Here is a 139299-nt window from a genome sequence, read left to right as displayed (position 1 = left end):
TACGTCGTCTTCGGTCTACCAGAGGACTTCCAAGACAGGGTCGCGGAACTCAACTACATGGAAGCCAACCCCTTCAAATACAGCAGCTTCGAGAGCTCCTTGAGCGCCTCCTTTGTGGCACTCAGACGTGCGCATATCCCACCCGGCCAAATCCGCCCTTCAGCTCCCCCGTTGTCCACGGCGTCCCGCGAAGAGATAGTCTGGAAGGTGCACTCCTACCTCGACTCGCAAGGCCGTTGCCATTTATGCAAGAAGACTTGCGGGAATGCTGCTGGCGCCTGCCCGGGGCCGATGGATCGCTCCTTCATCGATGTCCCACCCTCCTTCCATGTACCTCCCAAGCCGGCCAACTACCGCCCTCCACGAGCTTGGCCACCTCCCCAAAAAATGGCCGGGAGACCTGTTCACCCCCCAGCCGGACTCCCTCCACAACGAGCCGCCTTGGTGGCAGCGATCTCGCAAGAACTTGCGAATGACATGATAGCGGCAGGTTTTGACGAGACGGCGGTGGCCGCTATGGTAATTGACAATGAGAAACGATTGGCGCCCCCGGACGATGAAGCCACCGCCTTCGTCCAATCCCTTGGAAGTCCCGCGTACCCCGATCAAGAAGGCCCCTCAGCAATGGAGGTGGCATGGGCGTCCGCCATCGACGCGCAGGTAGAGTTAAATGAGAGGGAGGAGGAAGAGTGTGTAACCCTTGCCCCCCCCTCCACTTCCCACGCCAGCGAACTCACTCCGCCACTCCCCCACAGCATGTTGCCGGGCAAGACCGTCCTCGCCTATGATGACAACGACCTCCAGGATGCAATCGCAGGAGTCCAACCGGAATTTTAAAGCGCACAACAAACATCGCCGACGGACCGCAAAACCCCGAGTCTCCAGCCAATCCACCCGACCCCCGATAACTCAGACACCCCCTGCATTCCCCCCTGGTCTCCCTGTCCCACCTCATCTTCTCCCCTCCCTTCCCCCATTCCGGGCCTGTGTTCCTTTCCTTCCTGTTTTCCCCTTCCCTGCGCCCTATGCCCCATGTTTTCTCAATTTTTTTTATCCCTTCTTTTCTTTTATAGGAGGGGAGACTGTAAACCCCCCTCCTCCTTTGGGGTTCACAAGGTGTCACCAATGGAAACCTGGCCTTTCACATACTTGTACATAGCTCGGCCTCTCTTCTTCTCTGGCTCAGTAGAGAACTGATCCTCATTCTCTCTGAGCCAGGTAAGACCTTTTCCCTTTCCTGATCCTTCCTCCTTCTCTTTCATCAGTAGAGAACTGATCCTCATTCTCTCTGAGCCAGCGCAATACAAGCTCCTCACCCTTGGTTGGTCCTAGAAGTCGTCTCCGCGCCTCCTCCGAGCCCAGTTTCCAGTGAAGGGGACTTCATCCCTTACAGCATTGCCCCCAGATCCAACGATTTCGAGCTTTGGTGGTAATTTGACAGGAGGAGACGATCTTGAGTGTTATAAGTAAGCCTCAGTTGAAGTGACCAAGCAGCAGGAGTCGTTCAAAGTTATATCAGCCTCGTGATCGTGAATTACAAGCCTGAATCACAAAGTTGGGATGTCCGGTATTGGTCAGGCCAAGTTGAAACATGGACACAAAAGATAACCTTTAAGGGATCAAAGGTTCAAGACGGCAAAAAAATAATTGAGTGCATCTGATTGTGGCGGTAAGTAAAGAGACAGGAAAAGATAGTGACAACTATGGGAGTCAAACCCATGTCACAGTCATGGTACAGACCTGCTCTACCGCTGAGCTAAGTCATCTGATGCATGGCGTGTAGAGTCACAACACCCCCGCCTACGCCAAGCATCAGAGCCCCCGGGCTAGGAGGACCCCCTATCAGTCCATCATCTAAGTATGCAGCTGCTCCCCCCGTGGTTAGCGTGGGGACTAAAGCTCGTGCTAGGAGCTAGCGCTGGGCTCATAACCTAAAGAGACAGGAAAAGATAGTGACAACTATGGGAGTCAAACCCATTTCACAGTCATGGTACAGACCTGCTCTACCGCTGACACCGCCAGCAAACAGCTGACGTAACCCGGATTTTGTCGCGCTGACGAAATCCAAACTCAAATTCAAACTCGCGCCCCGGGTGTGTCGTCACCTGTTGTGGATTTTGTCACCTGCCATTCTCAGTGGCAGGTGCAAGAGAGCACGACTCCCTCGATGGCCGGTGCTAACTGGTCATCGAGGGGACACACACACCTAGCTCCCTTGATGGCCCGTCTGTACCGGCCATCAAGAGGAACACCCTACACCCTCTCGATGGCCGGTCAGTACCGGCCAGCGAGAGTAAAGCACTATTTATGCTCTCGATGGCCGCTACTGACCGGCCATCAAGAGGTGATACACATACCCCTCGATGGCCTGTCAGTACACCGGCCATCGAGACAAAAACACTAAACTCTTGAAGGCCTGTACTGGCCGGTCATCAAGAGCAAAACTCTCTTGGTGATGTGTATACACATCACCCTCGATGGCCCGTCAGTACCAGCCATCAAGAGGAACATAATACACTCTCGATGGCCTGGACTGATCGGCCATCAAGAGGAAATACACACCCCACTCGATGGCCCGTCAGTACCGGCCATCAAGAGGAATATACTACACTCTTGATGGCCTGCGCTGACTGGCCATCAAGAGTGAAGCGCTTTGCTCTCAATGACCAGTTGGGTCACTGTGCGAGATGCGCATGTCCTCTTGATGGCTAATCAGTCCAGGCCATCAAGAGTGTATTATGTTCCTCTCGATGGCCGGTACTGACGGGCCATCAAGGGTGATGTGTATACACATTGAGAAAAGAGTTTTGCTCTTGATGGCCGGCCAGTATGGGCCATTGAGAGTTTAGTGTTTTCGTCTCGATGGCCGGTGTACTGACAGGCCACCGAGGGGTATATGTGTCACCTTTCGATGGCCGGTCAGTAGCGGCCATCGAGAGTGCAAACATTGCCTTACTCTCGCTGGCCGGTACTGAACGGCCAACAAGATAATGTTGTGTGTTCCTCTTGATGGCCGGTCCAGACGGGCCATTAAGGGAGGTATGTGTGTCCCCTCAATGACTGGTTAGCACCGGCAATCGAGGGAGTCGTGCTTTCCTCTTGCACCTGCCACTGAGAATGGCAGGTGACGAAATCCACAACCGGTGACGACACACCCGGGGCGCAAGTTTTCAATTGAGTTTGGATTTTGTCAGCGCGACGAAATCCGGATTACGTCAGCCGTTTGCTGGCGGTGTGAGCTAAGTCATCTGATGCATGGCGTATAGAGTCACAACAGTAAGTACCCAGTATAATGCTTTAGCTCCCTCAGCTCGGCCTCAGTCCAGGACTAGGGAGTTGCTGCAAAGACGCGATGTGATGGAGTGGCTAGAAATCAAGATCTTGCCAATTGGATTAGATTGTGTAAAGCAATGGGTCCGGGTATTCTTGTTTAACAGTCCGGAATTCAAACAGTCGGCATCATCCTCCACATCACAAAGAGACCACGGCAACACAATACAAGCGGTAACCTGAACCCAAATGTGTAGCATACGAAGAGGTGTACCTTCCGACCGTCGCCGTCTGCATAACCCCGTGACTCAGGCGCCAAAGGGCAGATCATGAACATCGCCGAAAAAAACCAGGTCGCAGACAGCCAAATGAAGTCCGTCCTTGGTCCAAGAAGCACAAGCGGACCAGGTGATGCTCCGATTTTCGCCAAAATGTGGCGCGGAGGGCGATTGAAGCAGCAAAAATGAACAGGCGAGGCTGCCCAGATGTCGACAAAAAATTGATGTCCCAAGGCACGAAAAGACATCACAACAGCACAACCCAGACCAGAACCTCAAAGGCAGTCGTTATTCTAAGATGTCAATATGGTATACGCCCAAGAAAACAATGCAAGATGTCGTCCACTGTTGTCGGTCTTGCCTGTGCTGTTTGACATATCGTGGTGGTTGGACCCAACAGGACACATAAATCCCTTGCCAAGAATGTTGCCTATTGCGAAGGGGTGTACTTCGATCACCGGCGTTGTCCAGAAAATCTTGTGATGGAGCCATATACAAAGCCATACAAGTATGCCGGAGCCGTCCGCGTGTTCTAGCAGGTTTGGGACCGCAGGCGGGGTCGTCCAGATGTCGCCAAGACCTATGTCCCGAAATAAGCACCAAAACAGCCAGAACACTCCAGCGGCGTTCGGCAAGAGCAGAGGAAGCAGCCGATAGAGCAAAGACGTCCGTGCTAATCAAGTTGAGTCTATGCCGATAGCTTCCATTCAAAAGGCCAAGAGTGTTTTTTGAAAAGGTTTGAGTTGGATGAAAAATGAGTGAAAGCCGGACGGAGGCCGGCACCGGACATAGCTAAGATGTGAGACCAGAGTGGGACAAGAAACGGTCCCTTTGGGAGAGAAACTGTCAGCCTGCTAGTATATTCAACATACCTTTCACAAGTTAGCTTTGAATTTACTACAGACTGCAATAGTTATCTTTAATTAAAACTATTTTTCACAAACATTTCACATTCATTTTCATTATTAACATATGACATGCTTGTAGTAGAGTTACTCAATCACCTTCTAGTTATAAGCTGTACTTCTTAATTTCTACGCTCCTCAGAAATTCAAGATGAGACGATATTTCACCAAAAATTACATACCTCTTCATCTTAAGATAAATCACCACATCACTTTCTAAGATTGCCGTTCTCATCAAATCACCATATCACTGTTCAGAACATTGGCCTTGAACTTGTCACATTCATCATCTGTTGGGTGTAAGTTCCGTTGGATCAAACCCATCTACGACTAGGAGCATTGGGACGACCGGTATAAATTCTATTGAGTGGACTCAATCCAACCCGGAGCAGCCCACAGCTGACAGAAACACCATCCCGGTCGCTGCAGGTTATTGAACCATTTTGAGAAAGTTGTTTCCAGTGTCCATCCGCTGGGCACAAGGAGTCAGCGCACGAATCCATTTGGCAGAGAGGAGAAAGCTGGTCACCGGGGTTCAGGGTAGCAAGATGTGAGGCGCTGATTGCAGGGAACGGAGTGGAGTTACGGTTCTGCAGTTTTGGTCAGGAAAAGGTGATGGGTTGAGACCGGAAAGGAGTGTGAGCAGAGGAGGCCGGTACCGGATGTCGCCAAGCAATAAGACAGGAGGGAAACACGGAGACCAAAACTTGCAAGAAAATACACCCTACACACGGGTCTTCACTATGACGGAGAGAAAATGCCCGACACACGGGACTTCCGTAGAGAGAAAATTGCCCAACACACGGGACTTCCGTAGAGTAGAGAAAATTGCCTGACACACAGGACTTCACGATAACAGAGAAACCGCCCTACACACGGGACTTCACAACACAACACAACTTGATACTTGTGAGAAAAAAACTAGGTCTAGCAAACTAATAGTCCAAAAAAAATGGAGATAAAATAAAAAGACTTGTACCAAGAAACTGAAGAAAAGAACAAGAAAGGCTCATAACCTGTAGAGGCACAAGTACTTAGTACAAGGATGACAAACCATAATCGGTAGATTGCATAGAGAGAAAAGCATAATGTGGCTGGAAATACAAGGTATTTAGAGCATCCGCATTCGGCACTAAGTTAGCCCGGATTAGGGCACTTAGTCCACCCCCGCATCCGCATTGGCTCGGATCAACTCGGGATCAACTTGACCCGGAGCTCCGTTTGGAGCTAGTGGGGTCTACATCTAGACCCCACTAATCCTCGGACTAAACACAACATGCATATGCATCATGCTCGAAAGCATGAACTCTATGTGTTTAGGTGCCAAACACATAACATACAGGCACCTAAACACATAACCTCCGACAGCCTCGGACCCGCTAATCCCCACCCATGCGGTCGGCCAATTGGATTAGCTTATTCCGAGGATAATCCGAGCTAGTTAGTCCATACTAACTTAGCCACCAATGCTGATGCTCTTATAGGTCACATTATTTAAGAGAAAAGAAAGGAAAACATGGGAAATGAGAGATGTGAGAATGTCGGACGTCTTGTCGAGACCATCGTATACGTCGGTCATGACGTCTACTGTAGCGAGACGTAATCTGTACCCAAGATTAAGTAACCGAGCTACAACAGCTTGACACAACTCAATTCAGAGCTGATTTGAAACAAGCCGTCAATTCCATTCCCCTCCCACATTCCTCCAACCCCGTCTCATCCATTGATGAAGCGGTCTCCTGTTTGACATCGGCCATCCAAGACTGCCACTTGAAACAGGGTACAACCCCTTGGAGAGGGACAACCAGGGCAAACTTGTGGTGGGTGCCCCACATCCTAGGGCCGCTGGTTGCCAACCAAAACAAAGCCCGCAGATGGATGATTTTGTCCAACTCTACCAAAGCGTGACAATGCTACAATTACGCCTGGCAACATGCCTTCAAACAGAAGGTGGATGAGTTGAAGCTACTCCATTGGCGCACACTACCACCTTTACCTCATATCCCATACAGGGTATCTGGTAAAAACACCGGGATATTTGGTAAAAAAAACAGGATATTTGGTATTATTAATTTTTCCTTTGTCCGCAGCAACAACATGTCACAGGCAATTTACAACATGTCACAACAATTTCACAACATGTCACAGACATTCCACAGCATGTCACAGACATTTCACAGCTTGTCACAGACATTTTGCCGCATGTCACAGACATTTCACAGTATGTCACAGACATTTCACAGTATCTCACAGACATTTCACAAGAGGCTCCTTTGTGTAGCATCTTGTGACATGCGGCAAAATGTCTGTGACAAGCTGTGAAATGTCTGTGACATGCTGTGGAATGTCTGTGACATGTTGTGAAATTGTTGTGACATGTTGTGAATTGCCTGTGACATGCTGTGAAATATCAGTGACATGTTGTGACTCGTCTGCGACATGTTGTGAATTGCCTGTGACAAGTTGTTGCTGTGGACAAAGGAAAAAATAATAATACCAAATATCCTGTTTTTTTACCAAATATCCCTGTGTTTTTACCAGATACCCCGTATGGGATATGAGGTAAAGGAGGTAGTGGCAGATTCTTAGCCAGGACAGGTGCCGCCTCGGCGTTTCAAGCATACAAATTCACTAAGGCTAAACAATCTGTCACGGTCGAACCTCTCTACCAACCCAATAAAACTTTAAGCACCTATGTCGCTGAACAAGCTGAATTATTGTTCAGAGGTACATCGGTCATTAATTCAGTCTGCAACCTTGCAGACATTCCTCCCAGAGAAGTAGTAACTCCCCTAAGAAGTTTCCCACCCATTACACAGGCAGAGATTAATCGCTCCATAGATTCTCTCCCCACAAAGAAAGCGGTAGGGCCAGACACCATCCCCAATGAACTGCTTCAGTTGGGCAAAGCCCAATTATCCCCATTTCTCATGCCACTATTCAATGCTTGTTTACAGCAAGGCCATTTCCCAAAGGGATGGAAGTCCGCCGTGACAGCTATCATTCGGAAAGCGGGGAAGTCGGACTACAGCGAACCCAACGCATACCGCCCCATTGTGCTCTCATGCACACTGGGTAAACTTTTTGAAAAGATCCTCAATGAACGCTTGATCCACTGGATTGAGTCCAAATCAATCCTTCCTCAGGGTCATATGGGAGGTCAACGAGGCCGGAACCTCATTGATGCTCTAGTGGTCTTCACCTCTTGGGTGAAACACCAATGGAGAAGAGGCAAAGTAGTTGCCGGCTTGTTCCTGGATGTAAAATCAGCATACCCATTGGTTTATGCAACCCGCCTAATAGACCAACTACACCAACTCTCTTGCCCTGATTACCTGATACAAGTCATCTCCTCTTTCCTGATTGAAAGATCCACCTCCATTCGGATGGGCGACTATATGTCATCCCCTTTCCCAGTGAAGGAGGGCCTTCCAAAAGGCTCCCCCCTATCTGTAACGCTTTACATATTGTACAACAGCGGGCTACTCTTCCACAACAAATGCTCCCTGGAGGAATCCAGAATCTCCATTGGATATGTTGACGACATCGTCCACTTAGCAGCCGCTGACTCAGCGGAGCAAGCGGTAACCATGCTACAGGAAGATGCCTCCCGCTGCCTGGAATGGGGCCGGAGGTTTGGGGCTATCTTCGACCCCAAAAAAGCCACACTGATGCTCTTCTCTTGCAAACCCTTGTCGCCCCCAACCTTTGACTTTGACGGCCACACTCATACCTTCCAGAAAACAACCAGATGGTTAGGCATCATCCTTGACCAGCGACTCACCTTCTTGGAACATTTGAAGAAAGTTAAAGCAACTGGCGACCTCACCATTCTACAGCTTGACAGAATCATCAAATCAACATACGGATTAAACACAGGATTGGCGAGGAAACCGATCATTTCAGTTTTGTACTCGAGGATAATATTTGCAAGTATCATCTGTAAAATAAGAAGAACACCAAATTGGTGGCACACCCCGGTCACAAGGGCATAACAGCTAACAAACAGGCAGACGCCCTCGCCAAAGCGGTAGCAGTGGGGGAACACCCACCAGGTGCGGCTTTTCTTTCAATAACAGTGCCAATGAGTTGGAGGTATGTCCCAGCCTGTCCCAGCTTCTTATTCTAACTCCCATTCCACCAATTTCCTTTTAATTTTTAGTGACTTGCTGTCGGGAGTGATTGCAGGTCTATCCCAAGGTTGTGGACGCACCCGCACTGAAGAAAAAAAAAACGACTTTGTCCAAGCTGGCTATCAGGAACTTGAGGTGTATGTACTCATTCGCCCAATTTACGCCCCCCATTTTCTCTCTTTCTTTGCAAAGATCTCTAAACCCTAAACCCAATCGCGAACCATGAACAACAGCGGACAAAACCTTTTCTCACGTATGGCTCACCCTCCCAACACTCAATTCCTCGTCATATCCCCAGCCACGGGAGAGGGTCTTTGGACTACCGTCACACTTTACGTGATAAATTGAGATTCAGGGGGACGATCATAGCAGTTCCATTCTTGTAAGCTCTCTCTCCAAACTCGCGTTAACCTTCTCAAATTTAAACTTGTAATTGTTTTGGTTTATTCTTGGCAGGTTCAAATGACCTACAAGAATGGTGCAATTATTGATGGTAAGGTCGATGATCATTGCTTGGAAAACAACACATCTATCTATCAGAAAATTTCTAGCTGATTCTCTTGAAGCAATCGGGACAACTTTGAACTTTTATTTTCATCCAATACGATTGTTTGGGTTGAAAATTTCAAAGTTTTCCTGCTAATTTTCTGCAGGTAAACTGATTACTTTTCTTATTACCATAGGATTACTTAGTTTGGTTTCCCACTTATGAATCTTTTCAGGTGCTGAGATAAAGTTGTTTAAGGGCCATAAGCGATCTAAGGAGCAGTGCATACGTATCCGTGCCTTGGTTTCTAGGTTTGACTTGAAAAGAACGATCAGATTCGAAGATATGAAATGGTACATACATTGCAAGGGACAGACAGAGATCAGCTGAATGCGATCAGCAATGATTTTGCTGCTTGTCATGTCTATATAAGGAAGCCCAGGGGAAGACAAAACTCGCGTAACTCATTCCGGAGTCCAGGAGACGCTTCCAGGCCTGATACTCTCACTTGATATTTGGCGGAATCCAATCTTCAATATCGGTGCACATAGCGCCCTTTCTCCTGTCCGGAAGACAAACGCGCAACTTAAAACTTTCTTGCTAATTTGTGGATCAAGGTTGGTTACAATTTCAATTGACTGGGGAGAAATAGAATCTACTCAAGGAATTTAGCAGATAAACTTCTTTACTCTCCCCAGGACGAAGGCAGCAATACAGCTCACACAAAACCGGCAACAAAAAAGACGCACAAATTGACAGAGTGCATATGATTGAGCGGAATGGTGGTAGTAAATATTCCACTATCATGCAGGGTGAATGACTAGTGGAGGCTACTCCTGACAACAGGCAGGCAATGAAAAGAAAATAGTGGAGGGAATGGGAATCTTGCAGGAGTCCGAGGTCGTCACATTTGTCCTTAAGCGTTGCTGAAGGTTGACGAAGGTGAAAAGTACCGGAAATGAGCAATTATCAAGACTGAAAGGAGAGAATCCGGGGAGGGCGCTTACATTGCCATTGACATACCGGGTGCGCCCTTTGCTGAAGTGAGACGTAAACAACAGGGGATTAATACCTTGAAGGTTCAGATTTTACACGATTTTGGGGCCGCAAGGTCCTTCAGGTTTCTTCAGGATCAAGCAAAAAAAACATGTTCAGGTTTTCTCAGTTTTGATATAATTCAAGTTTGTGTTTTGCGTTTTCATTTCTCTTGGTTTCCATTTAAAATTCTTTGATCCTTTAAGTTCTATTTCTCAGTTCGAAGTGAATTTCTATCGGGTGGCACCAAATGAGGATGAGATTATCCTCATGCGGCCCCCAGAGGACAAAATTGCGTGGAATGAGGCAAGCTATTTGTATCTTGAAGTCTCCTCTAACCGAGGTCCATTTTCTCATCTACATTTCCCTCCCAGGCCTGCACATCTTGATCTGTCATCGACAGAATCCCAGAATATCCCATGTTACTCAGATTTGAATTTGCGGATCCCAGAAGGCAAAATTCTACATGATCCAAAGTTGATCTTCTATTTGTTCAAATCTGTGACCTGTTACCATCATCGCTAATACAGATGTAGATCTATACTCTAATTTCTATTCCACTCTTGCGAAAGCAGGAGTTGGATCAGAAGCACTAACAGCTCCGTCAGGATCACCAAGATGATCCCGCAATAGCATAAATAGTGTCTGATCCTTCTCCTTGGTCCCTCACACCAACTCCGACATCTGCTCCAACGTATCACGACATCAGTGCATCACTAAAGTTAAACTGCCAATTGCAAAACCAAAAATGTCAGCTCCAAGAAGGATCAGTCACCCCATGTACTCGATGGGTCCCTTTGACATCATTGCTCCTGTCAGTCAGATGATTTCCTCCTGCATGCCAAGCTTCTCATTGAGTTTGAGATATCTGACCAACCTCTTTCCTGATTGGCTGAATTTACATAGAAAGCCAACACTTTAAACAATAACTCGAACTTTGGACAATTCAATTATTGTTCATTGGTTGTTGTTGTTGACCCGGATAGTGCAAGAGAAGTCAACCTTGAGATTGATCTGTCTGGCAACGGATCCAAGGATAATTCTTTAGCAAAGGATAATGTCTACATCCTTGCGGGCCGGTTTGTTCAGAATCCCGTGTCTTCCGAGACTGACCCGGAGACCGGAGAAAAATTTGAAGTCCAGGGGTACACGTTCTTCTTTGAGCAGGCAATGACCCTTTTGATTGGAACCACGGGTCAATATTGGAGAAGACTGGGTTCGTCATTGCTAAATAAGGTTGGAGTCTTTGGATATGGAATCATAGTCAACCGCGAACAAGTCTCAGTCAGGGGGACTAAGGACTCCGTACAAAACAATCTTCATGTAACGATGAAGCATACTGACTACCATAGCTTAGTGAGTAGATTTATTGATCCAGTTCCTTAAACATGATAATAAATATTTACGTTTACTATTGCTTTTTAGAGCAAAGGAATGATGGAATTTAATACAGTCTATATTATCCCTGGCCTCAAACACTTAGTCAGCACCTTTCACCTGTTTCAAGCTGGACGCGAAGCACTCATCGTCGGCTACTTGAATGGGTTTGACGAAGAAAACGACACTTGGCAAGTCATGGTAAGTTTTTCTGATTGACAGCAAACAGTCACCGCGCAATTCATTAATCTTTCACTCATGATATTTGTTCTTTAGGCATTATTGGTTTCAATGTCCTCGGGGGGACAAACACGGACCATCAATTTGATGTCAACCCCTGCTTCTGCAGGCTCGGAAGAGCCCCTTCAACCCAACCTGTGAGTTCCAATTTGTAATATGTCTTCCTGGGTTTCCAGTGCTAACTACTGCTACAGTAAATGTATCGGGGCCCGTAAAAACCCAACAAAAAACCCCTCCGCAAGAGTTAGCAGGTGGTATGACTGAAATGGCAAAGAAGCGATCACACAGTCCTCCAACCATGCCTCCGATTGCTTTGTCTTCTTCAGTGAGACTTTCTCCCAAGCTTATGGAAGAAGGCGAGGAAGTTGAGGAAGGCGAAGACGGCGAGTTATCTAATGCGGAAGACTATAATCACTTCACTAATACTTATCCCCCCTCCGAGAAAAGTAACCACAAAAGACCAGCCCCCCCAACCCACAACTCTACATCTGCGTCTGGCTCAAATATCCTTGCTGAGGCTCAGAAAAAGCTCAAGGGCCGCGCTTGAATTGGTCCTGTGGATCACTGATAGGTAGCAAATCATGCATGTAGATCATCTCTATCCAAATTATCAGCTCAGCCGTCTTCTATTCACAACTTCTGTCATGGTCTTTTGTATGATTGATAGTAACATGTGTAGTATGGATTTTTAACGCATCAAATTTTATGCATGTCTGATGAATCCTCCTCAACCATCCCGTGAAATGCTATCCTTGGCTTGCTACGACATGATCTGTGGTGATCAAGTGAACAATCTGATCATGTACATCTTATTTGTGCCCCGCTGTAATGGCTTCCTCCGACATGATCTGCAATTCTTGATTGAGTGGACAATCAGAGAATAATCTCTGCCCGACTGCCATTGATAAATAAGCAGTAGAGGGCTTGAACTGGATCCGCAATCCTTGCTCTCAGAAAAATTTTCCGACACGACACCACGACACCAGGAACCATGGCTCTACCACCTAGGCGCCGATTTGGTGATGTACGTCGGCAGTTACCCCCCGCGCGAGCAACCAGTACAAGCACTCGAAATCTAAGGACAAACTCTGCTCAAATCAATCCAACTCGACGTGTCCAACGCTCTGCAAACCCAATGCACAACTTGGGGCTGGGCGCTGTATATCGCTCATCATTGAATACTGAGGCGGCTTTGAGGGAACGGTTCCCCGGTCAATTTCCAGCGCACGTTGGCCAATTGAACGACCCATGTGCATCCTGCGGAGCTCTTCACTGGAAGAAGGAAAGAACAAAGAACAATCTATCAAAACAAACGGCCAGTTACTCAAGCTGCTGCGGGAAAGGGACTGTTAGCATGCCTGTCAGATACGATGAGATTGATTATCCATGGTTCATGCGCAAGCTGCTTACCAAACTTGACCAAGGTAAACTCATTTTTCTCTATTTTGAGACGGCAATAATAAGCAACATCAATTGATAGAGGTCAAATTGCATTTCCAGTTTCTCTACAGTTCCAAAGTCAAGTCAGAGCGTACAACAACGCTCTATCGTTTTCGTTGTGTGGGGCCAAGATAGACCGTTCAGTCCAAGGACAGAGAGGGATCTACACATTCAGGGTTACAGGAGCCCTCTTCCACGACATTGGTACTGTATTCCCTCAAACAGATGCTAGACCTGCTTTCTCTCAAATATATGTTGTTGGCGGTAATGATTTAAATGAAGCTGAATATTGAGCAGGGCAAGCAAGATCACCCGTGGATGTCAACTTGCTTCTACGGATTCAACAGTATTTATCCAGGAATAACTCCTACGCTCGGTTCTTCAGAATGGTTGGACGGGATTCAGAACCAGAAGACAATGTCCAGTATATTCTTAGGAATTATAATTGACCAGGACAAGATCAACGAGTTTATAACGCGCCACGGACCTTGGAAGTTGGCATGGTCATTGATAACGACGACCCCGATGCAATTGCTCCGCGAGATATCGTACTCAGGAAAATCGACGGGGGGCTCTTCCACATCACTGACGAGTTCAGCGGCTATCTTCCCATTCGTTATCCCATCTTTTTCCCTTTTGGGGAGCAAGGGTGGATCCATGGCATAGCCAGCGGAGCGGATCGAGGTAAGCATTCCAGTCTCCTGTTGTTTAGAATCACAAATAGACTGACAGTGCTCCAGATGCATCCATTTTGCAACAAGAATGGTATGCCTCGATGATATTTGATAGACAAGACAAATTTTCCGCAATCCTTAACGGCAAGAATCTGTTCCAGGAAATATTAGTGGACATGTACATCTGTGTCGAATGCTCAAGACTTGATTTTTACATATTCAACCAAGCTCTGATCAAGGCCAAACTCTACCGCAGCATTCAAGAGTCTTTTAGGGACAACATCAATGTCCAAGGAAGACGGATCATACTGCCCTCATCATTTTCTGGATCACCTCGAAATATGCTTCAACTGTACCAAGATTCAATGGCGATTGTCAGGCATTTTGGCAAACCATCTCTATTTATAACAATGACTTCAAATGCTCAATGGCCCGAAGTTTTAGAAGCATTGGAGCCTCACCAAGAGCCATCGGATTGACCAGACTTCGTTACTCGGGTGTTTCACATGAAACTGAATTCTCTACTTGACGATATTGTTAAGACCAAGAAGCTCGGCACCGTTGTAGCTTGGGTCTATACTATTGAATTCCAAAAGCGTGGCTTACCCCATGCTCATATCATGATCATCTTGGCCCCTGGAAGTATCCCGACAACTCCTGAATTGATAGACTGCTTGGTAACCGCTGAAATCCCCAATCCAGAACAAGAACCAACACTCTACTTGATTGTGACTTCTTGCATGCTCCATGGACCCTGTAACCCGAGCAGCATGTGTTGGAAGGAAGGTGCTTGCAGCAAGAAATTCCCTAAACCTTTTGTATCTGAAACAACCTTGGTCGACAGTTCTTATCCAAGTTATTGGCGCCGAGACGATGGACGGCGGGTTTTCAAAAATAATCAAGAGCTTCATAACGGTCACGTGGTTCCCTACAACAAGTATCTCTTACTACGCTACAACTGTCATATCAACACCGAGATCCCTTACGGCATTGAAGGAATGAAATATCTATTCAAGTACATATGCAAGGGTGTTGACCAATCATCAATGAAGATGACTGATGGAGACGAAACCCGGAAATTCATCAACGGGCGTTATATTGGTCCTTCAGAAGGTTAGTTTTGTTGAATGTCATCTTTTGCTGGATAAAAGAACAACTCATGACCTGTCCTGCGGTTTATCTTCAGCTGTTTGGAGGCTTTTACGATTCCCAACGAATGGTTGATACCCGCCTATCCAAAGATTACCAGTTCACTTGAATGGTGAACATACTGTGTACTATCGGGATGAAAATGGTCTCCAGAAACAGATGGAAACCGGATCGGCTGCTCGAACTGCTATGACTGAATTTTTCCGACTCAACCGATTAAATGCCATTGGATACGGTGTTCCGGCCCGGTCTCTGCTGTATCACGAATTCCCAAAATATTTTGCTTGGAACAAGAAAAAGAAACGTTTTGTCGGAAGGAAGCAAAAATCGCACATGATTGGCCGACTATACTTTGCTTCAATCAACAAAGGCAAACGCTACTTTGTCCGACTGCTGTTACTACACCGCAGAGCCGTGATTGACTGGGAAGACCTCCGGACCGTTGATGGTGTGACATTTGCATCGTTCCGTGAAGCTGCCAATGAGCTGGGATTGTTAGTCAGCAATCGTCACTATGTCGAATCCATAAACAATGCAGCCCATTGGATGACAGGTAGTGGGTTAAGATTCATGTTTTGCATGCTCTTGATTCACAGTCCGCCATCAAATTCACAAAAACTCTTGGATGATTTCATTGACCACCTGTCAGACGACCTAACGCACAGCCTTTCGCAGACCTACCACATTCAAGAACCAACGGTCGAAGATTGGAACTCGCTTTGCTATTTCTTGATTCACAAAATTTTGACTGAACATGGGAAAAGTTTATCGGACGTTGGACTTCAAGCCGTGAGCACAGTCAATCACCTGTGGGATCTGTTTGCAAGCAATTCGAGCGAGGAACAAGAAACAATCCAGAGTCACATAGATAACTTCATATCAATGTCCAAACGGCTGAACGGACGACAAACTGTTATAATGGAAGCCGTAATTCAGCTCATTGAACATTCTCAAAGCGGACTCATTTACATCGACGGGCCTGGAGGGTGTGGAAAAACTTACTTACTGAATACAATCATCCATTACTTGAATGCAAATGGCCTCAAGGTGACGACAGTTGCGTCTTCCGGAGTTGCAGGCCTCATGTTATATCACAGAATGACAGCGCACTCTCGATTTAAACTGCCTCTTGACCTAACAGCAAGCTCTCAATGTAATTGGAAAACAAAAGCTCCTGCCACTCAGTTCCTCCGAGAATCAAGTGTTGTAATTTGGGATGAGATATCGATGCAGCACAAACACGCTGTTGAGGCAGTCGATCGTGCCTTTCAAGACTTAATGCAAGATGATCGACCTTTTGGGGGTAAAACCGTGATATTTGGCGGTGATTTTCGGCAAACGTTACCCGTCGTACCTGGCGGAACCATTTTTGATCAAGCCAGAAGCAGTATGATCAATTCTCGAATCTGGAATCATGTATACAGTTTTCAATTGTCCGAAAATCAGAGATTACTGAGCTCAAACGACCCAAACTTGGCGCAAACAAACCGTGATTTCCATCAATGGCTCCTATCGATCGGAAATGGATCTACTCAACAGGACTTTTCTGCTGAAGTTGATCTGAAGTATGGTGCTGTTTTCAAGCACTCAGCAGCTTCGTTTGTCACAAACAAAGCTATTGAGCTGGCTTACGGCAATCTGACTCAAGTCTTCCGGCAAAAGGACGCTGTAGCACTCCGCAATTATTTTGGCAAGCGTCTCATATTGGCTCCGCTTAACGCCGATGTGACTCAAATAAACTCTATATGTACCAACCAATTTCCTGGCCCACTGTTCTTCTCCAAATCCGTTGACCAGATGATGAACGAGGAGGACGGGCAAGAGAGTGACGAAGCTATACCGGAAGAAGTACTGAACACAATTTCGATTCCTGGGTTCCCAGAGCCAAAATTGAACTTCAAAGTAGGCACTCCGGTCATCCTGCTCCGAAATCTTGATCTGAAGAGAGGTCTGTCAAACGGAACACGACTGCTCATTCTGGGCATTAGACGTGGTGCTCTGTGGTGCAGTATTCTTAGTGGCCGTTGCATCGGACAAGAGGTTGTGATCCCCAAACTTAAACTGATCCACGAAGCCGATTGAGTGTATGGGGTGTCTTTTTCAAGATATCAATTCCCAGTGGCTGTGGCTTTTGCGTTGATTATCAACAAGGCTCAAGGACAGTCTCTGTCTGTGGTCTCGGTCTACCTGCCACAGCCAGTCTTTGGTCATGGACAGCTATATGTTGCGCTCTCCCGAGTTACGAATCTTGCCGGGTTATCAATTTGCATGGTTGGAGATCCTGCCTCCGAATCAAAAACTACAAATGTTGTTAATCTTGACGTGATTAGGAGATGTCATGGGAGGACTTGGTAAGTTTTTGTTCCTGTGGGCATGAGGGTTAGAGGGTTAGGGTTAGGGTTAGGGTTAGGGTTAGGGTTAGGGTTAGGGGCGTTTTTTTTAAAAAAAACTCGGTCCCTTGCAAAGCCCCCGCCCTTCTCTATTTACCACTCGCTCACAGGTCACGAAATCAGGCAACAGGTACAGTATAATCAGTTACAATTTACAGTGTTCAAAACTCTGTTTCAGTACCTGCAGCAGTTATCAGTTTCAAGGGAACCCAGCGGCGTTATACGCCGCGGGTTCCCTAGTGGTTGGCCAAAGGGTCTGCTCATGAAAATTATGGCGCGCTAAGAGTTTAAATGTGGCAATCTTACTGAATGTTAACATCCGATATTGGGACCCCGACATACGCATCCTGTAGGAGTGTTCACACATCCAAAAGTCACAGCATAGGTTAAAGTAAGCTGAAGAAGGAAGAGTACGACGATGGTTGCAGCGCTGGTAAAGAGTTTCATTTCGTAGTTGAATGGGGCGGAGGATGGAGACAATTTGTGGATGCAGCTGGTGAAAACTACAATTGAGGCTTTTGGGGAGTTGGGTGAAGTTGGATGGGTACGTGGGGCTTTATAAATGTGCAGAATTTGTCATGGGCCAGGGCAGGCCATGAGAGCTGTCAGATCTCAGCAGAGGAAACTCAACAAACACAGAAAAAACACGCCATGCATATCCCAGCCTCCATGCAGCGGATCACAGAAGCCGAGAGACAAGACCGATCCTGACCAATCGCGCCCAAAGAAGCCATACGTATTGGAGCCTGACTCCCTGAGTTATTGCAAGTGAATGAACAGGATGGAATGAATGAGAGTGAGAGTATACAAACGAGGCAGTTCCCCGGTCCAACCGGAGCAACCACGGAAGTGCGCCGGAGCACAGCCTGTTGGTTGTTTCCTCACCTGAGTGTACACCCGGGGAGTACCTCCACGCGGGACTGACTCGGAAATGAGCAAAAATTTTCCTCAAGCGGTGTTGACTCAAGCTTAACAAAGCCTCTCCAAGGAGGCGCGAAGCGTCTCCGAAGGAGAGGCTTACCTCTAAAGTAACACCACTGGCCCTACAGACTCAAGAATTTCTGGCAAAAAAACACATATTTTCTTTTCAAAATGTTTCTAAAAATGTAGTTTTTAGTTTAAAAAAATCTGAGTAGACAGACTTGTAGCCTGCAATCTCAGCTTCAATTTCAGAGTTTTTTACCTAGCTGACACACATAATTACTAGCCCACTCCACCTACTGTGAAGTGGTTCTGGAGAGGTGATCCAGCGGTTTTTGAGCTCAAAATTTGAAATTCCCTGAGCCCGCGCGGGCTTGAAGGGGGGGATTGGGCACAGAAATCCACCATGTAACAACATTTACAGGACGTTTCTTACAAGGGGGGATGCATATGGGGGAGTTTGAAGTGGGGGAAAATAAGCCAAGAAGCTGGTGATTGTAATGGTGCCAAAGGCAAGGAGAGATTTGGAAGTCTAGAGGGTGATATTGGGGAAAATGGGGGAGCGTAGGGTCCTCCCTGCCATTTGTCTCAATCCTGTAGGGCCAGACATGCGACTTTAGAGGCAAGTCCCTCCTTTGGAGGTTGCTACGCTCCCCCGAGGAGGGTACGCTTGTGTTAAGTTCGGTGTTGACTGCGGTGAAAATTCCGGCGATTGGACCTACGAAGTTCTGGCGTCGGATCTTAGGTATTCTAAGTTCGGCTTGGCCTGAGACTTTGTGCGGGGGTTGCCCCATTGTGGGTCTGCCCCGCAGCCGCAGTGTTGTCGCGCTGTCTGGCTCCGCGCGACGTGGGTTCATTGGGCGCCGCTCCATGGACCAGCCCCACATCCGCTACGCTCCTGTAAGCAGACAGGAATCCACAGCTGACCCTCGCGGGGGGCGGACCAGCGGCTGTCAGTCCACACGCCCACGTGCTCACCACCAAGAATCGTGAGGGTGGCCTCGCCGGGATCATCTCGTGGATCCCACACAAGCCACGGGCATTCCGTGGAGGCGGCGAGCTCCCCTCGTCTTACAAACAACACTATAGGGGCCGTGGATGCCCCGTCTTCTGACAGGAGCATTGGGTCACTCCCCGACAATCTCGAGTCAACTGGCACTATGTAGCTGAACTGAAAGCTGCTACCCACAGGTTAGCAGATGCTGCATTATCATGGATAAAAAAAAACAAATGAGAATAGCAAAAAACGCAATTTTACAACAGGAAAAAAAGAGAAAAAGAAAACGAGGAGAGGGGGGGGGGATGAGATGAAGGATTGCAATGTGAGACGGATAGAGGTGTGATCAAGGGAAGCTCTGGATGGGTGCCACTGCCAGGGGACAAATACAAGGGCAAGGGTGGCGAGTAGATAGAGGAGTCTCCCCATCCGCCGCATCCTTCGCCCAACCATTCATCTGCTGTTGCTGCTTCTCGCATGGCTGGTTATCTTGAGAGAGGGCAGTCTGACAATGCTGCCGAGGGTCTTGGGAGTCGAGCTGCTCAAAAGGATGCCCAGGAGATGCTCATGGCGCCGGGTCTTGATGTCTTGTTGGGCGACGAACTGGTTGAGGATCAACTGGTCATCAACATACACACACTTCCTTGGGTTGGTAAGCTCGGATAATGTGTCCAAAGAGAGATATGTACCTTGTTTTGTTGAGATTGTTGGAGAGTAAAGCATGCACATGATCAATTGCTGCCTGGTTTTTCTCAAGCTCTATGGAGAGAGCCGGGGCTCGGAGCGCAACTTACCGGGTCCGTAGTCAGGAGGTGGTTGAGAAAGGTCGACAAGGGCTCACAGCGTGTTGAGAGGAGCGTGTTGGTATTGGGTGGCGGGCTCGGCGGGGTTTTTTTTTTCTGATCAGGCATGGAGTCAAGCAGAGACTGGACAGGAGGAGTTCGGAGGGAGTTTGGAGGAGTTCAGAGGAGTTTGGAGGAGTTCGGAGGAGTTTGGAGGAGGGGAGGGCAGGCTTCGAGGAGCTCGCATTATGATGACGGGAGGCGGATCGAGGACCTTGGCCTTTTGGATGGATATGAAGTCAAAGAAAACCTAACTGGGCGGAGCATGATGAGACCAGCAATCAACAGTCATGACTGCATACAAGCATGTTCAAAAGCATGATCCTGCCCGATCAGAGCAGCCGTGGAAAGCACATAGCAAATAAGTGAAAGTGTGGTTTCCACAATCACAGATCTGTGCGCTCATGGACTCCACCGGGAGTCCATGACCTGGCGTGGAATCCATGCATTTTTCCCGTCGGATGGATGAGGAATCCACACCTCTGTCCTTTTCCGATGGGGTGCCCACAATTCCTGAATTCCACGTGGGTTTCCCAAATTTGATGCAACCCGTCGTATCCACACGGCCGCGCGGCAAGAAGTACCCCCGGCGTGTAGTTGGCATATTCCCTCCTTGAAGGATCGTTCCCGCACGCGCGGGGGACATCCTTCAAGGGTGTGTTACACCCAACCAGCGGCATGCCAAACTTGCCAAACATGGCAGTTTGGCTGCCATACCTCGCGCGACTTGAAGTTAGGATTTCGACAAAGTCGGAATCCGACAACATCCCACCTCTCAACCACCCCAACCAGCCCTTAGGTTAGGTCCTGGGTTAGGTCCTGGGGGGGATATGAAAAAATGTTGACAAGAGGAACGAAGTCGATCGACTTTTGTGAAGTCGATCGACTGTAAATGGCAGCCAAACTGCCATGTTTGGCAAGTTTGGCATGCCGCTGGTTATGTGTAACACACCCTTGAAGGATGTCCCCCGCGCGCGCGGGAACGATCCTTCAAGGAGGGAATATGCGGACCGGTCGGGTGTGTTTTCTGCGGCAACCCAACCCTGCAAGACCTTAACCCAGGCCACCGTCGGGCTGTCGGGGTTTGAGTTTTGTCCGCAAAACTCTTTGGTTCCAAACCAAAGAAAAACCAGGCATTCTCGTTGGCTTGGAACCAAAGGGGCACCAGAGCTGGCTCAGCCGGGTGAGCTGGGTGATCTGGCTGCGTGAGCTGTGTGAGCCGCATGCGTGAGCTGGCGTGTGAGCTGGGTGAGCTGGGTGAGCTGGTGCGTGAGCTGGGTGAGCTGTGCGTGAGCTGCGTGAGGTGGTGCGGGAGCTGTGTGTGAGCTGCGTGAGCTGGTGCGGGAGCTGGGTGAGCTGTGCGTGAGCTGCGTGAGGTGGTGCGGGAGCTGTGTGTGAGCTGCGTGAGCTGGTGCGGGAGCTGGGTGAGCTGTGCGTGAGCTGCGTGAGCTGGCTGGGTGTATTGTACCTGTATATATATATGTATCTGTATCTGTATCTGTATCTGTATCTGTATCTGTATCTGTATCTGTACATGTACATGTACTATCTGTACTTGTACTATCTGTACATGTACATGTACATATACTATCTGTACATGTATCTGCTGTATAGATATATGTATCTGTATCTGTATCTGTATCTGTATCTGTACATGTATCTGTACTGTACATGTACATGTACTATCTGTACATGTACATGTACTATCTGTACATGTATCTGTATACGACTTGCCAAGGTTTTTTTTTAAAAAAACTGCCCTAACCCCTAACTGCTAACCCCTAACCCCTAACCTCTAAAACCTGACCCCCCACCTGCCCCCTACCCCCAATTATAGGGTGGGACCGGTGGGAATTGAAACCGCAACCTGCCGGGTCAACGGTCCGCTGCAAACCTACTAGGCTATTGACAATTTTCACCCGGCGGCGGGTTTTGAGACTAGGTCCTGCCTGCAAATTGACCCAGCTCATCCTCAGCTCATCCAGCTCTGCCTGGCCTACGGTTCCAAGCCGAAGAGATGGCCACCATTTTCTTTGGTTTGGAACCAAAGAAATTTAGGTGCCACAGGTGCTTGGTTCAGGGCTGAGATTTCTGGGGACGGATTGAGATTCTCGGAGTGCTAGGAGGCGTCAAATGCTTTCTTCTTCTTCTATGTCCCACATGTAATGAAAAAGGCGTTGGTCGGGATCCATTCTTGAGGAAGGTGCTATGTTACCGACAAGACCGGATGGCACGAGGGTGGTGGTGGGCTTGGTATGTAAATTTGTGTTGGCTATCAAGCCAATACCGAGTGGCAAGGGTGAGTTTTGCGTTTAGGTAAGCAACCAAGGCTCGCCAGACTTGCTGGCTACCTAAAGAGTTACCGCAACGAGGGTGGATGCTCTCAAGATGGAATCATGGAAGAAAAGGAGGAGAAAATTGAGGAAGCCTGGAAGTAAGGGAAATTGAAACTGAGAAGGAGGAAAACAAAAACAAAAAAAAAGCAGGAAGAGTAGAAAGGGGAGGGGATATAGAAGCTTTGGATTTTGGAAAGCCTAGCCCATGATCCCATTCCACCAGAAAGCTTTGTGTTAAGTGTGCGTCAAGGACCCCACAACCTGTTGCATGCTGCTGAAGAGACGGGGATCCCCGGATTATCCCCCAATAATCCAAGGTCCGTCAGTCTTCAGGGAGTCTGTGCTAGGTTCCCTAGTCCATTGCTAGTACATACAAGCATTACTGAGTGTGAAATAAGACAAGGGAGCAGAATGGACAGGTTAGGTGGTTTTTGTTGCTGAGATGTATTTCCGGATTTTAGGGAATTGGTTTGTTGCTAGGATGAAATTGGCCACTTCGTCCATTGCGTTTGGGTTGTCCATGTTTGACCTGAAAGAGTCCGGATTCACTCCACATTTTAGGCGCCGCAGGTTCCGCTTGAGAGCCTCCCGAGCTGTTTTATACCTGGTGCAAAACATAAGGAAGTGTGTCGCGTTCTCTTGGACAAAACAGTTAGTACATCTTGGGTCCAAAATGTTTTTTGATTCAAAAAGAAAATTGTTCAGGGGCGCATGATCTGCTCTAAGCTGTAAGATCGTTGCTGCCAATCCTTTTTCCTGTTGATCTAAGGTTAGCAACAATTTTTTGCAGTCTTTGGAGAAGGGAAAGCGTCGGTAGTCGTCTTTAGACCAGTCTTCAGCAACCTGTGTTTGGGCCCAACTAGACTGTTTGATCTTTGCCAGACCGGTAGATGGCTCAAGGGAGGCTAGCAATCCTGCGAAAATGCGCGGGAGAGGTGTTGGATGAAGCAGTGATGGTAGAGGTTGCTGGTGACCGAGTCGACCAGACTGGTTGGAGTCGATGATATTCTGGAATAGAGGAAAGCGAAAGCGGTCAGCAACCGTATACCAATGGTCTGCAAGAGGCTCGAAACTCGGGCTTACCATGCTGGGAGTTATAAGACACTCAGGGATGAGTGAATGCAAATCTGACGACAAGAAGTGCGTCGCAGGTCAGCTCAGGCACGGCCGGTATCGGGTCCAATCTCGGTATTGATTACTCACCTGACGACAAGAAGTGCGTTGCAGGTCAGCTCAGGCACGGCCGGTATCGGGTCCAATCTTGGTGAGGAAAGATTGGAACCGGTACCAGCGTGCTGAACTAAACTAGATACAAGGCGCAGCCGCAACTATGCATGTAGATAGAAGATTTGGTTACATGCATAGTTAAGATGAATAAGCTCTTGATTAAGTTTACCACCTTGGTCATCCCCCCCCAAGTTGGTAAACTTCACCCCGCTAGTCCCAATTTTTCCAGCGCCGCCGCCATCTTGTTTGGCCCCAGTTTCTTGGTGAAGATATCCGCTTGTTGGTGTTGAGTGCTTGTCCATTGTATTTGTATCTTGTTTTCCCGTACAAAATCATTGATAAAGTAGAATGCTCTTATCAAGTACCTTGTTTTCTTCTTGGAAGCGTTGTCACCTGCAATCAGAATTGCCGCCTCGTTGTCGCAAAATATTTTCATTGTCAGTGGGTGATGAATGTCCTCGAGTAGTATTGAAAGGCTGGCAAGGTGTTGTGATCCGTCCGAGAGCGCTACGTATTCTGCCGCACACATCGATAGAGCCACCACCGTCTGCCTTTTTGCTCCCCATGCAATGGCATCGCCTAGATGTTTAATCACAAAACCGGAAGTCGACCTCTTGTGCTCGCCACCCCAATTCGCATCCGACCAAAGATCCAAAGAATCACCTTTCCCTTCCAATTTTAGCTTCATCGACTTTGAGCGCTTCAAATAACCAATCAGGAAGTCCAGCGCCTTCCAGTGCGCGTGAGATGGGTTCTGGCTGTATCGTGCCAAAAGATTCACGCCATACAATATGTCGGGTCTGGTTCCTGCCGCTAGATACATCAATGAACCAAGAACTGATCTGTATTCTGTTTGATCAATTGGTTCTCCCTTGTGTATTTCAAGTGCGGTATCAGGCAGTGTACTTTGTTGAGGGTAAGTTTGTCTTGAGTAGTCGTTGATTATCTGTTCAGCCAGTTTTTCTTGATCTAATTCAACCGCATCCGCCTTCAGCTTGATGTTTATGCCGACGATCTTCGCAACTTTATCTGACCATTTGATTTTCATGTCTTTCTCCATTGCAACTCTCAATTCCGACATGAGTCCGTCGTTCGACGCCACCGCAAATCCGTCGTCCACGTGCAGCCAGATGATAATGAAATCGTTGTCTCGTCGATAGATGTATAGTGATTGCTCCAGTTCTGATGCAATGAATCCTAGACTTTCCATTTTTCCTTTGAAAAACTTCCACCAACAACGCGCTGCTTGTTTGGTTCCGTACATCGCCTTTTTCAACTTCATTATCTTTCCTTTCAGCTCGGGTCGTATTTCTATTGGGGGTTGTAGGTATACTTCTTCCTCTATTGGGCTGTAAAGGTAGGCTGAGCTTACGTCGAATGTTGCTATCGGGTAGTGGTACTTTATCGCCAAAGAAATCAATAGCCGAAGTGTTACTAGCGACGCCGTCGGTGCATACGTCTCGTTATAATCTCACCCCATCACCTGGTTGAATCCCTTTGCCACGTACCTTGCCCGGAAAATTTCTTCATCACCCTCTCCCGGTCCCTCTTTTATCGCAAATACCCATCAACATCCTAATGCTTTTACACCTGCGAACGGCTCTACTACCTCGCACACATCGAGCTCAAAGAATTTGTTGATTTCGTAGTTGGCAGCATCAATCCATTTTGCAGAATTCACGGCGCGTAGTGCAGCGCGGATGTTCAGCGGAAGCCTTCTGTCTTCGTTTACTGGCAGGTTGGCTATAGCTTGCCCTTCAGTTTTAGCGTTCTCTTCCGTCGCTTCTTTGCCTAGCTTCAGCACTAGTTGATTGAGGATAAAATCTAGGTCGCCCTTGCTCTTCTCCTTTATCTTTACGGGAAGGTGTTGGAATTCCGGGAAAATTACTGACGTCGAATGGAGGATCCTTCCATCATATGATGAGTGCACGAGCCATCCACCTCCGGCGGCCGGATAACCAATTAGCTTGCCGACGTGGGCTCGCTGAGATAACTTGTCCCTTTTTTCTGATGGAATGTGCACGATTGCCTCCGCACCAAACGGATATAAAACGTTCGGGTCAATTTCAATTCCATAGAGTGCTGTGAGTGGACACGTCTTGATTTTCTTGTTGGGTATCCAATTGTGAATGTGTGCCGCCATCCTGTACGCGTAGCTCCAATATGGCCTTGGCATTTTCGACTCGTGTAACATTGTTCTCGCCATGTCTCCTAGCGTTTGATTGACCCTCTCGGCTTCGCCGTTGTGTTCTGGACTATACGGTGGCACTGGTGCTAACGAAACTCCTATCGGTACTAGTTGTTTCTTCAGTGAGGCTGTGTATTCCGGCGCGTTGTCGCACCGTAGGTTCTTGGGATACCTGCCGAATGTGTTCTTCAGGTGATGAAGCCACGCCATTATTTTTCCAGGTACCTCGCTCCTCTCGGCCATTACGTCGCACCAGATGTAGGTCGATGCGTGATTGCGCATGGTCAGCACGTATTGTTTTCCTGACATATCGGGCGGGAAAGGTCCTGCCACATCCGAGACCAAGAAGTCCAGCGGTTCATCTCGGGGTATTAGCGAGTTTCCTCCCGGAGACTTCTTGTCGATACTCTTCGAAGTTGCGCATTGTTGACAGAAAAAGAAAGCCCAGACTTTTCCTTCGATTTCTTCTGGATAGTGTTGGTTTAGGTACTTTCTCACAACCTCTTCCAAGACATGGCCGAGGCGACGGTGCCAAAGGAATGGATCAAATGACGGCCTCTGGGTGACTTTATTTAGTAGTAGTGAATCGTTTAAATTACTTAGAAACCAGCAATAGTTTTTGTACAATGTTTTAAAAACTACGTTGGTTGGGCTAGTAAGTAGAGCGTCCTGATTTTGAAATGATAACTTCCACCCAGCGTTGGTTAAACGTGCTATCAACAAGATGATCCCGTCGACCCCCGGACAGTAGTACACGTCTTCAACTGTCACCGTCCCTTGTTTCGTTGGTATTGAAATCGTGCCCTTGAAGCTAACATCGACCGAGCAGTCAGCTACCGCCAGGAGGATCTTTCTAGGAGTTGGCAATCGCTGTCTAGACGTGTATAGATCCAGGGAACCACTCACATGAGTCGAGGCACCTGAATCCAACAGTATCTTGCCGTCGCTGATTTCCGGAACATCGAGTTGCCGGAGGCGATTGTTCTTCCCAAATGGTCGATCTGGTGGTAGATAATTCGAGCCTGGGGAGTCATGTTCTTCAGGTGGCGGACCAATCACGCCAGATGTTACGTCGTCCCAAAAGGCCTTGCAGTTGTTGTACCAGTGACCATGTTGCTTACAGTAATAGCACTGGGGTCCGTGTATGCCGACGAGAGTACTGTTGAGAGGCACACCGCAATAAGCTGTTGCTTTTTCAATGGAGAGGTGGGGCTTTGGTGCTGAGGTTGGTAACGCGTTTTGCTGAATCACTGCTGGTTTATGTGCTTGGGAATACTGCTGAGTTCGGCGATGGGGTGGTGCATATCTTCCTTGGTTTGCTCGGATTGCGTTTATTGCATCAAGGTTGGTACGGATCATCAATAGTTGCTGTCGCCTTTTGTTGAGATTTTCCTGTAGCTGACTGGATTACTGTCATGACATCGCTCATGCTGACGGCGGTCGAGGATTCGAGCTTTTGGCTAACAACGAATTCGAAAGTCTTCGCGTCGATTCCAACTGGTGCCGAGAAACTGTTTTGCAAACATAGCCCTCCCATTTCTTCAAACGAGATTTTCAACTGTGTCATCTCTGCCCATATTTTACTACATTTTGCAAGATCGACGTCGGTGCCGGGGACCGATCTGTTTGCCATCAGATCAGCAAACTGGTTGACAAGGTCGAGTTTGTGCTGTAGATCGGATCGATCGCATTGACTTTTCAGGCTGGTGTAGATGGTCCATGGGTCGTCAGAATTGGATCCGTTGACGATGTCGAGTAGAGATGTCTTGATCGTGGAGCGCAGGAGATAGGCTATGGCTGCTTGGTCTTTGGCCAGTCTTCTCTTGAAGTTGGCTTCTAGAGAGGTGAAAGTGTCGGCGTTCTCGAAGACATACTTGAGGGTGTGATTGATTTCTTGATCCCACACTTTGAAGTTGGCCTTTCCTTTTGCGAGACGTGTTTTCTTCGGGTTATGCATGTAATGGAGGTCGAGTGGCTTCTTATGGAAGCTGTTCAGGACACTGTTACCTCCATTGGCTTGAGCTGGGACCGCCGGGTTGGTGACCATTTCTTTGAGTCGGTCGAACTCAGCTTTGAGATGAAAAAAATTGTCCGCTGTAGGTCCATTCGCCATTTCAATGTTGTTGGATGAAGATGCTATCGGCGTGTTGGATGAGGAGGCTATTGGTGGGTTGGGCTGGGCGTATGAGTTCTTTCTTTCTTCTTCGATCTTTCTGATTGTCTCGAGTCTTTCTTCTTCTTCTAATTCTCGTCGTTCTCTCTGTTTTTCTTCTGTTTCTCTGATTGCTTTCTCTTTTATTTCTTTCAATTTTCCTCCTCTTCCGACCATTCAGTGGTATTGGTCTCCCGAGAGCTGTCCGCAAATCCCAAAAACGTTTCCTAGAGCTCGGCTTTTAACCTATAAGACACTCAGGGATGAGTGAATGCAAATCTGACGACAAGAAGTGCGTCGCAGGTCAGCTCAGGCACGGCCGGTATTGGGTCCAATCTCGGCATTGATTACTCACCTGACGACAAGAAGTGCGTCGCAGGTCAGCTCAGGCACGGCCGGTATCGGGTCCAATCTTGGTGAGGAAAGATTGGAACCAGTACCGGCGTGCTGAACTAAACTAGATACAAGGCGCAGCCGCAACTATGCATGTAGATAGAAGATTTGGTTACATGCATAGTTAAGATGAATAAGCTCTTGATTAAGTTTACCACCTTGGTCATCCCGGCCTCCAACAGGAGTCAGTCCCAGGGCCGCTTTGAATTGGCCGAGATTCGCGCTGATCACGATTGTTCTGTGATGTATGCCCATTTGGCCGCGATCAGGAATGCGGAGCCTGGAAGCTGACGGGGATAATCAGGGTCAAGACGTTTGTGACAGAGATGCGAAAAGAGTCTGATATGGACGGCATTTGCAGCATCTTGTAGTCTACCACCATTCAACTCGGTCCCAGACTCGAGGGATTAAATCAATTGTCCTGGTTGGAACAGACCTGCGGGTGACGCATTCTTACATTCCATGGCATCCCAAGCCAACCACCTGCCCTCATGTGTCTGTGACTTTCGCACATGTTCAGTTTTGGGTTGATTTTTGCGCGGAAATCATGAATTTGGTTAACAAAATATTTTGCCGGATATATGGTGGGATTGGAGATATTTTCCCAAATATTTCGGATTTTTCATCAAGAATATCTTCAAAAAGATTGTAAAAACCACTCTGAGTGGTTTCTGAGATATTTTCAAAATATTTGGGGGGAAATATCCCGGAGAATATTTCCTAAATTTATGCAAAATATTTCAGAAACCACTCAAAGTGGTTTCTGAGATATTCTCAAAATATCCCAAACGCGGATGCTGTGACTCGTTCCTGGCGACGTCCGTTCTGAATGAACTGGAAAATATTTCCAAGCCGGATTCAATCCGGCTTTGGAATATCTTTTTGCACCCGTGGTGTAGCCTGCCTGTCGTGGAGTCCAGAGGAGGGCCTCTCTGTCTCACTCTCACAGGAGGCTGCGCCTGCCCGCGCCTGAGAAGAGGGACTGGCGATTCGGGAAAAGGTGTGGGAGGAGTTGAGGAGCAGTCCACACCCGACATCTGGGGCCACGGGCAGCACCTGACAGCGTGTAACATCTGCAGGCAAGAGGTTTTTTCAGAAGGCTATTAAGAAAGAGAAGCGAATTCCAGAGTTTCAATTCCCTTCCCCCCACCCGCACCATCGCCCAACCCCCCACCAATCTAAATCAAAGCTTTCGCCAGGCCTCTACAGACTTCCTCCATCCCCAGTCTCACACTATTCCAAAATGAAGCTGTTTGCGAGCGCTGCCCCCATCGCCATGCTGCTCATTCTCCTCGCCTCCGCTGGAGGTGCCAATCCGGTATGCCGCGACAAAAATGGGCGTGTAGTACAATGCCCACTAGGGGAAAACGCGGCGCAAACGCCGCGCGATCAGTGATAGGAAAAGTGGAGTGCATGGATGAGGGCAACTGAGATTGTTTCAGCTTCAGGTTGATCCTGAATTGCGGCGCAAACGCCGCGCGATCAGTGATAGGAAAAGGGGTGAGGGTATGGATGAGAGCAACTGGGGTCAATTTGGCTCCAGGCCTTGGGCCCCCGAAGAAATAAATAGTATAACATAGGATTGAAGGCCCATATTGTATATACATGTGCAAAGAATCCTGATCTCTGGTTCACTCAAGCTTGTGCTGGTGAGTTGTGCGCCTCCTGATCACATCAAGGTTAAAAACATTGATTTTGGAATTGGGCTTTGTTGTCTGTGTGACAATCCCTATTGAGAGAGCCATGATGGATGTTACCTGGGAGGGGGCAACGTACAGTTGGCCATGGCTGAAAACAAAGTACGGGAGGTACACCGTGACCTTTGCGCAAGTGATTGGCCCTGGGACCTGTTGATTGTGAGCGCAAATGCTATTGCAACCGGGAATTGGAACCAACCGAACAATACAACATTAGAGGCATTAGCTTTGTGGATAAGTTTGATCTTGGGGATGGTGCATGTAGAGCTGACATGCAATCTGGTAAGTATGGTGCACTTGAGCCCACCAGGGGAAATCTCATCTATAAATAGTCTGGTCCTGCTCCCAGGTCAAGGTTGCGGAGCAGGATTATGGGCATGGCAAACTTGATTTGGAGGGTTGATTCTGGCAGGCCGGGGATCAAGAACATACACCAGGAAAAAACAATGATCACTTGTCTGCAGGTGAGACAGCAAAGTAAAAAGGGGCCTTTTTACTATTTCATGTCACTTGTAGGCAAGTGATCATTTTTTTTTCCTGGTGATGTGGGGGACTTCTTCTGTCACTGCTTCCCCTTCGTTGATCCCATTCATATTGGTGGCCATGGCGTCAATTGAGAGGAACTCAAAAAATCTCCCGGGCAGGTGCCGGGAACAAACATCATTGATGAGCAAAACCAAAATCACATGTGAGCCGTAATATTTGATGTTGGTGGCTCAATCTCGGGAGTGCAGAGGTGAACTGGGGTACACGGTGGTTATAACATGATTGGGAACAGCTGTCTCAGTCAGGCTTGCATATACGTCTCCAAAGTCCAGTGTCTGGGGGGTATGATATTTGTGCTGCCCGGTACTGTTTCCAATGGTCAGTGGCCACAGGAGAATGAAGCATTCAGCTCTGTAAGGTTGGCCGTCTTGCATAAGATCTTGAAGAAAGCGGTCTGCAACCGCGTCAACAGCATGTCAGTGTTGCATTGAAACATTTTCTCATGTGATCACACCTGCCTCTTTCAATACCTCAGCGCATTGAGATCAAAGGGCAAACATGAAGGTGCTGGTTGAGTAGATTACCATTGGAAATTTGAGCCGGGAGTGGGCAGTGGAGCCATTGACTGACATTAGGGAAGCAGCATCTGAGGATGAAACCACTACTGCGGGGATCAAGGGTGAAAGCGCTGCGCTTCTAAAAGCGCAGCGCAGCGGTTTTGGTGGCCGCTGCGCTGCGCTGAAAGTAGCGGCCCCGCCCGCTGCGCTACCGCTTTTTGGGTCTGGCAAGAAGCAGGGACCTGCTACTTTCAGCGGTAGCGCAGCGGAACCATCGCTGCGCTACCGCTTTTTGAGCTGGCCGCGTAGCGCTCCCCCGCTGCCAGCCAAAAAAGCGCAGCGCAGCTGTTTTGGTGGCCGCTGCGCGGCGCTGAAAGGAGTGGCCCCGCCCGCTGCGCTACCGCTTTTTGGGTTGGGAAAAAAGCGGGACCCCGCTATTTTCAGCGGTAGCGCAGCAGGACTGGCGCTGCGCTACCGCTTTTTGGGCTGACCGCGCGGCGGTTCCCCGCTGCGCTGCGCTAAAAGACCGCTTTTTTGTAGCGCAGCGCAGCGTTGCAGCCTTGCGGGGATGCACATGGCTTTCAGGGAATGGATAATAGTATTCATTGTGTAGGTTTTGCCACACCCACCGGGCTCATCCACATATAGCATGCTGTCAGAATTTGCTTCCGCCAAATGCACAGATAAGTCAACAATGATCTGTTTTTTATGGTTCAGGGTTTGGCAAATTTTTTGGAATAGGTCCGCACACTCCGCTTACCGGATATCTTCTTCATGCATAGTCTTTTCAATAAGTCCCCCTCCCCAGCGGCGGGGGTATGGATTCCAACACCGGCAAGAGCTTTTCCACTCTTCTGAGGCTTCCTTGCCAGTATGTAGTAGCAGAGCAAGATGTGAAGTTGATCTGAGGGGTTTTCAACCCGGTAGACCGTTTGGAGTTGGTGCAGAAGGTCATCCAAGAGCTCAACAGCAATTTGGTTGAACAATTCTTGAGGGTTTGAGAGTGGGCTGTGGATAAGTAGGATGCAGAAAAAATGATGTAGGGCTTTGCCCGTCTGCCAGCCTGCGGTTTTGTGCCAGCATTGGCAGCAATGCAAGTCTGAGGACCTCTGCTGTTTTCCAGTAAGTGTCATAGGTCCCTCCGTTGATTGTGTCCATGTCTGTGAAGCTAGTGATACCTTTTCAGTGTAAAAGTAGCAGACAAAGGTAATATTTCTGGCCTTTATTGACAGTGGGAAAATATACCGGGCCCATCATTTTTGTGTGTCTTTTCCTTGCTTCAAACCTGTTGATACCTTTGACGTGAAATGTTGCAGGACCTTGTGATGGATTCCCCTGCTTGCCTGGAAGGCTTCCTCTTGGGCATAAAAATTACACCTGCTTGCCATGGTCTGGAAATCATCTTGGGCAAGCGGGTAAATGTACATATTACTTGGGGATTGTTCCGCTGGCGCACGATTCCAAGGAAGATTCCTCCAAGCAGTTAAAAATGGTAACTGCTTTCCCGGGGGGCTTTCCAAACAGGTACACCTTTGTACTTGGCGGGATGGATTTTCTTCCATTCCCCCAATGACTTGTACCTGCTTGTTGAGGAAGATTGCTCAGCAAGCAGGTGCACGGTCCTCGGACAGGAGGAATCCTCCTGGGCAAATGGGGATCCGCTTGCCAGGGATGATTCCAACGAAGATTCCTCCCCAGTAAGCAGTGAAAAGACCTGCTTGCCGGAGCAGCCTCCTCCTCGGCAATGTTCTCACCGTTGAGGACACCTTTCCAGAGAGCAGCTACCCAGCACCTGCTTGCCAAGCAGGATTTTATCTGCTAAGCTGTTGTATGCACCGGCACGCCGCTGAAGAATCATGCTCGGTCGCTTGGCTCTGAGGGCCGGTGTCCATAATGTATGGGCTCATCCCGGCTCTCTGGCTAGGGACAGTTGAAACTACGTGGTGTCAGACGCTTCGTGAGTGATATTCCGCATAAGGTGGTGCATGTGTTTCCTTTGGGGAAAAGCGCCGGGCTGAGATCGGCAGCTCGTCTAAGTGCGAGCAAATGAGCGGACTCGCGGTCACTACCCAGATTGGGAGTCCTAGGGCTGATCGTGGCATGACTTCATTGGAGATGAACCTATGTTACCATTCTGTGGGAGGACCGGGATACAGTAGCTGCGTGTATTTTCTGATTTGCTTAAATAGGGCTCTTCTTTTCACCACAAAACGCCCCTGGTCTGCTAAGGCTGCAGCGCATCAGCGTAAGCCTTCCTACCCATCAAAATTTGTGTGTGCGCATTGGCGTCTGAACCCAGAGCATCAGCTCAGCCCCAAACTTCTTCGAGCACCAGCCCTCGAGGGGCCAAGCATCAGCTCTACCCCGCCCCGCGGCTTCGCCGCAAAATTGCTGCTTCAACGGAGTGGGCAGCTTCGCCGCAGAATTGCTGCTCCTACTGAGTGGGCGGCTCCGCCGCCAAACGCGGCTTCGCCGCCACCCAACTTGCGGCCCCAAGGGGCCAGGTTCTTGAAGAAACAGCAAGAGTAAATGCAGCACTGCAGGGCCGTCCAACCCTTCTATTGGCGGCGGTGGCGGTTGGGTGTGTTAACGTTCGGTAAGATACTTTCAGACTTGGTGTTCTAAAATCATCCGAGGCAGGTCAGTTAGCTAACCATTTCATCTTGGTCATGTCTTACCTCAGTAACGGGCACACGCGTCATTATCAATACTTGCTTTGGTGCCGTAAGTGCCCTGCCCTGGATCCTCTCCCTTCTGCCTCAAGTGCAATCCTCATCTCTGGCCCCTTTTCTCACACCTTCATTCCCCACCAACCTGTAGCAATCGCCGATAACCCAGGACAAATGCGCCGATCCCGGACTCCGGCAAATTTTACATTCTCTCCACATTCCTCTTCCATTACTCCGTCGTCAAGATTAGTGATCCCGCAACCGAGTTGACCAATAATTCAAGCAGCTCATGTGCATTCTTCCTCTCTTGGACTCTTACTCCACTTACTTTGCTATTGACCCTACGTGATAGTAAAATATTTGCTACCCACCTATTCCCTTAATCATCCATGTGCACTATCCAACATTGTGTGCCCTTTTTTGTTTTGTGCGAGATGTAATCAGCCCCTCCACCGGAGGCGCGGCTTTCTCCTCCCGCATCGCGGTTGAGTCGAGCGTGTTTTTCTCTTCAGGAACTCACCACTTGTTTATTTCTATTCAGGGCGTCTCCACTTTAGAGACGCGCCCTGACATTTGGGGGCCTCATCGGGAAATTTTTTCCCAGACCCTACGAGTATCCAAAAGACTGACACTTGTCCCTTTTATATTGTTAGTTTCTTTGATAGAAACCCAGTTCAAAACCAACCTTTTTGCGTCGTTGAACAGTCAAAAACTGCCCATTGTCATTAGTAAGCCGCAGTCTCCGCTACAAACACTCACCAAGGTGACGTTGCAACTGACAATCATCACTGTAGTGTCGACTCGTCAGACTTCCCTTCTTAACTTTTTCCAGTCCGAACGTAATCCAGCGGTTTCTAACCGCTCGACGAGAAGCTCAGCACCTCCCGGGGTAATTAACAACCCAGGCCCAGCTGATCCTGCAGGTAGTCAGGCGAATAACGGTGTGGGCAATCTTTTCGATTGGCTTTTCCACCCCACAGGTGCCACAGCTCGCAACAGCACTCGCGCAGCTACCGCTCCAGCTCTAGGAGCTCTGATTCAGTTGCGCAACTCTGCGGCTTCGTCTACTGGTTCTAACGGGAACTTGGTTCTCCGGGCTAGCTCCGTCGTCCAGCGTCTCATAGACGACGTCCGTTCCAGGCCATCTCCAGGAGCCTCATCCGCAGCTATGGAACGACAGTTGGTCGGCGATAATCCCCACATGGGGCCCGATAATTTGAATCAAGAACGACCGCGATCTGAGTCCGTTGCTAGCATAGATATTATCACAATTGGTGAAGGTTTGTCCAGTCCCATTGTAAGGGTCCGGTGGACCCTCACTGAAAATGATAGGAAAAGGCACGTGGAGCGGGCAAAAGCCGGAAGTTCTAGGTCCAATCTGTATTGCAAGCTAGCCGGGAGGGAATGAGTCCCTCCGATTGGTAAGTACAACTATCTAGGAGAGGAAGAAAGAGGACAAGGAAAAAAGGAAGAGGAATCGGAAAAGACTGCTTACCTAGCCGAGAGGGAATGAGTCCCTGCCGGACTAGGGAAGTGGGAACTCGAGTATAAGTGTTCATCCGCGCGAGGGGTCACGTGATACCGTGACCCTTTGTGTGAAACCCTGTCGAGGGCGGGGGCTTCACAGTCTCCCCCCCTATAAAAGAGAGGGAACAATAACCAGAATGGGAGGAGTGAGCGCAGGAAGGAAGAAAACAATACGGAAGGGAAATTAGGCCGGGTGATTTGAGACTGGAAAAGTAAAACGGAGGGGTGTGTTGCACGGCAAAGGACGGGGGGCTTGCTGGCGGTTCTTCTGTTTGGGTGTTGTGGGGAGGCGCGTTACCAAGGGCGGTAATCGGTCCGGTTGAAACAAGGGTGGCAGAGGGTGGGGGAACAAGAGGAAATAAGAAAAAATATGGGGTGGGGGAGTGAGCTGGTACGAGCATGAATTCATTGCAGGAAGTTGGCGGGATTGGTGGGGACGGGGGGCGGCGGAGGGTCCTGATATGCTTAGGCCCTGTAAGAGGAGGGCCACGTAAGCATCTTCCCGCATGAAGTCGATGAAGGTGTCGAAGGGTAGGGGGGGAGCAATTGGGGACATACTCGGTGGTAGTATGCGGGTCTTCCGGAACCTCTAAGAAGTCCAGCAAGGACGTTGGATAGTCTGAGGTGGCGGCATCGACGACTTGGACGTCAGCCAGGGAGAGGGTTTCAGCTTTATTGGTGGTGGGCTCGGTGTCGGAGGGTACAGAGTCATCTTTGTCGTCTTCGATGTACGTCAGAGGATTGTCACCGTATTTTAACGCTTCGGCTTCTAGGTGACCCTCCATCAAGGCAATCGACAACACTCCTGCCTGATCAAATGCCGGAGCTTTGTTGCTGACTCCCGCGACTCCGGCTGGGCGGCCTGTTGGGCGGCCGGCGGTGGGAGAGGTTGGTTTTCCACTTGATGGGCCTTGGGCATTGGGCCAGGCTCGAGGAGCAACATAGTTTGTCGGCTGGGGGGGGATGGAAAAGGAGGGCGGAATATGAAATCTGTTTCGGTCTGGTGGTCCGGGGCATGCGCCTGCGGCATTACCGCAGTAAGTCTTGCGGTAATGGCACTTTCCAACTGAGTCTAGGTACGAGAATAGGCGCCAGAGGTAAGGTGAAAGGGGCCCATTGTCCTGTGTCGGAGGGCCTGAGGAGGAGTGGGATGGCGTCGTGCGGGGACGCGGCATATCAATGTAGAATCCGTTGATCCGACGTTTGAATTCTCCAAACTTGAACGGCTTTGTCTTGAGAAGCTGGAATTCTTGCACTTTAACCTGTAATGCGTGGGGTAGACCAAGTACGATGAACTCAGCAAGGTCAAAGTCCCCAAAGGAGGCGGTTTCAAAATTGACCAGGCTTTGGAGGGTACGGGCGCGGTTGCTGAACTCCAGGAACAATTCGGAGGGCAGCATCTTAAGTTGAACGATTGATCGGCGGATGTCGGCTCGCCAGTCTTCGGGAAGACAGAATTCAAAGAGACGATCTTTGAACTCGTGCCAAGACTTTCCTTCAAACTTGGGCGACTCAATCGTGTAAAAGGCGAGGAGATTTGTATCGGTGATGAGCGCCCCAAGAATCAGGCGTTTGTCGTCGGCGTGTTTAACAGCTTTTGTCGAAAAAAAGATAGCCACTCCCTGCATCCAAGTGAGAAAAGGCTCGACTTGTTGGATAGGGCCTTTGAAGTGGGGGCCATCGGAGGTCTTAAACCGTGCGAGGTCGATCCGGCCTTCTTCCAAGGCAGGAGTTGCAGATGGGGATTCCTGCTTCACTGAGGCGGCCTTTTCGAGTGCTCGAATACGCTCTCAGTCGTTGTGCCGCTGCTCAGCAAATTTTTCCGCATCTAGACGGCGTTGTTCGGCATCCAGTCGACGTTGTTCTTCAGCTTGTAAACGGTCCTGTTCGGCTTTCTGCTGGGCGTCTCGCAGTTGCACGGCGTTTGTGTGTTGGATCTCGATGACTGCCCTGAGGCAGTCCGCAATGCTCATATTGTCGGTTCCGCCGTGGGAGGCGGTAGGGTCGGTGGGAGTCTTCATGTTCTGCATGCGGGTGGATGATGCTAAGGAGGAGGAACTGTAGTCTTGTTGATTATTTGAGGTAGGAAGAGGGGTCGCAGCTGCTTCGGCCAGTCGATTTGCTGCAGCAAGCGCGTCTAGCCTGGCTCGTCGTCGAGCTGTCCGGAGGATCTCTTCTGGATTGGTGAATGGAAAAAGAGGGCCGGATTGATTGTTTCTTGTTGTCATGAAACACGAAGGGGGTCAGGGGTTTGAATCGGGAAGACCAGGCGCTGGCCTGGGAGTTGAAGAATAGGAACGTTAGACTGCCGATAGATGCAGGATGACCGGACGAGGACTCTGGAGCGGAGAGAGGTTCAGGGGCGACCAGCCGGAGATGCTGGGAGAGACGGAGTCGGATCGGATGAGACCAGGCGAGATCCTGGGGATGAGAGACGGAGTCGGATCGGATGAGACCAGGCGAGATCCTGGGGATGATAGAATCGGATTGGCTGAGTTTCTTTGCGGATAACGGTTGGTTTTGATTGGATCAAGAAAAAAAAAGTGTAAGGGTCCGGTGGACCCTCACTGAAAATGATAGGAAAAGGCACGTGGAGCGGGCAAAAGCCGGAAGTTCTAGGTCCAATCTGTATTGCAAGCTAGCCGGGAGGGAATGAGTCCCTCTGATTGGTAAGTACAACTATCTAGGAGAGGAAGAAAGAGGACAAGGAAAAAAGGAAGAGGAATCGGAAAAGACTGCTTACCTAGCCGGGAGGGAATGAGTCCCTGCCGGACTAGGGAAGTGGGAACTCGAGTATAAGTGTTCATCCGCGCAAGGGGTCACGTGATACCGTGACCCTTTGTGTGAAACCCTGTCAAGGGCGGGGGCTTCACACCCATCCATCATGACTCCTCCCAAGAAAACTGGTAGTAAACCCGTTTCTCGTGCATCCTCCACCAGGTCCTCCCAACCAGCCCTTGTTCCCCCAGGTGAATTTAAACGCGGCGGAAGTACGCCAAAACTGGAGCCCGACAACGGAGTTAGTATTCCAAACTCACCTCAGATACAAGCAGGCGTATCTGGAAGCCCTGGCGGGAGCGAACCAGGAAGCCATGGGAATCCTGCGGGACCAAGCAACGGCGACCCACCAGACTCTGGAGCAGTTGATCGGCCGCGAAACCTTGCTGGTTCTCACCGAGGGTTGGACTCCTCCATCCACGCGCCCCAACCACCGGGCAGCGAGGTTGGCGAACCAACAAAACCGCGGCCAAAACCGCCATCAAGCCTATGCACGCCCCAACCAAGAAGCAATTCCACCGGGAGCGCCCCAGCCAACCCAAGCCCAAGGAAATTGTCCGAGCCGAATGCGGGGTCAGCAGAACTACAAGGCGTCAATCTACGCGGAGTTGTTCCGCATGGGCAGGACGATCCAGGGAGGCTATCAGGCCATAGATCAGTCACGCTCCAGGAACCAAGGGCACAACCACTGACCTTGTTAGAGGTGAGCAGTGTGTTGAACCGTATGTTCAAGGAGCTCAAGAAGATTATTGACGGAAATTCTCGCCTCATTAAGGACCGCATAGATCTGTCTTCGACGTCCCTCTTGAAGTCTTTGCTCAAGGATATTTCTTCACCTATCTCTAATAATGTACAGATTGTGAAAGATGTTGTCAACAAGCAGTTTAAAGCTGTTAAATTTTCTCTTACTGGAATACATACTACGTGCAATTCCATTTCATCCAGTTCTACTTACATGACAGAAGTACTTGATCGCCTAGCGGCGAAAATCCGTGCTATCGAGGATATTGTGAGAACTACGCGTCCAGAAGACCTCAAAAAGGGTGATGATGACATGAGGAATTTCGTCCAGACTGCTCTTGATACCGCTGTAGCTCAGGTAATCAGTGGTCTACCTGATAACAGCAAAGTCATACAGGTTATACAGGAGTTCAGCGCTCGCCTGTCCTCTGTGGCTGATCAAAACAGGGCCATTCTCCGCGAGATAGAATTCTCTAGGGAAAAAGCGGTCCCAGATGACATGGTATCCACCCTGTCCGCTGTAATAGCAACTCATATTGATAAGAAGTTCGCCGAACTAAAGCTGGTTGGAAGTCTCACTGCTACAATACCACCTCCGCACATATCTTTGGGCGCCTTCAGCGTTAGCGCAGAAGTCGAGCAGAAACTGGAGGAGCAGAGCGAGAATCAGCGCGCTGATTTTCTTAAACTTAGCGATAAGATTGACCGCATGATGAGTCAATACCGTTCAGAAGGAGCTTGGCTTAGGGAAGAAATAGCCGCGCTTGCTGACTCGGTCACTAAGCTACGACAGTCTGATCAATACAAGCAGACGCCTCCTCATTTCCCTCAACCTGAACACCAATCTCCACGATATGCTCAGGAGGGGATTGATCCTGAACTGAAGAAGAGGCTTAATAATGCCATTGCTAAATCAGACTGGCCAACGTTCTCTGGCAACGGCGAATATGACCATTTGCGGTTTGTACGGTGGATTGACACCGCTAAAAACGACAGCCATATAGATGACGAGGTTATTGTCCTCAAGCTTCTCACTATGCTCACTGGGTCCGCGCTGTCTTGGTATGAAACCATGCGCTTAACTCACCAGAACAGTACCTGGGCGTTCTGGAAAGCAGAGATCTGCAAAAAGTTTGGGCACTCTGCCTGGAAGCAAAAGAAACAGGACGCCTTCTCGGCGGATAAATTTGTTCCAGGGGAAACCACACCCGCCCAATGGGTGACCCGGCAGTATAATCGCCTGCAATGCTTTGAGCCTGGCATCGACCAGGAGGCCATTAACTTCAAGCTTTTAAATCTTATGGAAAACGAAGTGGAATATGCCGCCAAAAACGCGATGTGACGGCCAGACGCCGACCTTAGCAGCTTTATAAACATTCTGGGAGACATCTGTGACAAGACTCGCCTAGGCAGGCGGCGGTTTCCCCCTAAACCCTCGCCCCCCCCCCCCCCCCTGACCACTAAAACCTCCGCCGCACAGCCGGACAAGAACAGGCCGGCGATGTCAGACATCAAGTGCTTTTCGTGTAAAGAAACCGGTCACACGTCGCGCAACTGCCCCAAAAAGAATGTTAATAATGTGGGAGACGGCGACGACGCCAGCCAGGGCGACGAAGCTGGTAGGGACCCTGAGAATGATGAATCCATCATTGGCGCTATATCCAATAGTTTGGAGGCCGTGGGACACGCGAGGGGCCGGAATAATTTGGTGCAGATGACGTGCTGTGACAAGGAATGCATGGCCCTGTTGGATAGCGGGGCCGTGAGGTCAGTGGTGGGTAAAGGCTACCTTTCTCGATTTTGTCCGGGATGGGAGAAATTTATCCTCCCCGTGCAGGCCGGGAAGTTCCGTAGCGCATCAGGCGCTCTGATTTCACTCGGAGTGGTGAATGTTAGACTTGTTTTTAGTGGCATCAAGATGGTAATCAAGTTCGTTGTCATGGATAACATGGCAGCTAAGTACTTCATTATTGGTAATGACTATCTGCTTCATTACAAAATATCACTGATCAACTCGGAGAAACGACAATTCACCATTGGGAAGCGGACCTTTGACTTCAACAAGACAATCAACGCAGTATCAGCTGATAAGGGTGATGATCTCACGTTTGAGGACAAAGTCCTACGAGACTTGAAGATTAGTGGGGATATTACCGAGGCACAGCGCGGCGAGCTGGTACGAGCCCTGGCCGATAACAAGTGCGCCTTTGCAACTGCTGATCAGCCGTTTGGGTCAATCAGGGGGCACGAGGTTGAGATCACCCTCACAGTCGACAAACCATATCCATTGGCCCTGCGGAAGTCTCCGTACCCGGCCAGCCCGCGAACTCAAGCATCCATAGAGGAACACATTGCCTTGCTCATCAAGATGGGCATACTCCGCAAAGTGGGTTCCAATGAGGGAGTTGCAATCACAACTCCGGTGATAATTGCATGGAACAAGGAGAAATCACGGCTTGTTGGTGTTTTTGCGCCCTGAACATGTATACCACTCCAGACCGGTATCCCATGCCTAAAATCACGGAGTCTTTGACTAAACTGCACGGTGCAAAATACATCACGTGCATGGATGTCCTCAAGGGATTTCATCAGAACACAGTCAGCGAGAACAGCAGGCAGTTCCTACGCATTATATCACACATGGGGATCCACGAGTATCTCCGCATGCCGTTTGGGATCAAAAATGCGCCATCACATTTCCAGCGCATGATGGACACCGAATTCCGGCTGGAATTGAGTGAACTCTGGTTAATCATCTATATTTACAACATCATAGTATTTACGGATACATGGGAAGAGCATGTGGCAAAGCTTCGCATTATCCTCCAGCGTGTTATTTGCATGGGGATGAAGATCTCTCTCACCAAGTGCTTGTTTGGGTTTTCAGAATTGAAAGCTCTGGGCCATATTGTGAATGGTCTCTCCCTTGGCATTGATCAACACCGGGTGGCGGCAGTACTGATGAAGCCCATACCGGTCAATATCAAAGAGCTACAGTCCTTCCTTGGATTTGCGGGCTACTACCGGTTGCATATCAAGGATTTCAACCGCATGGCTTCCTGCTTGTATAAGATCTGCAGCCCTAACGCTGCTTTTGAGATGACCCTGGAGAGGATCGAGGCTTATAAAGCACTGCGGGTAGCACTGACCACAGCACCCCTGCTTTTTCACCCTGATCCTAAACGGCCTTTCATACTGTATGTAGACGCTTGTATGGAGGGCATAGGCGCAGCCCTGCATCAAATCCAATTGATTGGAGACCAGGAGCAGGAAGGCCCTATTTTCTTTATATCTCGGCAGTTGAAAGAATCGGAGAAGTGATATGGTGCCTCACAGCTTGAGTGCTTATGTCTTGTTTGGGCCCTAGAAAAGCTGTACTACTATCTGGATGGATGTGTTTTCACCGCCATCACAGATTGTGTCGCGCTGAAGTCGTTGCTTAATATGAAAACGCCTAGCCGCCATATGATGCGCTGGCAGATCTCCATCCAGGAATGGCGAGGCTCTATGACTATCATACACCGGGATGGCTTGGTCCATAAGAACGCCGACGGGCTGTCGCGATGGGCCCTTCCTAATGACAAAGACAATCCCGCGGCAGACGAGGAGGACTCCCCTAGGGAGGTGCCAATAATGGCTATTAGTGTAAGCGGTCTGTCCAATGAATTCTGGGACTCCGTGGAACGTAGCTATGAAGGTAATCGTAACACGGCGGCTCTAGTAGGAATACTGCGCTCAAAGCACACGCAACAGGATTTAGTAGCCCAGCTAGAGGAACCCTGGAAGGCAAATTTCAGCGCAGGCCGTTTTATACTTTTGGACGGTTTGCTGTATCACCGCACCGGAAATCACTGTGCACTGGTGTTAGTCGACGAGGACCATATACAAACAATGCTGCATGAATGTCATGATAACATTGCCGCCGGCCACTTTTCCAAAGACCGCACGGTGGAGAGGTTGCGAGTCTTAGTGTGGTGGCCGGGATGGACCGTTAGGGTTGAGCAGTACTGCTCCAGTTGCGATCACTGTCAAAAAGCAAATCGGGCCACAGGCAAGAGGTTTGGGCTCCTCCAGTCCATCAAGGAACCCAAGCAGCTCTGGGAAGTTATCAAGATGGACTTTGTAACAGCACTGCCTGCTGGAGGAAAGGACAGTTTCAATGCAGTTCTTGTAGTCGTTGACAGGTTCTCCAAGCGAGCACGGTTCTTGCCGTGTTACAAGGACAATACCGCCCTGGATGTGGCTCTCATCTTCTGGAATAACATCATCCATGATGTCGGATGTCCAAAGGTAATAATTACGGACCGCAACCCAAAATTTACTTCAGAGTTTTGGCAAAGCCTGTTCCAACTGGTAGGAACTAAGTTGTCTTTTTCCATGGCCTATCATCCACAGACCGATGGCCTGGCAGAACGGATGATTCAGACGCTAGAAGATATGATTCGAAGGTATTGCGCGTTTGGCCTTCAATTCAAGGATAGCAAAGGGTACACTCATGATTGGGTCTCCCTGCTACCTGCGCTAGAATACGCTTACAACTCTAGCATACACGCGAGTACCGGTAAAACACCTTTCGAGCTTGAACGCGGCTGGATCCCGCATATGCCGCGTGATCAAGTGCTCAGCAAGGCGGTGACATAACACCCTTCAGCCGAGCGCTTCCAAGAAATGATGCTCAGGGCGGAGAAGCAGGCAAGCAACTGCTTGAATGAGGCCGTCGCGTACAACAAGGAACGCTGGGACAAGACCCATCGCGACCATGACATAAGGGTTGGTGACCGTGTCTTAGTATCAACCGTTAATTTTCAGAACTTGGGGGGCAATCGCAAGCTGAAAGACTTGTTTGTGGGTCCCTTCTTTGTGAAAGCTCTCCACAGGCGGAATGCAGTAGAGGTTATACTAACAGAGGGCTATGACCTCAAGCACCCCACGTTCCCTGTTAGCCTACTGAAAAAATATGTGGTCCCAGGAGATAAACGGGTAGCTCCGCCTCCCGTGGTACCTGAGACGCTATCAGAACCAGATTTGGATGAAGTTGCCTTTCAAATCTTGGACGAGAAGATGACTCGTGTCCAAGGACAGGATTGTCGTCTTTACCTGACAAGGTTCAAAGGTTTAACGGCAGATCATGATAAGTGGCTCTGGAAGGAGGCCATTGCTAATGCCGACTTCTTACTACGCAAATTTTGCGCCACAAAGAGACGCAACCCCGGCACAACTCCTATCAGAGCCGTGCTTTTTTGTGGGGGCAAATTTCAGCCCTTGGCTAGTCCAGACAGCGCCAAGGCTGACACGGAGCGCACCACAGAAGAACTGGGCGCGCATAGTGCCGCTCCGAGCACAGAACGCGCCAAAGACAACAAGTGCACGCGCGTGCGCAACTGAGTAGATTGTCATTGAGTGTCATACCCGGCTGGGTAACACTCAAGGGTTGTTGAGCTCAAGTGAGCACAATCCACGCGAATGTTCCACGCGTGGATTTAGTTGTCAAAGTTCGAGTGAGTACAATCCACGCGAATGTTCTACGCGTGGATTTAGTTCAACAAGAACGTTGTGGAGACACAACGCCTAAGTGCAGCCAGCATCTTTGGCTATAAGAGACCTGGGGCCTCCGCCCCACAAAAGGTCCATTAGATTATTTTTAGATTACAACGCCCGTCTACCTTGTTTGATACAAACGACTGGGGCCTCTATCTATAGTTATCTCAACTTCTTTCATACCTTTCAGACTTCTTCTCCTCGATTCCCTCGACTCCGCCTCCGCCTCCACCTCCGCCGTTCCCAACTTCCCTTTCTTCCCGGTTCTTTCCGCTCGCTACCTTACTAGGTAAGCTAGAGCTTCTCTCCTTTGAACCTTCTTAGGTTCAGGTACGACTTAGCTCTACCAGCCCCTCCACCGGAGGCGCGGCTTTCTCCTCCCGCATTGCGGTTGAGTCAAGCGTGTTTTCCTCTTCAGGAACTCACCACTTGTTTATTTCTATTCAGGGCGTCGCCACTTTAGAGACGCGCCCTGACAATTACACACTTTTTCCTTCCCTTGATATACCCCTTTCCAACCAGCCGGGCAGTTCTTCCAAGGCCAGTGCATGCAGTCCAACGAGCCAAGCATTCCCGGGAAGCCTCATTTTTCGTTGACGGCCAGGATTCGCCTCAAGTCTTCCGCTGTTGGGTGCCTGAGGTACTCTTTGCTGTATATTTCAATAATCAATGTGCAAAATTGATCTAGACTTTCAAGGGCTGTACTTTAAGATATGCAAAGATACTTGTCGTTTGCATCGGCAGCGCCTCCGTAGGCAAGGATTCGAATTGATGAAGTAATCTTTTTCTCTTTTGAACAAAATATTGGTCGTGTGCCGTGACATCGTGTACAATCTTCAAGAAAAGAGGTCTATGCATTTGGAATCTTTGCCGAAACAAGACTTCAGTGTAGGTTGTTGAGTTAGAAAAATAGTCTTTAACTAATTGTTGATACCCAGCTTCAAAGTTGCGGGGTAAGTTGGGTGATTGACCTGGTTGTGAGCCTCCATGTTTTGGCTGATGTTTGTCTTCTTTGTCTTCTTCTGCGAGGATGATTGCTGTATCCAAGATGACCGATTGGATCATCCTTGATCCGGAGAGAATAGCTGCTTGAGAATTGAGGATATTTTCAATGAGGGATTGGTGATCCATGGCTGGTATTGATATTTATTGTTGGCAGTGCAAAAGAGGTGTGATGCAAGGCGAGGAAATTCAAATCAAAAGGCAATGGTCGGAGCCGGGATGCAAGGTTGTAGGATATTTGCAGTCCAAACTAGCTCCTTTGCAGTGGTTGACCCGCGGGCTGTAACCCTTGAATATCCAAACTTTGGGCTGCAACCGCGGGTTTTACACTTTTTTCTATCTGTATTTGTCTTTCTCCTGCTGCTTTTACTCTTTCCCCCTTGCTTCGAGTTCACTTTGTTTGTCTTACTCTGATCCCAAAGTGACCCAGCTTACCTGTAAATGGAGGACTTCCCGTCGCAATCTGGGAGCAATCTGAGAGCCTCCCAGAGTCTCAAAGCCTAAATTTCCCTGCGAAATTTGGCTCAGATCTGGGTCTGGAAGGGGTTCCCAGATTGACGGGAAGTCCTCCAATGTTTAGCATACCCAATTGTGGAGAACAAATGGATGATCATGATGCCCACAAGACCAACTTAACACAAGTCTTGTCTTTTCAGAGGGCAAGTGGCTAATCTACTTTGGAGAATCGCGGAGAGATTTGTTTGAGCAAGGGCAGCTTGTCGACGGCCTGCCCGGCCTGCTGCACGTCGGGCGTGCGTCACCGTTTGCGGTCGCCCGACAGTGGGGCTGGAAACCCCGACAGCCCGACGGCGGCCTGGGTTAAGGTCTTGCAGGGTCGGGTTGCCGCAGAAAACACACCCAACTGGTCCGCATATTCCCTCCTTGAAGGATCGTTCCCGCGCGCGCGGGGGACATCCTTCAAGGTTACACCCAGACTTCGCAAAAGTCAATCGACTTCGTTCCTCTTGTCAACATTTTTTCATATCCCCCCCAGGACCTAACCTAAGGGCTGGTTGGGGTGGTTGAGAGGTGGGATGTTGTCGGATTCCGACTTTGTCGAAATCCGAACTTCAAGTCGCGCGAGGTATGGCAGCCAAACTGCCATGTTTGGCAAGTTTGGCATGCCGCTGGTTGGGTGTAACACACCCTTGAAGGATGTCCCCCGCGCGCGCGGGAACGATCCTTCAAGGAGGGAATATGCCAACTACACTCAGGTGAGAAAACAACCAACAGGCTGTGCTCCGGCGCACTTCCGTGGTTGCTCCGGTCGGACCGGGCAACTGCCTCTTTTGTATACTCTCACTCTCATTCATTCCATCCTGTTCATTCACTTGCAATAACTCAGGGAGTCAGGCTCCAATACGTATGGCCTCTTTGGGCGCGATTGGTCAGGATCGGTCTTGTCTCTCGGCTTCTGTGATCCGCTGCATGGAGGCTGGGATATACATGGTGTGTTTTTTGTGTGTTTGTTGAGTTTCCTCTGGTGAGCTCTGACAGCTCTCATGACCTGCCCTTGACAAATTCTCCACATCTATAAACCTCCACAGTGCCCATCCGAGGCTCACATCATCACCCAACTCGCCAAAAGCCTCACTTGTAGTTTTCACCAGCTGCATTTACAATCTCAATCCTCCGCCCTATTCAACTACGAAATGAAACTATTTACCAGCGCTGCAACCATTGTCGTGCTCTTCCTTCTTCAGCTTGCCTTTGCCTATGCTGCTACTTCCGGATGTGTGGTGTTAGGATGCGCGTGTCAGGATCCCGCTAGCGGATGTTAACATTCAGTAAGATTGCCACATTTAAACTCTTAGCGCGCCATAATTTTCATGAGCAGACCCTTTGGCCAACCATGCCCTGTTGATTACGTCTCACTTCAGCGAAGGGCGCACCCGGTATGCCAATGGCAATGTAAGCGCCCTCCCCGGATTCTCTCCTTTCAGTCTTGATAATTGCGCATTTCCGGTACTTTTCACCTTCATCAACCTTCAGCGACGCTCGAGGACAAATGTGACGACCTCGGACTCCTGCAAGATTACCATTCCCTCCACTTTTTTCTTTTTATTGCCTGCCTGTTGTCAGGAGTAGCCTCCACAAGTCATTCGCCCTGCATGATAGTGGAATATTTACTACCCACCCATTCCGCTCAATCATCTGCACTCTGTCAATTTGTGTGTCTTTTTTGTTGCCGGTTTTGTGTGAGCTGTACTGCTGCCTCCGTCCTGGGGAGAGTAAAGAAGTTTATCTGCTAAATTCCTTGAGTAGAGTCTATTTCTCCCCAGTCAATTAAAATTGTAACCAACCTTGATCCACAAATTGGCGAGAAAGTTTTAAGTTGCGCGTTTGTCTTCCGGACAGGAGAAAGGGTGCTATGTGCACCGATATTAAAGATTGGATCCCGCCAAATATCAAGTGAGAGTATCAGGCCTGGAAGCGTCTCCTGGACTCCTGAATGAGTTACGCAAGTTTTGTCTTCCCCTGGGCTTCCTTATCTAGACATGACAAGCAGCAAAATCATTGCTGATCGCATTCAGCTGATCTCTGTCTGTCCCTTGTAATGTATCATTTCATATCTTCGAATCTGATCGTTCTTTTCAACTTGCAAGTCAAACCTAGAAACCAAGGCACGGATACGTATGCACTGCTCCTTAGATTGCTTATGGCCCTTAAACAACTTCATCTCAGCACCTGAAAAGATTCATAAGTAGGAAACCAAACAAAGTAATCCTATGGCAATAAGAAAAGTAATCAGCTTACCTGCAGAAAATTAGCTGGAAAACTTCGAAATTTTCAACCCAAGCAATCGTATTGGATGAAAATAGAAGTTAAAAGTTGTCCCGATTGCCTCAAGAGAATCAGCTAGAAATTTTCTGATAGATAGATGTGTTGGTTTCCAAGCGATGATCATCGACCTTACCATCAATAATTGCACCATTCTTGTAGGTCACTTGAACCTGCCAAGAATAAACCAAAACAATTACAAGTTTAAATTCGAGAAGGTTAACGCGAGTTTGGAGAGAGAGCTTACAAGAATGGAACTGCTATGATCGTCCCCCTGAATCTCAATTTATCGCGTAAAGTGTGACGGTAGTCCAAAGACCCTCTCCCATGGCTGGGGATATGACGAGGAATTGAGTGTCGGGAGGGTGAGCCATACGTGAGAAAAGGTTTTGTCCGCTGTTGTTCATGGTTCGCGATTGGGTTTAGGGTTTAGAGATCTTTGCAAAGAAAGAGAGAAAATGGGGGGTGTAAATTGGGGGAATGAGTACATACACCTCAAGTTCCTGATAGCCAGCTCGGACAAAGTCGTCTTTTTTTCTTCAGTGCGGGTGCGTCCATAACCTTGGGATAGACCTGCGATTACTCCCGACAGCGAGTCACTAAAAAGTAAAAGGAAATCGGTGGAATGGGAGTTAGAATAAGAAGCTGGGACATACCTCCGACTGGTAGATGGCTCAAGGGAGGCTAGCAATCCTGCGAAAATGCGCGGGAGAGGTTTTGGATGAAGCAGCGATGGTAGAGGTCGCTGGTGACCGAGTCGACCAGACTGGTTTGAGTCGATGATATTCTGGAATCGAAAGCGGTCAGCGACCGTATACCAATCGTCTGCAAGAGGCTCGAAACTTGGGCTTACTATGCTGGGAGTCAGTCCCAGGGCCGCTTTGAGTTGGCCGTCGAGATTCGCGCTGATCACGATCGTTCCGTGATGTATGCCCATTTGGCCGCGATCCGGAATGCGGAGCCTGGAAGCTGACGGGGATAATCAGGGTCAAGACGTATGGACGTTCGTGATAGAGATGCGAAAAGAGTCTGATATGGACGGCATTCGCAGCATCTTGTAGTCTACCGCCGTTCGACTCGGTCCCAGACTCGAGGGATTAAATCATTGTCCTGGTTGGAACAGACCTGCGGATGATGCATTCTTACATTCCATGGCATCCCCGATCCGACCCAAGCCAACCACCTGCCCTCATGTATCTGTGACTTTCGCAGATGTTCAGTTTTGGACACCACAAAAGGGGTTGATTTTTGCGCGGAAATCGTTGAAGCCCTCAGCTGCGCCTGCCCGCGCCTGAGAAGAGGGACTGGCGATTCGGGAAAAGGTGTGGGAGGAGTGAGGAGCATGTCCACACCCGACATCTGGGACAGGTCACAGGACCACCTGGGACCACGGGCAGCATCTGACAGCGTGCAACACCTGCAGGCAAGAGCTTCTCGAAGAAAAACAATTCCTGAGAATTTCAATTCGGACTGCAATCAGTACTACTTCTCCAATCAAGGCCCTCCCCCAACCTCCCACCAATCCAAATCAAAGTGTTCACCAGGCCTCTACAGACTTTCTTCATCCCCAGTTTGAACATTCTGTTCCAAAATGAAACTGTTGGCCAGTGCTACAACCATCTTCATGCTTTTCTGTCTCCTTGCATCTGCTGAGGGTGCTCCTAAGACTTGTTACAGCGGCCAAGGCCACAGAGTACAATGTTCATGCAGTGGCTCCGGAAGCGGTTACCAAGGCAATTGGGGATGCTAATTTTCGGTAAGATCTTTGAAACTTCGCCCTCCAAAATCATCAGAAGCAGGTCATTAGCTAACTATTTCATCTTCTCTATGCCTCACCTTTGTATGTAAAGGGCACACGCGACATGATCACAACTTGCTTCGGTGCCGTAGGTGCCCTTCCCCGGATCATCTCCTCTTACCCTTTCATGCTGATCTCCGGCAACACTTCTCACTTCACATTGATGAACCTCAGACCTTCAGTTGAGCGACACTCTCGGACAAATGCGCTGATCTCGAACTCCGGCAGAATTATCATCCTCTCCAAGACTCCACATTCCTTTTTCATTACCCCATCGTCAAGATTAGTGATCCCGCAACCGGGTTGGCCAATAATTCAAGCAGAAAAACTATGCAGACTCTTGTGCATTCTTCCTCTTTTGGTCTCTTACTCCACTTCCTTCGCTATCGACCCTACGTGATAGTAAAATATTACCTTAATCATCCATGTGCACTATCCCATATTGTGTGCCCTTTTTTGGTTTCTACGAGATGTAATGCTGCCCTCGTCCCAAAGTAAATCAATTTTCTTCTCCGGCAACCGTTGCGCCGGTCTAAGTAGCTGGTTTGTCTCCAGTGTTAAGCTCGGGGGGCTAGAAGGAGATTCGAGGAGTCTTTCTGCTTGATTCCTAGAAACCAATTTCGGCTGCGTGCAGCTTGCTCTTCTGGGCAGCACGAAAGACACTACGCACAGCGACTTTGCGATTGAATCCTACGGCCCACCAACTAGCGAGTGGGCGCGTGTCGGGCCCGGAAGCGTCTCTAGGTACAGCTCAACAGTTCACTCCTCGCACATCACATCAACCTGATGCTGGCGCAGCTGATCAAACAAAATTTGGAGAGTAAGTGAACAAGGGAAATGTACGAAAAAATATCAACAATCGCGACCGCGTTTTTAGGACCATTTGCAGCTGAGAGAGAGTGTGTAGTCAATCAGGCGCGGGTGAAGGACTCCGCCATACCAGGAAAGCAAGCTGCAAAAAAGATCTGGCGCGCTGGGACGCGCACGGCGGGCTGGTTCTGCTCTCAGAATCCCCGAGACTCGGAGGCCGAGTTGCAGTGAACGTCACCGACTTCGACCAAAGTACCACTGCGATACGCCCTGCGTATATTGGGATAGCTGCGAGCATCCCAACCAGAGATTTCCCAGTTCCTGGAGAAATTTCTGCAGCATTTCCCCCTGCTGAAGGCTTCCATAGCGAGCCTGAAACTCCGGAGCCTTGCTCTATTTCCTCACATCAAGAGCCTCTATTTATACCCTTCAGAATACACCGCCGCCGCACACGTTATTGTTCCCTCACTCCTATTGTATACCTCTCAGACTGTTGCTCCTTTTTATGTTCTCTATACTCAAATTATCGTATAATTATTGTTCATCTTCACGATGCCTTGATCTGATTCGAACACATAATCGGTCGACTCTCACACATCTTACCTGATTTACAGTTTTCCGAGCCCTCCTCTAATCGTTATTCCCTGATTCAACATTTTCGCAACCATCAAAAATTTACTCCTTTCCTTTCCCGGTCTCCGAAGGTATCTGAAATTGATAAAACCATCAGGTCGCACATCCCTCATCCGGACATTCGACCCTCCCAGGCTTACGATTCCAGCTCGCCGCAGCAATTCGACGCCTCCCGAATCATCCTCCTCCCTTAAAAAGCGGTATTGGAAACTCCTCGCAAGTCATGCTCAAGTTTCCTCGATCCTAGATTCTCTCCCGCTGACAATTCCTGCCAGTCGTAGTAATTCTTTCATTCCTACTGCCCCATGCTGCTTCATTCAAGACCGGGACTGGATACTCTCTTCCACAGCTTCTTCCTCCGAATGTCCCGTGCCGTGCCCAATTCTCTCTCTTGCCCAACTACTCCAGGTCCTCCGCACCTTAAACTTGAAAATTCACTAAGCTCCTCCTCTCATGACACATATACCAACCACCATGTTCGGTTCGAAGGGTTGTACTTTAAATTTTCCAATTGTTCACAGCCTTGTACGTTCATGTCGACGCGCAGTTTATTATTCTAGCTTTACAAGGAAGACGAATAGGGATGTTTTGGTGTCAGGTCCTAAATAGAGAAACTGGAGTCTGTTTGAGAGATGACCTGCCAACGTTCTTGTTCTTAACCGACCGCAGGGGTTCAGGGGGTGTAGCACGCGATTTCGCGCCGAGTACCAACAATGTACGTGTCAGGTGCCTGGCAAGGGGGAACAAGTCTATTTGTTCTCAATCTCTACACTACCTTCGAATATCAAAATGACGCCGGATCATTCCCCCTGTTTGGATATGAAGAGCATAGTATTTCCATTAAGAAGTGGCATCACGCCAGTTTAGCAAGCCCTTTCTCTTCCCATAGCATAGCTGGTGCCATAGGCTATTCACACTGTCCCCCTATGATATGCAACACATGCATCAGGGTATATTTACGGGCTTTTTCAACTTGGCGCATATTCTGCTTTCGGACCCGCTGATCCATGATGATATTGGTTTAATTAGCTACTTAGGTATTAGTGCATCAGCAGCGGGCAATAACTATCAATGGGTGGCAGGAGCCCGAGATCATACAAAAAAATCATGTTCAACGTTGAATCTTGGACTCAGGATTGCACTAAATAATTGGGACATATTACAAGACTGGAGATCAAACGCTATCAAGCGTCGTCATAAGTCCTTGGCTGTTTTACTCAGTAAGGTTACCACTCACCAAAGCTTTACGAAATGATTTGATCCGGATTTGTCGGCTATTCCTGTTCCGGCTCTACAGATCTGACTGTTGTTCCGCGGCGCAGCCGCGATTTCCCTAGTCATGATAAAATTCACAAGACTAGGATAGATTACTTGTGTTAGATATGGATCAATCTTTCAGACACAGAGATAGAGAATTAAGAAATAACAAATGTACCTAGGAGCAGATCCGCTCTGGTACTAAAAGATAGATAAGATTCTATAGAAAGCTTGGGCTGCGTAGCAGCTGGAAATCCTGAGGATCTGAGGTTGGAGCAACTGTGGTCGGCATCAGCAACTGGACTCCCGTAACGGTGAGCTAAGTGAGATGAATCTCACGTTAGACTCGTTGGGCCTGATTCTCAGTGGTCCCTGATATACGAGCTGCGAGAGCGCCGGAACTGCAGTTGTCTAACATTCAGTACAGTACAACTTTCAGTTCTGTGCTACTCGTATGCGGGCTCTGCCACGATGGACTTACCACCGATTACGGGGTTGGTGATCCTATTGCGGAGGCTGGAACCTAATAGGTCTGATTCGGCGTCGGATGCGAGTGAGCTGAATCATGAGGAAATCATCCTGATCAGCAGCAACTCTCGTCCTAGCTATGACGATCCCAGCACGCATGCTTACCTGGTAGGTTGCCTGTCGTGCTTGGGTCGCTTGGGCTCGTTGTCAATTGTTGACGTGGCTGTATAGAGGGGAGCGGAGGAATTAGCTTTCACACATTCCAACCACCTGGGAGCAGCATGTATAATGCATGCGCCTGAAGGTCGCGCCGACTCACCATGGCCCCTTTTAGGGTTAGGTTTAGAGTTCTTGCGCTTTCTCTGATTCGGGGTTAAGCCCAAATCCTGACATCCCGCCATGCTTCGAGCCGGTAGGTTGGAAGCACCGAGATTTGAGGGCTTGATGCCAATGAGATCCAGTGCGCGGCGAATGATGACTCGTCCGACAGGTTTTGTGAGAAAGTCGGCGGCGTTGGCTTCAGAACGAATGTAGCTGAGCTGGATTAGCTTCCTAATCACCAATTCCCGAACAAAGTGTAGTCGAATGGACATATGTTTAGTCCTGAAACTGTTTTGCAAAGTTTCACTTTTCGCCAATTCGATGGCTCCCTTGTTGTCCACAAGAACTTGGATTGACTGCGCCTCCGGATGAATTTTGACTTCAGAGATAAGGTTGGACAGCCAGGCCAACTCACGGCCTAGATCCGACAATGCCTTGTATTCCGCCTCGGTTGTTGACAAGGACACAGTTGCTTGCTTTGATGACTTCCATGCGAGCAGATGCGTTCCCGCCATAATTGCGAATCCGGTTGAGGATCGGGGAGTATTGGGACAATTCCCCCAGTCTGCGTCAACATAGGCTTTTAGAGCATTGTTGGTGTTCTTGATGTAGGTAAGCCCGAGATTCCTGGTACCCGAGAGGTAGCGATAGACCTGGACCGCAGCGTGATAGTGAAGAATGCCGGGGGATTCAAGATACTGCGACAGAGAGCTCACTGCATACGCAATGTCAGGTCGCGTAAGGACACTCAAGTAATTGAGGGATCCAATCAATGCACAATAGTTCACGCCGGTTTTGCGAAAGTCCATAATCTCTTGCTGTGTTGCCTTCCGGAGATAGGCTTTTGGATTGAGCGGGCAGGAGGCGGGATGAAGCTTGTCAAATCCGAATTCCTCGAGTTTGCAATCAATGAATTGCGACTGGTTGATTTGTATGCCGTCAGCTGTGCGCTTGATATTCATGCCTAGTAGGAACTCGGCTTCCCCCATGTACTTAATCTTGAACTCGGCTTCCATTTCTTCCTTGAATTTCAACGGATTCTTGCTGACAAAGACCAGGTCGTCAACATGCGCGAAGACATAGGTGTCTTCTCGTCCAGGAACACCGCACCGGTAGAACACACAAGGATCCGCAACAGAGATGATGAAACCGATTGACTTCAAGTAGGTCAACAGACGGTTGTACCAGACCAGGGGAGCTTGTCGAAGCCCGTAGATGGCCTTCTTGAGCTCTAGCACAGTGTTCGGCGGAAAATCAAGTCCAGGTGGCGGCAACAGTGTCACCTTGTTGTCAAGGGGGCATGTCAGAAAGGCGCTTCGGACATCAAGTTGATGTATCGCCAAGTCGTTGTCCACCGCAAAGGAGATGAAAAGCCTGAGCGCACACGGGCGACCAGTGGGCGCGAACCGTGACTCGAAATTGACTCCGTATGTCTGCCGAAAGCCCTGAGCACAAATGTGTGCTTTATATTCGGTGACTTGGTTGCCGGGACCCAGCTTTCTTCGAAATGCCCATGTTGCAGGAATAGGCGAGTCCTCCGGCTCCTTCGGGCGTTGAATCCAAACGTTGTATTGCATCATATTTGCGGCTTCCTTCAGTTCCGCTTCCTTCCAATTCATGAAATCAGCTGAGCGCATGGCTTGCTTATGGTTTGCAGGATCAGTGATCTTTTGTTTTAAAGAATTTTGAAGAAGATGATTTAATGCCTAAACAGAAGCCGACACAACTAAAGGAGAAAAACAATTAGAGATGTATTGAAGAGTGATGAGATCTGAGAGAATAAAGAAAAGAACCAACATTCGAGCAGACAGAGATAAGAATGAACAGGCGGGTAGAAAGATTGAGAACAATGGAGGACAAGACAGTGGACAGACTGGAGAAACATTGTTAGTTGGCTGAATTGGTAAGAGGAATTGATTTTGAGCATGTTGAATCTTACCGGACAAAGAAGGACAATGTGAAGTATTAGGAAAAGAAGAAAGAAAGAAGAATAGTGGATAGAGCTGATTTGAGTTGAGGATTGAGGGGCAATTGATTTGAGGATTGAGCTGATTTTAGAGATAGTTTTGGTCGAGTCGGTTGAGTCGAGTGAATCGAGTGAAGTCGAGAGAAGAGGAAAGGAAGCGAGGGAGAAAGGAAGAGAAGTGGAGACCTTTCACAAGTGTGACATGTGTGTATTTTTACATGTTTTGCAGGATCAGTGATCGCAGTGGCGTGGTATTGCTGACGACGGCCATAGTTGCGTATGTTGGCCGGATCAATATCGCTAGTGATCTGAGTCGGGTGCCGTGGGCCAATGACTTTGATCTTGCGAGCAGGTTCGGTTGAGCCAGGATTTTGCAAATCATCGCCTTCTTCTTGATCGGAGTCTTCTAACTGAGGACCTGGGGCAAGTTCGTCCAGAATGCGATTGATGTCATTTTCTTCCTCCTGCGCATCATCCTCGCTCTGCTGACGCTCGGCGATCTCTTCTGCTTCAGTGTAGGGTAACGGCTTGGCTGCGGTGAAGGACGGTAGTTTATTGATCCCATACACATTGTGACTCTTGTGCAACGCCGGACACTCAGGGAAGGTTGATTCATCGAAGTGTACCTGCTTTGATGTCACTATAGATCTGTCTTCCGGCCGATAAATCCGATAGGCAGAAAAGTCATTGTCATAACCTAACATTACTCCGTCCCAAGCTATAGCCCCAAACTTGTGACCCCGGTTTTGCTTGGGCTTCACGATCCACGCTTGGCAACCAAACGGCCTAAAGAATCGCAGATTTGGTTTCGTCTGAAACATGAGTTCGATCGGAGAAGCTTGGCTTTTGGAGAGCGAGGGAAGACTGTTGGTGGTCGCCGTTGCTGTCTTGACAGCTTCTCCCCACCATTCCGGGGCCATATTGGCCTGCATCATCTGAGTCTGAGTCATTTCGATGACCGTACAATTGGCCCTTTCTGCGAAACCATTATGTTGCGGCGTATACAGCGGTGAGACGTGGTGTTGCACGCCTGCTTCCTCAAGTATCTCACTGAGATTCTTGCTTACGAATTCGCCACCGCCGTCGGTGATCAGCTTTTTGAGGGAGTTGCCAGTCTGTTCCTCGAAGAAGGTCTTGTATTGTAGAATAGCTTCAGCTGCCCCGCTTTTCATCTTGAGTATTTCAGTGTGGATATAGCCAGTGTACTGATCAACAATAGTCAAGAAGTACCGGGCTCCGCTATTTGTGGCTGGAGATATCGGTCCAACTAGGTCGGCATGAACCACTTCCAGGGACGTTGTTGCTGCTTTGAAGTGGCTGTTGAAGGGTAATCGGGTGATTTTCCCCTTCATACAAGCGTTGCAGGCTTGCGAGGGTTCCGAGGCTAGCGATTTGTTCAATACTGTTTCAATGCGCTTTCTGCTGGCATGCCCCATCCTTCGATGCCATAAGTCAAATTCCCCCAGTTTCGGGGTTGGGACAGCCTTGGTCAAATTCGCAATTGGTTGAGCTTGCAGATCGCGAAGACCGACTATTTCAAAGATGAAGTTGGAGGTTTCGACAGTCAAAGCGCTTAGATCATCGATTTTCACCTCAAAACCACTCGGTGACGGAACAATGGCGGCCTGGTTCTCCATGAGTTGGGCGAAGGAAATAAGGCTGCGGGTAAGGTTCGGCACATAGAGAGCATCCTTTAAGGTGATAGTAGCTCCGTTGGTGAACTTGAGTGTGGTGTTGCCTTTGGCGACCGCGAAAAGCTCCTTCTGATCCCACTTGTTACCGGTTGAGATGCTGATGCGAAACGGTGCCGTGGTGTCGAAGAGTTCTATGGAGTTCAGCATATGATGGCTTGCTCCGGAGTCGAGAACCATGCGCAAATTGGTTTCACCGCTATTTGGGCCCGTCAAGTAACCAAAGGTAGGTCGAACAATATTTGCCAAGGTGCTTGTTTCTTGGTTTACTGTGGTTACAAGTCCGGTCGGTGGATTAGTGCGGGCCTTCTTGTATAGACCAGGATGCAAAGTCCAGCAATCTTCCTTGGCATGTCCAGACAGGGGGTTATGTTTGTGATCACAACATGCGTTTGGATTAGGTCGACGCTTTTTCTGATTGTTGCCTCTTCCCGAGTGATGAGAGGCCTGCGTAGCCAGGGCAGTCGATGAGCTGGCTAGTAGCGGTTCAGACCGGTCCATAGTGGCTGCGACAGCGTCATGATGAGCAATGTCTCTTAGCTTGGCGATGATGTGTTTTGGATTGGCTAAGAGATCCGCATTGCTGATTAATGTTTCCATTAGAGAGGGTCTTTTTCGAGAGATTCGTGCGATAATAGTGCAGCTTAGAATTGTATTTGGAACATCTAGACCCATGGCGGAAAATTCAGCGAGCATGGTCTCCAGTCGCGTGATGTACTTGTTGATATCGTCATTGTACTGTATGTCCTCCCATTTGCGCCAGGCATGATAGATTGCCAAGACTGATGAGGAGGCATATTCATTCTTGAGCTCCTTCCAGATAGCGAAGGCGTCATGTATATTGTCGTCGGTGATGATATGATTGTAGATATTGTTCGCCACATGACCGCTCAAGATAGCAGCAGCACGCACGTATTCCAGCTTTTGTTCGGCGGTAGGGTTCACCGGCATCGGATCCTCGATGCACTTTAACAGGCTCTTCACTGCCAGGTAGGTCTTCACTTTCCGCTGCCAGATAGGAAAATTATCGCCATCGAAGGTCGGACATTTGAAAAGGTCTTGATCATCGCTGGTCGTGGCAGTAGCGGGAGTGGTCGAGGAAGATGGTGCAGCTGCAGGGGTCTGACGAGTACCGGCCATAACGGTCTGCTCCTAGTCATGAATGAGATCGTTGGATGAAGCGTCCGAGACTGTAAATCTGATAAAATTCACAAGACTAGGATAGATTACTTGTGTTAGATATGGATCAATCTGTCAGACACAGAGATAGAGAATTAAGAAATAACAAATGTACCTAGGAGCAGATCCGCTCTGGTACTAAAAGATAGATAAGATTCTATAGAAAGCTTGGGCTGCGTAGCAGCTGGAAATCCTGAGGATCTGAGGTTGGAGCAACTGTGGTCGGCATCAGCAACTGGACTCCCGTAACGGTGAGCTAAGTGAGATGAATCTCACGTTAGACTCGTTGGGCCTGATTCTCAGTGGTCCCTGATATACGAGCTGCGAGAGCGCCGGAACTGCAGTTGTCTAACATTCAGTTCTGTGCTACTCGTATGCGGGCTCTGCCACGATGGACTTACCACCGATTACGGGGTTGGTGATCCTATCGCGGAGGCTGGAACCTAATAGGTCTGATTCGGCGTCGGATGTGAGTGAGCTGAATCATGAGGAAATCATCCTGATCAGCAGCAACTCTTGTCCTAGCTATGACGATCCCAGCACGCATGCTTACCTGGTAGGTTGCCTGTCGTGCTTGGGTCGCTTGGGCTCGTTGTCAATTGTTGACGTGGCTGTATAGAGGGGAGCGGAGGAATTAGCTTTCACACATTCCAACCACCTGGGAGCAGCATGTATAATACATGCGCCTGAAGGTCGCGCCGACTCACCATGGCCCCTTTTAGGGTTAGGTTTAGAGTTCTTGCGCTTCCTCTGATTCGGGGTTAAGCCCAAATCCTGACACATCACAATTGATTTTTATGCGCTACTGTTTTGCTTTGCGGCTTGCAAATTATTTCAAGGTCCTCATTGGTCCCCGTATCCACCGCGACTACTACCATAACCATGGCCAATGACGTAGGGTGGGGGACTGGGATATTGTTCAGCACGGTGGAGGATCAGTCAGAAAACCTCTTACAGCAGTTTCGGAAAAGGATGTCGCTGCCTCCCAAAATCCAAAATCCAAAATCCAAAAACCAGAGCCTGCAGGTCGTGCATGCGCCTGCATATGAACTGTGGGGCTGCAGATATCGGACGCTATTTGCAATCCTGAAAATCCAGCCCCGGCCGGCTCTCATACGCAAATGAGCCATCGACTCTGGCGGGGTACTGGCTTTGCTTTCTGCCAGGTACCCCCCCCTTCCCCCCAACCAACCAAAAATTCATTCTCGACCACTTCCCGCCACCAAATTGAATCCCAAAATCTTGAATACCAATTCACCCAAACCTCAACATGTCTAACTCAAACAATTTTGCCCAGTACTTCGATGCGCCCGCGCCGATCACCATGCCCCATTGGTACCCTCCGGCTCCCCCATCTGAAGCCAAAGGTAATTCGGGATTTCCTAACCCAGGCGACCGCGGCCATCATCCGAGCTTCGCCGGCCAGCCCAACTTGGACGCCAACCACCGTAATTTGGGCCCTGCTGGTGCAGCTACTGGAGGCGGCGCCCCACGCCATGTCTCAAACGGCCCAGACCCCAGTCACGCAGGCTACATCGATTATGGTACCGCCAGCCCATCTGGTCACCTGCCCACCAACCTCGCGGGCCCCATCGACGCCGGCCACGTAGATTTTGGCTATGCTGGTGGTCACCCGACCGGCTACCCGGACGGACCATCTGGTCACCTGCCCACCAACCTCGCGGGCCCCATCGACGCCGGCCACGTAGATTTTGGCTATGCCGGTGGTCACCCAACCGGCTACCCAAACGGACTTGTTCGCAGCTACCCGGCCGGCCATGCGAATTTGGCCGCCGCCACCCCCGGCGCTGAACGGGCCCTTGTCGCTTTGGGTTCTTTGCCCACCGGCCCCGGAGGCCACCTTGCCATTGCACCCGCCACCCCAAGCTACCCCGGCCGTGATTTTGGCGTACCCTCGGTTCAATTGGAAACTGGGTCCCATTATGAATCTGAAGATGGATTCTACGATCCTGCGGATGAAGAGGAAAAACGAGTCATCACACCAGTTCATATATCGTACTTGGTTTATGTTGAGAAGAAATTTTCCGACCCGCAGGTCCCATCGAAATTCATCAGGACAACGACTCACGCAACCCTGACTCCCTGGAAAACGGACATCACCGGATGGGACTTGTACAACTTCAAACGGGGCCTTTTGTCCCAGCTGAACTCCCGAAACAACATGCTAGAGTTCATGATTGAGGCGGAGGCAAACGGATTGCTCAAGTGGGTTGGATACATCATGAACGACACTGTGTATCCGAAGTCTCGCCCAATGACCCTTGATACCGAGGACGCCTTTGCCTTATTTGCCGCGCGGGCCGAAAAGGTTCACAAGTCTCCCTGTCATGTCTCGGTCTCCATGGCCAATCCAGAGAAGGGCAAGAAGGATGAGGCCACTGTAAGTTGCTTGTTTGAATTATATTTGCATAACTCTTGCGAACAGTTGCTGATTGGGTTGCTTGCATTTAGAATACCGAGTGTGACAATATTCTACGAATGCACTATGGGACTGCTGAAGAGCGGAAACAAGCGGAGCATTTAATGCGGCGCAAAGAAGTCAATGTAAGTTTTTATTAATTCATTGCTTTGGGGGCCATTTCTGATATGGTTTGACCTGCAGCACAAGGTGGTCTCGGCTTTCAACAGGCAGACGATCTGCATGCAGATCCGGGAATTGTGCCTGCGGCATCCGAATTTGGCAGCTGAGGGCCTCACGTTAACCTGCCAAGATGATCCATCGTTGTACATGGTCATTGGCAACGATTGGATCTGGCACTGGGTGGACGCAATTGAACAAGGGGATGCCGGAGTTGACCTGACCCATCCGCCAAAGCAGGAGGACGACCCAATCTTTGTCTGGCTGCAGAAGAAAAATCATTTGCCACAACCTACCAGAAAAATTAAGCGCAATGTCTCGACTCCGACCCGTTGAGGTCGAGGTGGGGGCATGATCGGTACTCTGCCATCAGGTCGATCTCACGGCACCTTCCGAACCCCTTCTGTGTCATTGGTCCCACCATCCTCATCCCCGCTATCGTCTCTATCTTTGATTCCACCTTTGATTCCTCCATCCTCCTCAATGGGAGGTTGGATATCTCATACTAGTCCCGGTCGCCATAAAAACCCGCGGTTGGAGTTGGTATCCCCCTTGCGATGTGACAATGCTTGCGAGTGGTGTCAGGAGGCTCTCCCCGATCTTCCACTACTTGGAGTCAAACATTTGGGTACCTTGGAGCAGTACATTGGTATATGCAATATTGGCTTAAAGGACGTTCATACTCGGATCCTCTTGGAGCACAACAAGATAACTCACTGGACTTATTTTTGCCGCGTGCATCCGGACAAGCTACTCATGATGAAGTTTGCTGAAGGGCCGGCTCAACAATTGTGTGACGGAATGGCCCTATGGGTGGCCACCCTTCAGAAGAACAGGCGAGAGATTGAAAACAAGGTCGAATACGCATCCAATAGATAGATAGATAGACTGAGACAATAAAACAAGGCTGACTTTAAACTTATGCACATGCTTATCCATGAATGTTTTTCTCTCCTGCACACTCATTTAATCTAGTTTCCTCCACGGTTGTTTTCCCAATATGTCTCCATAAATTATCACTCTTTTTGTTCTTAGCATCTAGTCATCACATATTTAACAGATAATTAGGGTGTTCAAAGTTGACTTGCATAAAATCATAACACCATAAAATCATAAAATTCTAAGCTGAAAAATTATGTTGCACCCAAGCACTCAAATTAGAGCAACATTTCTAGAATGGTACATATGAAATCATCACTTGAAAGTTTTATGATTTTATGATTTTATGCATTGAAAATTTTATGATTTCAACTTTGAACACCCTTAATGAATGAAGATTGTATTAAGTTAAGGAAATCATAAATTTAACTGAGGTTTGTACGACGTTCGCGGTCCTCAACCATTGTCCAAGATGTATCGCGGTGATCAACCATTCTCCAAAAAGGGTTGGTCATCTGGGTGCTATAAGGATCAAACGGTCGTAGCATTTGAATCTTGAGTTCAAGTGACCGGGTTCCTACGGTGATTGCGGTCGTCAACCAGTCGTCAAAATTGTCGCAGTAGGACAATTGGAAGTCATCATCGTAGTCCATCTCTTTGCAGCCGGGGATGATGGCATTCCAGAATACTTGCTGTCCTACCCGGCCCATCGAGTTGAAGGATTCCATGATAACCTCCCCAGCCCCACGTGAGGATTCCTCACATGCGGCCGCCACGTCCGCCACGAAGTCCTCAAACAGGGTTTCTTTCACTACAACTTCCATTGCCACGGCATGTGGCTTGAATACTCGGGTCCACCAATCCATGGGCCGCGTCCGGTTGAATTAGGGATGTAAATGTAAATTGAGGTGTTGATCGTGCATCTGTGTCCCTATGGTATGAAATAATATGAGCAAGGCAATCTGCGCAATCAAACGCGCAGACATTCCCTAACTTACCGCTATGATGGTCATACCATCCTCATCATCCAAAATAGGAGAAAAGCTGCGGAAACAAGACGGCATTGCTCGGGCTTGTGACAATGGGTGGTAAGTGCCCCGAAGCGATGAGGGTTTATATTTCATATCTCCTCAATATGATCCACAGCTGCTATCATCTCAAGGCTTGTCTGTCTTGAGGCGTGTCTGCCCAATATGATCAACAGCTGCTCTTGTCTCGAGGCTACCAAGGAGATGAATGTCTCATCATCTTGATTGAATAACTGATCAATCAAGATGATCACCACTCGCGGCTACCAAGCGGATGAAACTCATCATTCAAGATGTTGCAGTCTCGAGGCTACCAAGGAGATGAATGTCTCATCCAACAGCTGAATAACTGATCAATCAAGATGATCAGATGATCTTCACTCTTAACAAATGGCCCAGTAAAAGAAATCGAGATGGATGAATTACAAGTTAAGATTTCCTAGGATAAACTAGGAAAAATAAAGCGGGAGCATTGGAGATTTGACAAGTTCAATTCTCTTGATAACTTCTAGTAGAAGGACATGTGTCCGCAATCAAGGTACAGAGATTGCATTAATTGGGGGGTCCCCAAGCGGCGCAGGTAATTGGTGATAATTTCAGCGTCGCGGGCCTTTCCAGTTAAAACACGATCCCGTTTGAGATGCATCTTGAGGACGGCAAACAGCTTCTCAATGGGGTTAAAATCTGGAGTCAAGGTAAATTAATACCACTCGTCGATCATTGCAAATCTTCTGGATAGTTCCGTGGTGTATTTTTGCGTTATCAAGAATGAGGACGCTGTTTTTCGCAGGAAACGGAGACATCGTCGGTATCTGAGCATTTTATTAGTCGTAATCAAAGCCATGTACCACATAAGTATCAATACATATGCCAAGTAGATAAAAAAAATACATACATACCAATACATTAATCAGAAAAAACTCAAAGTCCAGGCGGGTGATTGATCCCTCCTGTATAATGCTGCCTAATACACCAAAATCTAGAGATATCGCCGGCAGGACACTGTATCGTGTTGAGTTGCAGACCTTGCAAATCCGTTTCAAGCGAAACCCCTTCTTTGTCCAGCAAAATCGACGCTGCTGTACCTCCAAGCAGACCGCACTTTCATCTGGAGAACAAGTAATGAAAATCAGCTTGAACAGGGTTAGAAAAGAGGAACTTTGAAAATGACTCACCAGTAAAGACGAGGTAGTCGGCGGGTAGTCTGCCTACATCCAAGCAAAACTGAGCTCGCTTGACCGGGCATTGAGCTGGGTTGACGGTGCGTGCAACAACACGCGCAAGACCCAACCTGGTGGTTAACTCCCGGTGAATAGTCGACATACAGACGTCAATTCCTTCTTGAGCCAAACCAGATTGAATTTCATCGAGATACATCGTTGGATCGCCCTGTATCATCTTCCAGACAAACTTGCTTTGCTCTAGTGAGAGCCGGAGAGGTCGACCGCGCGCTAGGTATTCAGATGGATCCCGCACCACCGCTCAAGTCGAGATGAAGAGCGCCTTCCACCGCTCAAATGATTGGGTTGATATTTCATATCCAATCGTATGGTTGATTTGCACGGGGGTGTAACCTTTCATCAGCAGGCGGACGCAAACGGCCTTGATTTCTGGTGCATACAAAACAAATCCCATGGCGACGGCGACAATTGGATGATTTGAGATTTTGGGATTCGATTTGGTGGCGGGAAGTGGTCAAGAATGAATTTTCGGTGATTGGTTGGTGGCAGCGGTTGGGGGGAAGGGGGGGGTACCTGGCAGAAAGCAAAGCCAGTACCCCGCCAGAGTCAATGGCTCATTTGCGTATGGGAGCCGGCCGGGGCTGGATTTTCAGGATTGCAAATAGCGTCTGATATCTGCAGCCCCACAGTTCATATGCAGGCGCATGCACGACCTGCAGGCTCTGGTTTTTGGTTTTTGGATTTTGGGAGGCAGCAACATCCTTTTCCGAAACTGCTGTACAGCAAGGCCAGGAAAGCTTGCGGGTCCGGCAGCCTGAAAATCGACCAAACAACTTTGTCAATTTCAGCCACCGGACCTGTATGTCCTTCCAGACCTTCGAATCCTTCCACCTTCTTCCAACTCCCTCCCTCCCAATCCTCTCCCCCCCCTCCAGCGAAAATGCCCCCCGACCCAATTCCCCCTCCCCGCCCGACCGGACCCACCCACAATCCAGCCAGCCCGCCAGCCAGCCACCCGCCGAACCAAAAAAATTGATCCACCACCGGTGAGCAGCGAACCTCTCTGCCCCCCTCTCCACCCGTTCCCAGCTGACCTCCCATTAACAACGCCGTCCACTTCGCCCAGCATCCAGACGCACCCAAGCGCTTCGACTGCACCGCCGACATTGGATTGCTGCAAAAAAAAATCGAAAACCTGGTCTGTCCTGCCCCCCCCCCCTTATTCAGTGCGTCCCGGCTGACCAAGTTTGAGTTTGCAATCAGACGATGCAAAACTCAAACCCCAGTAACTCTCGATTCACCCTCACCCGCGGCACTTTGGACCCGCTCTCGTTTGCAAACGTGCCGGGCGAGACTCAGGAGTCGTACCTTGGTCCCTCTCAGCCACCAGACTTGCAGGCTCAAGCCTGTAGGCTGTTTTACAAGGGATCACCCACCGAACCCAACTCTTTGATCGATCCGACTGGCACCGCTACTGCTACCAACCCACCCCCGCAGCCACGAAACATCCATATCGAGCACTGTCTATTTCAGCGAACAGTCGCAGGCCAGCTGGCCATGGCCAATCCCAACACCGTGATCCACACAAAGCAAGGCCTCGCGGAGGTCCAAAAGCACTGGGAAAAGGTAACTCCAAACGGCACCGCGGTGTTGTCGATGGTAGTGCAGCGGGTCACGTGGGCCCAGTTCCAATTGGACGTTGCAGTGGCGCTGGGCAAGACCAAACTGCACCTCGGGACCCACATCGACCTCATGGATGCGAATGGCCTCATCAAGTGGCAGGGGGCAGTCAAGAAGCACACCGTCTTTGGCGTCGGACGGAACACCGTGATTGCGTCCAACGCGGATTTCAATTCCTATGTGGACGCAATCCTAGCTAACCCAAACTCCGAGGTCATCATCCGGGTGATCATGGCCAACCCGCGCCGGACCGCGAAGGAGCGCGAAAGTGTGAGTTTGGCCGCACTATCTTTCTATTCCCCACTCTCCCTTCTCGGACTGACATGCGTGTTACTTGCTGGGCAGGAGCGCGCTCAGTCCGATGCCTTGGCGATAGCCTATGGGTCCAACGACGACCGATTGGACCTCGAAAGAACCAGCGCCCGAGTGGCCCGCAACGTAAGTCTTCCATTGTGGTACCATCATCCCTGGGAGGGGGCTGATTTATTTGGTTTGTCAGCCCCATGCGGATGTTGATGCCCAGGAACGGATGAGGATCACCCAAGAGCTGTACAAATATCACCGTCAGCTCTACGGGGGGAATCGGGAGTCGATGCGCGTCAAGGACCCCGCAGACCCCGCTAGATCTTTCCGTGTGACCGCCGATGGGTATAAGACGTGGAGCATGGCGATCATGCACGGCGCGCGCGGGGTCGATCAGGATACCCCACCAAAAACCAACCAGTTTGTCTCCGAGAAGGAGGCCGTGTACACCTTGGCCGAGTTGGCGGCTCAGGCAACCAATCGGCTCTCCAAGCACAAGTCCGCCGCCGCGCCCCAAGAGATTTCGCCTTCCGGACCGCCGAAGCACGTCACATCCACCCCTGCTGTGGCAAAGGCGCCGCCTTGCCCACCCGTGTTTGCATCGGTGGCCCGACAACCGAGCTTGCCTGGGGCGGCGTCCACCCTCCCGCGCTCGCCTGCCCACCCGACCCGGGCCACGTTGCCTCCCGCCGGCGGCGACTCAACGACGGCCACCCCTGTGTTTACCCAGGCCCGAAGAACCGCGTCTGGCCGAGTTATACCACCCCAACTGGTATCATCCGCCCCACGGGCGCAACCCAGCCCTCCAGCCCCTGTCGGCACCGCCTTGCCGTCTCCCACAAAGGCCGCTGTGGTAAGCCAATCCTGATCTACCCAGAAAACCAGCAACCATCAATCACAATGCTGTCACACCTCAAGAATAAATCCCATACCTCTGGCCCCCTTGTCAGCAAAGCCCAAGCCCCTCAACATCCCCACTCAATGGACATACCCTGGATAATAGTATTCCCTCTTCCCACACTCTCCCTCTCTTGGATAAACCCTCTTCCTAGTCTCAAACATCTACCAGATCACATTTTACCCCCTTCTTCTAGTGTTTCCTTAGAACCATGTGCTCAAAGATGTATAAGCACCCTTGAAACCCTTCACCCTCCAAACCCAACATGATACACATTATGCTAGACATAGCCCCAAACCCCACCTAGATTATTACTTCCTGAAACACTTCATGAAACACCTGACTCCTCCTATCTTAGATCCTTAGATTACTTCTTCCTGAAACACTTCCTGAAACTGATCATAACTCCTCCTATCTTAGATCATAGAATATTCTACCCCTTTTATGTCTCACATATCCCCTCCTCCAACTAGGAAGATTGCACCATAGCCCCCAGAAGATGGCATCATCCCCACCCACTATTACACCATCATGTGACTCCTTGAACCACTACTCTGACCACATGGCTGTTTCATCCTATAGAAGTAGAATTTTCTATGCTTCCCTGCAGGTTATCCTTGTTTCCTCATGGCTCCTCTTTCTTGTGTATATAAACTGGGTTGTTTTCCTCTTCATTTATTCCCCATCAGATCCTGTCAAAGTAATTCAGATCACTGGTCACCATTCACTAGCCTAGCTTATGCCATTAAATCAGAGTGGACAAGCTTGATAAGTCTATGCCAAATATATCAGGTTGGACAGACTTTACATTACCTTTAACTTGCTATTAGATTAGTAGAAAGTAAACCCTTAGACAAACCTCAAGAATCCTCTATAGCCACACCTTTCCATAAGAGTCCACACTCTTATATTCTTTTTCTTGTTCCCAGAGAGGCAGCCCATTAAAGCACCATTCCCTCTCCAGCTCTATTCATCCCAAGAGTAGTTCCACACCGCTCGCCAACCGTTGATCCCTCAGCTCATGGGGGCTGAGGGGGGGCCAGACGAGCTCGATAACTCAGACCCGGAGGATGCACCGATCAGCCCGGTAGCATCTGTGCGCTTGTGTTCCACCTGTCAAAACAGCCTGGCGAGCACGGATATTGAAATCCTGCCGGCTCCAAAGTCCGACGTGGATCACAAGGGCTATGTCCATCGATCCCCAGCACGCAAGATCGCCCGCAGCCCACACGGGGATGGCATTGCCCACACGATCAGCCGCCTGAACTTTGCCAGGCCCCGATCGCCAACCCGGGGGAGGCCGCTGTCGCCCACTCGGAAGCCTCCCGCTTCTTGTTTGCGCTTGGATTCCATGGTGTCCTGGATCACCGAGTCCGTCCCCACGGCCGACTATCCGCTCAACGAGGCGGGGAAGGCCCTCATGATTGAGGGTTTCCTAGAATTATCGTGCTTTGATAAGGGTGATGTGATCACCCGCGGGTTACTTGCGATGTCCCACATCCGCCGGTGGGATTTCTTCCTACAGACTTCCCCAAGGGTTTTGGAGACAAAATTCGGATTCCCATACGCAATTGCTTGCCAATTGGTCAAGGGGGCCACTTGGCTGATCCCAACCCACGTTATCGTCCCGAATGCGAACGGCCTTACCACGCCTGCCCCCCCAGCCAACTCAGTCGTCAACCCCCCCGCGAATGTGATTGAAGACCCCGGTGCTCACCACCTTGTTGCGACCAAGACGGCGACTGTAGGACTCGCCTGCGCTTCATCCAGCGGGAATGTCCCGGCTGATGGGACGACCAACACTTCCGCGCTATCAGGTCCCCGGGACCTCCTTGGCGACGACCCCACCTCCGCGTGATGCCACCGGTTTGTAGCTCGCGGGAATTCGAATGTCTCTATCTCATCATGGTGGTTCCCGGTGTGGTATGCTTTATGGTTGCCCATCTAGCCCATTTCAAAATTTCCTTTTTTCTAATATGTACACTCTCAAATCAACCAATACGGCGACACCATTGGATTCTACGGCCAAAAATACACAGGACACCATGGACAACACACCTTACACCCCTCTGGATCAGAAGATACAACCCCTTCAAGACACCATCAGCCAGTTTCCCACACACAAACACCATACTCAGGTCATGTAATCCGTTACATGAACCACACTTACCCAGGACATGTAATCCGTTACATGGACCACCCTGACAACTTGTCTAAACCTTTACATATACTTTACCTCATCAGCTGCATTCATTTCATTGTGCTATGCACATGTCATGCAGTGTCATGCAGTGTTATGCACACTTGATGCAGGCTTATGCAGTCTTATGCAGGTGCATGCAGACTAGTGTAATAGGGGCTGCAGTCTGACAGTTGACAGATGACATCATGCAGGTGTCAAGATAGCAAAAACCCCTCATGCAGCTTGCAGATGACATCAGTTGACAGGCCAGGCCAGCTAAAACATCTCACCTCCTATTTCTCACTAGCTAAATTCCCTCATATGACATCATGACCTCCTGTGACCTGTCAACCACCAGCCAAAATACCTCATTGTAGTCTTCAGGGCAGCTAAAACCCCTCATTCTCTTGTTCCCCTGGAGCTAAAATGTCTCACTCTTTTCTATTTAAGGAGGCTCCCCTCCCCCCAGTTGTAATTTCCTCAGCAAACTACTTGCACTCAGCTTACCCCATAACAGTACAATACTTGCTCACTCTACAGTATTAGCCCCACTCTATATTGTGGTTTTACACCCTTACATACAAATTACAACCTCATTACAACACTTACACATCAGCTACATCACCATAACCCTTAAGCCACCTGCTCAAAGTAGGCTATCTTTTGATACACCTCCACTATCACTACATTAAACCTTCCAATCATAGATTGGGGGGCTTGTTTTAGTGTCTAGTTACCCAGGAAAGGCAGAGGTAAACTCATTCATCCCTTTCCGCACTCAGCAAAAGGTTCTCAGGAACACTTTTGAGCTTTACACCGGCCTGGCTTGTAAACCTGGGAACCATGAAACTCACATTCAGTCTGAAAGAATATCCGGCAGCAGAAATACAGTCAGTCTTGAATAATATCCGGCTGCGCAGAAACCCAAGTACCCGGTGTCCAAACACAGGTTCCAGAAGTCAAACTTTTCTTTTCATTTCCGTTATAAGTTTGTTTCCCCCTCATCATCATTATTACAGCTAACGCGGAAAAGCTTGCCAAATTCTGTGGCTGAAATGACTTCTGCATTTCAGCCACAGGCCTGTACAGCTTCACTGTACAGGCAGTCAAAACCCGTTCGGCCGGCTGGTTTTGCTTGACATGGGTGCCGGGCCGGGCGAGGGGCGAGGGAGGCAAGAGCGGCGAAGGGCCGGATCGACGTAAAATTGCTCCAGGAATCCAATGGTGGGGCCCTCGAGGCCCCAAAGTGGAAAACAACAAAGATAGGTTTTTTCTTCTGATGGCATTCCTGACGTACAGGAGCCATACAGGCTTTGAGGCTGAAATCAGCGGTCCAAAAGCTGGCCGCAAGCTTTTCCGCGTTAGCTGTATCTGAAATTATAATAACGATGATGTGGTCTATTTGAGGCCTATGAGAAATAAAGGGCACAGATGACACCCAAAAATATCCAGGGGGCTTCTGCGCCCCACTGGGCGGAGGCCGTTGCGGCGCAGAATCAGCCCCCAGGCGCTAGTGAGGACATGGCAGTGCTAAAAAATGCCCCCAGGGGCGAGTGTGGACTTGGGAGTGCGCCATGAGCTACCAGGAGCGAGTGGTGACTTTGCCGTGGAGAACGCGCCCCCAGGGGCGAGTGTGGACTTCGCAATGCACCAACAGCTCCCAGGAGCGAGTGGCGACTTTGCCAAGTCCACACCCGCCCCCAGCGGGGGCGAGTGTGGACTTCGCACTGCGCAGAGAGCTCCCAGGAGCGAGTGGCGACTTTGCCTTGGAGAACCCGCCCCCAGGGGCGAGTGTGGACTTGGCAGTGCCCAGAGAGCTCCCAGGAGCGAGTGGCGACTTTGCCGTGGAGAACCCGCCCCCAGGGGCGAGTGTGGACTTGGCAGTGCCCAGAGAGCTCCCAGGAGCGAGTGGCGACTTTGCCTTGGAGAACCCGCCCCCAGGGGCGAGTGTGGACTTGGCAGTGCCCAGAGAGCTCCCAGGAGCGAGTGGCGACTTTGCCGTGGAGAACCCGCCCCCAGGGGCGAGTGTGGACTTGGCAGTGCCCAGAGAGCTCCCAGGAGCGAGTGGCGACTTTGCCGTGGAGAACCCGCCCCCAGGGGCGAGTGTGGACTTGGCAGTGCACAAACAGCTCCCAGGAGCGAGTGGCGAGTTGTAGCCCGGGCGCATGCGCGTTACCAAATGCTCCCCCAGGGGGCACTTGCCCCTGTAGGAATGGACCGAGCGCGCCAAGGTGTGTGAAAAAAGGCACCGTGCCGCGGACTTGCTTGGCAAGTCCGCAGGAATCCTCCGAAGGGTTTTTTTAGGTAGTGTATAATGTGCATTGCAATTATCTCTGATTCGGCGTCAAAGGCCAAGCAACCTGCACAAAATCGATGAATAAAACCACCCACCACACCACGTATCCACCGCGTATCATCACACAATTCCTGCCGAGTAGCCACTGCCGAGGAATAGGTTGCTCATCATCCGAGGATTTGCAACGTTGGGGAGCACCTCCTTGATGATCCGAGCATCCTGTCGGATCCCAGTGAGAATTTCGAGGCGCTTGAGGTAGGTTTTCAGAGTCGCAAAAACCTTTTCGATCGGGTTGAAGTCGGGTGAATAAGTTGGCAGATACAGTAGAAGGACCCCAGCGTTCGCACAAATTTCTGCAATTCGACCCCCATGGTGGATGGGGGCGTTGTCCATGATCAGGACACTGTTTCGGCCGGGGAAGGGATTCATCACAGGCATCTGGGAACACACCAAATCAATTACATCCTCTTTGCACGAATGGGACCAGACCGGATAGCTTACCAAAACGTCCTCGAGAAAATACTCCATGTCGATGCGGCGCATGGTCCCGACCTGAGCAATGCACTCAATACACCCGTCCAACGACACTGCCGGGAGAACCGAGACGCGAGGGGCCCCCAGGGGCCTAGGGATGCGTTGAGTGCGGCGCCCGCGGAGCGCCAAGCTTTGTCCCGTGAGTGTGTTCCGAGCGATACTCCAGCCTCGTCTGAAGGCCAACAAACGTGTTAGTAACAGCGCCAATGCAGAAAGAAAGTCCCCATGACTCTTGCTTACCGACAAACACCAGGAATTCCGCCGGGTAATTACCCACGCGGGCAATGTAGTTCGCTTGAGCTTCGGGGCATTGGTTTGGGTTGACCGTGCGGGCGGTTTTCTTTGTCATGAGGAGGCGGAACTTCAACTTGGCTTGGATTGTGCTGAGCGGATGTTGGGTGCCGGTCATTGCTTGGATGTGATTCTGGATCTCATCCAGGTACAGGGTTGGCTCGGCCTCCAGCGCTGCGAGCACAAACTCGGCCTCCTCGCGGCTGAATGCCAATGGGCGACCCCGCTCGGCGTACAGTGCCGGGTCTCAGACGACATCCTGGGTGTGTCGGTACAGATTTTTCCACCGGAGGAGGGGGTCTTCGGACACCTTGTGGTCAAGAGTCCGATTGATCTCGGCGAGAGTCTGTCCTCGCACGGCCATTTTGACGATGATGACCTTCACGTCGCGCGAGTACTTCACGAAGACCATCGGGCCTACCCAAGGCAAAAAATTAGGTGAGTGGGGGGAGCATGAAGCAAGGGCCCAAACAAAAAACCAGGGCTCACCGTTAGCAGGATGGGATTGAGTGGCCGCGTGGTCCTCGGACTCGTCGGCTGTGCAGTTTAAGGGCTTGTGCGGTTCTGGAATCCGGGATAGGGACGCAGGGGGAACGGGAGGTCAGCTGGATGAATGGGGGGGGAGGGCTGGGATGGATGGTTGGGGCTGCTCACCGGCGGAAAACTCGCTCGGCGGGAAGGCCTTGCGCGGGTCTGGATGCCGGGCAAACGAAGGGCGCAGGGGGAAGGAGGGGTCAGCTGTGGACGGGTGGGAATGGAGGCGGCGGAGTGGATCGGCCTGCTCACCGGTGGCGGATCGATTTTTTTGGTTTGGCGGGTGGCTGGCTGGCGGGCTGGCTGGATTGTGGGTGGGTCCGGTCGGGCGGGGAGGGGGAATTGGGTCGGGGGGCATTTTTGCTGGAGGGGGGGAGGGGATTGGGAGGGAGGGAGTTGGAAGAAGGTGGAAGGATTCGAAGTTCTGGAAGGACATACAGGTCCGGTGGCTGAAATCGACAAAGTTGTTTGGTCGATTTTCAGGCTGCCGGACCCCCAAGCTTTCCTGGCCTTGCTGTATTTGGCGCGATTGGTTAATTTTGTCTCTTGGCTTCCGTGATTCGCTCATGCATGGTCCACTAACGCCTCCGTGGCGCTCAGTGGTGGAAGAAACCGGGGGGCGGCGCCTAAGCAGCTAGTGCGCCTGCGCGGCAGCTATCTGGCCGCTCTCCCCCGATGCAGGTTTCTGCACCTGACATGGTTGGGACTAGGCTACGCTTGGGGCTCTACCGGCGTACCGGTGCCCCTGTTTGTCGGCCTAAAGGCCTACTGTGTGTGGGACCAAAAGAGGAGGGGTTTTCCCTGACGCGCCAGAGGGGAGAGACTCTGTCGAACCGGGAATCTCCTCCGAGCAAGGCAGAAACCTAGACTGCCAGGGAGTGGGGTTCAAGGCGCTAAGCCCAGGGCTCTCGAAGTCCACTCCTTGCAGTGTTTAGGGTGGGTGGGTGGAGCAAACAGAACTGCAGGATACGTAGTTTCTTCCTGAAGACGAGTAGCGAAAGAGTCCCAGATCGCACGGGAAGTCCTCCAGTCCCTAGCTTCACTTCTTTCGCGGTCTTGGTCTTCTTAAGAAGGCCAAGGCTCTCAGACTCCTCTATGTTATGTCAAAATATGTTCTTATTTACAAATCCATATTTTCACATGTTGTCATCTTGTTTGGTTCACATACTTTTTATATCCATAGTTCATTTATGTGTTTATTTCTCTCATCAACCAAACTATGTATTTACATATCCTATATATAGTCTACCTGATCTCCGAAATATATTTTCCCTCGGGGGAGTTTCTTCATCTCATTCTGAATCTAGGATCCATAGCTCTACAGGTTATGAGCCCGCGCTGTGACCAGCGGGGTTTTTTGTTTTGATCCAATCATATCTTCATCCTTTCGTGAAGACATCAGCATATTTTAGTTTCATCCTTCCGTGAAGCTAAATCCCCAAGTCTAATCTTACAAGATCTCTCATATCGTAACTCCGTCAAATCACCCTTCCATGTTTGTTGGATTTTTGGTTCAGACACGCTCTGATTGTCCAGACCTTGTTACTCCTGATTTCTCTGCTCGGGTAACCCCTCCTTGACGTCCTTTACCTTCCATCCCTGAAGAATCTTTTGATTTGAATCCCTTTTTATCCGCCGATTCTTCGCTTTCATCTGATACAATGTCTCAGGATCAATCCAATATTCCCTTTCCTTCAACTTCAACCAATCCCCCTCCCACCGATCTTCCCCAACCAGCAACTCAACCCGGTGGTGACAAGAAACCACCTGAATCCCTCGATACCATTCTGGCTCGAGAGCTCGAGAAGTCCGGTCTAGGAGGGATTGACAAGAACCTGCTCAAGGTACTTCTGATTCAAAACCTCACCAACACCAATCAAACCATCGCGGCGGCGTCAAACGCTCAGGTCGCTAGCCAAATTCAATGGCATCAACTTGGCAAATCAGTCGAACCTCAACTCTTGCTGGACGGAACAAATTTTCCTTCGTGGTTGGCTGCGATTGTCAACACGGTTAAAGGCGTTACTCAGAATGCGAAATTTTTCGACACTGATATCTTGGCGACCGACCCGGCAACTTCCGATGGGATCCTGGCGTTGCTTCAACATTCGATCGATCCGGCGCTACGCCCTTCCCTCAACGGGTTGTCCGCGTATGGGGCCTACAAATCTCTGAAGGGGCAATTCGCTGGCACCTCCTGGTCTCTCCTCCTCAGTCGTTGGTCCAACATTGCACAGGCCCCAGATGCATCGGACTCAATATCGGCCAGCTATGAGGCTTTGAAGTGGAGCTGGTACGATCTGGATGAGAGACTGGGGGGTTTGACAAAAGATAAGTTGTTATCTTTGTCTTTCCACTCCACCGTCAGGCGTTACCAGCAAACCATGGCTGATTCCGTCGATGCCCGAATCGCGATCAAGCCTGATTTCGATGTCACCCCAGAGGAGCTACTTCAAATGGCGACCCGACTTCATCAGTCATCCACGGCATCCGGTTCGGCTTCGGCAATGGCAATGGCTTCCTCTCAAGGGGCTCGTGGTGGTTATTCTGGTTTCACTCGGGGAAATCGAGGTCGTGGTGGTTTTCGTGGTTCACGCGGTAGTCAAAGGCAACCGGGGCAGTCTTTGTCCCATTCTTCTTCCCCCTCAAATGTCCCTCCCCCTGACAATTGGGCAAAGCAGTTCCTCACTGCTGATTTCCCCTGCAATATCTGCTGGGAATGGGGTCACTGGGGCCCGGATTGTCCTTGGGTAAAAAACGGTTTTCCTCCGCTCGAAGATCCCCGCAAGAAGAATTCAGCCTGGCGTCCCAAGAAGTCGAATGTTCTGTCTGGAAGACTTGTCTCAACTTCAGCGGAACTCGCTTCCATCTCAGCACCACCCGAAAATCCTGATGATCCTCTCTGCGACACCGGGGCTACGCACCATGTAACGTCCCATGAATCATTCTTTATCAACCTTCGTCCTGCTAATCTACGGCTGCGCGTGGCGTCACAAGACCGCATTCCCGTAGATGGCATTGGTGAGGCGATAATTCCTACTCAATTCGGGAATCTTCGTCTGAAGAACGTTTTATTGGTGCCAAAAATCTCTGGAACAGTGTTGTCGGTTGGTTACTTTGATAAGTGGGACGGAAAGGTCAATTTTAGCAATGGTATTTTTACGTTGCATCAGGATGGTTCTCAATTTCCGACGTACATCAGCAACTATCGATGGTTTCTTCCTTCCCCAACTTCTTCCGCCTCTCTCAGCTCTTGTTATATCTCCCCAAAACTCTCTTCTTTATCCGTCTCGTCTCTGTGGCATGCACGTCTAGGCCACATCGCTGTTCGCTTCTTTAATCGCACCATCAATCAACAATGTGTCCTCGGAATTCCCATGAAGAAGTTGTCCCTGCCAAAATCGAAATGTCATTCTTGTTCACTTGCAAAGAGCACTCACACGCCTGTTCAGTCTCCTTCGCGAGAAATCGCTGATGCCCCGGGGTGTATCATTGCCATTGATCTGGTTGGACCTTTTCCCGCGGCTCTTGATGGAAGCACTTATGGTCTAGTGATACATGATGTCTATTCGCGCATGACTTCGGTGATTGGTCTTAAAACCAAAGCTGCGGCAAGCAAGGCGGTTTGTGATTGGATCCTTGATTTTAACAAGCTAACTCTGCACACTGTGAAGACTGTTCAATCCGACAATGCAGGGGAATTGACTTCGATTAAATTCAACACGTTTCTCAAAGAACATCAAATCGGTCACGAGTTAAGCGTCCCGTATGAACATCATCAAAACGGCAGTGTTGAGCAAACAAATCAAACCCTCTTGGATATGGCGCGGACGTTCATCATCCACGCTAAGTTACCTAATTCATTATGGTTCCTGGCCATGAAACAAGCTGCTTACATCTTCAACAGAGTAGTTCACACTGGCGCTGATAAGTCTCCCTATGAACTCTGTATGGGGAAACAGCCTTCTCTGGATATGGTACGCGTGTTCGGATGCCGCGCATATCTTCATGACATCAATTATCCGAAACAATTCGTTCCTCGTTCGTCGGTGTTGATCCATGTGGGTGTTTTGGATGAATCACATGGGTGGTTGCTGTGGGATCCCAATTCAAAGAAGCTTGAACGAGGCGCCTCGGTAATTTTTCATGAAGACAATCTGCCATCTCAGCTCACAAATTCCGGTTCGGTCAATGCAATTTTGAACTCCATCCGGGTCAATCGGTTGGGGGATTTCAGTCAATTGCGGGAGCTGGAGCTCCAGGACGCTTGTTTGGAATCGGCTGTATCCGAGTCACCATTCATGTCAGACGCGCCATACACATATCGACAAGCCATCAACTCGACTCTCCATGCTGAATGGAAAGCTGCTATTGATGCAGAGATCGGCATGATGGTCGACCTTTGCGTCTGGGAGGAGGTACCCGAATCCGAAGCACGGGACATTTTTACATGCAGATGGGTTTTTGCATTGAAGCGGACTCAAGAGGGCGACATCTCGAAGTTCAAGGCACGGATTGTGGCCCAAGGTTTCAAACAGGTTCACGGCCGGAACTTTGGCGAGACTTTCGCGCCCACACCGACGTTTCCTTTGTTGTGTATTCTCTTGGGAATGGCATCCAAGCTTGGATGGCCTTTGGCCTCTTTTGATGTGAAGAGCGCTTTTTTACATAGTGACATTGACCACGATGTTTTTATTTGGCCTCCGCCAGGTGTAACAGCAAAGCCCGGTTGTGTCTTAAAGCTTTGGAAAGAGTTATATGGGACTCGTCAAGCTGCCCGTTGTTGGTGGTTGCATTTGAAGTCTCAACTGGAGAAAGTCGGATTTTCGCCAGCCTTGGAAGATCAATCCACTTACGTCTACCGTTCTGGCAACGACATGGCGTTTCTATGGGTCCACGTCGACGACGGTCTTTTCACCGCAAGCTCTAAGGCTTGCACCCCCGAATAAAACTTCTTTAATGTAATGAATTCATTTCAAAAGTTGCGACGCAAATTAAGAGAAAAAAAGTGGCTTTGCAACCAAAGATTTGCAATAAAGATAGTCGCAAAGACAACCACAGTCAAGATGAACAACAGAAACGCATGTAAAATATGTAATATGATGAGCCCTGCCCACAAAAATACAAGGCCAGCAGTCGCGGGATGAAGATGGGAAAAATACAAAGTTGAGGTCCACCGTGATGAGCACGTTTACAATATAAGCAAGCTGTGTTTTGGCACCTCCCGACTTCTATCCCAACATCCATTCTTGCCTTGCTCACGATACGGCTGTGTATAAATTCATTTCAGCCCAGCTCTTCATTGTATCTGTGCCCTTTTCTTTGCTCCAACACAAGTGCCCTCCACTATTCCAAGTATCTCGAATGACTTCCTTTTAAACACCTCGATTGACTCCACAGACGAACCCTCGACAAATTCTTTCTTGTGCCGGACATCGCTTAAGAGCGTTGTTGTCCTCTTCAAGTCCTTCACTGCAGTATCTTGCCAGTTCGCCAGTAGGTTATCCATCTCTACACGCCCCAATGCAGCCACATCTGTGACTGGCAGTGCCGGAGGAAAGTTAGTGGGGCGGATTCTGTAGAGACTGTAAAATGAAGATGTGTCTGGTGAGAGTCGAACTCACGACCTCAGCTAAGCTGAGACACATACTAGAGTGCTGCCTTTACCAACTAGGCTACAGACGCTTGTGGCTGCCAGCTGGGTGGTTGGTTGGTAGTGCTCATGGGTCAATCCGACAGCCCTCCATACTGTGGTGATACATCATGGTAGCAGACTAACAGACAACTCAACACCCCCCCTTGCTACATGATGGGAAGTGGGGATTGACCCCAAGAGAGAGTGGGAATGAGACCCAGGAAAGATGATCAGTGTAGGGATTGAACCCGTGATATAGATGTAGGCTTATAGGGGTTTGTGTGGTCTTACAAGTAAGCATTCACAAATTCATCAAGTCTCTATTGTAAGCGAGTAGCGCTCAGGTAGCTCTGGGCTCATAACCTGTAGAGACTGTAAAATGAAGATGTGTCTGGTGAGAGTCGAACTCACGACCTCAGCTAAGCTGAGACACATACTAGAGTGCTGCCTTTACCAACTAGGCTACAGACGCTTGTGGCTGCCAGCTGGGTGGTTGGTTGGTAGTTCTCATGGGTCAATCCGACAGCCCTCCATACTGTGGTGATACATCATGGTAGCAGACTAACAGACAACTCAACAGATTCCTCGACATCTCGACTCAACCATGTTGAGTACCTCCTTGCAGGTAACTCTGAACACGCTGATTTCCTTGATAGATGCGTTGTCTAGCATAGTGCAACGGTTCTTCTTTGTCGTCATTATTCGGTCGGCGTGTTCTAGTGCTGAAGTTGCCGAGTAATTGTCAAGTCTTACTATTCGTTCAACCTCATGAGCGGGCATCGTGCTGTTGTGAGTACCCAGCAAGACCAATGGGAAAACAACAGGAACCCGAATGTTAGAATGAGGTGCCATCGTGTACGAGTTATCAGGTTGGTAGCAAGTTTGTCGAGATGTCATCGGATTCAACACTTCAACATCAGAATCATTGTGTGGCGCCTCAATGTCCGAATCAATTAGGATCGGAAGCACAGCTCTGATTTCCACGCCAAGCTGGTCACGTGGGTACTCCTCTTGGACCAGTGCAACCACACGTTCAACAACTAATACGCTTTGGTCTTTTGCAAGGAAGTACATGTGCTTGCATGCACTTCCATACCGCGCAAAGTGTGGGCAGGTGCAGCTGGTAAGTCGGCCTTTTTTCGCCGCTAGCCCTGATTGGTCATAAGCGACTATGTACGACTGACTGTTGGGTCTGGTGAAGGAACCTATTTGGAACTGTGATAATGAGTTTCAAGAGGTGCTCAGCGCGTTAGAATCGTACTGAATACTGAGGTTGAAATGCGATAGCTTACATATGTAGGGTGCTCAGCAATGTCGACTCCAATTTCGGCCAAGAACAACCGTGTATAGCTCTCCCCCAATGCCTTTGCATGCAGCTGGAATTTGTTTGTCCGCTGTTTGCGGAATCCCATTTCCACACAGTAGTTATCCTTTTGATACCTCGGCAGCACCTCGCTCTTAAAAATTTGGATGACAACATCAATGCGACAGCGTTCGGGGCCCGGTATGAACTTTGATTTCAAGATGTTATGCCAGCTTTCTACATAATTATTGGTGTGCACTCCTTGGTGCGAAGTCTGTCATTATTGTTTGTAGACAATAGATCGAGCATGTTTGCATTAGCGATGCTACCAGAGTGTTATGTATGTAGAGTACCCGCATGTTGACTCACTGTGCGATAAAACATGGCCCAATTTTCATAGTGGGCATGCCACTGGTCCTCCAAATACTTTGCAAAGGCAACATTCACAGCCTTCCACTTATCGTAGAAGAATCTCCAGCGGGTTTTGGGGTGTGGCAAGCAAGAATATAGCAGATTCCGGAACTCCTTGACTGCCTCGTCAGCGCGGTCTTGCAGATACCGGCCAGCGACACCTTTGAAGGCCTTGATGACGTGAAAGATGCACCAATAGTGCTTGGGGCCTGCGGGACCAAGGTCCCAATACACGTGAGCAACGGCGTTCAATATCGCCAATGCGCAATCACTCATGATTGCTTGAGGAACGAGCCCGGAGCTGAGTCGCAACCATCGAAGGATCAACTCGATTGGCTCACTAATGAGAAGCACACCCCGTATGTCAGCATGAGTGTGATTTGATGTTGTAATCATTTGAATGGCAGACTTACGTGGCTGCCAATGCAGTAAAGGCCCAGCAAACCGGCAGTCCCTTACCGGTGACAGGGTCACGAATGACAAGCGTATACAGGCTGACCTTGCGAGCATCGTGAAAGCCATAGTTGCTGACGGAATTTTGGGTACTGTCGAGCATCAGCATACTCTGGCCGTGGCTGAGAAGCATCTTTCTCTGCCATGGCGATTGGAAAGCAAAGAGATAGTTTGGGGAGGAAGGGTCGTCGGGTGAAGGGAGGTAGGTGTGCCAACCAAGCTTCACGAGTGCAACATTCCACATAGATATGGATTTAAAAACATCTGGGTCCCGCTTCGACAGCACATTGATTCGTTTGCGAATCAAGTTCCTCACTTTGTTGTACATGTCTCGAGCGGCTTCAGCTATGTAGACAGACGAGTCTTCCTAAATTTGCGTAAATACAATAATGTCAACGTATACCCAACATCTTAATAAAATAGAAGTAAAGCCAAAGAAAACCCACACTGTCAAACAAGTCGGGCGAGCGTAGAAGACGTTCAATTGAATCCCACCCTAAACCTTCAACCACCCGGTCGTTGAGCCACTTCTCAACGGCTTTGGGAGCACGGCATATGAACATTTCTTCTTTGGAGAAAGGGTCATGGTTGTGCTCCCACAGCCAAAAGACCCGGAGCGTGTTAGTTGCAATGTGATGAGATATGGTATAGCGAGCGGTGCAACCAATCTTTTGAGATTCGTGTGTCTTTCAAGAGTTGATACGCCGCGGAGGGAGGCCAGCCCGGGGGCATTTGAACTCAAGTTTGAACGTGCTCATGGGAGGTCTTCCTGGACCTGCCTTGACGGATGAAGTTGACTTGGCTGACTCTTTGTCGGGTTTTTGCTTTTGAGTTGTCCAACGCACGGTTCCTTCCATGGCATGGGCAAAGTCTTGGGCATGTTTGAGACTGTGTCCGGGAATTGTAAAGGTATATGGATTGGATGGAAGAGGGGGGGGACGGCCCCCAAGATATCGGACAAGGCGCAAAGCGTTGGGAAGGTGGTCTGAGTCGGCTGGTACTGGAAGATCTTGCGCAAAGGGCAAGGGTACAATACTATAGATATCTTCAACAAGGGGAAAACACATTTTGCTTTGCTGATAAGTAATGAGTGCTCATTTGAGTGGCCGCTTTGTTGGTTGCATTGTGAGTTGATGGAAGTAATTAGGGCGAAAAGGAAAAAGACTGTTCGCACAGATGCAAGTTTAACTATTGAAGACAGAGTAATTGAATGAACCAAGATGCACCATAAAAATGATGGAAGATTAAGGGAGGTGGCTCTGGGCCAAGTTGGAGAAAGCTATCAATGGAGTGCAAATGGGAACAGGTATCCTGCTTTATACAAGTAAGCATCCTCATGGTGGTGCTTGACTTGAGTGTTGGGTTTACGTGCACTGCTCCTGGGATAGATTTCCCATTGTACTAATCTATGAGTCGACGTGCAATCCGGGATTCCACTATGGCTCATCCGGGGTTCCTCCATGGGTCATCCGTATCCTCGAGACTCATTATCTATTTGGTCTGAGCGTGTCAACGTAATGGAATTAAAGAAGTTTTATTCGATTCCTCCTAAGGCTCTCCTGGATTCCCTGAAATTGAAACTATTGTCTGTTCTTGATCTCAAGTGGGATCTGTCTTTGTTGAGCATTGTTGGTCTTCGCGTGCGAGAGGTACCCGGTGGTTTCACTATTGATCAACCCATGCTAATTGAAAAAATTCTACAATTTCAACCTTCTACGATCTGTACTCGAACACCAATATCTTCAACTGATCTGCAATCTAATCCTTCGAATGGGTCAATGGACATCGACTATCTGTCCCGTATTGGTTGTATCCTTTACCTTGCGGCAGGATCTTGACCTGACATCACTTTTGCGGTCAACTTTTTGGCGCGATTCTCTATGGCTCCGGATTCATCTCACTGGGCTGCGCTCGATCATCTCATCTCGTACATCCGATACAGTGCTCAGTTATCGCTGCCCATCGTCGCCACTAAACCATTTTCGACGGGTATTGTGACGTATGTTGACGCTAACTGGGGCGGCGAGGGATCAAGGTCTGTTCACGGCTTTATTTCGACCATCTGGGGCGCACCAGTATCTTGGTCTTCCAAGAGGCAGACGTGTGTAGCTCGTTCAACTTGTCAAGCCGAGTACATGGCGTTATCTTTTGCCTCTAAGGACGCTTGCATGGTATCGGCCATCCTGTCTCATTTTGTCGACCTCCCGCCGCCGCTTCTACTCTGCGACAACAAGGCCGCCGTTCAAATCAGTTCAGATTGCCGTACCCGGAAGGAACACCGACACGTCAATCGCGAGTTTCATGTCATCAACGAGCTCTTATACGCCAAGAAGGTTTGTCTGGAGTGGATCTCGACGAATGATCAACTTGCCGATATTCTCACCAAAGCTCTCGGTTGGCGCAAGGTGTCGGAGTTTTTGAGGGATCTGGGATTGCATGGGCAATCCAATATGATGGCAAGTAAAGGGGGGACAGTATGCGCTGGCGGCGATGAACATGCGCCCCCCGCATCTGTTTGTCTCCCTCCGGAAAAATCCACGTCCAAATGTTTGATTGGTTCGACGGAGGCTAACCATTGACACCTTATCTTGTGCAGTTGACCAGTCTCGCGGCGATAATTCTGGTTCTCGAGTTGTTATTTCTCTATCTTCTATGTTGTTTATCTGGTTGCTGTTTTTGTTTCCCTTTTTGTTCTTTTTATGTCTGTTGCTCTGTTAATTTCTTTGTTTTTCTGGTTTATTTCTTTCATTTCATTTATATTTATTCATTTTTTTTCTTTCTTTTTCGTGTTCTGTGGTTGATGAGGGGGGGAGTGTTATGTCAAAATATCTTATTATTTACAAATCCATATTTTCACATGTTGTCATCTTGTTTGGTTCACATACTTTTTATATCCATAGTTCATTTATGTGTTTATTTCTCTCATCAACAAAACTATGTATTTACATCTACATATAACTAAAGAAATGGCCTCTGGGGGCCAAACAAACCAGTACAAATACCTGTCATGCGAGTAACGCCGGCGTCGGTATGCAAGTAACGCTGGCGTCGGTACTTTTTTGTATTAACCGCGTCCGTTTAATGCAGAGTCCGTTCCCTCTGAATTGACTCCGCTTGAACGGACTCCTGGTGCAACTCTCTGAAAGGATTTGGTAAGAGAGTTTGCTCTTCTGCTTGAACAGACCAGCGAGTCCATTGAAGCAGACTCCAGAGTCATGTTGTCAAGTCTGTTCAAGCAGACTCATCAAGTGGACTTGGTGATCAAATTTCACCAAGTCCGCTCAACCATATTGCTTGAATGGAGCTCAAACGGACTCTTACAGACACCATTTCCATTCAAGCAATGTTAAACTGATAATTGATCTGCATGAATTCAGCAATCATAACACCTACATAATTCCCCTCATCATATATGCTTGACAATCCCATCATCATCAACTTTCACACTCTCTTCATTCTCAAAAATCCCATTATCATCAATTCTTGCCCTCCCATCATTACCAGCAATATTCACATTCCCATGTTCTTTTTCTCTATGGCAGGAGCACCAACATTCTATTTATCAGCCTCAATATTTTCCTCATACTCAACAATCAAATAATACAAATCATGAGTGGCCTTCATCCCCAAATTTCCATCAACATTGACAACAGACCCCCGCATACACAGTATCATCAAAATCATGAATCTTTTTACAATTTCAATCCTCAACCACAAAACCAATCTGAACACAACTCACACAAATCTCCATCCCAGCATGGAAATAAAAATCATGGCAACCACACCTCCAGGTTGTCTATTTTTAACTTGCTCAACTCCCATGGCACAGTGCTTCACCAAGAAATATGCAGAGTCCATTTCAAACTTATGAATATTCTTCAAATCTATCCCCTGTGCAAATACCCGCAAACTGGAATGACCCACCTGAAATTGATTTGGGCCTTATTCAGGAACAAATTGATTCAAGTTTATCTCAAGAGCAGGATTTTTAAATGATCCTCCTGCTGGAAATTTGGTTGAACATGATTTCACAGGCACCAGGGGAGATATGTTCCCACTCCCCAGGGAGTGCCAGAGCTGAATTTTATGTGAGTTTTGGTCGGATGTGAGCCTGATGTGGATTAGTAACTCATCCCCAAAATAGTAAATTGGATGGAGAAGTTAGTGAAAAGTCAGTCACAATTGATTTGGAAGTCAACACAATGTTGTGTAGAATTCTTTTGTTTTCTATGTACAACTGTAGGAAGAAATATGATGAAATGATATTTCACCAAAGTCCAACTCATCAATTGCTCCTGTTTACTGATTTTTAAGGATAGCAAAGCAAAATTCCCATTCTCAAAATTAATTCCTCCAAAAAAATGGGTTTCTTGTAATTCACATTATATGCCCTGATGTACAAAATTAAACTAAAAGTTGACTTGGTATTATTGGTTTTAGATTTTTGGAATGTGGTAATGTTGCAGTCATTGAAATTGAAACCCATTTTCTTGGAAATGCGGGAATTAATTTGAATTTGGCTGATAAAAATGACAAAAAACTGTTTTAATAGGGTGAAAGTCTGAGTTAATTCAAGGTTGGATTGCGGTGCCAATTCACTTTGGCCATATATCCTGTCCTCCTCACAAAAATGATCTAGTGAATGTTTTATTTTTTTGCTTTTCAAAATTCACATGTGCACATGCAAGTTAACCTTTTTGCACTTTGCTAATAGTCACCCTGATGTACGCGCGTACATTGAGGTGGAAATATCACAGGATGGGCCTTTCACAGCCACATGAAAAGTAAAAAAATTGTTTTGAGACACCAATTGTCCCCCTGATGTACGCGAGTACATGAGGGGGAAAAAATCACAGGCTGGGCCTTTCACATCTCCATGAAAAGGACACACTGGTCATGGAGCCAAGAAAGGACTATATTCTGGATGAGTTCTGGATGAATTATAGATGAGTTCTGGATGATTTTTTGGCAAGTTATGGTTTATTTCAGGATGATTTCCAACTGATTTCCACACTGACTTCCAGTCTTGTTCATACCTATTCAATATTGCTTTACCAAAGGCCTCCAGCACAGTTATGGAAAAAAGTTACGGTAAGGCACTCCCTGGGGAGTGGGAACATATCTCCCCTGGTGAGGTAACCATTCCTTTGGAAATATTCCAAGAATCATGTAAACAGACCAAATGCATGGTGTTGGACTGAGCCTCCTGGGTTCAGGCCAGAAACTTTGAGGGAAGTGAGATGTTGTGTGAAGTGTCAAGCCATAATCTTCACAGGATAAGCAACCTAACTTTGCTGCCGCCAAGGCAGGATCACTTTATAAAAACCACCCCCACCCCCTGAATTGCTTCAGATCTTCAAAATTACATATCAACCCAATATACCTGAGGGAAATCAACTCATTCTATCCATCCGCTTGATAAATAGCAACTTCACATTTACATCTCTTGGAGTCAATGCCTCAACCAGAGATGCACTCAACAATCAAGGTGAAGGTATCCATACATTCAAGGTGAAGGGTACAATTCACCATAGCATTGGAAGTTTGCTTCCACTTTCACAGGAATTCCCCAAATTCTTACAGCTGGACATATATGACACAGAAAATGAGTTTGAAAACCACAGAGTTCATGGTCAAGATCTACTTCCAGGACTTATGCAAAGAATCTAAACAATCCTTCACCATTAATATCCTCTCATGCAACAGCTTGAATTTGTTCCATCTGAAATAAATCCAAATCACTCAATAAGGCTTACTGATAATGTTACAAATGTAGATCAAAGAGTTTACAAACTCCCAACAGGTGACCAAATTGCTTAATAATAATGCTCAGGAACCTTGATTGGACAATGGGACTTTGTAATGGAACCAGGTTGGGCCCAAATGTGATTTACACAAGAGTTGTATCAGGTAACAGAGTTAATGATTCTGTGCCCATCCCTCAGAGTCACATTCCTTTCAATTTGACCCAGATAAGTCTGGAGCTGTCTGGACTGCCTTTCAAGCTCATACACAAGAAATTTCCTGTCAATCTGGCCTCCTCCCTCACAATCAATAAATCTCAAGGTCAAAAAATTGGTAATTTGGTATTGTACTTCATGAACCTGTGTTTTGCATTGTCAAGAAGCAAGTCAAGCCAAACTACTAAGGTTGTGATTCCACAGCCTGAAAGTGGCCAACCTTCACAATAAACTTCAAAAATTGTTTAAAAGGAATTTCTCTCACATTTTCAGAGTTTTTGAGTATCTCTCATCACCATTTTTCCAAATATTTACTTTTTCAGTAACAAATTTTGTGTCTTTTCCCAAAATAAAATGCCCTTATTTCACCCAGTTTTCACTTGAAATTTTGTTTTTCGACCTATTTCTGAGTTGAAATTTGGTTTCTCCTTTGACTGAATGCATAGTCACCCTGAAATTGCATCATTAAAGGTTTGAAAATTTTATGTCATTTCCTTTGCTCTGTCCCATTCCCTTTTGGGCCTTTCACATCCTGTGACTTTCACACCCCCTGTAACCCCAAATTTGGGGGCTATGCCCTTGCTGTAATTTACAAACCCCTATGACTTTAACACCCCCTGGAACCCCAAATTTGGGGGCTTCCCCTTGTATCCTATATATAGTCTACCTGATCTCCGAAATATATTTTCCCTCGGGGGAGTTTCTTCATCTCATTCTGAATCTAGGATCCATAGCTCTACACTCTAGAGCCAGGGGAACTCCTGGCCGGAGCTGCTCTCTTCACGCGCTAATGCCTAGCCTTTGGCTAGTCTAGCCTTTGGCTAGTCTAGCCTGCACAGCATGACGTAGCTAACAGCTCCAGTGCAGTAGAGTCTTGCCTGACATGCGAGACTCTTGTGCCGAAGTCACTGGCTCACCTCCGGCTGCGTGGACACCGGGGACCTCTGAGCTACGCTCTACCTGTCACCTAGATATACCTTGTGATCTGTCTTTATTGTTATGGCCTGGTGTATACCTCTCTGGGGGAGAGTTGACGCCCGCTACAATCGTGTAGTCGGGTGGTACCTTTTCTTCCTTCCCCGGGGTTTTTACAGGTTATGAGCCCAGCGTTACCTCTGTTGCGTGTTCAATTCCCATTGCCTGCATCTTGCACATGTCACATCTCCCCAGCTTGTAACCCTCACATAACATGACATAACTGTGTTAGCTACTCCTAGTCTTACATACAAGCATATTATTGATTATTGGTTTAGGAGTGTGGTTGCCTTAAAATAGTTTCACGGTTCATGGGTGCCAACAGTCCCATTTTAAGATAAATCATAGTATAGTCTTTAAAAAATAGCATTAGTATAGTAGCCAGTATGCGTGAAAGTTGACAGTTAACAAGTCTGTCGGGGAGTAACACTTAGATTTGTATGTAGTTTCACACCAGTCCATTTGGTGTCCAATCCAATATCACCTCTGTTATCAGTGATATTGGCTTGCGGGGGAGTGTTATGGCCTGGTGTATACCTCTCTGGGGGAGAGTTGACGCCCGCTACAATCGTGTAGTCGGGTGGTACCTTTTCTTCCTTCCCCGGGGTTTTTACATTTATTGTGATCGGTGAGTCTACACTCTGGCGAGCTCTGAGACCATCCGCACCGGGCGCTAAGTTAGCCCGGATTAGGGCACTTAGTTCGACCCCGCACCCGCATCGGGTTGGATCAACCGGGGATTAACTTAGCCCGGAGCTCCGTTTGGAGCTAGTGGGGTCTAAATGTAGACCCCACTAATCCTGGGACTAATCCCAAAGTGAATATGCATCATGCTTGTTAGCATGAACTTTATGTGTTTAGGTGCCAAACACATAACACATAGGCACCTAAACACATAACCTCCGACGGCCTCGGACTCGCTAATCCCCACCCATGCGGATGGTCGATCGGATTATCCTATTCCGATCGTAATCCGAGCTAGTTAGCCCAGGCTAATCTAGCCACGGATGCGGATGCCCTGACAGCTCTGACCTTTTCTGGCATAATTCTCGATATTTATAAAGGCCCTCCTCCGGCCGTCGGGCACATCACCCAACCTCCCAAAATCCAAGTCGCACTTTTGACCAGCTGCATCTAGATTCTACACCTCCATCCTCAATCCCATTCAACTCCAAAATGAAACTGTTTGCTAGCGCTACAATCATCGTCGTGCTCTTCCTTATTCAGTTTGCTTCTGTTGACGCTGCTTCCACGTCACTCCAAGGATGTCCCGCGTTTTGCACATGCGATACAGCTGGCAACATTCTTGGATGTGGTTAACGTCCAGTAAGATTGCCACTTCGAGACTTAGGACTCCGAAATTATGTATCAGAAACACGTTATATAGCTAACCATTTCACCTTTCCTACGCCTTACTTTAGAGTAGTGACATTATCAAAACTTGGCTCGGTGCTGTAAGTGCCCTCCCTCCGCTCGGATCCTCTGCTCTTCTCAGCCTTCATTGCTCATCTCTGGCACTTCTCACCTTCATGACCCACCAAGCTTCAGTTAACGCGACGCCTTAGGACACATGTGTCGATCCCGGACTCCTCCAAGATTCCTTTTCCCTCTAAATTCCTTTTATTTTTGTTTTCGTTGCCCGCCGTCAGGAGTAGTCATCCCGCTCCTGCGTTGGCCATGTAGATTCTTGCTCTCTTGGCCACCACTGGATTTGTCATCCATCCTACATGATAGCGGATCGTTTACTTGTACCAGCCCTTTTTTCTCAATCACCCACGAGCAGTATCCCATATTGTGTGCCCTTTTGTCTATTTGCACGAGATGTTTTGCTGCCCCCGTCTCGATACACAGATAGATTTTCATTGTCAGCAACTACTGCGCTCAAGTGCATGGGTTTCTCTCCACGGTTGAGGTCGGAGGGTGAGAGCTATTTCCCTAGATCATCAGCTGCGGCCTGTCTGGGCAGGCCAGCAGGGAAGACGCTGGCTTTCCCGCTGAAGAACTGACATGCCTGAAAGCCCGACCTGTGTGATCGGCACGGGTCTTGTCTTCCCCTGGGCATCTGTCTTTCTCTTACTAGACCACACAAGCAGCAAATCTTTTAAATTTTCAAATGAGATTTTTCTTTTCAATCAAACTACGGACAAAGAAATGAAAGGGAAAAAATACAGGTTAAACGAAGCACCTGTTGAGAATCAGCCAGAAATTTTCCGTCAAAGAGATGTGCCACTTTCCACGTGATGCTCATCGGTCTCAATCTCAGTAATTGGCCCATTCTTACAGTTATGTAACCTGAACCTGCCTAGAATAAACCCACGCGTGAAAGAAAACGCAACATTTGGATGAGTGAAGGCGAACGGGTGTGTAAACGCGAGTTCGGAAAGAGAGCTTGAATGTGATCGACGATCATCCCTCTGAATCTCGAATACTCGCCTGACCTACGCGGTTTGGACCAAGATCCAACCCCACGACTGGGCTTAGATTGCCGGTGGGGTGAATCATACGGGGAAAAATGTTGGATCAATTGAGAAAAGGGGGAAGGTGATCAATAGGGTGAATGTGCATAAGTACCTTTGTAGCAGACAAGTAGTTGTTTCCAGTTTGTGTTCGTCTATAATATTGGGATAGACATACGATTAGTCCCGACACCAAGCCACCACAAAGTACATGGAAATGGGTGGAATGCGAGTAGGAGTAAGAAGCTGGGGCATACCTGTGTCGAGATGGTCGATGGAATGATAACAGTGTTGACCGCTGAGAAAATGCGCGGGAGTGCCGGTGCTGGACGAAGCAGTGAAGCTGGGTATCATGGGTGACCGACTCGACCAGACTGTTGACTGGAGAACGCCCCGAGCCGGCGACTTGCGAGTCGATGCTATTCTGGAATGGAGTGAAGCAAAAGTGGTCAGCTCCCGTCTCTCAAACAATCGATACATCAAGAAGGTCGATTACTTGGGCTTGCCAGGAGTTGGTCGAAGGACACCTTTGAGTTGGCCCATATCGAGCTGATTACCATCGCTCCGTGATGGTTTGCCCCTTTGGCTGTGATCCGGATGAGCAAGGGTATACTTCTTACCCTTCGATCGACCACCCAGTCATCCCATTCACTCAATCGATGCGCGGCAGCACTCGCAACCAATCTGGCATTCGTCCGTTGTGCGATTCGAATCGATCTCGATTCCGCTCAAGGTAAGTAGCATGATCGAACAATTGCCTATACAATTGTTCCCTGCGTGCTGGTTGGAGCAGATCCGCAACTCATTCGCAACTTCCATGACTGAGGGAGTCCCAGATTGGACGGGAAGTTGCCGTCAAGCAAGAGTCCTCGCAGATGCTGATCGAGAGTACGAAGGATGTTGATTTTCGCACATCGAGGCTCCACCGATTCTGCACGGTCACCAGATTCTGACGGGGGGTCATCCTAACAATTACCCACGGCTTAGTATGCGAGCCAGGCCGAGATCTCATCGACCGTCCCGCATCACACCACTGACCAACCGCAGCAGCGCTGTCCCGGCCCCCCGGGCTCCGGCGCCACTTTGCTCGGAGTGTCCCTCTAGGATAGCGATTGGCCGGTTGCGCATATTTGTGTCACCATGGCCGATGACTATGTACGTAGGATGGGATTTTATTCGGGACAGTGGAGGATAGGTCAGAAAACTCTGATTCGGCCTCGTTTGGCGCAATTGAATCAGTGATGTCTCTCGTTTTGGGTGCTTTTCTTGATAAGTATCCGACAATACCCGACCGAACTGGATCAGATAGGCAAAGCCGGGCGCCAAGGGGGCAGCCTGTGCCGACCTGCGCCGCCGGGCCCAAGCTCAATGACTTCCAAAAAGAGCCATCCACGCCCGGCCCATTGATCGTTAGCCAATCAAAAGAAGGCGGTCAATCAATTCGGCAAAAGGCGGCGAGGGTGGTGATGGTCATTGGTAATGCGGTGAAGTGGTCGACGATTCTGCCACCTCTACCCTCTCGCGGTCTTTCTTTATATGTATATGTACTCGAGATATCTCTGCTCACGGCTCCACTCTTTTTCCTAGAACCACTCACCGGCTTGCTTACTGGTGTATGGTACAGGTTCGTTGTTCCGCTTTCCAGTTCGCGACGTTCACCCGACCTTCTCCGGCCTCGTATGTTCTTCTCTCGTGCTTCTCTTCTTCTATCTACGATGCTTCTCTTGCTATTTTACACTATATTTTTATATTGTGTTCTTCTTGCGTAATTTAATTCCAGCAACAACACTCTATGCGTCAGCCGGGCGTTACTTCTTTTTATGTACCGGCCCGCTGACAAGAGCTCTGGGCTGGCTCTGATGCTTCCAACATGCTTAAAAGCCCCTCCGTCCTGGTTTAAGGGAGGACATCGCCCATCACCCAACAATCCATATCAAAGTTATCACCAGGCACCTTCATACTTTCTGCATTCTGCATCCCCAGCCCAATTCCAATTCAAAGATGAAACTGTTTGTCTGCGCTGCCACCATCGTAATGGTCTTCTTTCTCGCTTCTGGTGAGGCTTCTGGGGCCCAAGGATGTCGGCGCAATTTGGACGGACAATGTGTATGTATCGATGGAAGTCCCGTTAATAACTGTTAAAATTTGGTAAGCTTGCCATTTTTAAACTTGTCGTGAGCACTCTGAAATCTTCAGAAGCGCGGCATTTAGCTCACCGTTTTTTGTTGTCTGCGCCCCACTTCAGCGACGGGCACAGGGGTTGTTATCAACAACCGGTTTAGGGACGTAAGTGCCCTACTCCAAATCCGCTCCTTTCAACCTTCTGTTGCTCAAATCTGGCGGCACCTCTCCATTCAATGACCGCCACACCTTCAGTCAAGCGACGCTCGGGGATGAATGCGCCTATTCCTTACTCCTCCAATATTCTTATCCTCTCCACTTTCTATTTTCGTTGCCCTGTCGTCAAAAGCAGTAACCACCTCAAACTTGTAGACTCTTGTGCATGCTTGCTCTCTTGGAGTCTATTGGTCTCCACCAACCAAGTTGACATCCGCCTTGAAAGTGCATGGTCGTCGAATATTTGCTACTCACCTTTTCCTCTGAATAATCTACACTATCTCATTTTTTGTGCCCTTTTTGGCTGTTTTGTGTGAGGCGTATTGCTGCCGCCGTCTCGAAAAACGTAAATATATTTTTATTGTTAGAAGTATTGTGCTGCAAGTGTGTAGTTTTTTTACCGAGGGGTGAATTCAAGAGCTGGGGCTTGACTAGCAGACTAGGAGATTCAAGAAGTTTGTCTGCCTGTTTTCTAGTCTAGCTTTCCAACCTCTATTGAATCTGTAATCTAGGGGTGTAAACGGGTTGGGTTCGGGTCGGAAAATGGTGCCCAAACCCGACCCGACGTGAACCCCGGGTCGGGTCGGGTCGGGACAAAAGTGCACATACGCTGCCCAAACCCGACCCAATTTTCAAGGTGTCGGGTCCGGGTCGGGTCCGGGTCGGGTCTCGGGTCAACCCGACATTTTTTGCTTAGCAGATCTTAGAAATGAGTGCCTTGTTTAAAAGCACAAGAAAAGAAAAGAACAGCTTCGTGTATTGCTTTAAGATAGACAAAAAAGAAAACATGGAACTCCTTAATCTATGAGTTCATCTGTTTCCGAAGGGTCCGGGTATAGGCCTTTGTGGCTGCGGATCCAGTCTTACCCACATATGAGAGCCTCGAGTGTTTCTGGCTTCATCCTGGTTTGGTAGTCACTGAGCACTCTCCCGCTGGTTGAGAAGGCAGATTCCAAAGCGATCGAGGTCATCGGAACCATCAGTACGGTTTTTGCCAGCTTGGAAAGGTTCGGAAATCTTCCCTGGTCACCAGGCAAGAACTGAAAATTTTTGAGATTGAGTCGCGACCGGTGGTTCTTGAAGGTACAGATCAAGCTTGGCAGTGGTTGATACAGCTTGGGTGGAGTGGATGGCTGTGATGTATTTCTTGAAGCGCACGTCAACATCGTTGTTGTCTTGAGTCAATTTTGGTTGGTCTGATGGTGCTTGACTAGCTGAAGATTCTTCATCCACATGCGAGGTGGTTTGCTTTGACAAGAGCTCGTTAAACCAGGTAGAGAGGGTTTTTTTTATAGCAGTGACACTAGTTGCTGCTTTGTCCGTACTGAGATGGTCGGCGATAAGAAATTCTATCATGGCCAGTTTGCAGCGAGGATCAAAAATGAGGTTGATCGCTGCAAAGTCCTTCATTTTCTCCCAGTATTTATTGAACTTCTCTTGCATTGGTTTGATTAGGTTGCGCAGTTCCGCTTGGCCATTGTTGACGTTCTCCGCTTGGCCATCACAATTGTTTGCACGCGCTTTAAGTTGTGTATCAATGGTTTTCATGTATTTGTAAATGAGATGTGCTGTTGGATAGTGGGTCATAGCAAGTTTGTTTGTAGCTAGCGGGCAGTAACAGAGAGCAACCACTCAGTTTCTGGAATGAAAATTCAGTGAAACAAAAACTGACTTGAAAAAATACTCACCCGCATTGAATATGGCCAAAAAATCCTTCATAGCAGTTATCTTGTGCCACTCAGTGTCGGTTGGGCAGTCGCTGAAGTTGGCATCTTGCAAGGCCAAGTTATCAAATGCCTCTCTGTAAGGAATTGCTGATTTCAACATGAGATATGTTGAGTTCCAGCGAGTCGGAACATCGAGCGAGGGGAGCGCTTGCCCTTCTTTCATGTTAGCTAGGTTGATTGCCTCCTTGAAGAGCTGTTTGCGAGAGGGAGTGCTTCTAGTATATTGGACACCATCCTGGATCTTGTTGATGGCATAGGAGACGTGCTTGAGGCCGTCCTTCACAATAAGATTGATGACATGAGCAGCACAACAAATGTGGAAAAATTTTCCATTCATGTCGGGCGGATCAGTGCTTTGATCTTTCAAAACTGAGCGCACTCAAGCTAGGCCTGTATCGTTGGCTAGTGCGTTGTCCACAGTTATAAAGGCGACCTTGTTGTAAATCTTCCATTCCGCCATAGCGGTAAGTAACTGCTCAGCAATTAGAGATGGCAAAGGGGTACTCGTTGCCGGGTACCCGGTACCCGTTGGCAGGTACCCGTTTGGCCCTACAGGTACCCGCCGGCGGGTGCCGGGTGCGGGTGCGGGTTGTAAAGAACACCGCTACTTCTGAATTTACTCTTTCGGACTTTTTGCTTTCTGACTTTATTCTACTTTTTGACTTTGGCACACTGGTACTTTGTAACTATCTGCGAGACACGAAATTGTAAATGATATTTCTTTTAAGTTTTCTTTTGTCGGTGATTTTTGTAAGATAAAGGGAAATAACAAAATAAGTCTCTTGAGGAAAGGAAAATACAATTTTAGAGAACTATTTATATTTGATAAATCGTATGAAATGATAGATTTTCTAAAGGAATGTTTCTTTGTAGAGGTTCGTAAATAAGGTAACTATTATCATAACAATTAGAAGGATCCGCTTTTTCTATTGTTTTGTTTCTGTCTCTCATCGCAACCACATAGTACATATTTTTTCTTTTTTTGTTTCGTCGGTTGTTGACCTGAGTTTGACAAAATGACCTGCCATGTACCCTACAAAGGGATTATAACATATTTATCAGCTGTGAGTCGCACCGGAGAAATACCATTTTCATTGTGAAATTTCTTTATGTATGGAAGCATGGTCTCTCCCAAATGCCCGGCCCGAATCCAAGAATTTTCTGCCGTAGATCCGTCTCTCCACATAACTAAATATTCATGAAAATTCTTGTCTGCCCTTTGGTACCCGATGATAGCTTCTATTTCATTTTCGTCGTAATATTGAATTGGAGGAGCATTGCACAATCGCGGCGCCGGAGGACCCTTTCTTCCCGGGAAGGAACTGGGATTGACATATGGAACCAGAAGGGATGAATGAAAAACAGGGTGAATACGTTTCAAATCATGAGGAAGGATTAGCCGATACACTTCGTTTCCATAAGACTTAGCTATTTTGAATGGGCCTAAACGCTTGAAATCCAATTTCCCTGATGGCCGTTTTGTTGCTATGTTTTTTCTCAACAGCCATACCAAATCCCCTGTCTTGAATCCCGGTCCTTCTCGAACTCTCTGATTGAAATACTCCTTCTGAGTATCCTTTGCCTGTTTAAGGAATTCCTGTAACAAATCTTGCACCTCTGTCAGCTGTTCCACTAAATTTTCTGCTGCTGGTACACTGGAGCCTCCTGTCATAGTATTTAGACGAGGATGGAATGAGAACTGTGCAAAGAATGGAGAATATCCTGTTGAAGCGGAAACCAAGGTGTTAAATACCAACTCCGCCATCGGTAATAACTGAACCCAATCGTCCTGTCTATCAGCCACAAAATGTCGAATATACGTTTCCATCGTCTGATTTGTTCTTTCAGTTTGACCATCAGTCCGTGGATGCCAGGCTGTTGACGGTGCTGGTCGGATTCGCAGAAGACGCTGAACCTCCTTCCAAAACCGTGACACAAAGATTGCACCTCTATCTGATACTATTTTATCTGGTAAACCGTGATGCCTGATAAACCTGTCTAAAAATGTATAAGCAAATTCTTCAGCCGTCCATGTTTCACAAGCCGGTATAAAATGTGCCGCCTTCGAAAAATGATCCACAATGACCAAAATTGAATCAAACTTCCTTGAAAGAGGAAGTTTTACTACAAAATCGATCCCAATGACACTCCATGGACGCTTTGGAATTGCTAGCGAGATCATGAGACCTGTCGGGCGCTGCGTAGAATGTTTTGCCTTCTGACACGATAAACATGACTTTGTGTATTGGATAACGTCTCGCCGAATTCCCGGCCAAGTGAATGATCTGGTTATATTCTGTAGAGTCTTCAAAGAACCTAAATGACCTGCAGAGATATCGTCATGAAATTCTTTTAGTATTGTCGTCCTGAGAGACAAAGGCACAAAATCCTATCTTCTATCCACCAAAGATCGTGTTCATAGTGGAGTGGCAATGATTCCTCTTCTTCTGTTTCTTTTGGTGGTTCCTTTTTGTACGCCGCCGTCAACAAATCAACTGCTCTTTTAGTGGGCTGACAGAACATATGATCAATGTGATAGTCAATTTCTTCTCAAGGTTCATTATTCATATAGGTCAAAGACGACTCCCCAATTACCGCTACTTCCTGATCCTTTATCATGTCCAAATCCTTCAAAACTAATGTGCCCTGTTGTTCCTGAAAAATCGCTCTGGCCGATTCCTCCTTCCCATCATCCGAAATGAAATCTGGGCGCCTTGTTGCTGGATCTGCCGGATTCGCCTTACCTGACACATGTTGAATTACGAAATGAAAAGAAGAAAGTTGAGAAGCCCATCGAGCCTGTCGGTCTGAAAGGTTATTGTTGTCCATGAAAAATCGTAGATTTGCGTGATCTGACATTACCACCACGGGCTCATTGGTGTCGATTAACCAGGCTCGCCATTCTTGAAATGCCGAGACTACCGCATATAACTCCTGATCATGTACCTGCCATGAAGATTCACGAGAAGTCAGTTTTCGCGATAAGAAGGACACTGGATGAAGATGTCCCTGTTCATCCGGTTGACACAGAACTCCTGAGATAGCATATTTAGAACTATCTACAAATAATATTCTCTTCTTTGCAAAATCAAAGTGCATCAATAATGGAGCTTTTGTAAAACACGTCTTTAGGAAAGAAAAGGAATGACGACACTCTTCCTTTTTTTATTTGTGTTGATACATCCACTCCCTTCTTCTTTAGTGCTGTGAGCGGCGCCGTGATTTCCGAAAATCGATGAATAAATTTGCGATAGAAGTTAGCAAATCCCAAAAACTTCTGCAAATGACATATTGACTCGGGGTATGGCCATTGTGTTACCGTATCGAGTTTTGCAGGATCCATCTTTATACCTTTAGGAGAGATGTCAAACCCCAGAAAGGAAACTTTGTCAGCATAAAAAGAACACTTTTCCGGTGACGCAAACAGATGATTCTCCTGAAGTTTCGACAAAACCTGTTCCACATGCCGGGTATGTTCGTCTCTGTCTCTAGAAAAAATTAAGATGTCATCAATATATACGAAACAAGATACATGTAATACTTCTCGAAGAACATATTGGATAAATCTTTGAAAGCACGCCGGCGCGTTTGCCAAGCCAAACGGCATTACCAAATATTCATACAACCCCCAAGGCGTTCTAAAAGCCGTCTTCCACTCATGACCCTCTTTTACCCTTAACAGATTAAATGCCGATTTTAAATCAATTTTCGTAAAGAACTTACACCCCTGCAACTGATTTAACAATTGTCCCAAAATGGGTATAGGGTAACTGTCTCTCACAGTCATTGAATTCAAACCTCTATAATCCACACACGGTCGTGGCTTCTTACCCGGTACTCTCACAAAAAATATTGGCGCTGCTGCGCTAGAAGAAGAAACTCGAATGAAACCTTTCTTCACATTCTCATCAATGTATTCCTTTAACTGTGCTAGCTCTACAACAGATAAATTGTACAAACCCCCAAACGGAGGAACCGCTCCATCTCGCAAATTGATTTGGATGTCCATATCGCGATGTGGGGGTAGGGTACAATTATCCTGCGGGCGAAACACATCAGAAAACTGTCGAAATTCTGTTGGAAGTGAAAAGAGTGGAGAGGGAGACGATGTGATACAACTAAAAAGTTCGACTTTACCTTCAAGTCCTCCTCCAAGATCCGATGAATCTATGACAAAGACCTGAGTCGAACCTAAAGAGAACCAATGTCCTTGCAAACTGCCTGATGCGAACCAAGACTGCCGATCCAACCATGGTAGACCAAAAATCGCATCGACCGATCCCAAACGAGTGATCCCGAACAAACTTTTCAACCGAACCGGTTGATTCTCGATTGACGAAACCGTAATTGATCCCGCCCAATCATGAGTGACCATGCCGCCTACTCCTTCCTTTCCATCAAATCCCACACAACAAATCGGATTCTTTCGGCGCCGAGAGTGCAAATCGTTGTCCTTGACGAATCAATCACTGATGAAATTCGCCATGGATCCGGTGTCGACCAAAACCGTAGCGATGACCGATCCCGCTGAAGGAGTCTGAAAGGCAACTGGGATTAAAATTCGACCCGCTTTAGAAACATCTAATTGCACTTGGACCGTAGCCACTGGTACTTCATCAAGCTTGTCCTGGGGCTCATCAAACCCGAATGAAGTTTCCGATTGAGCCAGAGGTGGTTGAGTCGATGGTGGATCGGCCTGAGGAAGAGGTGTATCCGCTCCATTCCAAGTCCAACTGGGGTGTTGTGGGATTTGAGGAGCCGGGGGGCGATCCTTCAGGATACAAAGGTCGTCGCCAAATGATGCTTTCTCCTGGAGCCTGTAACCCATATGATACTTCTGCCACCTGCTTTGGAACGGAGTTCTGATATTGATCCACGAACTTCCTTCTGGCTTGGGCCAATACCGCTTGGTTGGGACAATTGTAAGCATTCGTATGGTCCGGCGGAGATGTTCTCTGAAGACACCGAAAACAGGCTTGTTGAGCCATGCAGACCGTACGAAATAACGCTTCGAAGCGCTGTTCTGGAGTCCGAGGAGCTTGAAAAGTGGAAGCTGCATCGATGTCCATTGCGTCCGGTGCCCGGGCTGACGAATTTGGGTGTTGATAGAAAAGGGTAGGTGGATGAGCAATAGGAAAAGAAGAGGAGTGAGAATGATTTGCGGAAGTCTTGCTGGACTTGTTCGGAGCCCTCGCCAACGATTCCAATTGCTGCGCCGCCGAGAGTGCCATAGCCATTTTTCCTGCCAGCTTTGGCTCTGTTAACCAACGTTCAGACATGGCTTGATTGATGATGTCGAAATTCAAACCCTCCACATATTTGTCGATCATCGCTTCCTCCGTATTCATGACCATCTGACACAATGATGCATACCGCGCATTGTATTCCGCCACCGACTGCTTCCCCTGTTTACACGCCGCCAATGCCCTTTTCGCGGAGTCCGCCTGAAATTTGTCCCCAAACGCCGCTATGAGTCCGGCCTCGAAAGATTTTACAGTAAGCAGATTAGTGTGTCGAAATGGCAACCAATCCAAATCGGCATACAGATCACTGATTCCTTGAGCGCGAGCATTCATCGTGACCAACGAATTGTACCAATTCTCCGCCGGGCTCGGTTCATCGTGCACTTCCCCTGGTTGATAGCCAAAGTGCCGCTGTGAGAATAAAAGCTGGTTAGTTGGTGAAGACTGTCCGCTAACCGCCTCCTTCAAGATATATTGATGTCCGGGCTGTGTGATTGTCGGTAACTCGGCTCCGCACTGCTACTTTCCGCTAGCCTTCAGCGCTCCTCTACTGAGCCTGATCTATAGCGTAATAATCCGCAGGTGAATAAAGCTCCGCACTTCGTAGCACAAAACTCCGCAAGTATCTCTCTAAAAGGAATAAGAACACAGGTAATCTCCTAATACTCTAGTACGTCCGTCGTTGTAAGTACAATAGTGAGTAATCCGTAAGATGATAGGATAAAAGATGCCCCCCAAAAAAAGAAAAGAGAAAACCCTGAGCCACCCCCATCTTTCCCTCCACGCTTGTCACCGTTCCCACCCGATCCTGCACATCTGACACTTTTCCCGCACTAGTCCTCCAGCTCCGCCCGCTATCCCGCTCGTCACTCTCCCAGACTCCGCTCCTCTCCGACGCTTGTCCTCCCACCGTCCTCTGTCTAGCCCCCGTCAGTCGTTCTCTCGCCTCCGCCTTCACCCCGGTTCCACCCGCTGGTGGAACCCGCTCTGGCTGTCGTGGCTCACCCGCTGACGCGCCGCTGCTACCAGTCCACGTGTGTAGTCCCGCCGCAGTCCAGCCCTGTCTTTTCCGCTCCGATCCAAAACCCGCGATCCACAATCCGTGCATTCCAATCCGCGCGTGACTTTCCGTAAGCTTTCCTAGCGTGCTTTCCTGACCTAATCCTCAGTGCTTATGTCACCGGAATGCACCAGCTTTGTGCATTCCCCGCCCGCGCTATCCCCGCGTGGACATTTCTGCCACGCTCGCCTATATAAATCACCACACCGCGAAATCCAAACTATCATCCGAGCTTGGGAGGTGAAGAACGCCTCTCGAGGATATAAGAAATCCCTCACTCAACAAAGAAAAGGAGCCAACTGCTTAGAATCTCCGGAAAACCACAACTCAGCAATTTTAGGGGGTTCTAGATAAACTCTCGCCTGCTCTTGATTACCGTGGTCCGCCGCTTGATGCTCGTGGGAAGGGAAAGGCATAGGCCTGCCCTGTTGAGGATGTCCGCCTGCCGACTGATAAGTCTCGCCCTCGCCCAACTGTGGAATTGGCGCCGCCGGATTAGGACCAAAAGCCGAGCGCGCAAAATTTGGTCCATCCATGAAAGGAGCCGCGGAGGGTGCACCAAAAGACATCTCTGGCGGGGGAGGATGTTGGAGTCGGTGAGTGTCTTTCATGATTGAAATCAATACTTCCAAACTCGTCGCCATACAATCCATCCTTTGTTCCAATCCGCCTGGTGCCTGTTGATGATCCGAAGACACCAATGCATCCTGACGATCCGCATTTGTTGGGCCCAAACCTTGTTGGTGATTTGACTGATCCATTGGTGAGGTTGTGTTTGTGTCAATAGGGATACTATTAGGAACGGGGATTTGTGCAGAAGACTCAGAGTTAGTGAAACGCTGAATGATTTGGTGATGAAACCTTTCCGTCGCGTCCAATAATTCCTGTGCGTTGCGTCTGAGTTGAGAATGGAGAAGTCAAGAGCAAAGAAGGGAATGATTTGGCAATCGGTGACCAAAGGTGCGCAAGAGAGGTGAAGACGCCCCTTGAGCGTGAGAAGGAAGATTTGAATTTGTTGATTGATGTGGGGGAACGTCACGGGAAAAATTCAAATTTCGAGAACAATGAGTCGGAGAGTCGGGGGTAAGTTGGTCTAATGAAGTGGTATGACGTAACAGGGAGGAGGAAAAAGCTGTGGGATTATGGTTTGGAGATGTTGTCGGTGAAAACCACCCTGAATTCGGTGTGGAAGATCCCGATGCGTCGGAACCTTCCTCTGGTAGATTGTCAAGAGAATAGGACGGAATTTTGACTAAGGAAAATGCTGAAAATCACAGTAGTATACGAGATAGTTTTATTTTACAGATATGATTTCAGACGAAATTCTATTTATGATAAACTTTCTAACTTGGATCTTTGATTTTGAGAGACTTATAATGTAAAGAACACCGCTACTTCTGAATTTACTCTTTCGGACTTTTTGCTTTCTGACTTTATTCTACTTTTTGACTTTGGCACACTGGTACTTTGTAACTATCTGCAAGACACGAAATGTAAATGATATTTCTTTTAAGTTTTCTTTTGTCGGTGATTTTTGTAAGATAAAGGGAAATAACAAAATAAGTCTCTTGAGGAAAGGAAAATACAATTTTAGAGAACTATTTATATTTGATAAATCGTATGAAATGATAGATTGTCTAAAGGAATGTTTCTTTGTAGAGGTTTGTAAATAAGGTAACTATTATCATAACAATTAGAAGGATCCGCTTTTTCTATTGTTTTGTTTCCGTCTCTCATCGCAACCACATAGTACATATTTTTTCTTTTTTTGTTTCGTCGGTTGTTGACCTGAGTTTGACACGGGTGTCCAGAATTCTGGTGGGAAGGACGGCGGGTACCTGGACGGGTACCCGCCGGTCAGCCGGTCATCAAAGAGGATACCTCTCAATGAGCGACTGAACCGGTCATCGAAGCGGATAAAAGCCCTTGATGACCGGCTGACCGGTCATCGAAAGGAATACAACCCCTCGATGACCGGCTGACCGGTCATCGAAAGGGATACAACCTCTCGATGACCGGCTGACCGGTCATCGAAAGGGATACAACCTCTCAATGACCGGCTGACCGGTCATCGAAAGGGATACAACCTCTCGATGACCGGCTGACCGGTCATCGAAAAGGATAAAGGCTCTCAATGACCGATCAGCCAGCCATCGAGGAGGATAAAACCTCTCAATGACCGGTCAGCCAGTCATCAAAAGCGCTACAACCTCTTGATGACCGGTCAGCCGGCCATCAAAGGTGATACCCGGGTACCTGTGCCTGGCACCCGGGTACCTCCCCCTCTGCACCCGGGTACCTCCCATGGCGGGTGCCGGGTGCGGGTGCGGGTGTGAGGAATTTGTGAAAAAACAGGGGGGTACCCGCACCCGCCACAGGTACCCGGGTGCCATATGCCATCTCTATCAGCAATCGCTATACCAGTATGAGGAGTTGAAAACTCCTTAAAAGAAATGACCCGTTTGTGGAGGTTCCAGTCAGAATCAATGAAATGGCATGTGATTACCATGTAGGGTGTCTGGTTCGATGAGGTCCAGACATCGGTCGTCAAGGAAATCCGATCAACTCTGTTAATATCATTGACAAGCTGGGCTTTCATTTACTGGTATAACTTGAGGATCTCGGTTGTTGCAGTGCCACGGCTAAGGAGTTTGAATCTTGGTTGCAAAGAGGTCGCAAAAGCCCGGAATAGGGGCTGCTCGACTAGACTAAATGGATGTTCGTGGGCAATTATCATCTTCATAAGTAGCTCGCAAGATTTCTCTTGAGAAAAGTTCCAAGTGGTTGAAGAAGACACCAATCCATCCGCAAGTTTCAGCAGAGACTGTTTGCTCTTGGTTGCATAGGAGCTACATCGTTCTAGGTGGCGCCAAAGATGCTTTGTTCCATTCGCGCTCTTCCCGTCCAACTCAAATAGACAATACATACATGATGCCTTCACGTTTTTTCCTGGGGCCCAGCAGAGTGTAAAGGAAATTAGGAATCAATTCCTTTTTTTGATTGTGAAAAAAAAACATACCGTGTGCCTTTTTCTTAAAATGGGCCCAAATATCACTGGTGGCCTTGCGCTTCTTTCCAGATGGATTGGATTTGGTATTGAGATCGGCGGGTGGTTCGCTTTCTGTTGGGTTCTTCTGAGTCTGGGATGTTCCTGGAGTAGCTGCGTTTTTCTGAGTATTCATGGCAGAATCCAATTCGACAACTTGAACTTCAATGTCGCCCAATTCCGTCGGTGATGATGGAATAGTGTTCTTATTTGTTGATCGCCCCATTCGTGATTGAGTAAGTCAAGATGTGGTGGAGCAACAGCCTCAGGTAGCTTTCCTAATCGGGTCGTCGGGTTCATGGGCCGACCCGAATGGAAAAAGCCCTGCCCAAACCCGACCCGAATTTCTAATCGGGTCTCAACAGGTCGGGTCGGTTTCTCAAAGGGAGGCCAAAAGGCTGCCCAAACCTGACCCAGAACCCATTGGGTCACGGGTCTTTGCGGGTTGACCCGACCCATTTACACCCCTACTGTAATCTATCCTGGTCCCTGATACAAAAATTCTCCAGATCATCAGTTGTAAGCTTGCTTGTCTGGGCAGGAAGAACTAGAAACGGGTCCATTGTGATCGACACGGTTTCCTGGGCTTCGCCGTCCGGTATCTCCATTACTAGACAAGGCAAGCAGCAAACATTTTGCTGATGAAACTCGGCTGATGTCTATCTTCCCATTGAGTACTTATGTATCCTCTCAAATGCTCAAATTTGATCTTTCTTTTCAAGTCAAGCCAAGGCTTGGATACATAACACTATAGGCTCTGTCAGAAACCAAAACAGATGTGCACTTTGGGAATTGAACCCATGACTCCAAACTTCATGAGTGTTGCTTTAACCACTAACACCACCCGCAAACCGGTGTGGTTTTCTCTGCAGCCACACCCAGTGGTTTTCCAGCAGAACTTGCATGGCCCCCAGAAAACTTGTGCGGCCCCCCAAAATGTCATGGGCGGATATCACCGGGGTAATGTTAATATTATAATCCATAAATCACTAGACCGGTCATCTGGCTGGTCACCTTTTGCACAGCTTGATGACCGGCCGGCCGGTGCGTACCGGCCAGCTCATCAAGGTACATATTGTCCTTTGTAGAAAGCTTGGACTCAAAGACCAGTTTGCCGTGCAAAATATGGGCTTGGACGTTTCCCTTTTTTATCTGCTGTGCGCCGCGGTTTTTGGCTTGTGGCGTGAATGCCTGATTTTCACCAGCATTTCCAATTTGGCCCCCCCACCCAGGAAATGATCTCCTTGGCCATCATAGCGCCAAACTCCCAGGCTGCCAAAATTCCAGCCATCAAAACAATTGGGTTGCAAAAAAACTTATAAATTCTTCAAACATTTTTGAAATGTCTTGGTTGGGGATCAATCTGTTTGGGAGGGAACATCCACCCCCGGTTTATCATTCTGCCTCCAAGCTCTACCAAATTTGCGGAATTGGCTCACCACCAGCAGCATTGACGGTAAGGAAGGCTAAATTTATATTGATTCCTGGACTAAATTCTAGATTAATCAATTGTTTCCTATAATTATTCCAGCTGCAGGTGATTGATTTTAGCACGAGTTTTCGGCTCTTTTACCCAAATTCTGCAAGAACCTCAGCGAAAAATACCTACGGGACAATCAAATCCGCGAAAAAGTTTATGATCCAGGTCTCCGCTACATCAACCCTTGAGGAGTTTTACAAGACCGTCGCACAAGCGTGCGACAAGCAGTTCAATAGTGTGGCGCCATTGATTTTTGATGCTCTTGAAACTGGCTACCCGCCTATGGATTGGAAGATTTTGATGAATCTTCCAGCTGCCAATGAGTTCAAGGCAATTTCCGATTATCGAGTCAAAGATGTTGCGACCTTCACCCACTGGATGGCTACGGTCCTCTCCAACGGCAAGGACCATACAAAGGCAAGCCTGGATCTTGTGATGGTCAACCCAGAGGTTGTCTCCAAAGAATCCAAGGCCATTGTCGAAGTCAAGAGACATCTTGTGACCCAAAAGGCTGCTCAATTGGCCTCCTCCTTGTATCCGGGAGATCCATCAAGGAGGGCCTTGCCCGGCGATTTCAATGCAATCAATGTGACTGTCAATCAAATTTTTGCCGCCCACCCACCAAACCTGAAGTACAAACAAAAACTACCTGTCTACATTGATCCAACCAATCCAACCCAATACAGTCCTCTCACTTTGACCATTGTCCAAAAGTGGGCGCAAGCAATTGTGAGTACAAAATCTGACCTTTTATATTCCGTTTGGATACTAAACACATTGCATATCATGTGTTATAGTTTGAAGGGCAGGATGGAGTGAAGGTCAAGACCCCCCCTCCCATTTTGAAATTTGAGATGCTTTCCGCCCAAAAAGAAGCGCAAGCTAAGTGACAACTTGAGCAGCCAGATTGACAGCCTCGCCGTGGATTCCAATACCTCGTCGGTAGTCAATCTCAAAGAGAACCTCCTGGACAAATACCTCAAGTTTGTCAAGATTCCTGTTTGCGAGAGAGAGGTCATTGTGAGTATCCTTGTAGACAACAAGGCAACAAACCCCAAGATATTCCAATCGAAGAATATCACCTGAGAAATCATGAAAGGCTGGGGTCTACATGATGTCTTCATTGCCCAGTTACAAGATCATGTGCAAAAGTTTGAAAAATCAAAGTCCTCTCAATAGTCTATTCACTAATCTGACAGTAATTACCCCTTCAAGCATGCTATTTTAAAATATCTGACCGTTTGTAGCCTTGAAAAGAAATTATGTAGCTTGTTTTTTTATATATATCCAATGGCATTAGTTCTAGCTTAAGACTTCAAACAACTGAACATCTAGCTGTATTTTTTCATACATTTGCATAGCCTGATACATGTATTAGATCCTCAGAAACACTGACAGTAATACTAGCCTTAAAGATGTGAATTTGAGCCCCTTGGCTCAATAACTTGAGCATATCAAGTGGTTTGCATTCCACATTGTTTATGCAGCCCATCTAGTGTTTCATTGCCCAATTTTAGACATGCAAGTTGAAATCAGATGCACGGTGAGTTTGATTCAGTGTTGTTTAATTTTAATGGTAACAAAAAATTTACGTATTACATGATACAAGACACCTAAGACTATTTTTGAGTAAGATAAAATACATGTTTGTTGGGTAAAATGGTTCAGACTCAAAGATTGGGTTGGGAATAGGACTGGATCAAGTGTCTGATCCAAGACTTACAATCATGTGAGCTAGGATAAAAGTATTTCTTAAGGCTTGGCTTTGTGAGATCAGGGAGTAAGATGGACAAAGTGAGAATAAAAAATTGTTCAGTTGGGTGGAACACAATACCTGCAGTGTTCATACACTTTACAAGCAAAGTCAGCAGTCAGGATATCGCCAGCTGCCAGGCGAATTTCCCATTTGGAGTTGTTTGACCAATTGAGGATCTGTGAAGCTTGCAATCAATGTTTGATTGAGGCAAAACCAAGCTCAATTGGGTTTAATTCTGGCCAGTAGGGTGGTAAGAATATGAGTTGGATCCTGGCCGCCTCACAAAGATCACGCACACGGTGGCCTCGGTGGATGCTGGCGTTGTCCAAGACCAGGAACGCGTTGACATTGGGGTATGGGTTCATGCAAGGAAGCTGGTGCATCAAATCAGCTACAGACAAAAAAAAACGGGCCAGCTGTTGAGATCACTCACAAGATCATGCTCCAAAAAATATTCAAACTTGCGGCCATCAAACGTGTTGGCCTTGGTTGTAAGGGCCGCAAGTCCATTGATTGAGATGGCTGCAAGCAAGCTGAGTCGAAGGGGTTTCTGGTTGATCACAAAACGAGCAGCAGGGGTCCCTCGCGGCGACCTAGCATAGCGTTGGAGGAGATCCCTGTCGCAAAAGGAGCTTTCATCTGCTCCAACTATAATATTAGCAAGGAAAAATGAAACCACAGGAACAAAAAAAACCTCACGGATGAAGACCAGTAATTCTGCGGGGAAATACTCCATGCGCTCAATAAAAGAGTACTTGGCAAGTATAGATCGCCAGATATTGCAGGTCTCAGGTTTCTTCAGCGTAATCAATAGCCAATGGATGAGGTTGCAATGGACCACCTCAACACTGAGGAGAACCCTGGTCCCATCGTACAGGTGTTCTCGGATTTCTTCCAAGAACAGACCGGGTTCGGATTTGACCAGCTCAATAATGAATCCAAACTCCTCTCTTGTCAACGTCGCCGGTCAGCCGCGAGCCTCGTAAGTTTCCGGATCCCTCACGACACACCGGGTCTCTTCGAAAAGCACGAGCCACCGGCGGAAGGACTGACATGAAATTGGGGCGCTGAGCAGGTTACGGATCTCCGGCAAGCCCATTCCTTGATGGGCCATCCGGACAACGGCAATTTTTGTGGCGGGGGCGTAGGCACGGAAAACCATTGGATTGGATCTTAGTGATGGCTAGTCAGAGGCGGCGTTGTCAAGGGAACCGGGATGGGATATCAATCAAAAACCCGGCGGGATGGAGCGGGCTCTAACACAGCCTCAGGATATGACCATCCAACCAGGATGGATTGATGACGTCACAATCCTGAGGCTGTGTGTCAAAAACGCCGGCACAAACCACTGCACAGCTGCTCAACCACATAAATTTACTGGGTGCGCTTTTCCGGGAAGACCAAGCTTCATTCAATTCACAATATGTATGTCCCTTGATGAGGTACATACCCTCATGACTGGTCAGATGGCCGGTCATCAAGGCATAATACACCTTGGTGACCGGCTCTGACTGGTCATCAATAGACACACCTTGGATGACCGCCCCAACTGGTGTTCATCAAGGTACATACATACCTGACTGGTCATCAAGGTATGTACCTTGATTACCAGCCAGCTGGCCGGTCATCAAAGCAAACCTCAATGACTGTTCATCAAGCTATTTATGTACCTCAATGACCGGTCAGCCGTTCCTCAAGGCATACATACACCTTGGTGACCGGTCATCAAGGTACATATCTTGATGACCGGCATTGAGCTCTGACCAGTCATCGAGGTACATAGCTTGATGACCGTTCACATGGCTGTTCATTGAGGTACTTAGCTCGATGACCGGTCACATGGCTGGTCATTGAGGTACATAGCTTGATGACCGGTCATATGGCTGGTCATTGAGGTACATATAAACTTGATGACCGGTCAGGTGGCCGGTCATCAAGGTACATACCTCAATGAACGGCATCAAGCTCTGACCTGTCATCAAGGTAGTCATCAAGGCATACACCTTGATGACCGGTCAGATGGCCGGTCATCAAGGTGTATGTATGCCTTAAGGACCGGCCAACCGGTCATTGAGGTGTGCTTGATGACCGGCCAGCTGGCTGGTCATCAAGGTACATACCTTGATGACCAGTCAGGTATGTATGTACCTTGATGAACAGCCAGTTGGGGCGGTCATCCAAGGTGTGTCTATTGATGACAGGTCAGAGCCGGTCACCAAGGTGTATTATGCCTTGATGACCGGCCATCTGACCAGTCATCAAGGTATGTACCTCATCAAGGGACATACATATGTACCTCGATGAGCTGGCCGGTACGCACCAGCCGGCCGGTCATCAAGCTATGCAAAAGGTGACCAGCTAGATGACCGTTCTAGTGATTTATGGATTATAGAATTAACATTACCCCAGTGATATCCACCCACGACATTTCAGGGGGCCACACAAGTTTTAAGGGGGCCGCGCAAGTTCTGCTGGAAGACCACTGGGTGTGGCTGCGGAGAAAACCACACCCCTTTGCGGGTGGTGTAAGCTAAGTGCACTGATGCATGCTGGGCTCATTTAGTCTAGACATTATCCGCTGTTATGCTTGTATGTAATATGTAATCCTGGGATGACAAGTCTTATTTACATTGCTTATCACTACATCAGGACCATCAAGTCTAACAAAGAGTGGGTGTCAGAATGCTTAGACCAGGAATGGAATATAACACCCCCCCCTTGCTCTATGCAGAGTGCATACATAGCTTTTACAACTACAAGGTTCAGTCATCTTTGATATCTTTTTCCACCTTTTTGGGGTGCGCTTTCAAGCTGAAGACTCTCACTACCATGTCAGAAACCAAAATAGATGTGCACTATGGGAATTGAACCCATGACTGCAAACTTAATGAGTTTTGCTTTAACCACTAAGCTACAGCCAATCTGAAAAAGCTTGGCTTCTTTGGAGGAAATTTCCACTGGAAATTCCTGTGGGATTTTCCAACCTTGTATGCAATAAAGTGACAAGGTTGGACATTTTGATATACACAGGATTCCTATATCAAAATCAGGCAAGCTCAATCAGATACTTCTGTTTTTCCCGGATTTTGATTCCAGAATCAGAATCCTTGACCAATTTTCACCCTAGACTCCCATTCCGATGAACGCACCCGGGTGTCATGGTGCCGGTCCCCCCAGTGGCCTGCATTTTTTTTTGCTACCAAACGGTGCTGCCGATAGCAACTGCGCTCGCGGGGATGGATATCCATCTGTCAAACCGTGTTGTTGGATACACACAGGTTGGCAAATGCTGAAAGAATTTCCGCTAGAAATTCCATCCAAAGAAGCCAAGCTTTTTTGGATTGGCTGTAAGTGCTCTTATGCATACTGGGCTCATTTAGTCTAGACATTATCCGCCGTTATGCTTGTATGTAATCCTGGGATGACAAGTCTTATTGAAATTGATTATCACGATATCAGGACCATCAAGTCTAACAAAGAGTGGGTGTCAGAATGCTTAGAGCAGGAATGGAATATAACAGGCTCAGCTCTTGCGATAAATTTTGGTGCACCACAAAAAATTGCCCTTGGCGGCCAAGTAAACCTTCACAAGCTGCAAAGCAAGCAAACATAATCATACAAAAAAAGAGTAGAAATCATGATTTTGGTTTTGTTTTCTAGGACTTGGACTTGCACCTTCATAGTCCATTAGGCGCCATTGAAGCACCCCCACTCCCGGGACTCTCAGTTGCTGTTTCTGCTGGGTAATGTGTCTCAACACTACCGGCCAGGACAAGCCTTGCCTCATTCAATGATTGGCAGTGAGAGACCATTTTTCCCTTCAACCCACACGCGGCTAGGCCCACAGTGCGACACAAGGAGTTGAATAAAACTTCTCTAATTCATTTTGAGAGGCAGTTGCAATGATACAATCAGCAACAGTTGATCATCCACCAGGACCATGACAGTGTAAAAAAAACTTGACTACATAGAGCATTTTGGGTTCTTGCACCTTCTGAATTCATGGCTTGGCCAGTGGGTATATCTCATCAACACCTGGATGTGTGTTCTTCAGTGAAAACCTGCCCATTAGGGAGGATTTCACTATGTCGCAGTCCGTACCAGCTAGCCGAGGAAGGCTGCTTTAGGCGGACGGCAGCGAAGTGTATTGGCTGGCCGGACAACAGAAGGTGTCTTGGGCCTTGGCTTGCCAGGCACAGGGGGAATATTGCTCCTCGGAAGTCACCTTCTAGTCTGCATGCTCGCCAAGGTTGCTCTGGGTTGCTCCCTGGCAAACACCTGCACACACAAGTTTCCCAAGGATGATTCCTTCCCACCGGGCTGAATCCTTGGTGCTTGCACATGCTTGCCGAAGAAACTGGCCATCAAATGGAGTAAAAAATCCCTTATATGGCTGGTACAACCGCACATCAAGAGGAGGAAAGTCCTCTCAATGGCCACTGTATTCTCCCTTTGATGACCTTTTACATCAGCAGCCATCAGGAGGGGTAACTGAAGGACAAGGAGGCATTCTTGCACCGGGAAGGTGGATGGGTGGGACAATCATTGCAAGATCAGCATTATGTGTGGTTTCTCAGGCCCTTTTTTCAGCAATTAAAGAAGTTTTATTCAGGGGTGCTTCTGGGTTGGGAAAAAAGCGGACATCCGCTACTTTCAGCAGTGGCACAGCGTGTAAATCAAGTGGTTTTGTGACTTTTGTGCAATTTCTGTGGGTGGCAGGATTTTTATGAACCACCTCAGATTATGTAGTTTTAATGAAAAAAATGAAGCCTACAAACTGAGCTATTTTAGTTCAAAAAAAGTTCAGAGGGAAACCAATTGTAGAGCTTCAAAAATCCCTAAAAGGGGCAAATAGCACACCAGTACCTCCTCCCAAGGGCTGTTGGAGGGTTGCTTTTCAAGACACACACCTGCAGCAGAGAGACTTAGTTTGCACAAATTACTTTTCATTTTGCACAAAATAAGTTCAAAATGTATTTTTATTTTTGATTCATCAATCATTCCAGAAACTTAAAGTTACACAAAGTGTTCTGAAAATTGGAAGGGTTACATACTTCATGTATCTAGAAAATACAGAGAAACTGGGTATGATTGAAAAGTGAAACCAACAGAAAAACCAAGAAAAAATGAAGGGATATCTTGGGCCAAAATGTGAAGTTTTAAAACACATATGTGTGGCAGTTTTTAAAAACAAAACAAAAAAAGGAATATGTCCGTTATCTTTGAAGGTATGGTTTCTTCTGTGGTCTTCTACAATTATCTGATTTAATATTCATTGTGAAGTGTAATCACACATGGCAACTACTAACACTCTTCCCATCATTATCCATTGTGCCAGTGGCCATGATGTTTTGATTTAGAGTATCTCTTGGGAACTGGTCACCATAGACAGCATTTGTGGATAGACAACTCATTTCCTTTTCTGCATCTTCATAAGGGTTGAGAAATCTGAATGCTAGTCCAAATGCGGCAACTGCAACAAACCCAGGAACCCAAAAGACCCAATGTGCTGTAAAAACAAACCAATCAACATATGGACACGTGGAAAAATACACCAGCAATTAAGATGTTCAATGTTGCTCTATGCATGCATAAATCATAAATTCATGAATCTTCTTCAGTAGGATTACATAATCATACTTGCAGGATCCCCCGCAAGGAAGGGTTTATGATTTTATCATTTATGCATGCATAGCCCGACTTTGAATAGCTTAAATAGCTTGTGGGAAGGTTTAATCACATCTTGAATGACTCACAAGATTGGAACTGCATGATTCCAGCTGCTAGTCCAAAGCAGATGTTGGGATAGCCGGACGAGCCAATGTAAGCGTGAGTATTTGCAAAGCCAGAGGTGGCAAAGGCTCTGTAATCAGAACAGTATATTCCAGTTAACTTCGATTCATCCCTATGAGAAAGTGGATGGATGTGAAACTGGAGCATAGAGGAACAGATGCCTCGGATCTTCCAAATTATGTAAATAAACTACTTACATGAGACCAACTGATAATCCAAACAGAAGAGGGGCCAAGCGGTTTCCATGGCTTTTGATTTGCTGACGGTCAAGACCAGTACCTAAAGACATAGTACAAAATTAACAAACATGAGCATCTGGATTTTTGGGGAAAAACTGGAGGGTACTGACCATGAAGAAGGAACAGGAGCATCAAGGTGGCCATGAATTCCAAAGCAAAAGCTTGTTTGAGGTTGAAGTTATCTTCGGACCTCAAGATGCAGCCGCCATTGGAGGTATTGCGCGCACCGGGTCCAAGCGCAGCTGCCACAAGCGCACCACCGGCCATGGACCCAATAATGTGTGCAACAACGTAAGCTGCACCACGCACAAGAGGTAGAGTGCCTGAAGCCATCGTGACGAGTGTGATGAAAGGATTGATGTGACCCCCACTGAGAGGGCCAAGTGTGTACATCGTAAGAGAGGTTGTCAAGGCATAAAGAATCCCCAATGTGAGCCCGGTCCCTATGCTGTCTCCAACACCAAGTGCCGTTGAAGATACTCCAACAAGCCAAACAAAGCACATGCTTCCCAGACCCTCAAAGATCTATCGATGTGTTGGTAAATCAGATTTACTTGAAAAATTCAGCACATTCATCAAGCAAGTTCACTCACCGTTGCCTTCCAGATTGGCAGCATGATTGACCAAATTTACGAAATGGAGATACAAGCCTGTAGAATAAGGATAAGATAAATTCAGAATCTAGCCTAAGAAGCTTGCTATGAAGATTCACGAACCAACTGGACAATGCACACTCAGTCACAAATCTCTTGAAGAATTGTCCAGAGATGATATAGCTAAGGCTTGGGATGAGTGCAAAGAAATGTGAAGGATTCGATTTTGGCCAGGTGATGAGATTCAAAGACGAAAAGTTTTGGGGGATATATACAGGGGCTTGAGGAGGGTGAGATATCTGTAGGGATTGAGAAGGACAGGTAATGTGTTTGAGGTGGGACTGTATGTCGTGAAAGGGGAGAGGTGATGTGAGTATATATGGGACGAGCTGAGTGGAGACAAACAGCATGGCGCGAATACTTCGAGTGAGATGACCAGTTTCTCCGTTTCTCGCCAGCCGGCCAAGGAGGACGTTTCCGACTCCGAGCGCCGAGAGACAAGGCGAGGAAGCTATGTATCGCCGAGGCGCGCTTCACAACGGCACTTTCCTCTCCCGCCAACCGACGGAAGAGTCTTGTCTTGTTCGGCCACGCGTGTCCAACACAACCGCGCCCCAGCCCAATCAGTCGAGGTGCCAACCGAGCACATTCAAGCCCCGTCCCCCCGCCGGAACATCACTTCTTGGGCCCTTCCATCTAGCTCCAGCACTCGTTGTTAGGCACTCTGATGGGCTCACTACGGCATAAACTGTTGCGTAATCTGGCCAAGGGGGATTCACCAGTCAACGGATTGCTGCTTGGACAGCATTTGGCCGGTATTATTATGCCATGGACACCGCTCCATGAAGTTATGACAATACATTTTTTCATCCATTTTTTTGTGCTTGCGGGCACGAATCCTTGTATCTATGGATGCCAAAGGAAGGAAGCGAAAAATCAACAGAACAACCCAGCGCACGTTTTTTGAAGTGCGCATCCATGACAGCCGAGACCGCTTGACTTCCCAGAGCCAATCGGGCACTCCCTTCCAGAATCCAAATGCACATGTCCTAGGATATACCGCTTTCTACTCCGATACTTCGGCGGCAAGTATCCAGACCTTCTTGGTGGACAGTGATGCTGACAGTCATCGAAGGAAACATCCTTGTTGGAGGTTCACCGTCTGAATGGTTTTCCGCGACATGCTGGGCGCGAGCGCCGGCAAAAAACACCTAGAAGAGGATTGAACGCTGGGCCCTCCTACAATGTAGGAGGTTTGCAGTTACGCCTTGTTGGGTACATTCCTCTTTATTTTAAATGATAAAAGAATTTTACAAGAGCGGTGACAATTGGAATATTGTGAGCAATGACAATGAAGATAAGGGTGGAAGAGATACATGTCGCTAGCATGTTACAACAAGAAAAAAAAATAGATGACACTCTTACGGAGTGATCGGACGAGCCAATCCGCTGACTTCTGTGACATACCGCGACCGAGCATCTCCGCAGCCTGGTTTTAGCCGCGAAGTTCGGAGCCAATCGGACGGCACCTCTATCAGCCCGGCTAGAAGGGTATTTCAAGATGGCGGGGCAGTTGTACCACAGCTGGCACATTTCCTCAGGTCTTCATTTTCCATCCATTCCTACAAAATAAAATAAAATGAATGAATGAATAAATAAATAAAAGAAGATAAAATTGAGAGCTGGGTTTTCAACGGAAAGGGGGGAAAGGGCGAGGCAACAAGACTGACGGTGATGAATGGTTTGAGTTGGGTGCCTAAGTCGGTACAGTGGAACGCTACTTCTCTGACCAAGTGAGGCTCGGGATGCGCATCCGAGTTGGGACAGAACCAGCGCAGACGATCTGTGCACAGCAAATAATTAGAATGTGATGAATGAGGCCAGGGAGGACCACTGACCGGTCGAATCTTTGGGTCTTTTGCGCTCCATGACCAGTCCTATGGTGTCCGCAAAACGGCAAGGATTGTGAGGGACATTGGCTAAAGAAGAAGAAGAACAAATCAACGGGGATACTTATAGACAAGAAGAGGGATAGGGGGGGACATACGCGGTAGCAAGAACATCTCGCCCTCGCGGATGAAGATGTCTTGGAATCGGTTGTCACTGATCACTTTGAGTAACATGTCGCCTTTGACTTGGTAGAACCATTCCTCGGTCTCATTGACGTGATAGTCATTCCGCGAATTCGGTCCGCCCACAACCATTGTAATACTATAAACCATTCCCCCAAAAACGTTAGCAACAAGGCGCTTCTTCATATCTGTCTCGGAGGCCGCATGAATCGTAGACGCGGAAGGAAGAAAAATTGCTGTACAAGTCGTGTCCTGTGTTGCGGTTAAAAGCGTCAGGGGAAATATAGTCAGACATGCTGTTTTTCCAACGACATGAACGGCCGCTCACCATTGTAGATGCAAAAATTGTTGACCTGGATTAAAGAAGGGCCTTCTTCATCAGCCTCGAGCGACATTGACCGGGAAGAGTGACACTGACAGGAGGTTTGAGTTTTTCGCCGTTCTCTTGTATCCACTTCAAAGAAGAAGAAGAAACAAATCAGACATTCGCCACAAAGTTGAAGCTCTTCATCAAGAGAGACCGTGAGGGAAACGAACCTTGAGGAAGTTGATCGGTGGGGCCAAGGCTTTCTCGAAGAAGGGGTGGCTCGAGGTCAGAAATGTCTTGCTCTAGCTTTTTGATGAGTCCGATCGGAGCTTACGAGTTCCAGTCATGATACTTTTTGGTGTGTGGTTGAACGAGGTGTGGTGGGTGAAGTGGTGCCAGGGGATTTTTAAGGTTTGGATCTTCAGGCTCCCCTGTGTGTATGCGACTCCCCGGGGGTCCCGCGGGGAGGGGTTGAGTGCACCTTCCATTATCAACGACTCGACAGAAAGATATATTTCCGAATCGGTCTTGCTGCACGAATAAATCGATACCCTGCCCCAGATCTCAAGCGAAGGACCGATAGGCCAGCCTCCCGAACTTGGCGACCAACTATGGCTAGCATTATTCGCGCAGTCTGCGTAAAGAAATCAACGCGATCGATCACTACTACTACTCTTCTTCAACCAGTTAAGTCATTTATCTTGTGACCTTCCGCGTGAAAACACCTTAGGAAGAGAACCTAATCGTATCGACTCCCTTACCCTCCCCTTTTCTGCGAAAAAAATATTTAGGACAGTTGTCAGGTTCCAAACAACCCTCTATCTGGACGTCTTCGTCGTTGGATCCGTATGTTAATCTGTCCATTGAAGAGTAGTGCGTCATAGCTCATGTCACGCAAACCAAAATGGTTTGGGGCAAGAGATAGCTGACAAGTGCAATGGCCTGGTCCTGAAGTCTTTTTAGGAAGGTAGAAGTCGATCGCCCGATCCTGCTCATCTATCGAAACCGAAAGAGTGTAATAATCGGAAGAAATCAGGTAAGTGTTTTTGCTTCTATTGTACATATCCAAGGATCAGAATCTTATAAAAGTAAAACACACGCCTCCCTCAGAATCCATGGCAAGAGTCGAATTTAGAAGAACTAGAACGACAGGGGATATCTTTGGTCAGGAGACGAAGTGGTGGAGGGACGGTCTACCACGTCAGTTGCCAGCAGATGAACCTGACAGAATCGGATCATGGAATGTAATTGCTAACATATCTGTTCCATCCAGGACGAGGGGAACACCAACTATTCGATCATGCTACCTAGAGACCAATTCGAGCGACGGACGAATGCAAGACTGGTGGCGAATGCCGTCCAAGAAATGAGCATCGATCGGGTGAATGTCACCGACCGATACGATGTCTGTGTGGGCGATCGAAAGGTATGCAAATGCAATCTTGCTCATCTTTATCAAGCTCGGCTCTGAATCTCCAAGTTTGTCTTGAATCATCCCCGTCAGGTCTCTGGCTCCGCATTCCGAATCACGGCCAAACGCGCATACCATCACGGAACAATGCTGATCAGCTCGAATCTCGCCCAACTCAAAGGCGCCCTTCGGCCGACTCCCAACATGGTAAGCCCGAGTATTCGAGCCTCGTAACTTGCCCATTGTTTTAGAGACAGACGCCCATGGCTCGAGTTTCCTCTATTCCAGAATATCGTCGACTCCAAAGCCGTTGGCTCGGTGCGGTCTCCTGTCACTAGTCTGGTCGACTCGGTCACCAATGATATCAACCACCACTCCTTCGTCCAACACCTCTGCCGCGCATTTTCGAAACACTACTATCCTTGCTTGGACCACCCAATCAACCCGCAGGTAGTTATTGCTACTGTCATTCAAACCATTTCTTTTGGCAACTCGATGTCGGGACTAATCGTATGTCTATCCCAAGATTATTGACGAACACGAACTGAAGAAAAACGACTTCGTCCGCGCTGGCTATGAGGAATTAAAGGTGTGCCCATTCACCATATTCCCACAACGCCCCTTTTTTCAACTGGTCCAACTGTTGTTCACGTATGGTTCACCCCACCGGCGATCAATTCCTCGTCATCACCCCAGTCATGGGATTGGATCTTCGGACAAACACCGCAATTTACGCGCGTATTTGAGATTCAGAGGGACGATCAAACCGGTCTCATTCCTGTAAGCTCTCGCTCTCCAAACTCGTGTTTACCCTTGCGACTTGAATCCTCTAATTGTTTTCTTATCTTCTACGCGGCGGTTTATTCTTGACAGGTTCAAGTGACCTACAAGAATGGTGCGATTATTGAGATTAAGATCGATGATCATCTCTTGCAAACCGACTCATCTATTCAGCAGAAAATTTCGAGCCGATTCTCCTTAGGCGATCGGATCGACTTTTAACGTTTTTTCAACCTATAAGTTTGCTTGGGAAAAAACGTGTGAAGTTTTCCCGCTGATGTTCTACAGGCAATTAACTTGACTGCGCTTTTTTCCTTTGCTTGGTTTTGGACTTATGCATTGTTGCTCGGTTACTAAGATAAAGTTGTTGATGCGCCAGAAGTGGTCTCAAGAGCCGCAGGTGTCTTGGTCTTGATTTGAATTGAGAGGAAGATCGGATTTGAGGATTCAACAAACTTAACTAAGTCCCTCTCTCGCCTGAGGCTTTGCCGGAGGGACTTATGACTAATCCGCACTTCTCGTGTGAGAGATCCGGATAATTGACCACGCTCGTGGTTATATCCCTCACTACTCCGACAATTCTCAACCTCTCCTTATGGGACCCATTTTTCCTGAATGGCATTTTTCTCAATAAAATTATCATGTATTTTTTATTCCATGTATCTAGCTCATCTATCTCTAAGGCCCCGTTTGGACACCCCAATTTTGGTTATAAATTGCGCGACTTAAAACCGGGGGTGCTCGGGGTATAATGCCTCATTTATATGTGTTTGGGCCGGCCAGTTATATCGTAAAATTCATTACTCGGTGTAACAGGAAATTTATTCCCCCAGCCATTCTGGAAATAGAGGTCCTGACCTCTATTTCCGGGTGATAAATGGCTGGCCCATGGCTACATACATATGTACTGGCCAATCTAGGGAGTACTACACAACCTCCCGATGACCGGTCAACCGGTCATCAAAGAGCACGCATCAACTTCGGGAGGATGAATCCAGCCTAAACAATTCTCCTTTTGGAGACATCCCCATGGTTATCGGACTGAAAAAAAAAATGTATTTACATACTAGATTAAGTACGTCTGCTGACTATCCCAGGTGCCCAAACTCCCACCCAGCCGTGGGCGGACCTCATCCAGCATGACCGATGCAAATCGCCGGCGCTTGTATTGGTCATACTGGCACGGACCAGTCATTGAGGAGGGGGGGAAGTACCCCTTATGCCCCCCTGCTCAATGACCAGAACAAAAAGTCCATCAAGGGGATTAGTTTTTTCTCCTCTTGATGACCGGTTGGGGCTGGCCATCAAAGACATAGTGAGTTGTTCTCAAAGGCCAGCTGCCAGGTCGTTGAAGGCAGTGTGCACATGTGACAATGACCGGCCAGTACCTTTGATCCGGTCTTTAAGAGCAGGTACACACTCCCTTTGATGACCGGAACAGACGGGCCATTGAGGGGAGTGTGTACCTCCTCTTGATGGCTGGCTATTGAGTAGAGTGCATTGCTCTCAATGACCTGTACAAACGCCGGCCATTGAGAGGGCATTTTGCACTCCTCTCGATGGCCAGATGTACAAGAAATTAGACGGTACACACCCAACATTGAGAGTTCAGCCTTGATGACCGGTACGGACCAGCTACCCAGCCATCAAGCAATATGTGAGGAGTACTTCTTCCCCTCAATAACCGGTCCGTTCCAGCAGTTAAACTGTGTTCCCGCTTGCCGGGGAGGCTACTGCCGATGGGCAGCCGGTGATGATGCCTTGCCAACGGCAGCATGCGCTCATCCAATTACCTACCTGTGTTTTTTTAGTTGTACATAATTTTTTTAGCCCTTTGTGCAAATCTACAACCATATTCATTTATGATTGTTTAGGCTACATTCAGGTTCGCATCAACTTCTGGATGGCCGGTTTGACAGGCCATCCAGAGGACACCCTCTCGATGACTGTTCAACCGGTCATCAAGGAGGACTTCACCTCTCGATGACCCGACCAGTCATTGAGAGGGACTCTACACCCTCTCAATGTCCGGTCAACCACTCATTGAGAGGGTGAGTCCCTCTGAATGATTCTACACCCTCTCGATGAGTGGTTGACCGGATATTGAGAGGGTGTAGAGTCCCTCTTGGTGACCAGTCAACCACTCATCGAGAGGGTGAGTCCCTCTCGATGACCAGAGCAAGAGGGACTCTACACCATCTCGATGTCCGGTCAACCACTCATCAAGACGGTGAGTCCCTCTCAATGACCGGATCGAGAGGGATTCTACACCCTCTCGATGAGTGGCTGACCGGATATCAAGAGGGTGTAGAGTCCCTCTCGGTGACCGGTCAAGCAGTCACGCAGTCATCGAGTGGGATTCTACATCCTCTCGATGACCGGTCAAGCATTCATCAAGAGGGTGTAGAATCCCTCTATGACTGCTTGATCGGTCACCGAGAGGGACTCTACACCCTCTTGATGTCCGGTCAACCACTCATTGAGAGGGTGTAGAATCATCCGGTCATCGAGAGGGACTCACCCTCTCAATGAGTGATTGACCGGACATTGAGAGGGTGTAGAGTCCCTCTCGATGACTGGTTTCAACCAGTCATGGAGAGGGTGTAGAATCCCTCTCAATGAATTGTCCGGTCGTCGAGAGGGCTTAGAGTCCCTCTCAATGACTGGTCGGGTCATTGAGATTCATGACGCGTTAAGATGCTATCGTTGTACGGATGTTTGATTGTCTTCAACCACTGACGGAGGCCAATCAGGATAATGATGAAAAGTGCCATCCTCTTTTGTCGGAGCTGGTACTGTTGTTTTTTTTTGAAGCATGCTGGGAGGCGACATTGTGAGGGATGGTGATGAGTGTGTATGACACCGAGTGAATTTTGGTTTGCCAAACAGACTTGTAATAAATGAGTACTATATGATTATTGAGTGGACAAGCCAAACAGACCTGTCATAAATGTGCTGGTTGCATAATTGATTTTATGACAATTGGCTTTTCACTTTTGTGTTATGTATATTATTATGTGATTTATAATATCACACCGGGCATCCAAACAGGGCCTAAAATAAATATTTGGAAAATTAGAATAAAAAACAAAATCACTGTGATGTCGAGCACATCACTACATTTCATTCTCAATTCATTTGGTATTTCCATAAAGCACTGACCCAACCACATTAGGATACAATCGGAGCTATCAAGCCTGATCAGGCTTACATGATCAATGATCTCCACTGAGCCGCTGATCACCACGGATAAAAAAATGATGACTTGTATTGACAAGAAAAGCATCACTTAACCGCGAAGAACACCATCACCTCCTCAAAGAGACCATTGCCTCCGTAGAAACCATTGCCTCCGAATAGACCATTGCCTCCGAATAGACCATCGCCTCCGAATAGACCATCGCCTCCTTGAAGAGCCCATTTCCTTTGGGAAACGACATCAATCGGCCATGAATCCCACCAACAAGGATGATAACAACCTCGCCACTCTCAAACTGTCCCAAAAAGAGAACTCCACATCTAAACTGACATTACGCAAAGAATTCGACAACATGTCCGATGAGGAGCTTACCAATCATATTAGTCTCACTGTGGCAAAATTCTACTTGGAACCGCTGAAGCCAGTCCAAATGGAAACTGTGATCAGCCTGGTCCATCACAAACACACCTTTACACTTGCTGGGACCGGTTTTGGCAAGACCAGGATTGGCGAAGTGTACTACTGCCTCTTTCCCGCCTACAAGAAGCCAATTGTTCTTGTGTTGAATCCTTTAGATTTGTTGGGGGATAATCAAGTCAGTTAATGGGGCTTTTTTTTGTTTATTTTGTGATACATCATACTTACATTTGAATTGCTGCACATTTGACAATCAGGTGCTTGAGAAAAAGAATGTGAATATCAAAGCGGTGAATCTCACCAGGATGAACTTCACGCCAGACGTCAAGAAGCAGGTTCTAAGAGGAGACTATGCGTTTATCTACTTGGTTAGAGCCATTATTAGCCTTTTCATTTGAATTTGGACACAAGCTGATATCTTACTGTGAATTCAGAGCCCAGAGGTTCTGTTGAACAATGCGATGTTCCAGAGAATCTTCTTTGACCGCCGATTCCTATCTAAACTAGTCCTTACGGTTGTGGACAAAGCGCACATGATATATGTGTGGGGGTTGGTTGCCAGCGGACTCAGAAAAAAAATCAGCTGTCACTTTAAACTGCAAGACCAAGGTGTTTTTTGGCCTTCCTATGGCGACCTGGGGGCCTGACTTCTTGCAGCACATGGTGTACCAATCCTTCTACTCTTGGCAACCTGTAGACCAATTGCAATTGGGAAGATATTGAACAGTTTGAAAATCTTACCAGAAAACATGAAGCTAGTTCATGGTGAACTCACCCGTCTGGAAATTCACCTCATTTGTGTCCCAATGAAATCGTTGCTTGGATCATATGATGAACTGAAAAGGCTCTTTTTGACAAGGGAAACAATCCCAGATGACCAAATTCCACCCACACTCATCTACGCGCCAACACAAAATCTCACCTGGCAAGTTCTCTGAGCAATACACGAGTCTTGGGAGATTTGAGGTGGACACCTGGACCCGGAAAGCTCTTTTGCACGCCTTTACCATTTGTGTACCACAACCTCAACAAAACTGATATAATCGACGGGTTTGAAGAGGGAAAATTCCTGATAATTTCGTGCACCATGGCCCTTGGCTTGGGCCAGAACTGGAAGCGGGTGAGGTGCGTGGTCCATGTGGGCCGAGGCAACCCTTCTTTGATCTGCCAGATGATTGGGAGGTGTGGTTGCGGCAAAAACAATCCTGGTCTGGGTATAATGTTTGTTGAGAACAACCGGAGCTCAGGCAAAAATAAGATCAGTGATTTTAAAACTCCACTGAAACAATCGGACAACAATTGAATGGATGCATTTGCCCTCACCCCAGTATGCCTTCACATTGCAATGTCCCTTTATAACTTGTGAGTCCAACTGTTGTAAACCATATCCAATTCAACAATCATTTTTTCTAACTGTGAATTATCTTGGTCCACAGACTAGGATACATCCCATTAGAAAATGCAGACCCAAATGTCAAGCTCGAGAAATTGAGGGAGGAAGGAAAGAACTTTACTGAGTGTTTGTGTGCAAACTGCGACCCCAAAAGTGCCAAATTATTGCTTGAGGCTTTCAAACATCTCACGGTGGAAAACTTTGGCCCAAATGTCACCTCCCGAGAGCTGTTGATCAATGTCCTGGTACCACCAAAGGCTCTGAAGGTATCCACATCTCAATTTATTGTTAAAGCCAAAACGGGAACAAAACCATTGGTTGAAGAGCTCAAAAAATTTGCCAAGTTCTTAGTCAAAAAATTTTCTTGGTTCGACCAAGGTCAAATTGAGACTGATCACGCCGAGTTTGACCCTGAGGAACACTTTGGAATGTTTGAGGCACAAAGATTTGTCGTTGGCTTTTGTGGTGGCTTTTCCAAAGAGCAGCTAGAAGACTTGTCAGGTGGAGAGGCTCTCAATGGCCAAATGGCAAATTTACTCAAAAATATCAACAACTAAATTAAAACCGTACGGTATATGGATTACTTGAATGAATTAGGACTACAAGCGCAGAAAGCAGAGGAAGCAAAGTAACAAGAGATTTCAGCAAGGAATCAAGCAACTCTGGAAAGGCGCCAACAAGAGACAGAAGCCACAAAGAGAAAAAATGCCAAACAAGTAGAAGAGAGAAAACACCAAAAACAAACTGGTTGCATGGCAGAGTGAATGGATACAACCTGAGGGTTCAATTTCGCCGTCCATGGTCACCTTCTTCCCGCCAATTAGGTTTCATTTTTGCCGTCATCACCGTCTTCCTCTTCAAACAAGGCAGCTTCTTCAATTGGCCCGGTTGGAGTGTGATATAGCAGGATCGTTGATGGTTGCATTTGGTTCAACTTTTTCTTCTTTTGTTGGAAATCTCGACGGAAGACCACAGATCCAGCGTTGTAAATGTTGACTATTTTGGACTTGATCACAGATGATGCGGGAAGTAAACTGTATTGTTGGGCCATTGTCAGATAGTTATTGATTGTGTTTGTGTGATTGGTAAACTACATTCTTTCCGGAATCCCCCTTGATGCCTTGCACCAGCTCGCGCAGCTAAATTAAGAAGTTTAAAGAACACAAATGAGCAAAAGATAAACATAAGTTGGATACAAATAAAAGGTTGATGGTGGAAATAATGATTGATAAAACATCCTTCAGGCGGGAAATTCTGGTCCCAATCCCGCTGTGATTGTAAAAATATTTAAGCCAGAAATTGTTGTTTTCCAAGAAAAAATCTTTGGCAACAAAATGGTTTGGTCTTCCGCATGGGTTGATCAGTAGGTAATGTAGCAAAGTGGTTGCAAGACCTTTTGTAAGCACCTTTGTCAACAGGATTATCATCCTGGGCAAATAGATGGTGTAGTTGTTGAAACCCTTGATACCGTGAGCCATCACCGTCCAGCGTTTCCACATGTTGAGGACTCGTCCAATATCCCCAGCCCGCATCGCCCTGTCACATTCGATTATTGAAGCAAAATTGGGGAGCCGGAGGAGAACGTTCTTGAGGCCAGGCAAATCCGTCTTCAAAGCCGCCGGGGAGAAAAACTGGTCGTAGCACAAATCAACAATCTCGTTGATTCTTTGTGAAGACATCTTGACCTTTTCCTGTGGTAGTAAGGCCTTGGGGAGATTCATCACGGTCCTGGCCCCAAATAATTCATTAGCTAGTGATAATCAAAAAAGAGAAGCTGAGAAATGATACACTTACAATAGACAATATAAAATTGTTGCTTCATGACATTTAGTCATGTGTGTGAGCATCAAAGTGAAATCTTTTTTGGTTGTTGGTTGCTCCGATGAGATTCCCAGAGACAACAGTGTATGCAAAGCGCCTGAGTCTTGCAAGTCCAATGGGTTTCCAAAATGAAGAAGGAATATGGCCTGCACAAAATTCCAGAGAACATGAGAGGCCCCCAGAAGCAAGAAGAAACCAGAGAGATTGTCTTGAACGTGACCGCTGGGTTTTTGCTGAGCTCTGAGGCTTTCAAGATTCATACATGTCGCTAGATCACCCTCAAGTACTTGGAGTCAAGAGTAGAACTCCTTCAAGGTCAAATTTGTTTGACGTAGGAATCCTTCCAAGACCTCGCCGACTCCCTCAGTGGAATTGTCCGAGGCAATCATCAATTTGAACATTGAGAATTCAGGTTTCTTGATGGCTATCTGGTCAATTGGAGGCGGAACTTTGCGTAAAATCTGTTTCTCATCTGTTGGAGTTGCAATGTATTTCAGCAGGATGTTTGTGATCTGCAACTTAAGGACTTCTCAGAAATCTAAGCTGCCATTGTTATCTGGGAGAAACCACAAGGGTTGGACCCTCATATCCGCAGAGTCTTCAATGGCCTTCTGGTAACGCTCAAGAGAGAAATCTTCAGGGTCAAACTGGCTGATCAATTGCGCATCGGGGACGTGAAGGTAGCCCCAGGTGCCATAGAACATCTGTGTGGTCTTCTCAATTGATTTTTTGTGGACGGACTCTTCAAAGTCGAGGTTGTCGAGGCATATGATAGGGGTCATTGGTGATTTCTGGCAGGTCATTTGCCTGGCAACCTTGCTTTCTGTGATTCTGCCGAGAGAACTGATTGTGCGGTGAGCCGTTTGACAAGACGATTCCAAGCCAATATGGTTAAGATAGGCGCTGACCCTTTCAGTTACGCCAAACGCAAGCAATACAACAGAGTTCTGTATCTGGAGGGCATTGTCCCGTCGGTTGGCCGCAAAGGCGACAATCAAGCAGACAGTTGAGGCAATAACGTGGGGTCAATTAGTGAGGTCAAGGGGTGATTCACAGTCTTCAATCTCTTCAAGAGCGGTTTTTTTGGCTAGCGGTGTTTCTCTCTGGGATGCCGCTGATGCTGTATTGGTATTGGATTGCAAGTCGGAGTCTGAGCCTGACTCTGAATCTCTTGCCGGTGTCTGAGTCTGGTTAGGACAATTGTATCTTGATTGACTTGATGTAGCTGTGGTTTTGAGAGCTGGAGAAGGTGCTGGTTGATGCCTTTGTACTTTGTGCAGGATGAGATTGTAGAGGAACGGCATATCCTCTGTGACCAGTTTTTCCGTACGAGTGGCCTTTGATTTGTCCAAGAAAAATTCTGCTGTTATTTTTCTAGCATTAAAGTAATTTCCTTGTCCGCGTCCTCCACCTTCGGTGTCAAGGATTGCTTGCGCCTGCTTAACCAAAAAAAATGTGTCAGAACCTTGTCATCCAAAGATAACCGAGCCAAGATGGAATGATAAGAGAGACCCACCTTGTGAAGTTTTGCTTTGAATTACTGTAGATTTTAGAACCAGACTAGAGAAACAAGATCAGAACAGTGAAGAATAGAAAGATGACATAAGAGAAGAAAAGAAGAGAGAATTACCACCACACAAGAAATAAGATTCTGAGACAACCAAAGACAGGATAGAGGAGACAAGGAACAAGAATAATGGACACTGGAAAAGATAGGGAAAGAAGGAAAAGATAGGAGAATAGCCGAGGAAGGGATGTTCCGAGGAGATCGCCGTTCTTTTCTCACCAAATTGGAGAGAAGAACCAATTGAGTATTTGAGAGAACTCGAGCGATGTCGAGTAGGAAGAAGTTTGAGTCTTGAGCGATGTTGAAACGAATCAAGAGTTGAGTCTGATTGAAGTCGAGACGAGGGAGAGAGGCGAAGGAGAGAGTTGGATTGGAAGAGGAAAGGGAGACGAGGTCGAGATGAGAAGGGATCCGGAAGGGAGCGGAAGCGAGGGAGGATCTTCTGAGAGTAGATTCTGCTCCTGACTTAGTGCTTTCACATAGCTGTCACAGCATGTGCCGCGGAAACTAGCGGAAACTCAACACCCCCCGCAATTTGTTGAGAAAAGGACTTCAACCATGAAGCACCGTTCTCGGAGACGATTGAGTGAATCAGAGTTGCTGGGTTTGGTTAGAGCATCCGCAACCATTTCTTCAGTAGGAATAAGTTTGACAAGTATTTCATTATCTTCTTTCATTTTTCAGAGGTGTTTTATCTTGATGTCAAGGTGTTTTGTTTTTGAATTTGACCCAAAGTTTTTCAATTTTTCTAGTAATCCTTGATTATCAATGTGAAATTGAGATGGATTTAGTTTTTCATTCCAAAGTTCTTTGACAACAAACTTTATCCACTCATTTTCCTGAACGCCGTCTGATAGAGCATTCAACTCAGCTTCCGTAGATGACATGGTTATGTTTTGCTGTTTTTTACTGTTCCAGGAGACTGGACAGGACTTCCAAAAACAGATTGAGCCGCTACGAGAGAGTCGCGTTTCTAAGTCGTCTGCCCAGGTGGCATCCGTAAAATGTTGAAGTGTTTTTGAGTCATCATTCAAGTCAGGCCAGAGAGTCAGAGCTAGATCAGAGGTCCCCGCAATATACTTCCCACAATGAATTACTTGCTTCCACTGTAGAATTCCGGGGTCATTATTGAAACTAGAAAAAATAGATACCGCTGGAGCTAAGTTGGGTCTTGTTCTGCATGAGAGATAGTTGAGAATGCCGGTGTGGGTTTGATAGTTTATCTTCAGTTTTGCGAATTCAGCTTTTTCATTTTCAGTAGCTGGCATGAGTTGCACACCCACACTAAGGGGGATTTTCATTGGCTTACAGTTCCCTATGCCGGCAAGTTCTAATCCTTTTTTGATAAGCTTTTGCTGAGATAGTTTGATTCTACCGTCCTTGATTGATACATCCATTCAAAGCAGTGTATCAGGATCATGAGCTGACAAGTTAGGAAATCGTAGTAAGAACAGTGACTCGAATGCATCTACATTCCCCACGACGACTAGATCATTGACGTGAAAGAAAATGACTGAGTGACAATCTTTATGAAGAAAGAGACAGGGATCGGCCGTTGATTTTTCGAAATGTATTTCCTTGAACCAGCCCGTAAGTGTATTGTACCAGTTAGCAGGCGCTTGTTTGAGTCCATATAAAGATTTGTTCAACCAAAGGAAGGGCGCCTTTCTTTTAGAGCCCTCGGGAGTTTTTATGTAGATTTCTTCCTTAAGTGGTGCAAACAGAAATGCACCCTTGACATCGAATTGTCGAATTGGTAATTTTTTATCCATGGCATACATCAGGACAATCAAAAGAGTTGTAAACTTTCCTGTGGGTGCAAAGGTGTTTTCATAGTCTTGTCCTTCTATTTGTCGAAAGCCTTGAATGTACAGACGAGCTTTCTTCCTTTCAGCTGATGACAAAGTCGCCGGTTTCGTCTTAAAGATCCATAGCGTGCGGAGGAAGGATTCAGGGTGGTTCCATTCATCGTCCCAAGCCTGATGAGATTCGATGTTCGTAAGCTCTTCGTCCGTCGCCGTCATCCATTCAGACTTGTCGGAAGAGTTCATTGCTTGTTGAAATGTTTCAGGATCGCTTGTCAGATACGAGTACTTGACTGGCTTCACTCTTTCTGTGCGATCTTGAAGGGATCTAGATGGGGGAATCAGATTCTCAGCTACTTGCTCTTTGTCAATTTCTGACTCTTCTTCATTGTCTTTGGCTTGAGACTCGTTGAATTCTGTAAAGATATGGAGTAGATTACTTTATTGAAACAGTTATAAATAAGAACTCAATAAAAGTAATACACTTGTTGAAAGAATAAATATAACAATGGTTAGTTCAGCTAGCTGATAGAAGAATAAAGAATATTTGTAAAGAAAAAATACCTTGAAGAATGAACCGCAGACAAATGGAAATCTTGACACAAACACAACAACGGCGACGAGTAAACAGCAGGAATGATCACAATGAAAGCAGCCTAGAGATCATGAAGAAAAACAATAACGGTCAATAACGTAAATCGGTAATGTTGATTATGAACGTTCAAACAACTACCTGCCCGGAGACTGTTTCTAGCTCCTCCTGGATGATTAAAGTCGGCAAGTGTTGTTATTGAGTCTTTGATTTTAGATTTGAAACTGGGGACGAAGGAGAAAGACTTCGAGTCTTAATCGGATCAATGAGTTGTTAATCAAGGATAAAACAGCGAGTAAGAATAGGGAAGAATAGAGTTGTCGGCGGATAAGAAAGGAATAGAGTTTTGTCGGAGATGCGGGGAAGATGTGCGGAAGAAACTGATTGACACAATGCCCGATGTACACGTCATATGCATAAGGTAATGCATACACATAAACAGAGAATTGAATAATGTCCGAGTTTAAACGCGACACTCCTCCTAAACACGCACATTAAATAAATGTAACTGTTTAAAAGCCAGAAGAAGTTTAATCTTCCCGAGAGGTTTGGTCAAAACATCGGCAATCATGTCGGTTGTTGAAACTTGCAAAACGCGAAGGACCTTCATCGTAATCAACTGTCGGACGTATTGAAAACGAATTTCGATATGTTTGGTGTTGGGGGTAAGCTGTGCTTCTTTGCTTACGATCACCGCACCCGAGTTGTCGTTAAAAAGCGTCGGAGGACCTACAGCGATGTTCAGCGAGGTGACTAGGTTGGACATCCAGCGAAGTTGCTTCGCGCATTTATTCATAGCGATGAACTCAGCTTCGGTCGTTGATTGAGCGACAACAGATTGCTTCTTTGTAGTCCAGGATATTGGATTACCGTAGAAAGTGATAACGTATCCAGACATAGATTTTTTAGTGACCAAAGAAGTACCGTAATCCGCGTCAGCCCACCCGCATAAAGCATCAGTTTGTTGGCCTTTTTGAAAGTGAATGCCAACATCGGCTGTGCCTCGTAGATATCGGAGAAGGTGTTTGATCAAAGACCAGTGACACAAGGAAGGGGAAGATGAAAACTGCGCCAGAACGTTGACTGTGAACGCAATATCTGGTCGAGTGTGTAACGCCAGATAGTTCAACATGCCAATTGCTTTCTGCATCGTCTTAACATCAAAAGGTGGAGAGCTTTCGGCGATTAGTCGATGAAAATTCATTGGAGACGGCGCCTTTACCGAGGTTGCGTTAGACATGCCGAATTCATCAATGATTTTACACGCGAAATCTGATTGATGAACAACAAGAGAACCGTCTTTTCGCCAATCAAGAGTGTAACCGAGATGTTGCGTAGGTTGTTCCTTCACTTTGAGCTTATACGATCTCTTCAAAGCGTCTAGAAAGCGAAGAATCTGTTGCCGATCATTACCAACAATAAAACCATCGTCGACATGCATATGTAGCAAAATAGAATTGTCAACATTGTGAAACAACGCATCATCTAACAGAGATGCCTCAAAGCCGATTGCCTTCAGTGTTGAAACTAGATGAGTTTTCCACATTCGCGGCGCTTGTTTCGTGCCGTACAATGATTTGTTAAGCTTCCAGACCCAACCTTTCTTCTTGGGATCCGGGTCCTCAAAGCCAAGAACTTGCGAAACATATATCGATGCGTCAATGTTACCGTAAAGAAAAGCTGTTTCGACGTCGAATTGAAAAACAAATAGTCCCTTGTTGACTGCAAGGGAAAGCATCATTTTAAAAGATTCGTTTCTTGCGACGGAAGAGTAGGTTTCGAAAAAATGAATCATGTGTTCTTGATGATTTCCAAACACCACCCAACGCGCCTTGTGACGAACAACTTCCTTGAACTCGTTGAGTTTCTTTGTCAACAACCACATGCCACCGATTGTTTTGTCATCAGATGGAGGTGGCACGAGAGTTCCGGTATTTTGCGATTGAAGGGAGTTGAATTCGGCGGACAGAGCCGATTCCCATTGTGGCAAGGCGGGCAAGTCGTTCATGGCCTCATTGATCGACACCGATACCGTCAAGTTTAAATCCGGGAATTCAGTTATTGAAGCAAAATTTAAATCCGGTAGGTTTTGATTTAAACAGCGGGAACCTTTGATGATGTTCGCGGGAGTTACTGAAGAATTGATGTCTCTAGGGGCGATTTGATTTCAAGAACCCCATTCATAGGTGAAGTACTTCGTCGACTGTTGTGAATTTGCAGAAGGCGTTAAATCAGATTCATGAGTAACAGCCGGCGATGGTGAGGGATCAGGCGGGAGAAATGGAGGAGTAGACAACGGAATAGGTGGAGGTGGAGACGACGGAAGTGGAGGTGGTGAAACGGGGGGAGAATGTTCAACAGGTTGAGATATTTGTTTCGAGCGGAGTTTTTTGCTTGATACGTCAATAGCAACATGTTCATCCTGTGAAGTCAAGTCTGCAAGTGATGTGGGCAAAGTTGAAGATAACTTCATCATTGCAGACTTAGAATTATACGGAAACAATAGAATAGAAGGGGTGTAATCTCGGCTTATCACCGTGCGGCGAGAAATTGGGTCAAAGAAGCGCATTGCATCTGACCTGGACTCATAGCCGAGAAATAGAAACGGTTTGGAAGGAGGTAGAATTTTTGACGATGGTGACTGTGTGTGAACGTAAACTTTGAGACCAAACGGCAGAAGTGTATGAACTTGTCTTACTTGTTCTATACACGAGTGATTGTCGACTAAAACCGAATTTGGGGAATTCCAGTCGAGAGCTGAGGAAGGGAGCATGTTGATTAAAGATGAGGCGAATTTTGCTGCTTCATCCCAGTAGTTTAGGGGAACAGAGGACTGAGCCAACATACATCGCATTTTCATAAGCAACGTTTGATTGAAACGTTCCGCTAAACCGTTTGTCTGTGGCGAGTTTGCCGGTCCTTGCTCGAGAGATATTCCGCGCTGCGACAAGAAAGATTTGAATACGACCAAACCAAATTCACCGCCACAATCGGTATGAAGAATTGACGGTGTCACATCCAAAACATTTTTTAATTCGTTCAGATATGACATAATTTTTGTCTCTGATTCTGATTTCTTCTGCATAAGAAAAATCCGATTAAATTGTGAGAAGTCATCAATGAGAACCAGAATATATCGAAAGGAATTCCGAGAGTTGGGTGACACCTGTAACACATCCATGTGAATCATTTTGAATGGGCTAGAAGCGGAAGGAAGGGGATTGCTATGTGAAGAACGCTTCATTTTAGCCATTCTACACACCTCACAATTAATCGAAGACCCGGTTTTTTCGTTCGGCGAAATTTTCATTAATTCGAAGAATTTTTTCACGTATACATCCGACGGGTGACCCAAAATAATGTGCCAATCTCTATGCACATTCTTCTCCTTCATTGAAAAAAGAGCTTTTGTCGTGACCACGCTTGAACCGGATGATACATACAAATCGCCTGTTCGTGGGAATTGTTTGATAACTGTTGAGCCCATGTAAACTAGGAACAACTTGTTCTTATGAATACAGCAAAAACCATGATCTTCAAGTTGGGAAACAGAAATGAGGTTGCATTTTCCAGATGGGGCCAAATATACCGGAAAGATGTTGTATTTTCCGAAGCGCATCGAACCCATGTGAGTTATTTCCACAGATCCTGAGTACGTCCTCATTTTCTTGTTGACAATTTGAAGATTAGATAACAGACGCTCATCGGATACGGTTGATTTGGATGCACCGGTGTCAAGAACCAGCCAAATTTTTTCATTATCAATCGGTCCCACGTGAAAGGTGCTTTCGTCTTCGACGAAAAATCCGGTATCCTCCAAATTGTTGTCTTCAATCAGTTCAGACACAGCATTGACAGTTTCTTCTTCGTCTGATTCTTCAATAGAATTTAAACGTTGACTTCGAAGTTTAGATAACGACTCAATTAGTTGATCGAGCTCCTGGTCACTCATTTTGATTTTTGATGATGAGGAAGGAGGTAAAGTGATTCGATTTTTTGTTGGAATCACATTTCTGAACTTCTTTTCGACTGCCTTGAACTTGTCCTTATTTGGTCGAGTAAAAGGTTTTGATGAAACGGCATTAATTGTGCCAGAAAGTTCATTCCGACTGTGCTCAATACTCATTTGGGTCGCAAGTTTTTCAAAGGTGAACGGATCGGTGTCAAACAGGTTTTGAATCAGAGAAGCAAGAGAATCGTCATGTCGAAAGCTTTTCAGGAAAAACATTCCTGCCATTGCGGTATCGACTTGCATGTGCTTTGTGACGAGTTGAGCGGATTTGAGAGAAGTGTACATAGACTGAAATTTACTAATGTGAGCAGCAATCGATGTTCCAGGAACATAATCGAGATGAATGAGTGTGTAGAGCTTGTCTCCAAGCTTTATTAGAGATTGTTCACCGCATGCTTCAGCTAAATCCGTCATAGCCTTGGAGAAAGAATTGGCTGCCTGAACGACGGAATATAAATTGGCAGATACACATAATTCGAGAAGCGTATATGCGTTGGCGGTCTTCTTTCGGAACTTCTTCTCTTTTTTGTGAGCTTCGCACCATGCCTTGTCAAAGACTTCTTCATCACCGCGTCCAATAATAAGATTCTTGAATGATTTCTTCCATTCAGGATAATTATCACAACGGAGCTTAGTAATTCGAATCTTATCGCCTCAATGGTCATTATCGCTTGACGAGGATTCATCGATGTTTGGATTGATGACCGGAAATTCTGCCATCTCGTTCGTTTTGATCTAGAAGTGATTCTTATTTTGAGTTCTTTAACTGTCAAGTAATACTCTCGCTACCATGTAAAGATATGGAGTAGATTACTTTATTGAAACAGTTATAAATAAGAACTCAATAAAAGTAATACACTTGTTGAAAGAATAAATATAACAATGGTTAGTTCAGCTAGCTGATAGAAGAATAAAGAATATTTGTAAAGAAAAAATACCTCAAAGAATGAACCGCAGACAAATGGAAATCTTGACACAAACACAACAACGGCGACGAGTAAACAGCAGGAATGATCACAATGAAAGCAGCCTAGAGATCATGAAGAAAAACAATAACGGTCAATAACGTAAATCGGTAATGTTGATTATGAACGTTCAAACAACTACCTGCCCGGAGACTGTTTCTAGCTCCTCCTGGATGATTAAAGTCGGCAAGTGTTGTTATTGAGTCTTTGATTTTAGATTTGAAACTGGGGACGAAGGAGAAAGACTTCGAGTCTTAATCGGATCAATGAGTTGTTAATCGAGGATAAAACAGCGAGTAAGAATAGGGAAGAATAGAGTTGTCGGCGGATAAGAAAGGAATAGAGTTTTGTTGGAGATGCGGGGAAGATGTGCGGAAGAAACTGATTGACACGATGCCCGATGTACACGTCATATGCATAAGGTAATGCATACACATAAACAGAGAATTGAATAATGTCCGAGTTTAAACGCGACAAATTCTTTGATAGGACGAGTTGGATTATCCACAACAAGATCACTCGGAGCTTTATCTTCATCATCAAACAAGTCGATCACAAATTCGGTGTCGTCACCTTTAGACTCCATTTTTGGAAAGTCAAGAAAGGACAGATGCTTCGTATTGAGTATTCTTCCTTCATCAGTTAGAATTTTGTACGATCTTAGTTCTTCATTGTACCCAACTAGAGTTCCCAGGCGACCTTTCTCCGCCAGTTTTGATCCTGTTCTTTCTGGTAAAAACAAATAGGATACTTGGTTGCCGATAGGTTTGAAGTAACTGAGAGGACGAGATCGACTTTTAAACAGTTCAAAGGGTGATTTCCTGCTTTGATGAGCAGGTATTTGATTGAGAGTTAAAGTGCTAGCTTTGACAACTTCGTTCCATAGTCTCTTGCTCAGGCCAGAGTCATTAAAGATTGCCCGAGTAGATTCAATGATAGTCCGGTTGAATTGTTCTGCTAATCCGTTCTGTTGCGGAGTATACACGTCGGAGTATCGAGCCTTGATCAGATGTTTGTTACAGAAATCAAGAAGATGACGATTGATAAATTCAGTGCCTCGATCACTGTGGATGATTGTTGGATAGTAGCCAAATCTTCTGGCCTCCAAATCAATTGCTCGTTCCAGAATCTCAGGCACATCGCTCTTGCTTTTTATAGGAAGAGCTGCACAGAATCGAGTGCAACTGTCAACCACCGTGAGGAAATACTTGTGTCCTTCACGAGAAGAGGGAGATATTGGACCAACTATATCTAGATGCAGTTCTTCGAAGGGCTTGGAAGCTGTGGAGTGTCGAGTATGGAAGGAACCTTTGGTGATTTTTGCAACCGCACATGACTCGCAAGCTCCATAGTCTTTTAGTTGAATACCCAGTCTCTGACGGATCCTTCGGTAGCTCACATGAACCAGAGATTTATGAAGCAGCTCACTGGTCGAATACAGACATTGATGACTCAGATTCTTGAAGTGAAGGGTCGGAAGATTGTTCTCATAATGGCCTCTCATGATGATGGAGTTGTCTTTGAGAATAGAGAATGAATTTATTTCAAAAAGTATTTCATAGCCATCGAGAGTGAGACATTGAGCGGAAAGAAGATTTACAACTATGTTGGGAACAAAGAGAACGTTGTGAAGAATGAGATCACCAGCCTCGTTTGAGAGTTTGATCGTTCCCACACCCTTGATTTTTAAGGATTTGGTGCCCGAGCTTGTCTTTACGATTCCTTCTTCTTTTAGAGACACAGAAAGGAATAAATTAAGATCGGATGTCATATGAGCGGAGGAGCCAGAATCAAGGATAAAGTCTGAGGATGGAGATGAAATGGATGACAAAAAGCTGCTAAAAATTCTGCTGTTATTTTTCTAGCATTAAAGTAATTTCCTTGTCCGCGTCCTCCACCTTCGGTGTCAAGGATTGCTTGCGCCTGCTTAACCAAAAAAAATGTGTCAGAACCTTGTCATCCAAAGATAACCGAGCCAAGATGGAATGATAAGAGAGACCCACCTTGTGAAGTTTTGCTTTGAATTACTGTAGATTTTAGAACCAGACTAGAGAAACAAGATCAGAACAGTGAAGAATAGAAAGATGACATAAGAGAAGAAAAGAAGAGAGAATTACCACCACACAAGAAATAAGATTCTGAGACAACCAAAGACAGGAGAGAGGAGACAAGGAACAAGAATAATGGACACTGAAAAAGATAGGGAAAGAAGGAAAGGATAGGACATTAGCCGAGGAAGGGATGTTCCGAGGAGATTGCCGTTCTTTTCTCACCAAATTGGAGAGAAGAGCCAATTGAGGATTTGAGAGAACTCGAGCGATGTCGAGTAGGAAGAAGTTTGAGTCTTGAGCGATGTTGAAACGAATCAAGAGTTGAGTCTGATCGAAGTCGAGACAAGGGAGAGAGGCGAAGGAGAGAGTTGGATTGGAAGAGGAAAGGGAGACGAGGTCGAGATGAGAAGGGATCCGGAGAGGAGCGGAAGCAAGGGAGGATCTTCTGAGAGTAGATTCTGCTCCTGACTTAGTGCTTTCACATAGCTGTCACAGCATGTGCCGCGGAAACTAGCGGAAACTCAACACACCTCGGATAGAATGTACTGATTCCAACAAGATTTTCCTTCAGAAGTGAACCAAACAAGATCCTTGATTGCATTCAAAATGGCTATTGCCGTTGGCCATCCAATTGGCCCGCCCCACAACTGACAATTTTATTTTATTTTCGGATCTTCATGTGTAAGATATGCCTGCAAAAACTTCTTTGGGTCAAGCCGATAAGCGTGCAATACCTTGTCAAAAAACTTCAGTTTATCCTCCAAGTGCGGAAGACAAGGTAGGTTCTCCAGACACATTTTCGCGCGGCGAGGCGGTTGGATTTGATGTATGCCTTGGAATGAAACCAGGATTCTGATTGGTGGAGGAGGTGGATGATCAGCGCTAAGTAATCTATGATTGGGGCCAAGGAGCAACAATTGGTGAAAAAAAGAGACGTGCGTGCTTTTATAACGTTGTATCAGTGAATGGACCTTGAGATGACGGTGCACGGGCGATTATTTTCTGATCCGGTGGAAATCACAAGAATTTCAAGGAAATGGATGTTTAAGAAAAATAATTTAAGGATGAAGATGCAGTCGAAGGGGTCTGAGATTGTATCAGAAGGAGGGGCAGATGCAGGTGTACCATCCACCAAAAACTTAGAAGGTTGAGGATGGTCAGGGTTGATATTTGGTGGTTCAAATGAAAACACCACCAAATCAAAAATATCTCTCACGCAAGAAGTGCAGATTAGTCATGAGAGCATTTACACCGCGGGCCCTAAATCGGGGCCCTAGTTGGAATTTTCAGGAATTTACCACCTCAACCCGACCCACCGCGGGCGCTATTTGCGTCAAAAATTTACGGCCGTCCCTAAATATTGACCTCAAGTCCCTACATGGGGACTCCGAGGGACTCACTAGGGACTCATCCATCCCCACCTCAACCCCCTTTCACGGAACAAACGTCTTGTGAAACTACAGCTCACCCCATCGGTCACACCCCCGAACACAACATACAATCACTTGATGGCCAAGGCAGGCCCGCCATCAAGATGTACTCCCCTCGATGGCCCGTTTGTTCTGGTCATCGAGAGGAGTACATGCTCCCCTTGATGTCCGGTTCCTTCCGGTCATTGAGAGGAGTACATACTCCCCTCGATGTCCGGTTCCTTCTGGTCATCAAGAGGAATAGTACTCCCCATGATGACCGGAACAAACCGGTCTGTTCTGATCATCAAGGGGAGTACATACTCCCCTTGATGGCCGGTTTGTTCCAGTTATCGAGGAGTATATACTCCCCACAATGGCCGGAACAACCAGGTTTGTTCCGACCTCATTGAGGGGGGTAAATAATCCCCTCAATGGCCGGTTTGTTCCAGTTATCGAGAGGAGTGTATACTCCCCACAATGACTGGAACAACCCGGTTTGTTTCGATCATTTCATATGATTGACGGGGGAGTGGAACGGGGGCGACGTATGCCTTTCATGACTTTTTAGAGACTCTTGCGGTGTATGCCGCAGCAGTTTGGGGCGCTAAAACTGGCTGCGCACTTGCAGAGATCAAATTTTAGCGCCCCGACAATACCGCCCGCGGTGGACATGCTCTAAGTCCCTCCAGCAAAGCCTCAGGCAGGGGAGGGACTTAGGCCCCGTTTGGCAGCAATCATGTTATGTGATGTTGTGCACTTACCTAATGTGATGCACATCACTCTTGAATTTCATATCTTTCAACATAACACAAGTGTTTGGCTGCCACCCGCGTCATACAGCTTGCCTACATAACAAGCTCCATGGCCGGTAAATACCGGCCATTGAGCGTATGTACATACCGGCAAGGCCAATTGAGTGTTTAACTCCTCTTGACAATGGCCGGTACACGGTCATTGAAGGGAATACAGAGTCCCTTTTGGGGAACACATAGTCCCATCAATGACCAATACATGATCCCTTGGATGAACAATGGTCATCGAGGAGAATATGTACACAGTCCCTTCGATGACCAATGGTCATCGAGGAGAATACATAGTCCCTTCGATGACCGATGGTCATTGGTGGCCGATTGTGTTGGATCGGTCATCAATCTTGATGACCGTTTCCATTGATTGGAGTGTGTACTCCGCTCGGTGACCGGTACATAGTCTGTACCGGCCATCGAGGTGAGTAACAGAGGTGGAGTTGGGGGTGTGTCGTGTAAGGGTGCCGATATCACCCCAAATACACCCCCAGGGGTACTATATTGGAAATGGCGGAGATGATGAGGAGTGATGAGGAAACTCGTGATGACCCTCATAACTCCTCAAATCTGCCAAACATGCGAGTGATACAATATGGGCCTCGGTGAGGCCTGGTTATAGAAAAGCAGTGGTTATTACATAACATCACTGCTGCCAAACGGGGCCGGGTTCGGGCGGCCTGTTGGACGCCTCGCCCAATTGTCCAAACTAGTCCTAATTAAGGTGATCTTATGCCTTTCGTGTGTATATGTATATCATACATAACAATTTTGTTTTAGTTCATTTGATCAATTGAACACACGAGAATAAACTGAAACCAAGAAATCAACTAATTTAGAAAGAAGAAATGGCAAAAAAGAAATGCTTCAAGCATTCAATGACAATGCGTATCGGGAATTTTAAAGAATATTATTCAAGAAATTAGAGGACGACACTTTCATATTTTTGACTTTTTCGAGGAGAAGATGGTTTTTGCATTTTGTTTAGTAATTACAGCAAGTGTCGAAAAGCGGAATCGTCGACTCGATCCGATCCGTGTCAGTAGATTGACTCCTGGGAATGGAAATCGCTATGAAAACAGAAAATAATAATGAAAAAACAACATATAAAGAAGTCAAACAGAGCCCGAAAAATATTATTATTTTACCCTTTTTGCGATGTTGAATTGATGCCGTTCACGCCGGTCAAAATCTCTTGCGGATTAGGACTGTAAAGTCATTTTTCAATCTTTGTACTCCAGCCACGGCCACGTCTTCGAAATTTGCGTTTTCAAAACAATCCTTCAACGGGCGAACTTCAAATTTATTAAAAAACCTTGCCACCGTCATCGAAATCATCTTGTAAGCCAAGTGTTTCCCAGGGCAATGCCCTCGACCCAAACCCCAAGAGGCGAAGTAAGGACTGGATGGCGTGGTGGGTGGAATCAAATACTTTTTGTCGATTGGAATATGCCTTGAAGCATCCCTACACGCGGCTGAAGAGGAAG

The 139299-nt window shown here is 47.6% G+C and overlaps 7 protein-coding genes across 7 annotated transcripts in view; 3 read left to right on the top strand and 4 right to left on the bottom strand.

Moving 5' to 3' along the window:
• Positions 1-10886: 10886 nt before the first annotated feature.
• On the top strand, positions 10887-11866 carry PtA15_10A315 (uncharacterized protein; the record flags this gene model as incomplete). The annotated part of the gene is made up of 5 exons (XM_053160479.1): positions 10887-10922; positions 11015-11303; positions 11373-11464; positions 11534-11686; positions 11762-11866. 5 exons carry the CDS (start codon positions 10887-10889, stop codon positions 11864-11866), a joined length of 675 nt encoding a protein of 224 aa, XP_053024449.1.
• A 21977-nt stretch (positions 11867-33843) lies between these two features.
• Positions 33844-47210, top strand: PtA15_10A314 (uncharacterized protein; the record flags this gene model as incomplete). Its single annotated transcript, XM_053160478.1, has 5 exons — positions 33844-33898; positions 34497-34571; positions 34692-35123; positions 46775-46878; positions 46977-47210. 5 exons carry the CDS (start codon positions 33844-33846, stop codon positions 47208-47210), a joined length of 900 nt encoding a protein of 299 aa, XP_053024448.1.
• A 1286-nt stretch (positions 47211-48496) lies between these two features.
• PtA15_10A313 (uncharacterized protein) lies at positions 48497-113229 on the bottom strand (the record flags this gene model as incomplete). Its single annotated transcript, XM_053160477.1, has 6 exons — positions 48497-48606; positions 48703-49172; positions 112396-112443; positions 112571-112652; positions 112723-113137; positions 113206-113229. The coding sequence occupies 6 exons, from the start codon at positions 113227-113229 to the stop codon at positions 48497-48499; spliced, it is 1149 nt and encodes a 382-aa protein (XP_053024447.1).
• A 1532-nt stretch (positions 113230-114761) lies between these two features.
• PtA15_10A312 (uncharacterized protein) lies at positions 114762-115931 on the bottom strand (the record flags this gene model as incomplete). The annotated part of the gene is made up of 8 exons (XM_053160476.1): positions 114762-114827; positions 114936-115048; positions 115104-115184; positions 115253-115416; positions 115596-115630; positions 115696-115731; positions 115815-115843; positions 115919-115931. The coding sequence occupies 8 exons, from the start codon at positions 115929-115931 to the stop codon at positions 114762-114764; spliced, it is 537 nt and encodes a 178-aa protein (XP_053024446.1).
• A 264-nt stretch (positions 115932-116195) lies between these two features.
• PtA15_10A311 (uncharacterized protein) lies at positions 116196-117997 on the top strand (the record flags this gene model as incomplete). The annotated part of the gene is made up of 10 exons (XM_053160475.1): positions 116196-116222; positions 116315-116457; positions 116539-116620; positions 116695-116784; positions 116858-117010; positions 117089-117202; positions 117284-117445; positions 117522-117584; positions 117692-117775; positions 117869-117997. The coding sequence occupies 10 exons, from the start codon at positions 116196-116198 to the stop codon at positions 117995-117997; spliced, it is 1047 nt and encodes a 348-aa protein (XP_053024445.1).
• Positions 117998-123604: 5607 nt separating this feature from the next.
• Positions 123605-123835, bottom strand: PtA15_10A310 (uncharacterized protein; the record flags this gene model as incomplete). Its single annotated transcript, XM_053160474.1, has 1 exon — positions 123605-123835. The coding sequence occupies one exon, from the start codon at positions 123833-123835 to the stop codon at positions 123605-123607; it is 231 nt and encodes a 76-aa protein (XP_053024444.1).
• Positions 123836-138997: 15162 nt separating this feature from the next.
• PtA15_10A309 (uncharacterized protein) overlaps positions 138998-139299 on the bottom strand; it is a gene marked incomplete at both ends in the record, with an annotated part of 2387 nt that continues 2085 nt past the window's right edge. Inside the window, one exon of the mRNA XM_053160472.1 lies at positions 138998-139299. This exon is cut by the window's right edge and continues 425 nt beyond it. Coding sequence (XP_053024443.1) covers positions 138998-139299 — 302 coding nt within the window.

The sequence above is a fragment of the Puccinia triticina genome, chromosome 10A (genome assembly GCF_026914185.1).
Source record: "Puccinia triticina chromosome 10A, complete sequence".
NCBI classification, from domain to species: Eukaryota; Fungi; Basidiomycota; class Pucciniomycetes; order Pucciniales; family Pucciniaceae; genus Puccinia; species Puccinia triticina.
The sequence above is the reverse complement of the archived record's forward strand: the minus strand, read 5'-3'. Positions and strand labels throughout refer to the sequence as shown.